This window comes from the organism of the source record quoted next, unplaced genomic scaffold (genome assembly GCF_019419815.1).
Source record: "Pyrus x bretschneideri cultivar Hongxiangsu unplaced genomic scaffold, Pyrus_bretschneideri_v1 Contig33, whole genome shotgun sequence".
NCBI lineage: Eukaryota > Viridiplantae > Streptophyta > Magnoliopsida > Rosales > Rosaceae > Pyrus > Pyrus x bretschneideri.
Window position 1 is genome coordinate 3649071 of NW_025999646.1, and position 110963 is coordinate 3760033.

At 37.1% G+C, this 110963-nt stretch overlaps 3 protein-coding genes, 4 long non-coding RNA genes and 3 pseudogenes across 30 annotated transcripts; 2 read left to right on the forward strand and 8 right to left on the reverse strand.

Annotated features, from left to right (window-relative positions):
• Window positions 1–16467: 16467 nt before the first annotated feature.
• Window positions 16468–19495, reverse strand: LOC103948114 (annotated as a pseudogene).
• An 11922-nt stretch (window positions 19496–31417) lies between these two features.
• LOC103948112 (cysteine-rich receptor-like protein kinase 10) lies at window positions 31418–44275 on the reverse strand. The gene is made up of 6 exons (XM_048591059.1): window positions 43482–44275; window positions 42875–43018; window positions 42642–42763; window positions 42279–42489; window positions 41952–42189; window positions 31418–31453 (listed from the first exon to the last, which is right to left on the reverse strand). The coding sequence occupies exons 1-6, from the start codon at window positions 44272–44274 to the stop codon at window positions 31435–31437; spliced, it is 1527 nt and encodes a 508-aa protein (XP_048447016.1). The 5' UTR covers window position 44275; the 3' UTR covers window positions 31418–31434.
• Window positions 33919–35308, reverse strand: LOC125480347. Its single transcript, XR_007260757.1, has 2 exons — window positions 34793–35308; window positions 33919–34742 (listed from the first exon to the last, which is right to left on the reverse strand). It is a non-coding gene; the product is annotated as an uncharacterized LOC125480347 (long non-coding RNA).
• Window positions 41079–70274, reverse strand: LOC108866008 (cysteine-rich receptor-like protein kinase 10). Of its 2 annotated transcripts, none has more exons than XM_048591049.1 (7): window positions 69277–70274; window positions 68967–69113; window positions 68734–68855; window positions 68372–68582; window positions 68052–68289; window positions 67776–67926; window positions 41079–41599 (listed from the first exon to the last, which is right to left on the reverse strand). In XM_048591049.1, the coding sequence occupies exons 1-7, from the start codon at window positions 70085–70087 to the stop codon at window positions 41270–41272; spliced, it is 2010 nt and encodes a 669-aa protein (XP_048447006.1). In that variant the 5' UTR covers window positions 70088–70274; the 3' UTR covers window positions 41079–41269. The 2 variants fall into 2 exon arrangements, with proteins under 2 accessions (XP_048447006.1, XP_048447005.1); XM_048591048.1 differs by lacking the exon at window positions 41079–41599 and adding an exon at window positions 67168–67693 and having other exon boundaries at window positions 69277–70273.
• On the reverse strand, window positions 63468–65979 carry LOC125480381 (annotated as a pseudogene).
• A 4383-nt stretch (window positions 70275–74657) lies between the features above and the next one.
• On the forward strand, window positions 74658–80164 carry LOC108867303. Its single transcript, XR_007260760.1, has 6 exons — window positions 74658–74876; window positions 75039–75095; window positions 75340–75744; window positions 76704–76800; window positions 77008–77132; window positions 78933–80164. It is a non-coding gene; the product is annotated as an uncharacterized LOC108867303 (long non-coding RNA).
• Window positions 80165–82005: 1841 nt separating this feature from the next.
• Window positions 82006–84048, reverse strand: LOC125480468 (annotated as a pseudogene).
• A 2362-nt stretch (window positions 84049–86410) lies between these two features.
• LOC103948110 (cysteine-rich receptor-like protein kinase 10) lies at window positions 86411–89420 on the reverse strand. Its single transcript, XM_048591063.1, has 7 exons — window positions 88595–89420; window positions 88285–88431; window positions 88052–88173; window positions 87689–87899; window positions 87369–87606; window positions 87094–87244; window positions 86411–87011 (listed from the first exon to the last, which is right to left on the reverse strand). Exons 1-7 carry the CDS (start codon window positions 89403–89405, stop codon window positions 86682–86684), a joined length of 2010 nt encoding a protein of 669 aa, XP_048447020.1. The 5' UTR covers window positions 89406–89420; the 3' UTR covers window positions 86411–86681.
• A 1231-nt stretch (window positions 89421–90651) lies between these two features.
• Window positions 90652–91601, reverse strand: LOC125480348. Its single transcript, XR_007260758.1, has 2 exons — window positions 91025–91601; window positions 90652–90894 (listed from the first exon to the last, which is right to left on the reverse strand). It is a non-coding gene; the product is annotated as an uncharacterized LOC125480348 (long non-coding RNA).
• A 4897-nt stretch (window positions 91602–96498) lies between these two features.
• Window positions 96499–105681, forward strand: LOC103948116. Of its 23 annotated transcripts, none has more exons than XR_007260752.1 (13): window positions 96514–97123; window positions 100526–100584; window positions 100928–101094; window positions 101301–101542; window positions 101641–101681; window positions 101859–101959; window positions 102027–102099; window positions 102285–102353; window positions 102434–102523; window positions 102866–102922; window positions 103365–103427; window positions 104495–104599; window positions 105392–105681. It is a non-coding gene; the product is annotated as an uncharacterized LOC103948116 (long non-coding RNA). The 23 variants fall into 23 exon arrangements; XR_007260739.1 differs by lacking the exon at window positions 102866–102922 and adding an exon at window positions 105187–105271 and having other exon boundaries at window positions 96515–97123; XR_007260751.1 differs by having other exon boundaries at window positions 96499–97123; window positions 103365–104599.
• The last annotated feature ends 5282 nt before the right edge of the window (window positions 105682–110963 follow it).

The following is a 110963-nucleotide window of genomic DNA, read 5'->3' on the forward strand; positions in this document are numbered from 1 at the left end:
CTCTCTGGTCCACATTTTGATACAGTGAGCCGGATCTCTCAAAAGTTTATCAGGCTCGGAGCGGCTGGATGGCCATATCTAACCAGTTCGAGGACAAGGTCCCTCCTCCAGTATGATTTCTCAGAAACCCCAATATCCCCGGCAATTTATTCAGAGATTTTGAATGGATTTGTTGTGTTAGGTGTAGATTAAGAACCGCCAAATCAAATGCCACCTTAATTTTGTAGGAATTTTGTTAATTTATTGATTGATTTCCTTGTTGATGAATTTTGTTCCCCTGGAGTGTATATCACGGCCTTCAGTTATATTTCGATGGAGATGCTGATAAAGTGGTGGTCTTTCTAAGCAAACGATGGTAATCGTTTTTGCTTCCAATGCATGTAATTATGTGGATCCAATGTGCATGATATTTCGATTCATATAGAAATATCATGAGCTTCAGTCTCACGGCTCTCACCAGTCCATCGGAACTCAAACCATGAGCTTCAGTCTCACGGCTCTCACGAGTCCATTCGACTATTGGGTTTCTACCATGACCTAATGTTTCATGACCTTTATGAGTCACTTTCTATTTCACTATGAAGTTTATAGGTGTGTGGGTTCATATATGCATGCTTGTCAGTAATTCTTCCAATTGATTTACACATATTTAAGACCCTAGTGAGATTGAATCTCATTCTGTCCTTTAAACAAGCTCTGTTCTCATTTGGATTTTGTTTATTAGCGAAGAAACTGTGAAATAAGCTTCACACTTTTAATTTTCCCCTGCAAATCACTTATAATTTGTTGGTAAGCATAATATATTTATGCATTCAAGGAATACCATGACTAAGCCAGTGGGATCTTCACTGGTCTTTTATGTAGACACGAAATAAACCATTTTTGTAGTTTTTAATATTTAAGTTGTAGTTTTTAAATTTAAATTGTTGTAGTTTTTAAATTAAAATAATAAATTATGTTTCCTTTAACCTTCTCGATTGAAGATGGTATGATACTGTTCATTAAAATATAATTTATTGATGAGCTATAGGGCTAAAAAGAGTCCTTTACCCTCATTCGGTTGGATATAGCCTAACGTTACAACTCAGAAACATAACTCGTCCCCCTTGATTTCCGCTACAACAAGACGGCAATAGTGTTATGGCAATCCTAAAGCAGCGGTCGTAAACAGTTGCGGACAGGTTCTGCGTGCACTGCCTGAGGCTGTACAACGTATTCAGATCACTGAATTTCGTTTGTTTTGGCGCAAACTTGTCGGCGTCGTTGGCAGCCTCTATGGCCACCTCGCTCATACTCGCCGCCACCACTTGGTTGAACCGAGTCTGTTTCGTTGTTACGTTCTGCGTATTCCACATGTACACGGAAGGCTCGTCGTCCGAGGTGAAAAAGAATGACACGTACGAGTACCCCAACATATAGTCGTCATACCAGATCACAGCCTTCTTTCGATGTGGCATTGTTGGGGGCCTCGGCGGTTGTGATGGCAACACAGGTTTCGCAAGCGTCGGTGCCCAAGACATCACCGCGGCAGAGGAAGAGACCGTAGACGGCGTTGTTTGGGGTTTGGACGGAGGCATTGTAGAAGCCGGTGAAGCGGTTGGCGTTGGAGGAGAGGATGGAGAAGATGCGGTTAAGGTTGGACCGGAAGGTGGAGTTTGGGGTGAAGGTGGTGGTGTTTGAGCAGGCGTGGTAGAGATATTCTGCTTCTGTACTGGTCAGAAAGCTGGGCAGAGTAAAAATGGAAAAAAAAAAAAAAAAAAAAAAAAAAGGGTAGTCATATTTGCAGGAGGATCCTCTTAAGAATCTTGAAATCTTCCAAGCACATTCATTCATCGTATATCGTGCAATCAAAAATCATTATAAATTTTTTATTTAAAATTGATTATAAACAGTATCTAATAAAAATTTACCTCACGATATACGATGAACGAATGTAATTAGAAGATCCTCGAAATCCTTACAAAGAGAATCTCATAAGAAAAAATGGATCATCTCCGGATCATTTCCATCAAATCCTCCAATCCACCAATCCTTTTCCTCGGCGAGGATCCTCTCTCGTCATATTTTTCATTTTTTGATGATTGATCATAAAATCATACCTCTTTGTATTGCGTATTAAAAGAGCAAAGCGGGGGTGGTAGCTTGACTTTCAATTTTGAGTGTTGACCAGAAGGGTTTCTCTCATACCACCGGGTTTTAGTCTCAGTGCCATTTTCGTCTAGCAAGTGGTTGCAATTTGTTCAAAAGTTGCATTATTTTGTCCACTGACCAATTGTTTAGTTGTTTATTGGTAAAAGAAATTTCAATTTGAAACAGTATTACTATTCTAAACTGCATGAGGAGAGTGAAAAGGGTCTGAATCCATTAAGTAGTGAGATGCAAAAAAATGTTCTAATCACTAAGGTAATCCATCACTTAAAGTTCATACAAGTTTAATTTTTTTTTTTTTTTTAAAGTGATACAACAATGGCAACAACTAAGTCTTATTATATTACTTAAAGTCGGTTGTATGAATCTTAGAACGTACTGTGCTTGTTTTTGCATTAAGTATTTCATTAACTTCAAATATTCCATATATTTTCTAGAGTTTTTTTTTTTTTTTTTTCCAAATTCCCTAAAAAAATCTGAAGTACATTAATATATATTATTAAAGGGACATTCATTTAGTATGCAAAGAAGAAAACGTTAACCAATTTGATTAGGAAAATACTTAAGTACTGACTAGTCAGTACCCAAGATACTGAACATATGAAGTGGTGGCCCAATAAGAACAAAACACATGTTACAACCTTAATTTAATAAACTTGTAACCAAACACAATGTTAACCACACATCCAAACATCCATTTTCTCCCTCAAAGCCTCACCATTCATGCCTTACTACTCCTTGCTTCTGCCATGGTATCAACGCCATAAACATTGTCCTCCCCAACGCCTCCGGGAACCTCATCTTCTCTATCGGCGCCACCGACATCTAACCTTTCTCTGTAAACTTGGCCCCAAAATTATCCCATTCTTTATCGTGGAAGCCATGGCAACACCCCATCGTCATTGTCGGACTTCTTCGTAGTGGAATCTTTGGCAGTTCCAAACACCAACCTTCTCCCAAATTTCACTGAATATGTTCAACCTGCTTCATAATTTTTTTCTTATAGATGAAATTTCCTTCATAAGATTAGCAAGATGGATCTGATCTTTCATGGGTTTTGTGAAATTTAAGAGGGTGAAGCTGCCATGGCTTCGAGAGAAATGAGAGGAGGTGGTTGGTGGAGATGTGGCAGCAGTGCTTGTAGTGAGAGAGAAGATGAATGTTTGGATATTAGTACAAGAGATGAAATGGTGTGTTTGGTTAGAAAGATAGTAAGAGCTGGGAGAGGGTTTTATTTGACATGTGCTTTAACTTTGGTGGTCCAAATAGGATGGTAAGCAACTACGATACTCCCTGTTGAGTACCCAAGCATTGTCCATTTGATTAAGCCCACCTAAATTACCAACTTTTATTGTTAGGTAAATTACATTTTACCCCCTCAGGTTTAAGGTCGATTTCAATTCCTTACAACATTTTTAAAACATTTCAATTTCATACTTTTACTTATTATTTTATTTCAATTTCATACATCTGTTAGAAAATCTGTAAAGTAAACCGTTAAGTGATGACGTGACAAATATGGGGTCCCTATTTGTGTTGACGTGGCTGCCACATTTGTGTTATGTGGCTAAAAACTTAGTAAAAAATTAAAAAAAATTATTGGGTTAATGACAAAAAACTACCTCAAGTTTGGGTCAAATGACACTTTAATACCTCATCTTTTAAAATTGACAATGTCATACCTCATCTTACGAATTTGTGTCAATGTTATACCTTCCGTTAGCTTGGCCGTTTATTTCTCAGTTAAATGCTGACGTGGCTTGATCCGAGACCCATTTTTATTAAAAAATTAATAAAAAAATTATTAAAAACAAAAAAAATCATTTAATATTATTTAAATATTAAAATAATAAAGACCCATTTTTTTTTCTTCTCTCTTCTTCTTCTTCCCTCTTCTTCCCTCTTCTTCTTCTTCTTCTTCTTCTTCTTCTTCTTCTTCTGCAGACGAACTGGGCGAACTGGGCTTTTTTTTTTTTTTTTTTTTTTTTTTTTTTGGTTCTTCTCTCTTCTTCTTCTTCCCTCTTCTTCCCTCTTCTTCTTCTTCTTCTTCTTCTTCTTCTGCAGGGGGACGAAGTGGGTTTTTTTTCTTTTTTTTCTTTTTCTTCTCTCTTCTTCCCTCTTCTGCAGGGGACGAACTCGATTTTTTTTTTTTCTTTCTTTTTCTTCTCTCTTCTTCTTCTTCTGCAGGGGGCGAATTGGGTTTTTTTTTTTTTTTTTCTTCCCTCTTCTTCTTCAGGGGGCAAACTGGGTTTTTTTTTTTTTTTTTCCTTCCCTCTTCTTCCCTCTTCTTCTTCTTCTTCTTCTTCTGCAGGGGGACGAACTGGGTATTTTTTTTTTTTTTTTCTTCTTCTTCTCTTTCTTCTGCTTCCCTCTTCTTCTGCGGGTTATCCCTCCTCTTCTTCTTCTTCTTCTTCTTCTTCTTCTGCAGGGGGACGAACTGGGTTTTTTTTTTTTTCTTCTTCTTCTCTTTCTTCTGCTTCCCTCTTCTTCTGCGGGTTAGGTTGGGGGGGGGGGTGGGGTTGGGTGGGAGGGAACGGGTTTGCTGCTGTTTTTTTTTTTTTTTTTTTTTTTTGTGTTTCCTTCTTCTTCCTGCTCCTTTCTAGGTTGCAGGGGGTTGAGTTTGTGGTGGGGGGAGGGGGATGAATTGGGTTTGGTTTGGTTTGGGTTTTTTTTTTTTTTTCTCTTCTTCTTCTTCTTTCTCCTTCTTCTTTTTTGGGTTGCTGGGTTGCAGGAAGATGATGGGGAAGAGAGAGGGGGGAGATGCACGAAAGGAGAGGGAAGATGATGTCTAATGTTTTTAATTTTTTTATGTACTTTTTATTATTATTTTAATATTTAAATAATATTAAATGATTTTTTTTGTTTTTAATAATTTTTTTATTAATTTTTTAATAAAAATGGGTCCCGGATCAAGCCACGTCAGCATTTAACTGAGAAATAAACGGCCAAACTAACGGAAGGTATAACATTGACACAAATTCGTAAGATGAGGTATGATATTGTCAATTTTAAAAGATGAGGTATGAAAGTGTCATTTGACCCATACTTGAGGTAGTTTTTTGTAATTAACCCAAAATTATTTAAAGAAAAGTTTTTAAAAAAAAAAAAAAAAAAAAAAGACAAAACAAAACAAAACCCAGATCCTCTTGTCTTGCTCAAAATCCCCACCCGTTCCCCTTTCCCCCATCCCCTATCCCGCAGCCACTTCCCTCCCCACTGTGCCTCCATCTCTGACGAGAACCTTCCCGCCAAACTCTTCCCCCAGTACACAGGCAAAACTCGCTAGCAAAGTAGCTCCGTGTTGGAGCTCGTCGAATCGACGTTTGGGGTTCGTTTTTCTCCAAACTGACTTCAAAGATGAGTTCAAGGGGAAAAAGAGATTTTAATGGCGGTATTGGTGGTCTGAAATTCCTCAGAGATGGTGGTGGTCTTCATCGACCCGATCGATCGGGGTTTTCTTCAAGTGAGGGAGAGTGTCGAGAGAGAATGAGATAGTTGGGGAGAGAGTGGTGCAAGAGAAAGAGTGTTGGGGGGGGGGAGGGGTGGGAGAAGAGGTGGATGATCGAGGAAGGGGTGGGAGAAGGGGTGGGTGATGGGGGATGAGGGAAGGGGTGGGTGATTGGGGGTGGGCTGGGGATTCTAGGGAAGAAGGGAATTTGGGATTTGTTTTTTTTATTTTTTTTATTTACAACTTTTCTTTAAATAATTATTTAAATATTTTCAATATTTTATTAAGTTTTTAGCCACGTGGCATAACTGTGACGGCCACGTCAGCACAATGGAGATCCCATATTTACCACGTCATCACTTAACAGATTTTCTAACAGATGTATGAAATTGAAATAAAATGATAAGTAAATGTATGAAATTGAAATGTTTTAAAGATGTTGTAAGAAATTGAAATCGACCTCAAATATGAGGGGGTAAAATATAATTTACTCTTTATTATTTGTTGTGTCATATTAAATGTGAGTTACTGTTGAAGGTACTCAGTGGGTCATTGTCCTTATCATCAAATTCATAGTAAAAAAATACAAAGGGAGTGGAGAGAAAAAAAAAAAAAGAAGTGAAGCAGAGGAAAATGCAATGGGGATGGGAATGGCAGAAGGTGAAGCCAGTTTTTTACGGGGAAATTCCAGCTCGGTGGGGATTTTTCTGAGGATTGTTTATTTCTAGAATCAAGGAACAAAAAAGTCCTGAAAAAAATATTGATTATTACCCACAAGAATGTTATGTAACGATCCTTAAACTTCAAGAATTAGTCATGTATCCAATACGAACACTAAAAATATAACACTTACTTCATACATATGAAGGACTCTCATGCGACGGGAATTTTAATATAGTAATATTTCATTCACGGCCATGAGAAAAGGTTAAAAACTTAAAATACACAACAATGCATTGTTGATTTAAAAAATCGCTACAATGATATCCATTGTATTTATCTTCTTAAATCATCATGGTTCATTGGTGTTATTTTGGCCTATTGAGAGATGTAGCCCCAATTAATGGGACCTCTACACTACTAGGTTATTCTTCCTTATACACCACCATGTGATAAGTTATTTTTAGATGTTCACACTATATACGTGTTTGCAACGGTGAAACAAGATTTTCAAATAATTGGGTCATAATTTCAAAAAAAAAAAAAAATTATTGGACCATTTCGTTGAGCACCTGGTGAGCATCTACCAATTCCTACCAACATTTTGCAAAAAACTTATGTAAACGTATATTGACAACAACTTTTATTAGTAGAGGCTTGTCATGAGAAGCTGTAGAAAACTATCAAGTAATATTGAAGATTATCAAAACTTGTCAACTGAGACAATTCATTAAGCACTTGGTTCGCACAATAGAATCGCATGCAAGAATAGAGAAAATGAAGACATTGATGATAAAAGAAAACAATATTAGAAAAAGAAGGCTATGATTCAGTTTGTCATAATTGTTTATAGGCGTTAAATACAAATACACAATCAAATTTACATGGAAATTTTAAAGTTGTTGGGATGATGGACAACTAATAACCTCATTTTAGCTTCACCACCGAGGTTTGTAGTCTAGAATAACTGTGAACATTCACCTAAGAAAACTATATACATATTATTTGCGAAATTCATATCGGTGAAAAATAAAAATTGCAAGGTAGCAAAAAATAAATAAAACTTTGTGAAGGAAGTTGAAGTTTTACTATAAAACCAATTATCAATATGAGAATCGGAGTAGCCCAACTTACTTATAAACCCATGCAAAATCATTTCTCCTAACAATGTGAGACTCATTCTCAACACGTTTCTTCATGTATGCCGAATTTTCAAGCTTAACACTTAGTCAACACAACGGAGTGACGTGAAGTGCGTGAGGTTGTTTTGACTTTATCCTTTGAACAACCTATTCTAATATTATAAAAAAAATTAATGTTCAATCGTAAAATCAACTTACAATATTTTGCAATTTGAAAAGTCAGTGCAGATAATCTTTATCGAAAAGTCTAAAGTCCATCAACTTTAATTTTCCGTGTTGACAGGTATCCCACTAGACATGTCATATCTCAGTCAAATTCGGAAACGAAGGGGACGAACTGACGAAGGAATTGTATAAAATTTCAAAAGAATTAATTAAGTAGTGAGGTGCAAAAAGTGCTCTAATCGCTACATCAATGCACTACTTACTATTGATACAAATTTAATTTATTTTTTTTTTTGTAAAAGCGACACAACAACAAGAAACAAGTCTTATCGCATTAAGCGGGATCAGCTATACAAACCTTAGAAACAATACATTATGTTTTGCGTCGTCTTTTGTTAGCTTCAAATATTCTAGATCATTTTTAAAACAGTAAATTAGAATTAGATGTCTCATTTTAGATTTTTTAAAATTAAACATTTGTTACTTTTCAACTTTTGATTAAAGTGCTTTTACTTTTAATTAAACTTTATATTCCAAGTATATTCTTAATTTAAGTATTTTATAAATTCTTTTAAATCCATTTCTATGTAAAAAAAATGCACTCAATAATATTCATTAACTTATTGCTATTTTTATGGAATCTCATCTCTTCCTCAATTTAAGGATTCAATTATATCTAATGGGGTTCAAGATTAATGGGATGAAATATAGTTTTTCCAATTTCCAACTCAACATTTTATATAGATTATAAAAAAACAAGAGTCGTTTATAATTAAAATTGAGATGTAGACTAGATAGCCTAATTTCATGCAACTGAAAATAAATTTGAATTTTTTAACAACTACTTATAGTAGAAACGTGAACTAAGAGTTTTCACATTTTTATTTTTATTTAAAATGAGTCCTTATTCCAATAATTAATTATTAAGAGTTGACAAAATATTTTTTAGTGCAATGTTTTAATGTGAAAAGTTATCTTTTTTTTGGGTTACACAACTTACACATAACGTACTGTGACAACCCGTCTCTAATTTTACGTTTTTATTAATTTTAAAAGCGTGAATTTACGAAAATGCCCTAGAGGCAGGGACTTTGACTTTCGTTGACCATCGGTTTGAGAGATGTGGGACTTATTTTTTTAGCATATCCTCGTAGTACTCGTTGGTACGAATGCATAGGCAAAAGCCGTTTGCAAGTCCGGATTATAATGGTATAGTTACAGACGTTTGAAATTTATTATTTAAAGTTAAATAATTTGAGCTCCCATTTTGTGGGAAGGAAGCCAATCGGTGTTTTAAGGGAAGAAAAGGGACCAATCAAAATAAAAGAAGGGTTGACCAATCCAAAATGGGAAGAGAAGAAAAGAAAAAAAAAAAAAAAAAAAGGGAGAAAGCTCCCAGCTTTCCTGTGCACGCCACCACCGCGAGCTCTCATTTTCCAAGGCCGATTCCGACCAACTCCGGTGGAGTTTTTTGACGCCACCACCATCATCTTGAAGCTCTCATTCCCCTCTACAAAATCACCCAAGAACCACCTTGATTAACCATGGTATTTAGCGGTTGGAGGCCACGAAAGTTGACTAAAATCAACAGTGCTCAGGCCAATATTTTCGATTTTCCGGCAAATAGGCAAAGCGATGGTCGGTGCCATCACTTGGGCTTTGTAACCCATCATCCCAGGAGCAAAACCCAACCAACCTTAACCTTGTTGGACCACCGTAGACGACGAATCTACACTAGGAAGCTTTAGGCACCCACTGTATTCGTGAGCAAAATTAACTATCTTCCATCTACTTTTGGACTTCGTGGCAAGCGCCTATCGTTCGGGACTCCTCGAGGTACGTGCTAGAGAACCATAGCGTGGACTACAGGTGAGCGGGTCTTTTCCCTACTATCGTATATCTATATATATAGATATATAAGATTGACATCTCCCCAAACATTTATAAATTGAATATTTCATATAATTATTGTGAATGCTTTGGAGGACTAGTACGAACTACGAATGGCTTGATCCATGTTTAGGGTACGTAGACAGTCTAACGAGACGTTAGATGCAACCATATAATAAATGAGACTAAATAATTGAGATAATAGCCTTATTTAGGGAATTGAGCAATGTGAGGGACATTGGTGGAAAATGTGAGATTTAACCTTATGATTTGGTGGTTAAATATTGGTCATAAATCAATGTGTGAAGAATCAATAATTAAAGTAAGGAAACGAAAGTAATAATAGTTAATTAAACTAGTGTCTAGTTGGGCTTGTCACCGATTATTATCCTTGAAAACAAATAGTTCGGGAGTAGGACGTTACAGCTTATGCATTTTATGCCATATTATATATATGTATATAATTGAAAATGCTATGACATGGTTGAGTATTAGATTGCATCATGGTATATCCATATGGATATTACCTGCACATAATTATTGTGAATGCTTTGAAGTGCAAAGGTGAACGCAGGACACCCATGTAAGTTTAGGTGAGTTTATGGTATTAGTTGAATCAATGGAGTTATAGTATGACTACGTTTATGTGTTAGGCAACTTTGACACTGTCGTACTGGTTGCCCATGAGTTGTACATGTTATATTAAGATGCATTGAGATCTCATAAACCTGCACCCCGGTGTTAGTGCTCCCACCCGTGGCCAGGCCACATTCATTCGCGTGATGTTTATCTCCCGCACCTTACGCTTACCTTGGACTCAAGGTAGGTGCACATGTCTGTCGTACAGACCACATTAGGTGGTTCGGACTTGTAGGTGACCTGCGATTCGTCACACAGCCTTCACGCGATCGTAGCACTTGAGCGTATTTATTTACACCCAGCCTGTCGTACAGACCACTTTAGGTGGTTCCAACTCGTGTGTAGATATACTTACTGAGGTATTGGCTAGCATATTTATGATCTATTGGCTAGCATGTTATTGAGCTATTGGCTAGCATATTTATGAGTTATTGGCTAGCATGTTATTGATTTATTGGCTAGCATATTGATGAGCTATTGGCTATAATGTTATTGAGTTATTGGCTAGCATGTTATTGAGCTATTGGCTAGCATTGATTGATGTTTGGCTAGCATTGATTGATGTGATATGGATAAGTCGTACAAGTCACTATAGGTGACTCTAGATTTATATGCTAGCATTGATTGATGAGATATGGATAAGTCGTACAGGTCACTATAGGTAACTCCCGACTTATATGCTAGCATTGATTGATGTAATATGGATAAGTCGTACAAGTCACTATAGGTGACTCCGACTTATGTGCTAGCGGTGATTGATGAGATATGGATAAGCTGTACATATCACGTGAGGTGACTCCGGCTAGTATGTTGATGAGCTATTGACTAGCATGTCGATGAGCTATTAACTAGCATGTTGATGAGCTATCAGCTAGCATGTTATTGAGCTATTGACTAGCATGTTGATGAGCTATTAGTTAGCATGTTATTGAGCTATTTGCTAGCATGTTATTGAGCTATTGGCTAGCATGTTGATGAACTATTGGTTTAGCCGTACAGGCCACAATAAGTGGATCCAATTGACATACCATTTCATTGTGATCCTCAGGCATTGTTATATTTTAACTGGATTACTTATGGCATTTCATTGAGATATTTGACACGACATAATTGTGAGACTATTATTTTGGTTGTGGTTTTGAGTTATAGTCATCCCTGTTATTTTCTGGGAAATTATACAGGTGTTACGGTTAGGGGTTACTGCCTGTGGTAATTGAAATTGATTTGAAAAGTTTTGTTTCGCTTACTCACATTTTCTATTTTTGCACCCCTCCAGGTTCTAGCAGCAGAGTTCCATATCGACGAGAATTGGTGGCACTTTTTAGTATAGATGTCTTCTTATGATGGTATAATCATTATCTTACCTTACTGTACTATACTTATGCTCTGTACCACGCGTGAAATGGGTACAGGCCCGCTCATTGCGCACTCGTGTACTTAAGCACATTTAGGTTTTAATTTATTCATATTTTATACACCATCACATTTTATGGCTTTGTCACCTTCCAGATATTGGCTAGCACAGCTCGATCGGGGTCTTAGTGGACATTCCGAGTTGGGGTGTGTCACGTACCATAAGTTTTGTACGTACCAAAATAAGGATAATACAACGTACTAATAACTTGGTACGTACTAAATAAAGAATTGCATAACGTACCAAAAGCAATATTTTATAACATACCAAATTACTAATACGTACCCTATTAAATTTATATAACGTACCAATAATGTACCAAATGATTGGTACGTTATATTTAATATATCTATTTAGTACGTTATATTTAATATATGTGCATGTTGTATTTCATAATTGTATGTTAATAGGATGTTTATGTGTTTTTAGAATTTAAAACAACAAATTATTTGAATAAGAAAAATTCATTTTGAACGAATTATGATAAGATAAGATAGGATGTTTGTGGTGATTTTAGAATATTTGTGATATTATTTTCTGAACTAGTTGGTTAATTAAATACAATAAAAATCATAATTTTTAATTAAAAATTAGTAGAAGAATGTTTGATCAAAAATTTAAAAGTTATAGATGTTTGATTAAAAAATTCAAATTTGAGGCATCTATATCAAAATGCCCCTTTTTAAAATCTCTTCCCAAATTTCCTAAAAAATTCTAAAGCAAATTAATTGAAATTATAAAAGTGACATCCATTTAGGATGCAAAGAAGAAAGAGATTTGTTATTAGCACTCAAAAAATCTCATTTTACACTCCAAACTTTCTATATTAGGAAAGAAAAATACACTTGTAAGGAGTGTAGAATGTGATTTTTAGAGTGCCAATAACACTTCCCAGGAGAAAAACGTTAACCAATTTGATTAAGCCCACCCAAATTGCCAACTTTTACTGTTTGGTGTGTCATATTAAATGTGAGTTGGTGTTGAAGGTATCTCAGCTGGTCATTGTCATTATCATCAAATTCATAGGGAAAAAAAATACAAGAGGAAAGGAGAGAAAAAAATAAAAAAAAATAGAAGTGAAGCAGAAGAAAATGCAATGGAAAAAGGAGTGATAAAGGGTGAAGCCAATTTAGTATGGGGAAATTCCAGCTTGGTGGGGATTTTTTTGAGAATTATTTATTAAGAAAATTAATCAAGAGATTTGAAAATTTTGAATTTTAACAAAAAAAATTCATGTTATAAGTTTATTTAATGATTAGTACAAAGTCTAATTTAAATCAGCCTGGTTGGTTTGGTAATGTTGTACTTTGAAAAAAAATTGTTTATGCTGTGCTATGAAAATAAGCTCATTTTTGCTACTTCACAATTTCAGTTTTTTTTTTTTTTTTTTTTTCATCCAAAACAGTAAAAATAAGTTGTTTTTAAGTATTTACCAAATATTTTTTTACCTCAACTTTTTTTTATACCCGCTTATTATAAAAAGCATCTTAGTAGTACTAAGACTGGCCCAAGCAATGACTTTCTGAGTTTGCCCCTGACAGCAAACTTTCCCGTTTTATCTCTCCCTCCCTATCTCGATCTCTCTGTCTAATATCTGTTACCGTTTATTGAATAGTGTCCTAGCTTATAAATTATCCCCATCACCATCGTGCATTCTCCTTCGCTGTCCCCTAGAACCAATGATTCCAGCCCTCTCTGCTCCCACACCACCATCACCTTCATAACTCAGGCGAAGACTGCTTCTTCTCCGGTCATCGGATTGTACCTACTAACGACGGCTCACTTGATTATTTCTAAATTTTTTTTTGGGTTGGTTTATTCTTCTCCTTGTAATAATTATTTCAAGGAATTTTTTTTTTTAAATTTTCTTCTCCCTCTATTGATGAAGATGAGTTGAGGGAAGTGAAGATGAATCCAAGGATTTCGTCCAAAAAAAAAAAAAAAAAAAAACAGAAAAATTGTTAAGAATCCCACATGGTGGGGATAAAAGTCCGGGTTTAAATAGAATTACTCTACTCTAACTAATACCAAGACATTTTGTGGTAAAACTCCACACTTGACGGATTGGGCAGGTGGTTAAGTTGAGGACAGTATCAGTGTTGTTAAAGTGGGGCGGACCTAGTGATCCAAAAATCCAATATGGTATCAGAACTCACAGTTTCGGGCCTGTGCAAGCCAACGAGCTTGTCACCCATAAGGAAACCAATCTGAACTTCCGGCCCGTGCAAACCAACGAGTTTGTCACCCATAAAGAAACAAGAGCTTGTCATCCATAAAGAAACAAGTTTGAACTTTTAATATAAAGACGACCGCTGAGTTTCATTGAAGACGAGTGGGTCTAACGGGAGCCAACCTTTGAGTTTCAATTATTGATTTGGATCTCCACGTGTGAACCATTAAATGAGGTTACCAAAGCTTTTTATGGTAAAACCCTACATCTGTCGAATTGAGCATGTAGTTAAATTGGGACAGTATTAGTGTAGGTTAAAGTAAGGCGAGCCCAGCAATCCAAAGATCCAACAAAAATAACATCCGAGAAAGTGCACAATAAAACCTAATCTCTCTTGCGGATCCGGATCTAGTCCTAGCGTCGATTCGCTGGGATTCATGTTCCCACCACCCCCAACGCTCCCCCCATTCCCAGATGCAAGTTCGTGATTGGTTGCAACTGAGATGCGGATGCAGGTGCGACGGAGATGGATTTGATGAGTTTGATTGGTGCTTTTTTGCTCGAATTGAAAAGGCCCAGGAGGAAGGGAAGAATGGAAGAAAGAGAAGGAGAGTGAGTGGCAACAACAGTTCCTTTCCCAATCGAGTTTGTTTCTGCAGATGTCGAGCTTTTCCTGGGAAAAATCAAAGTTTCACTGCAAGTGGAGGAAGGAGAGTGCATATGAGTTGAGGGAAGGGAGTAAGATGAGTTAAAGAAAAAAGCAGAGAACTGAGTGAAGATGAGTTGGAGGAAGAGAAGACGAGGAAAGTTGGTCCGCGGGATGAGGGAGATGGGATTCTGGGAATAGGGGGAGGGAGATAGGATTCTGGGGAATAGGCGAAGGAGGTGTTCTGATGAATTTTTTTTAATTAATTAAAATTTAATTTTTAATTTAAAATTCTTAATTTATTAATTGTTAAATAATTTTTTTTAATTTATTGTTAAATAAAAAAAAACTAAATTTATTATTAGTTAATAATTTTTTTTATTTCAATAGGCAAAAGAGTGAATTCCGCTCCGGTCATATCATCATTTCACAGTCAATTTAACAGAAAACTTAATGGAAGTATAACATTGCAACGAACGAATTTATAGTTGAGGTATGACATTGTAATTTTTAAAACATGAGGTATGAGATTATGGTTTGACTCATAATTGATGTAGTTTTGTGTAATTTATCCTAAATTATATATACAAAGAACATACTCTTGGAAGTTTTCCTTTTGTTTGAACTTGGAATTTGATGAATCGATATTATCTTATATATTTTATCCTATTTTTAGTTATAATTTATTAGTTATTTGGTGAGATTTTGATACTTTGAATTATATTTCCAATATAAGACATTTGACTTCTTCTTGAGCAAGTGATCAAATAGACGAATTTTGAAGTGATTCCAATTGGAGGATGTTCATGAGTCTCTTAACTTGTTTGTGTCAAAGTTTCATATTTTTTTTCCTACCATAATTCAACTTGCCCAACTTGCCCATGGCTGCTCACTTCTCTTCTGCAATGGAGGAAGCTGCTTCGTATTATTTGCTTAGGCACCTCAAGGCTCAAACTGTCGCACGGTATGAAAACAGAGGTTGGGTGGAGAGATCGAGAGAGATTCGACCAATTCAATTGCAAAAATGGTAGAAATGGAATTGAATTGAAAATAAAATGTTAATGGAGATTAGATGGAGAGATCAAGAAAGGGAGAGAAGATTAAATAGGCAAAGACTTGCCGTCAACCGTGAGATCGGAAACTCATTGCTTGAGCCAGTCTTATGGGGCTGGTTTGATGTTGAATTTGGCCTATCATGGTTTTTTTATTTGCCAAAATTTTGCTCAAGGATGGACAAAGCATTGCCTAGCTACCTGACTGTCTCTACCTTTCTCCGTCAAGATGTTGTTAACCAGCTTGTGTTTTGGCTTAGGGGTGTGATATTCATGTTGAAACTCATAATCCAGAGAGGGAAAAACTGTTAGAGAGAGAATGAGAGAATTGTAGAGAGAGAGAGAAAAAAAAATGTAACTGTGGTTATTCATTCATTTCACAGAACCATACATAAGGTATTTATACATAAATATCCTATCTTAAATATATGAAATATATGTGCCAGCTCAGCATAATACAAATAACTAATCACTACACATCATGAGCTTAACAGTCAAGTAAGAATCTAATCTGGTGGTGGTTTTGATACATTGCTGATATGTGAGGATGTACTCTTAACAATATTCACACACCCCACTTTACTTTTCACATAACTTTCTAATTTTCGGCCATCGGAACGGATGAATCGAAGAAAATCAACGGATAGAAATTAACAAGGAGTGTGTAAGAAGTAAAATGAGGTGTGTGGATAGCACACCCCTTGAGTTAATATGCCTGGCTAGTTTGATTAATCAAATTATCTCCTAATTAACTAATTAAGGCTCAACAACTATTACGATCTGGACAACTTTCTGCTTCAAAGTCGAATGGCTTAAATAATACTCTAAAAACAGCTCCTAAGAAGCTTACAGTGCGGTGAAATGTTTTGAGTTTATGATGGTTTTCTAAGCAATTCACAAAACCGGAAGAATAAAGAGAGTAATTATTAGCTCACAATTTTTGTGAAAAATGTGAACTTTCGTCTTTTCATTAGAGATATTTTTTATAAGCATTAAGAAAAATGTTATAAGTACTTTTGAAGCCGTCTTACCATTTTATTGAATTTCAAACTACTTATTAAAGAATTTTCATACTGATCAAACACTTTTTAAGTGCAATTTCAAAGTTTAGTTTTATTCTAGCAAGCACTATAAAAAAATACAATGCCTAAAAGGCTAGCAAAACCAACAGAAATCTCAAAACTTCTGAACGCCGATCATGCAAGATTGATCACACTATGCTCGATTTACTATCGAGGGTATAGTTCAGTAATCGATGCTTCATTAACAGATAATGACAATGAGTTGCTAGCACGTTGATCAGATGAGCTACAAGTCATTGATGGCATGTTCGGATCTGTCCTACTGTGCAGGAAAAATGCTGGCCTTTCAGGTGATGGCAAACTCAAAGAGTAACTGCTTAGCATGAGAAGTATCTTATGCATTTTCGGTCTTTTATCTGGATCTTCCTGAACACAGAGTAACCCAATATGAATACATCTAATTACTTCACTTCTTGAATATGAATCTCTTAGATTTACGTCCAGCAATTCTAACGGCATCCCGTCCCTCCAATGTCTCCAAACCTGCAAAAAAAATTAAAGACTCATTAAAATGTTGCAACAAAAATGTTTTCAACACTTTCAATAGAATTAACTAAGAAATGCACATCACAATCTTCAACTTATACTCACATGGCTCAAGAGGTATTCGCCATTGTCTGAGTTATAGAAATTAGTGTTCTTCTTGCCAGTTACAATCTCTAAGATCAAGATACCGAGACTATACACATCAGACTTCACAGAGAACTGTCCATATATCGCATATTCTGGAGCCATATAACCACTATAAACCAGCAACATCAATAAATGTTAGTTCGAATACGGTATGAGGAGATGAATTTTTGAGTTGTTAATTTGGTATCTTTTCTTTACAGTAATTACATTTTAGGATGAGAATTAAATCAATCAACTTTTCAAATAAATTATGTGACCATAAACGAAGTTTTGTACTGCTTACTATGTTCCCACAATCTTTCTTGTGTTTCCTTGAGTTTGATCAACTCCAAATATTCTTGCCATACCAAAATCGGCAATTTTTGGGTTCATTTCCTCATCTAACAATACATTACTTGCTTTAAGATCGCGATGTATGATTTTAAGCCGTGAATCATGATGGAGATAGAGAATCCCTCGAGCAATCCCGTTGATAATCTTGTATCTGCTTGGCCAGTCCAATTTCACTTGATTCCCGGAGTCTATGTAGACATTTTGAAAACAAAGATTTTCCTTGGTTTGTCACAAATCCAAGTGTAATCAAATAGCATACGATATCACACATGATACCTAAATCTGATTAGAAGGGTACATACCATATAGAAAGTTGTCAAGGCTTTTGTTCTGCACAAATTCGTAAATAAGTATCTTTTCTGCACCTTCGGAGCAAAATCCTAGTATCCTCACTAAGTTTCTGTGTTGAAGCTTAGCTACCAAAACAACCTCATTCTTAAACTCCTCAGAGCCTTGACCGGATCCCCTAGACAACCTCTTCACGGCCACTTGTTGCCCATCAGGAAGTGTGCCCTGAAAACATTTTAACCAATCATTACAAGCATCAAATTGAGATTTCATGAGTTCAGCTTACCACTTTGTTCTAGCCAACTTAGCTACACCCAGCTCTGGGACTGTGGAAAATTAAAGTCATAAATTTGCGATGTGAAAATTACAACCTTGTAGACCTCACCAAAGCCACCCTTCCCTAGCTTGTTATGAACAGAGAATTTGTTTGTAGCTGCTTCAATTGTACCAAAACTAAACTTCAATGACTCGACAGCATTTATTTCCGTCCCCACTGCTTACACAATCAAGAACAGAAGTTTATTAATCTTGATTTAGTAAAATAATGAGAATGATCCAGAATCAAATCGTTTAGGAGATGAAATTATATAATTTCACTGGATCGGGAAAAGAATATATAGACTTTTATATTTACCATTTTGTTCTTGTATCACATTGTACTTTTTCATCGCTCTTCTTCTGAAGAAAAGGCAGCCTACCAAGGAAAGCAATATGGCAATTGAAACAACAATCGCCACTATGATCCACGATGAGATTTGTTCATCATTTCCTAAACAAAATGATATTCTTTTTAGTACACAAATGTATGTGTAAAAATTCTAAACACATAACTGCCTCGTATAAATTAAATTTACCTTGAGACCTTGGTACTGAGCCTGGAGGCTGAGGTGGAGGAGGAAGAGGTGGTGGTGTTGTCGGAGGTGTGGAAGTGTCAAGGTTATAAAATGGAAACGATTCATATCTAATATTACAACTAGGAAACAGAACTCTTCCCCCTTTCCTCCCGTCACAGCATTTCGGTAAAAGTTCAATAGCTCCGCGAAGACACTGATCACAATCGGTGCTTGATAGGTCAGGCGTGCACTGCACAAGGCTGTACAGCTGCTCAGACCCATCATAGTTTACTTGTTTCATAGCAAACTTTTTAGCACCGGTCTGTGCATTTGCAGCTGCCGGCACCAGGCCAGTGACAGTTTCAGCCACCAGTTTGTTAAACCGATTTGGTTCTGTAGCATTCAACGGGTTCGGGAAATAAGCAAAAGGGCTTTCATTCATTTTTCGGAAGAAAGACACGTTTCCGTAGCGTAACATGCACTCATCGTACCATGACAGTGTCACTCTTCTGAAGGAGCAGTTCTGAACTGCTTCTGTGGCCGCAGTACTAACACAATCTTGGCACGTGCTGGATGTGAGATCGCCGCGACATAGAAAAGCACCGTAAACTGCAGAGTTGGAGTCCTGAGAGCTGGTGGTGGTGTAGTAGTATCCGGTGTCAATTGTTGCATTGGAGGTAAGAGAAGAGAGGAGAAGATTAAGGTTTGAATGGTAGGTGCTGTTTTGAGTGAAAGTGGTTGTGTTGTCACAGATATGGTAGCCATTAGCTGGGGCAGCCTCACCAGTACGGCTGAAGCTAAGAAAGCCGATTAACACAAGAGTCGTGAACACATTGAGATTGATGGAAAGCATTGTGATCATATGTCACTTCCTTGTACGTACCTTGTGTACATAAGAAAGGTTTAGGTGAGCTGTTAGACCTTTAACCCGTGTTTTACGGTTTCTACGTCACCTCCTTCTTCTTCTTTTGATTTTTCAAATTGATCTGTTCATGATTGAACTGTAAACATGAATTGACAGGAGTGTTTGAACCGGCAGACAAGTTTGGTCCTACGAGTTGAGTCGACTGGAAATTTTAGCCACAGAGTTTTTGCCTTTTTTTTTTTTCTCCTAAAATATTCAACAATTACATCTTTGATTTTTTTTTCTCCTTTCTTTTTACAAGGCTACAACTACTGAACACATTCAACTAATGCTTTCAAGATTTCCTTAGTCTTCAGCGTCTTGGAAAAAGTTCCTCCTTTGTGGGTCTCGGTTGAAGCTTCTTTGATTACCTACCCCTTTATGTGTTTGTTACACAAAATAAATTTACAATGTACTAAAATAATTATGGATTTGCAGAAAAGAACACAATCTTCATTTTCCGCTCTATTTACATCTATACATTATAAATAATACATGAAAAAAAAAATAGAACGTACAATTTGGGAAGATGCTTGAAAATGATTGGAATATCAAAATGTTTATTTCAGTTATTACAAACTAAATGACTCACTAAACCATGTCAATCACATGATGAAACTTAGAATACAGAATTAGACTAGCAAATTGTACCCGCGCATTGCTGCGGGTTTGAAACATTGTTGAAGATATACATACATACATACATACATATATACATATACATATATATGTATGTATTACAACCATGTGTTCGGGTGTTCCTTACCATCATAAATTGAGTGCATTTTTGCTCGCCACCATTTAGTGTGGTGTATGCTCACCACCCTATTCGTCACTGTTAGATGAGTTTAAATTTTGAGATTTGTGCTTATGCACTACATGAATCTCGAAATTCAAACTCATCTAACGGTGATAAATAAGGTGGTGAGCATATACCACACTAAATGATGGTGAGCAAAAATGCTCCCTCATAGATTACATGATAAAAATTGTGGAGCTGGTATGCCATCCTCGGAGGTTGTTTTTCAATAGCTATGTGGCCCAATCCCAGAGAGTTTTATGTTTACAATTGTACAAAGTTCCAAAAAATGAAGTTTTGTTCCACTAAAGACACCCAATTCGTAACTGTGTAAATGGCGCCTTCTTTGTTTTGTATGTCACCGCTGGACTGAAAATCAAAAGAAGAAAAAATTAAAAACAGAATTTGATTACTCATGAATGAACCTTAAATTACATATGAATCACCATAGGTTCAGGTTCTTGCATCATTAGTTTTTGTATTCCACCCGTCTAAATACAATTGCTTATTCTTTCCCATAATGTCAGTCCTGTCATAGTTGAATATACGCTTGACATGTATTCAATGTCTAACGAACGATTACCACGTGATAAAATGATTACATGAAAGAGTCTCTCCCCTAAAGAGCTCCCTGACAACCTCACCCCAAGGCATCCCTTTCCGACCTAACCCCTTGCATACACCTAAAACTTAGAACTCAATTTCAGTCCCGTCATTGTTGAATATACACTTAACATGTATTCAATGTCTAATAACGATTACCATGTGATAAAATGATTACACAAAATAATCTCTCCCCTAAAGCCATCCTAACAACCTCATCCCAAGCCAACCCTTTCCGACTTAACCTCTTGTAGACCCTACGTACCATTGGTTCAATAAATTAACAGCCAACTACACTTAGTGCAGAAGATATTTAAACTATCTTCTCCGCGAACAGCTGAAATTAAAAGGCATGCAAGTGAAAAATGCAAAGCAACATATAATAGGATCAAAACAAACTATTGCAAAACGATAAAAGCAAGCCAACTATTCTCCATGATGAAAAACTAAAGACGACTTGAAGAGAAGAGGAGAAACTAACCCTTAGAAGTAGTCGAATGAATGCAGTCAAATGCTTCGTGGCACTGTCTGTGGAAGCACTCAAAGTTTCAAAGAAAACACATTTATTATGTCTTTTGAGGGAAATCAAATTACGCAACGGAAATTTTGAATCAAAGGCTTTAACCTTGTATTGGAAATCAAAGCAGAAACATGTAAAAGAGCTGTGACATACCTGTGGATCTCTTGAGCAGGGAAAGGCCCTGGTTTTTTTTTATTATTTATTTATTTTTTTTTAACAACGGAAAATAAATAAGAAACCTGCTGAAAAACTCAAAAAGCCTCTTCGGAAAAAATGGACATCAACTTACCACTGATTCACCTAAACCGTAACAAATCGAGGCATGCAAACGGTGGTTTTTGTTCCTGAGATGAAGAGGAGACGATAGTAAAATTCAACACAAAACCAAAATCAAAAGGAGGTATATTAAGGTGGCAAAAGTATTCACATGATAGGATTTCACAAATTTTAAGTTAGATGGGAAGTTCATGAATGTTTGAGAATAATCAGTGGGCAACATGAAACTTGTCATGTTCTTTTGGTGTTGGCACTCCATACAAAGGCTCAGATAATGTTCTTTTGGTGTTGGCACCTAGACTGATACTTGAAACTTGTCATGTTTGGCTGCTTGACAACAATAACAACATGCATGCAACAAGTTCACGAACAGAGCCCTAAAAAAGAAAATAAATTCAGGATTATTCATGACTTCAGTTTTTGACAGATCAACAGCATGTTGCATGATCAGAAATTCTCAGAGTCACAGCCATGGCCATACCTCCCACATTCTAGGAATTCAAATTTTTTTATTATAATTATAATAGAACTACATTTCTAATCTCCAATTCACTGATAAAATTTCAGTTTCTTTGATCACAATTTTGAGGTAAATTTCAGTTGCAGTAAATAAAGCAATCAAATTTCAGAAATATGTATTGAAACCTTCAATTCCCAATTCCAAAGGCTCCAAGTTTCCAAATAAATTTGTAAAAATATTCCTCAGCATCATTGTAGCCGGTACTTGAGGTGTATTTAAACTAATCTAAATAATAGATTAATTTAAACCAAATTAAACTCGCAAGTGCACGAATCAATTGTAGAAATATTTGCAAATATGAGGTCGATCCCACATGGATTGCTTTTAATACCAATTCAACCAATTGATTACGTGAAACTTAACTAAGAAACGAATGATCGATTAATTGATTATGAAAAATAATTAAAACTTCAACTTAAAATTAAACCAAGAATATGAATAACCAAAAACAAACAATGAATGTAGTTTAAAAGAAATTAATGTGATGGAAGCCTAAGGTCATGAATCCACCAATAACAATCCTATTCCCTTTTCTTCAAGCTGACTACTATCCAATCAATATTTAAGGTTGTTCTTTCTAATATATGAATTAATCCTTGGTCAGGCATCAACTCGTGTGTCTACACATGATAATTATATCCTATTGGTTAGGCATACAGTTAAACACATAAAAACCCATTAAGCATGGAAGAATAATGTCAACCAAGTAAGAGTAGTTTGATATTGGTCATCCTCACTAGTTTGTCCACTCTTCTTAATCTTAGTTCCAATAAACCTAATTGATATTGGTTATCCTCTCAGATTTATCTAAATATCTAGTAACAAGTTCACAATGATGGCCAGTCACAAGAACATTCGAAACTAGAATAGATTAAGCACAAAGATTAAGAACTAAACAAGGCATGTAATCAAACAATAATCAACAAAATACTCCGGGAATAATCATGTCATGGCTTCATCATAAACCTTAGAAAAGTAATTTAGTTACACATAGTCATAACAAAAATCACAAAAGCAATCATAGAAGAAATAAACCCGGAAAAAAAAAAATGGTAAGAGCACGCTAAGCTTTTCTCCTTCACTTTCGAATAATCCTCTGTATTGTTCTCCCTTTTGATGACCTAGGGCCCTCTATTTATTCTAGTAAACTCCTCAAAAGTCTGATAAGAACCTATCCTAAAAGAAAACAAATTCCTAAATAATCAATGAGAGAAACTAGGAAAGAATCCTTCTTGACTTGGGAAACACGGCATTTGATTTACAAGCCAGATTTGGAGTCGATTTCCCTTCTGGAAAATTCTGTAAAAATATGGGAAACGTAGCTTGATCTCTATTTTTCTAAGCATATATTGCACGCCACTAGTAAAAATCGGGAAAGCCTCCAAATCTTCATTCTCCCATAGCTGCGCAGTTCTGACGGGAAAGTTACTTCTGCGAGATTGATTTGCAAAACTGGAATGTTTAGCTCCATGAAAAATTACGAAATTCGGACACAAAGATCTTCCGCCACTTAGCTTCCTTTCCAATTGGCTTTGCATCAAAATTCCTCCGGCAAATCGAATTATCATCAAAAACATCATGTATGCGCAGATTGGCTGAAACAGAGAAAAAGAAAGTAATAAGGCTCTTTAAGACCAATTCCTTAACAAAACTTAGGGGAAGTTAACATGAAAATGTGATAAGTAGTGCACCTATCAGTACTTAAGCATTTTATAGGCAATATCACAGAGCATTAGAATGAAAATTTAACTCGACAAAGAGACCTTAATGATCTGGCTCAATTCATCATTCAAGACTTAGTCGAACTATGATTCGCTCACTCTATCCCTAAACAAAACAAAACCAAACCAAGTTCAGCAAGAATTTTGTACGATTTTTGTGAAACTATATAATGAATGATACCACATTGTTAAAATAAACATGGACTGGAGCTGATTTTAAAATTCATTTAAAAGAGAAGTGGTAAATATCATTTGCTTGAGTTCAATTTGCTTGGTTATATAATGAATGACACCACATTGTTAAATGTCTAATTTCACTCTATTTGTTTGATTGTTGATAAATACCATATTTTCAATATCATTGATGATTCAATTTTAACCTAAAACTTGAGACCATCTCCGGTTCTTGGCAGATCAAATTTCAATAAACAGCCTCACATGTGATCTGAAAAAAAAAAGAAATAGATATCTTTGGGATTAATAACTTACCAGCAACGGAGATCTTCGTAAGCCAGGCCGACCTAGACGCTGTAAGTCACGAGACGCCTCCAAAATATCCACGGAGAGTACAGCACCAGCAACAGCACCCAATCTAATTCGAATCCACATCGTGCTATATTAAAGAATATAGAAAAAGTTAATTATTACAACCCCAGATTTTATAAATGCCATATCCCAATCTTATACTCGAACATATACCAAGATATTGAGGCTAACATTTCTAACATAAAAGCCTAGAAATCATAAAGCAAAGAACAAATCTTTTGTCTTGTAATCGATGATGCCTATATAATCAAATTTCGCTTACCAAAGTGGTCTTAATAATATTATTCACAAAAAAGAAAATAAGATAGACCAAAAATCTTTCTTTGATTTGAGCTCACCAAATAAAAAAAAATCCTTCAATTAACAGAATAGAATAAATCATACTTTCATACAATATCTTAACTGAATTAGCCTTTGGATTGAATAAATTAGAGGAGAATCAAGCGATTGAATAAAATAGACAACGAGAGTGTAAAAATCATTACCTTTTGATCTCATAATATCTGTGATTCATGGTAAAATCATATCCTGTGAACCAGATTTGTTAAACTGATGCTTAGCTTCAGTACTAAATTTTTACAAAACTAATTTGAGAGATTAGAGGTGTGTGAGATATGAAGTTTTAAGTGTTTATGTACATTTGAAGAGAGATTTTTTATGTTTTCTAAGAGGAAAAAAAATATAGAAAAGGATAATAGAAGGCTCTGTTTGATGTTCTGAACACCTAAATCGATGCTTTCATGGGATTTATTTTCAATCTTGATTCTGTATTGCTTCAAAGATAAAGATAACAAATATTTTAAGCGATTCATCACATACTTCAAGTAATGCATGTTAAATCTTACCAAGGAGTTGGAATTTGGTTCGGATGCTTCTGGTAAATGAGTTGTCCAATTGTCAAGTCCTTATGCATTTGTTTTACACAGTTGAGACACATGTTGTACTATCATTCGTAACGCGTGTCAAAACGTTTGATACATGCCTTATATAGAAATGTATCATTCTGCAAAACAGTTTGTAATACTTTTGCATAAGGAATAATAATCATCTATACAATGTTTATTCAAAATGTAAAAATGCAGTGATATGTTTTTAAGAAGAGTTAAAAACATATGATTAAATTTTATACCTTGTGTAAATCAGGATCTAGAAAAGCCACTTCATCACTTGTCAATTTCTTGCTTGTGCGTAAAACTTCAGCCTCACTTTTCTCGAGGAGGGGGCCAATATTTTTATAGGCTCTTTACAATTTGCAAACATGTATGATCAAAATGTAAAATTGTTTGAATAATTTTATGAAATTGATATTTCTTTTATTTTTATAACAGTAAATACAGTTTAATTGTGTTAAGAGTTATAAAAATACTTACACCGACTTGTACGCATTAACTTCTGGGATGTCCAGATCAACAAAGAAAAGTGATTAGCTAGTACTGTTCATCACAATTTTATCTGTGCATTGAAAAAAATGATAAGAAAGTGCAAAGAAAATACTGATAAATGGTTTTTACTCACATAGGCCAAGTATGAGAACGGCATGATACAATTACTTACTGCACCATGATTTTAATTGTAATGCACAAAGTTTTAAAAAGCTGAAAATAAAAGAGAAAAATAATTAATAACAGAGATTGAGAATCAATTTATTAAGGTATTTGAAAATTAATCAATCAAATATAAAACAAAGAAATATGATAAATCAAAGGAAGTGAACATGATAAATTATGAGACGAGATAAGATTTAAACAATTTATATAAAGCTATGTTAAAAATAATAGTAAGCAAAGATACAAAAGAATCGTTCTAACTAAGTCGAGTATCTAGATAAAGCATCACTTTTAAGCTTGTAAAAACGACAACAATTAGGAGAGGTAGTGTTTCGACAGACGAAAAGCAAAATTCGTCTGCAACATCTGCCCATTGTGTAATAGTGAGATGTTCCCTTCTACGGCAAATCAAATCAGAAACAAATATATACATGTTTTTCAATACAAAGCAAATTCTTAAGACAATTTATAATGAAAGTGATAAGAAATAAGGAACAACCTGTCATTTTGAATGTGTATGTCACACTTGTATGCTACCCTTTGATTAATCTGCTTTGGCTCTAAACATTGTGTCACATCCCAACTCGATTTCACCATAGCACGATATTGTCCGCATTGGGCCACGCCCTCGCGGATTTGTTCTTAGGTTTCGGCCCGAGGGTCACCCATCCTAGGAGTGCTCTCGCCCAAACTCGCTTAACTTCGGAGCTCTTATGGGATCCGAAGCTAATGAGTTCCCAAAACGCGTCTTGCAATAAGAGATGAGCATGTGCATATGAGGCATAGATGATCCTCTCCCCTGGGCAATGTGGGACACTACAGTCCACCCCTCTCAGGAGCCTGACATCCCCGTTGGCACACTTCCGGCCAAGGAGTGGCTCTAATACCAAATTGTCACATCCCAGTCCACATAACAAGATATTGTCCGCTTTGGGCCACACCCTCACGAATTTGTTCTTGGGTTTCGGCACGAGAACTTCCCAGGGGTCATCCATCCTAGGATTGCTCTCTCCTAAACTCACTTAACTTCAGAGTTCTTATGGGATCCGAAGCCATTGAGTTCCCAAAACGTGTCTTGTAATGGGAGGTGAGCATGTACATATAAGGCATAAAGAATTCTCTCCCCTGTGCGATGTGGGACTCTACAGTAATTGCCACAACCTAGCTTGACTCTGTCGTAGCATGATATTGTCCACTTTGGACCACGCCTTCATAGATTTGTTCTTGGGTTTTCGGCACGAGAAGTTCCCAGGGGGTCACCCATCCTAGGACTGCTTTCGCCCAAACTCACTTAACTTCGGAGTTCTTATGGGATCCAAAGCCAGTGAGTTCCCAAAACGCATCTTGCAATGGGAGGTGAGCATGTACATATAAAGCATAGAAAATCCTCTCCCTTTGGCGATTTGGAACACTATAGTCCACCCCTCTTAAGGCCCGGATGTCCTTGTTGGCACACTTCCAGCTAAGGAGTGGCTCTGATACCAAATTGTCACATCCTAGTCCGCATAGCAAGATATTGTCTGCTTTGGGCCACGCTTCACGGATTTGTTCTTAGGTTTCAGCACGAGAACTTACCAAGAGGTCACCCATCCTAGGACTGTTCTCATCCAAACTCGCTTAACTTCGGAGTTCTTATGGGATTCGAAGCTAGTGAGTCCCCAAAACGCGTCTTGCAATAGGAGGTGAGTATGTACATTACCCAAGGAAGAGGATCCTCTATGCCTTATATGTACATGCTCACCTCCCATTACAAGACTCGTTTTGGGAACTCATTGGCTCCGAATCCCATAAGAACTCTGAAGTTAAGTGAGTTTGGGCGAACGCAGTCCTAGGATGGGTGATCCCCCATGGAAGTTCTTGTGTCAAAACCCAAGAATAAATCCGTGAGGGAGTGGCCCAAAATGGACAATATCGTGCTACGGTGAAGTCGAGCTGGGATGTGACACATTGTATTGCAGTGAGATGACGAATGACATCTTGCAATTTAACAGGTAAATATAAGCATGTTACTAAAATAATTTATCCAAAATAAACATTAGTGTTCTTAATCTGTATATCTGGATACACACAGAATGTCAACTTTGTTCAAGCGTGAATAAAGGTGTTGTAATCCTGTAAGAAAAACCGGTGTCGGGGATGGGCGGAAACACATTTGATAGCTTTTTGAAGTTTGTTTTACCACTGAAAATAAGTTGGGTCTCATACGGCACCACCTTGTACTGCCCTTTAATTCTAGCCGTCTGAAAATTTATGATTTCATAGCAACCAAGCCATAGTCTCATAGTCAATGTTTGATGTGGAGCCTTGAACCGCATGTTTCTTTATAATTGGTTATGCAAATAAAGGCAACCAACCAAAAAAAAAAAAAAAAAAGGGCGACAAAGTTAAAAGGAGATTAATAAACGGATTAAAATAAATATTATATATCGATATGGATACATTAAATTTTTAACATGGAGAGATGCAGTAACATCGAGAGATAGAATGGATGAAAATAATTAAATCACCCAAACCAACATTTTAAAATTTTAAAAACAGAAAAATATAAAAAAAAAGTTTAAACAGAGCGTAAAGTTCGTCTAAAAATATTTATTTCCCATGTTTAATTGGAGTCTGAATACATTACAGGATATTGCTCGAAAAAAATTACATCTCATTCATTATATGGAATCAAACAATGATGTAAAATTAATGATAGAATATATATCAATGTGTTATGATCATCTATATATATATATTTAAGATTCACTATTGAATACATTAAAAAGTATGATAAACAACAATATTAATTGGCAAATCAATCATTCTTGTTATAATTCTTGATCAAAATAATAAAACAATATTTTCTCATCGTCTCATCGAGCAAAATGCAGTGCAGAGATGTGTATTTCTGAGTAGTTCCTGAAACTGTTGATTTCCATATTCTGCACACGCAAGCTTTGATTTTCTCAACTTCTATATACGGGCGTAATTCATAGATGAGAGTTATTTATGCGTCTTTCATTTCGTCTCTGCTTAAACCAAACATAAGTTTTATGAGCTAAAGAATTGTTATAACCAAGTCTTAGAATAAATAATTAAATAAGTAACAATATTAATCAAATTGCTAAGCAGCATATATATAGCCAATAAATCAGATAAATTAGATATTTTTTGTATATTTAATATATTAGAGTATAAAACTTAGACCACATGTGTAACCTTTAGGCACTTTAGCGAACATTTTTTGAGCATAAACAGACTAAATAATAATGTTATGCAAAACTAACATAATAAGAATAAGTCACAAAAATACATGACCATAAGAGAAATTAAAAAACAAAGAAAAATGAAAGCAAATCAAAGAACCTCAACTAATTGGACTCCTAATTTCTTTAAATCCAAAACTAACAGCTCATTCTAAACCACAGCAATAAATAAAAAGCTTTACAACACATTCTAATTAAAATCTAAGGAAAAAAAAGTTTAGTTTTTTCCATTTTAAAATCGAAGAAACAAAACCCACAAATTTAAATAACCATGTGAATCTTACCCTCTAATGTTTAAAAAGCACATAAACTATCCAAGATGTTGTTCTCCCTTTGCAAATGCAACCTGCAAAACAAATCAAGCAACCAAAAAACAAACGAAAGGGTAAGCAACAAAGCTCAAAAACCCTAGCACAAAAACGTCATAAAACAGGATAAAAATAGCCAAAAAAACATTTAAACTATGATTAACCCTCTTAGCACCAACCAGAACCCGAAACCCAGGCAAAACCCCAAATCAGTTTAAAAACAAATTACTCCAAAAAGCTGATATCACAATAAAAGAAATCTAAAGTGCTATCGTTTTTTTTTTTTTTTTTTACCAACGAAAAACATGACAGCAACACAAAAAAAGACCACGGATATTGAACAAAAAATTGTGAGCAGCGGAAGAAAAAATAAACAGCAAAACAAAATTACCTCTGAGAACGACATAGAATGACAGAGAAGAAAGCGACAGCAAGAAGAGAAATGAAAAGCAAGGAAAAAAAAAGCAAACAAACCCAACAAAGAACTCAGCGATCATCGACACTTGGCAGCAATGATACACATCTTTCCACCGAAAAATAAAAAATAAAAAACACAAATTTGGAACATGCAGGGAAAAAAAAATAGAAAATGGGAGAGAGAAACAAAAGCTAAGCATGGATAGAGAGATGGTGCCTATCCATCAGAAAAAAATAATTAAAAAACACAACATCATAGCATCTGGAACATGCAGGAAGAATTTGGATCCTCTCCTGAGCTAATGGAGAGGAACTTCTTGGCTAATTATTGTAGGTTGTTAGATTTTTATCTAACGGCTACAAATATAAAGGCTTCTTTAAAGTTATAATAATTATAGTCATTAGATGAAAATCCAACGGCCTTTTATCCAACAGTCCATAATGATTGGTCAGGAGATCCTCTCCATTGACTCAGGAAAAGATCCAAATCCATGCAGGAAAAAAAATGATACAAAAGAGGAGAGAGAAACAAAAGTTGAGAATGGAGAGAGAGAGAGACAAACAGAAAGAAGGGGGAAATAAATATACCAGAAGAACCGGCGATGACAAACACGTGGGAACCAAGGGCAAATCCATCATTTCAATTTGCAAGAACTTGAAAAAGGCACCACCATAAGCAATTGGAGGGGCGTTTTCGGCACTTTACTGTTAATGAACAGTAACGCCGAGTTTGGATTTTACAAGGTATAAATTTGCACCTTTGATGTTTTCAACCCTAACAATGGTCGATCATTGTAGGAAACCAAACTCAAGTTTCATGTTTTCTAACAAATAAATGTAAACAAGTATGTAGAGTCTAAGCACCTATAGAATTTTATGCGATTTACTACCATATAAACAAATAGAAATTTCGCATAAAACTTGTATGTGCATAACGTTCATCTTTTTAAAGATAGATGATATCATGTCAATAAATTTTGTTATTGTCTAGGATGATTGTATATATAAGCAGATATTACAATATATAGCAGTAACAACTTATCTATTCACACTATCTAGGGTATACTTCAGTGATAGATCCTTCATAAATGGATCGAGATGACTTGCTGATAGATTGAGCAAAGTCCAGTGTTGCCTCTGACATGTCTCCCATTGCTCTACTTTGAAGGAAAAATGCCAGTTGTTGAGGTGATGGCAGAGTAAGAGAGTAGCTACTGAGCATGAGAACTACCGATCCAACAATTCCAAAGGTGCCACATCTCTCCATAACTTCCAAGCCTGCATAAAATTCAAAAGTTTAATTCATGACGCTATGTCAATGCAGGAGAAAAGAACACTACACTTTTCATTTTAAGCTTACATGGCTCATGAGGTCCTCAGCTGCATCGCTCTGAAAGAAGTTACTGTTCTTCTTGCCACTGATGATTAAACACCGAAACTATACAGATTGAACTTGACAGAAAAATGTCCATGCATTGCATACTAGGGAGACATATAACCACTACAAGGAGCATAACCATCTGTATAGAAATTATGACAAAGATGTAACGAGAAAACATTTTAGATTCAATTTGATAGTTGCAAAACAAAAGTGGTCGTGAGAAAAGAATGAAATAGGTAACATACTATGTTTCGATTTCTATTTGTGTTTTCTTGAGTTTGATTAACCCCAAAGATGCCAGAATCAGATATTTTTGGATGCATCTCCCCATCTAACAATATATTGCTGGCTTTGAGATCACGATGTATAATTCTAGTCAGGAATCTTCATGTAGGTACATGATTCCTCGAGCAATTCTTGAAATAATCTTGTAACGTCTTGACCAATCCAATTTCCCTTGTTTCTCAGGGTCTGCAAATCATCAAAATCAAGTTATCATCGACGAACTGCTATTGCAATAGGGAAAGACTATCAGATGTCTGAGTGTAAAAACCAAATAGGAAACAGTCGAGGCTTTTGTTGAGCACAAATTCATAAATAAGATTCTTTTCTTGGCCTTCCAAGCAGAACCCAATAGCCTAACCAGATTTCGCTGTTGAAGCTTGGCTACCAATACCATCTCGTTCTTAAACTCTTTTGAGCCTTGGCCAGAGTTCCTTGATAGCCTCTTCACAGCTACTTCTTGACCGTTTGAAAGTATACGCTGCGAGAAAACTTCAAGCAAACAATGGAATGTCCACTCATGGCATTCATGGACAGTTTCTGAGGGTCCAAAATTATTCAGATTTTACAAGCATAAAAGTTGGAACTTTGTACACCTCAAGGAGCCTCATATCATTGGAGAATTTGCTCGTGGCTGCTTGGATGGTAGCAAAATCAAATTGCAAAGACTCGACAGTAGTAATGTCATTCTCACCTGCACAACAAACCAAACCATAGAAGCATAATGTTTATAGACGAGGAATAAATGAAAGGAGAATCAACGAGACTAAACAAGAGGAAAATTGCAGAAGAATATATTTGTTTACCTGCTGCTGCTTGATTGTACTTCTTTCTTGCTCACCTAGTTATGCAGCAGTAAGCAACAACAAAAAGGAGCACAGATACAGATATTGGTACAACCATGGCAACAATTGTAAGAGTTGGGATTTTGCTTTCCTGTAAAATAAACAAAAAATATTGAGAAATTGGTAAAATCAACAGCCACAGGACAACACCATATTCCCCTGTTCCAAAGTCCACAATAGCTATCAACTACCCAATAAACTAATCTGATTGTAGAATTTCTGATTCTCATTAACTTCTGTAAGGCTGCTATACATCGTTTTATACAGTAGGAATACAAGAGTCCTATCTTATCTAAACAATTACATTTGAAGTTCAAATTACAAATCAAATATAAACTGATAAATAAGATAATAAGGAAAATTATCTCTAACTAACTACCCTTGCTAACATTCCCCCGCAAACTTGACTCCGGGGAGGAGACAACGTTTGAACACAACGTCTGAAAGCGTGCTTTAGGAAGCCCTTTGGTAAAAACGTCAGCCAACTGTGAGAGGGAGGGCAGAAACTGAACTTGATGAGTTCCAGATGCAACACATTCCCGAACGAAATGATAATCCAAACCAATATGCTTCGTGCGAGTGTGAAAAACTGGATTTTATGCCATATATGTCGCACTTAAATTGTCACAATGCATCAAAATTAGGGAACGAAGGGGCACCCGAAGTTCACGTAACAAGCTCATTATCCATATGGTATCTGCACATGCAACAGCAAGAGCCCGATTCTCCGCTTCGGCACTTGAACGTGAAACTGTCTGTTGCTTTTTGGTGCACCAAGAAATCAAGTTACCGCCCATAAATATGCAAAACCCAATGGTAGACCGACAGGTGTCCAGACACCCCGCCCAATTAGCATCCGAATATGCAACAAAACGAAATGGTGCAGGGGAAGGATTGAAGCATAAGCCCTTGCCCACAGTGCCCTTGAGGTATCGTGATATTCGTTTCACAGCGTCCATATGAACAGGAGAACCCATGAACTGAGAGACAGTTTGCATTGCATACGAAATGTCCGGACGAGTGAGTGTTGGTATTGAAGGGCTCCAACAAGTTGGCGATAAGATGAAGCATCAGGGAGTGGAGACCTGCATGAACAGAGAACCGCTGTTTGGCAGCCACCGGAGTGGAGCATGGTTTACATTCAAGGAGATTGCTCCGCTTCAAAATCTCCAAAGTGTATTGTTTTGGGTTAAACAAACACCAGTAGACAAATATGATACTTCAATACCTAAGAAGTAATATAACTTGCCCAGGTCTTTAAGTTCAAACTCACGATCCAACGGTCGATATGAAAGATTTAATCAAAGTAGGAGAATTACCCGTGACCAAATATCTGTTGGTATTCACCTGAGTTTGCTTACTCAATACCAAAATATGTGGGTGATAAGTTTACAAACTCTATCACACCTCTCACTTTCACTCTCAATAAAATTGTACTAACAAATGGAGAAGGGATAGGAAATAACAAGCTTCCACGAAACAAGCTTTCTTGATATATGAAATAAAAGGCAGTTTACAAACTGATGAAAAAAGACAGAAGCTTACAAGCTTATGAACCTGAGAGAATACAATCAGAAAATGGGATTCGGATGGGATGATGCTAAAGCCTAGCAAGGAGGCTTATTTATACAAGCCAAACAGCAAAGAACCACTCAAGTGCTTTAAATAAAAAAATACAACAACACATACAATCATTCAAACAGATTAGAACAATCTGGCGCACACACATGCAACGACAGATGGTGATTACCATCTTTACACCCTTTCACATATGCACCAGCTGCTAGACACTTTTACACACATGCTCTGCATCATTCCTTGCTGTCTTTCAACACCTTTCGGCTAGCACATGAAGGAGACTTTGTTCTTTGTAGCTGGAAAGAAACAAACAGCTAGCAGCAATATTTTACAACCTGTTTTGATTTGAATTTCCAACAATATCATCCACTTAGAGAAGGAACACCAGAATTATAGAACCCGGAAGCTTTGGAGAAACCCGGAGTGAATCAAGAAGGAGCTAAGACGCTGAAACCAAGCACGGGAGGCTTGCTTAAGTCCATATATTGCCTTGTTAAGCTTACGGACATAATTAGGACGATTCGGATCGACAAATCCAGGTGGCCGAGTCATGTAAACTTCCTCCATCAAGGAACTATGAAGAAAAGCATTCTTCACATTAAGTTGATGAAGGGCCACCCAAAGGAGATAGCAAGACTAAGAACGGTACGAATCGTTGTCGGTTTTACCACGGGACTAAAAGTCTCTGAAAAATCAACACCAACCTGCTGATGAAGCCGTTGGGACTAAAAGTCTCTGAAAAATCAACACCAACCTGCTGATGGAAGACTTTGGCAACGAGACGTGCCTTATGATGCTCAATCGAACCATCGGAATTGCACTTCAACTTGAAGACCCATTTACAAGCAACGGTGTTGGCATGAGGTACATGAGCGACAAGAGACCACGTCTGTTATTTAAGTAGGGCATTAAATTCATCTACCATGGCCTGTCGCCACGAGGGAGAGCGGGATGCTTGGCTGTAGCAAGAAGGTTCAGAATCCTCCTCTACCAGCGCCGTAAAAGCTTGAGGAAGTGGGTGGCGAGAGGCAAAATAGGACCTAACTTTGGGTTTGAATATCCCTGATTTGGACCCCATGTGTGGGCCAAGAGGTGGGGCCTGAACTACTGTAGATGGTAGTGGGTCGGTGGAAGGCAAAACAGGCTGCACAGTAGGAATTAATGCACGGGAAGGTGGATCTTGTGCAGTGCCAAGGTGTAACACTGCTGATGAAGGCAGCGTCGGTGAAGAGGTGGGCAGTGGGGGTCCTGAAGGTGTAGGTGATGGCGCCACATGCATCACAGGAACAAAAATTACTATACGTTAATCTTACAAGCAAAGCTTGTCTAATTATTCTATGTTCATCAACCTTTAATATGGCAAATATATACATAAATAAACAGAAAAAGGTTAACACACAGTAAAATTTTTTTAAATAGATAAAAGTCATGCATAAAATAATTCAAAAACTGAAATATGCAATGAGTTGCTTTTGAAAAGAATTAAAAGCACTATTAGAGTATGTAATTATTGTCACGAATAACTATTGTTAGGAAATAAATAGTATTGGTTAATGAAGTAAATAAATAAATAAAAAATGCATGGACTAATAGTGAGATGAATATAAAAATAAATGAAATATAGGGAATAATTGGTTTGTACCCACAAGAGTTACCTAGGCTATAGTCCAGGATAGCCTTGTACTTGGCTCCGCCCTTGTTCTAAGGGGTCCACACGCTGAGTGGTAGCAAGAGAATCATAGGGGAATACGTCCTCATTGAAGACAACATGCCGAGATAAATAAACTTTCCCAGTAGCAAGATGTAAACAGCGATATCCCGTGTATTGCTCATTGTATCCAAGACAAACACAAGCCAAAGATCTAGATTGTAACTTGTTAGTTGTGTAATCACCCAAATATGGAAAACAAGCACATCCAGAACTACGAAGAGCAAGGTAATCCGGATCATGCCCAAACAAAGTGTGATACGGAGAAGCCCACTTAAGTACAGGTGTAGGCAAACGGTTGATTAAATAAAGTGCAGTGGTAAGAGCTTCGGCCCAAAGATTGTACGAAAGCTTTACAGCAAGTAAAAGAGGGCGACCCATTTTAGTGATATGGCAATGCTTGCGTTCAGCAAGGCCTTTTTGTTGTGGTGTATGAGGGCAAGAAAACTGATGATGAATCCCTTTTTGCGCACACAATTGTTTAAATGAGGAATTATTAAACTCCCGACCCCCATCACTTTGAAATTGTTTAATAGCCTTAGAGAATTGGTTTTGAACATATGATAAAAATTGTCTAAAATGGTTGAACACCTCAAATTTATGACACATCGGAAAAATCCAAGTATAATGCGTAAAATCATCTGTAAATAAGACATATTATCGAAAATCAGAAACAGAAGCTACCGGAGACATCCAAACATCAGAATGAATTAAATCAAAAGGATACATGGAACAATGGTCTGAAGAATTAAGTAACAAACGATGGGATTTAGACAATGCGCAACTATTACAAAATTCATTATTTGAAACAAAAAAGGAAGGCCCTAACAAATTAATAGACGTTAAAACAGTAAGAACTTGACGAGACGGATGCCCAAGACAACGATGCCACAAGAAGGGCGACGTGAATTGTGAAGAAAAGGCATGAACTTGAAAAAACCTACTCCTAGGTGCACGATCAAGTTTGATAGGATAAAGACCATCCTCACATGGGTCCTGAAACAGAATAACACCAGTTTTTAAATCACGAATGACAAAACCCCGAAGGTAAAAACGTTAAACCAACCCAATTGTCCCTTGTGAACTTAGCAACAGATAACAAATTTTTACGAACGGCAAGGACATGTAAAACTTGAGACAAACGAAAAAATAAAGGACACCGACTCAAAGGAAACATTATCAGTGTGCACAATAGGTAGAGTGTCACCATTACCAACAAATCACCTGACCATTTTGACCATCCCCAGTAACAGATGTCATAGAACAAGCATCATTGGTCATATGATGGGTTGCACCGAAATCCGGATATCAATACGGATCAGTAGATGAGGCAACATGCATTCCTGCAAAGGCCCGAGATAAGTCATCATCTCCACGAGCAGTTTGAAGGCACTGTATAGCAATATGACCATATTGGTGGCACGCCTAGCACTGAGGACCACGAGAATTGGGAAAAGGACCAAGAAGTCCAAGAGTAGAGGAGTTACCACGTTGAGCCCCACGACTGTTACGCCCCAAGCCAGTGCCACCAACGGCCGGAGCCTGGGCTTGACGACCATTGCCACCAAGTCTGCCAAACCCACGGAAACCACCATTACCACCAGGTTGTCGAGAAGGTTGCCCACCACCATTATTATGGCCCCCTGATGGACCATTCTCACTAGTATGAGCAGAATATAACGCCTGAGGAGCAGATGCAGGCGTTTCAAACAGTCTGCTGTGACTCAAAGAAAAGCAGCTGAGAACGCAGTTCATTGAATGCCGGGAAGGGAGGAAAATTAGTTAGCATCACCACCATCACACTGTACTCCGGTCCTAAGCCACGAAGTACATAAGACACCAAATCTTCATTGGCAATGAGTTGTCCAATGGATGCCAATTGATCAGCAATGGTCTTAGCTTGTCCAAGATAATCCGCAATGGATTTTGTCCCCTTTTGAAGTGAAAACAATTGAAACCGATAGTGAGTGGCATTAGCAAGAGATTGTTGTGAAAATTCTGGAAAAGATGCTCCCAAATTTCACGAGAAGTAGAAAGCCCAACGGTCAAAGAAAGGATCTGCTCAGTGAGAGTGGCTCGAAGCATACTGACAAGAGTCTGGTCAGTTTGATACCAGGCAAGATACTCGGGGTTTGGAGAAGTGGTGATCACTGGCGGAAGAAAAGTAGACTCATCAGAATCTGCAGATGCAGTAGGAGAGGCAACTGGAGCAGTGGTAGTGATGACCGGAGGACACGGGTATGAGCCATCGACAAAACACCAGAAATTCTGGCCAATCAAAAATGGTTTCACCTGACTCTCCCATGGGAGATAATTGGTTTCAGAAAGTTTGACAGAGACCAAGGTAGAAATATTGGGAATGGTGATTGAGGAAGAAGAGAGTGCGGAAGAGGTTGCGGAAGCCATGGAAAAAATATCAAGGCTCGATACCATGTAGAATTTCTGATTCTCATTTACTTCTGCAATGCTGGTATACATCGTTTTATACAGTAAGAATACAAGAGTCCTATCTTATCTAAATAATTACATTTGAAGTTCAAATTACAAATCAAATATAAACTGATAAATAAGATAATAAGGAAAATTATCTCTAACTAACTACCCTTACTAACACTGATGATAGAAGAATCACTTGATTGGGACTTCTAAAAAGTTTTAAAATGTTTGTTCACTTTACCTTTAGGCGGATGAAGAGTAGCCCTTGGTGCAGGCTCAGGGGTTGTGGCGTTCTGGGCGTAGAAGGGGTAGATTGCATACCTAACGTTACAACTCGGAAGCAGAACTCGTGCTGTTTGCTTGCTTTCCGTTACAACAAATCCGCAATTCCGCTATGGCAACCCTAAAGCACCGGTGGCAAGCAGCCACGGACAGGTCCTGTGTGCACTGTCCAAGGTTGTACAGGTCAATCAGATCACTAACGTTCTTTTTTTTTGTTGCAAACTTGTCGGCATCTTTGGCAGCCTCGGTAGCGACCTCGTCCATACTCGTCTCCAGCACCTATTTGACCGAGTCTGGTCGGTGGCATTACCCATGTCCCACATGTACAGGGGGCGACTCGGCGGTGGTGGAGAAGAATTGACTCGTTGGAGTATCGTAGCATGCAGTCATCGTACCAAATCACCACCTGTCTTTCTACGGGGCAGAGTTGTGGGGCCTCGGAGATTGCGGTGGCGACACAGGTTTCGCAAGCGTCGGTGTCCACGACGTTGCGGCGGAAGAAGTAAAGGCCGTAGCTGTTGATGGATAAGCATGGAAGCTGGATCACAGGTGCATTGCAGCTGATGAAAGGAAGAAGATGATGAAGGTCGAAATGTTATAAGTGTTAAGAGTGGTTGATATTCAAATAATGTAATGAACGGACAGGATTATAATATCTCAATGGTGTGTATCTTGCCATGTGTCTAGTTTGTTAGAAGTTAAATGAAAACATGTGAGTTGCACATGATCACAGTTACGCTGCAAACGTGTGTGTGTGTGTGCGGGTAGCAATGGTTATAAATCCCAAAATGTATGCCGACTTTGGTGGATTGAATCCAACGTAGATTCGGGGAGCAACGTACTGCTCTCTCAAATTTCATTTTTGATATTCAATCTTTGAATCCATTTGAATTAGTTGTTGAATTAATTATAAATACATAAAGAAATTTAGCTCAAAAGTAGCTCAAACATTAACAGTAGACGGCGTTGTTTGTGGTTTGGATTGTGACGTTGTAGAAACCGGTGGAGCAGTTAGCGTTAGAGGAGAGGGTGGAGAGGAGGCGGTTGAGGTTGGACTGGAAGGTGGAGTTTGGGGTGAAGGTGGTGGTGTTTGGGCAGAAGTGAGCCAGGTAATCAGCTTCTGAACTGGTCGGAAAGCTGAGTAGAGTAAAAACGGAAGTAATCAAAAGAAGGGTAATCATGTTTTTAATTTTTTGATGATTGATCATAAAATCATAGGTTTTTTGTATTGAGTATCAACAAAAGCAATGCAAGAGTGGTAGCTTGACTTTCAGTCTTGAGTGTTCACCAGAAGTGCTCATCTCCTACAACCGGATTTGGATAATTCTAGAGAGATTAAATTTGTAGACAAAATTTTACAAATTAAACGACATAGAAGTTAATAATTGGATTATGACTTAAGCATTGATAATGTACTCATTCATATTGATGACACATTATTTAGTTTGTAAATTTTATCTACAAACTTAGTTTTCTTAGAATTACCCGGACTTTTGTTTCAATGCCATTATTGTTTAATAAGTGCTTGCAACTTGTTTAAAAGTTGCACTATTTTGTCCAATGACCAATTGTTTAGTGGTGAATTGGTATAAAAACAAAGGTGATTTTAGAGAGATTAAACTAAATAATATGATTGTTGATAATTGAATTATGTTGATTAACGAACTTAATTTTTACTGATGACACGTCTTTTAATTTACAAATTTAGTCTCTCTAATATTATCTTTTGATTAAGCCCACCTTGTACTTACTTGTGTACGTAAGAATGGTTTAGGTCAGCTGATATACCTATAACCTGTGTTTGACGGTTTCTTTATCTTCTTTTGGTTTTTCAAAGTGATTTGTTCATGAATGAAATGTAGCCAAGAATTGACAGGAGTGTTTGAACCGGCAGACAAGGTTTGTCCTAAGAGTTGAGTTGATTGGAAATTTCAGCCAAACTGTCCTTGCCCTTTTTTCCTCCTCAAATATTCAACAATTACATCTTTGATTTTTTTTTCTTCCCCTTCTTTCTTATTACAAGGCTACTGTTCTTAAACTTGAACTTGGGTATAATGGGGCCGAAAGTGCCTTGACCAACCGACCTAATCAACTTCTACTATTGAACACGTTGAATTAATGCTTTCTAGACTTCTTTAGTTTTCAGAATCTTAGAAAAGGTTCCTCCTTTGTGGGTATGGGTTGAATCTCCTTTGATTACATGGTCTGGATTGAATCCTCTCTAGTTACCTACCCCTTTAAATTTTTGTGTCACATAATAAATTTACAATGTACTAAAATAATTATGGATTTGCAGAAAAGAACATAATCTTCGTTTTCTACTCTATGTACGTCTATACATTGTAAATAATACATGAAAAAAATAGCATGTAAAATTTGAGGAAGATGCTTGAAAATGATGGTTACGTTAATGAGTATCTAAATGTTTAATTCGGTTATTACAGACTAAAGGACTTATTAAACCGTGTCAATCACGTTATGTGGAAAATCAAGACATTGAAGAAATTTAGAATACATATTACATTTGCATCTTTGATGTTTTCAATCCTAACAATGGTCGATCATCATAGGAAACGAAATTCTAACAAATAAATATAAACAGATACAAACAATCTGAGCACTTGCAAAAGTTTATGTGATTTATTATCATATAAACAGAAATTCCGGGTATAAATTCTTAGTGCACAACGTTCATCTTTTTAAGAACGGATGATACCATGTTGGTGCATTTTGTTATGGTCTAAAGAAGGTTGTATATATAAGCAGATATTACAATCTGTAACAATATTAGCTTATCTATTCACACTATCTAGCGTATACTTTAGTGATAGATCCTTCATAAACAGACGGAGATGACTTGCTGATAGATTGAGCGGAGTCCAGCGTTGCCTCTGACATGTTTCCCACTGCTCTACTTCGGAGGAAAAATGTCGGTTGTTGAGGTAATGGCATAGTAACAGAGTAGCTATTGAGCATGAGAATTACTGATTGCATTGTAGGCCTGTCAGTTGGATTTTCCTGAAGACAAAGTAAGCCGATGTGGATGCATCTGATTACTTCAATCCTCAAATAAGAGTCTCTTAGACATGGATCCAACAAATCCAAAGGTGTCCCGTCTCTCCATAACTTCCAAGCCTGCATAAAATTCAAAAGTTTAACACATGATGCTATGTCAATGCAGGAGAACAGAATACTAATTCATTTTGGGCCTACATGGCTCATGAGGTCCTCGGCTGGATCCGTCTGAAAGAAGTAACTGTTCTTCTTGCCACTGATGATTTCTAGCACTAAAACACCGAAACTATACAGATCGGACTTGACAGAAAAATGTCCGTGCATTGCATACTCAGGAGACATATAACCACTACAAGGAGCATAAAATCAGTATAGAAATTATAACAAAGATGTAACGAGAAAACATTTTAGATTCAATTCGATAATTGCAAAGCAAAAGTGGTTGTGAGAAAAAATGAAATAGGTAACTTACAATGTTCCGACAATTCTATTTGTGTCTGCTTGAGTTTGATCAACCCCAAAGATCCTGGCCATGCCAAAATCAGATATTTTTGGATGCATCTCCCCATCTAACAATATATTGCTGGCTTTGAGATCACGATGTATAATTCTAAGTTGGGAATCTTCATGCAGGTACATGATTCCTCGAGCAATTCCTGAAATAATCTTGTAACGTCTTGACCAATCCAATTGTCCTTGTTTCTCAGGGTCTGCAAACCATAAAAATCCAGTTATCATCGACGCATATAGTACTGCTATTGCAATAGGGAAAGACAATCAGATGTTTGAGTGTACAAACCAAATAGGAAATAATCAAGGCTTTTGTTGGGCACAAATTCATAAACAAGAATCTTTTCTTCGCCTTCCAAGCAAAATCCCAAGAGCCTAACCAAACTTCGGTGCTGAAGCTTGGCTACCAATACCATCTCGTTCTTAAACTCTTCTGCGCCTTGGCCAGAGTCCCTTGATAACCTCTTCACAGCTACTTCTTGACCGTTTGAAAGTATACCCTGCGAGAAAACATCAATCAAACAATGGAATGTCCACTCAAGGCATTCATGGACAGCTTCTGAGGCTCCAAAATTATTCAGATTTTGCATGCACAAAAGTTTGAACTTTGCGGACCTGAAGGAGCACTCATATCATATACCGACTAACATACCTTGTAAACTTGACCGAAACCACCTTCGCCTAACTTGTGATCATCGGAGAAATTGCTCGTGGCTGCTTGGATAGTAGTAAAATCAAATTGCAAAGACTCGACAGTAGTAATGTCATTCTCACCTGCACAACCAACCAAGCCATAGAAGCACAGTGTTTATAGACGATGAATAAATGAAAGGAGAATCAATGAGAATAAACAAAAGGAGAAGTGGAGAAGGATATATTTTCTACCGCTTGGTTCGTCTGCTGCTGCTTCATTGTACTTGTATTTTGCTCTCCTAGTTATGCAGCAGTAACCCACAACAAAAAGTAGCACAGATACAGATATTGGTACAACAATGGCAACAACTGTACTAGTTGGGGTTTTGCTTTTTCCTGCAAAATAAATAAAAAGTATTGAGAAATGGGTAAAATCAGCAGCCACAGCACAACACCATATTCCCCTGTTCCAAAGTCCACAATAGCTATCAATTACCTAACAAACTAATCTGATAATACAATAATCACTTGATTGGGTCTTCTAAAAAGGTTAGAAACGTTTTGTAACAGTTCGCTTTTCCGACAACATTTGGGAGAAAAACTTAAACTACATAATAGAAGCACTTTTTCGAAGAAGTACATGCCTAGAAGCACTTATTAGAGTTTTAATGAAAGCATTTCAAGCAAAAATGCTTATAAGCAGAAGCGTCAGTCACGGTTATACCCTTTACACTCAAATTTGAACCCCTTTTCTTATATGATATCGCTCGAATAAAATTTCAACAAATTGATATTTGCTTAAACTTTAAAGTTGTCAACTTTAAAAATTAAATTTGAATTGAAGAATTGGTCACTTTACCTTTAGGCGGAGGAGGGAGAGGAGGAGGAGGCGGCCCTGGTGCAGGCTCAGGTGCTGACGTGGCGTTCTGGGCGTAGAAGAGGTAGACTTCGTACCTAATATTACAACTCGGAAACACGTATCGTCCTCCGATTCTCCCATAACAGCAACCCGGAAGTAGGGCTATGGTCCTCCGAAGACAGCGGTTGCAATCCGTTGCCGACAGGTCCTGCGTGCACTGCCCGAGGCTGTACACTGAAATCAACCCAGTAACATTTGCCCGACTCGTCCCAAACTTGTAGGCGTCTCCGACAGCCTCACTGGCCGCCTGGTTCACACTCGCCTCTACGACCTGGTTGAACCGAGTCGGGTCGGTGGCGTTCACCGTGTTCCGCATGGGAAAGCTGGGCCAATCGGTGACGGTGGAGAAGAATGACTCGTTGGAGTAGCGTAGCATGCACTCGTCGTACCAGATCACCACCTGTTTTTCTACGGGGCAGCGTTGTCGGGCCAAGGCGGTTGCGTTGGCTACACAGGTTTCGCAAGCGTCGGTGCCCACGATGTCACCGCGGCAGAGGAAGAGGCCGTAGACAGCGTTGTTTGTGGTTTGGACGGTGACGTTGTAGAAGCCGGTGGAGGAGCGGTTGGCGTTGGACGATAGGTTGGAGAGGAGCTGGTTGAGGTTGGACTGGAAGGTGGAGTTTGGGGTGAAGATGGTGGTGTTTGGGCAGAAGGTGGATAGCCATACTGCTTCCGTACTGGTGAAAAAGCTGGGCAGAGTAAAAATGGAGAAAATCAAAAGAAGGGTATTCATGTGTTTCATATATTGATGATTGATCATACAATCATAGGTTTTTATAGGGAGTTTTAATAAAACATTTTCGATATTATTTATTTTTAACTAAATATCATATTTTTAGTTTGAAAAAATTTATTTAAACCTATCTAATCTATTTTTACATTCAACTTACTCTCTTTACCCATATTCTTTTTTATTAAAGAATTAATATATTTTTAAACCCAAATTTATTCCCTAAACTACTCTCTCAAATCCAATTTAAAATGTAATATTATCTTTATACTCATTTCCTTTATAAAATAACATCTCTAATTGAATGTTTTTTTTTTTTTTTCAAAGATGCGTCATTTGCCCCCTCTATAATTGCATATGCCGTATAGGACTAGCATTACCATGGTTGCTTTTTTTCTTTTTGCTACCACAACCCATCCATGGACTTGGGATCCAAGAGATCATTCCATAGACTTGAATTTGCCAAGAAAATGTTATGCAAGCTCCAGTTCAGTCCTTCTTAAATCGAGCATTTTCATGTACTTTTTGGGACTCATACATGACACACCCCGACCCGGAATGTCCACTAGAATCGAGTCGTGCTGGCCGACACCAGCTGGGTATGCTATCGCGTGTGTTCCCAGAAACAAAACCGTGAGGGTGTGATAGGGGCCCAAAGCGGACAATATTGTGCTACAGTGGAGTTTAGCCTGGGATGTGATGGGAACCTGGGCTGGGATGTGACAATACAGACAGTAGAGAAAAACAAATAAAAGTATGAAATTTAATCCAAAGAAAAAGCAAACAAACAAAATATCCATAAATCGAGTTATACCTTAGTTGGAGGATTAAAAACTTCAAAATCACCATACATAAATAGAAAAGCTTGTTTTTCTCTATCAGAGCTATTAGGGTTTTACTTGAAATGAACATAGGATAAACAAAGGGTGATGCTATGGTTTGATTAGAGTATGTGGGTCTATTGATAAATTTGATTTTTATTATTAATTTTATTTTGTACTTAATAGTAATTATGCAATAGGGTAAAATAGATAATTAACATTTAAAATTTAAGTTGGGTGTGAAAAGAGGTTAGATGAGTTTAAATAAAATTTTCCTTTTACCTTGTTATGGTACTATTCATTACACCGTTATTTGTTCTTTTTTATTAAAACTAAAGTTTTTTTGAATTTTTCGTTAGTTTTTCTATTTTTAATATTGAGTATCAACAAAAGCAAAGCTGGGTTGGTAGCTTGACTTTCAGTCTTGAGTGTTTGCCAGAAGACATGTAGACAAAATTTTACATATTAAACAACATTGAAGTTGATAATTGAATTATGACTTAAGCATTAATAACGTACTTATTTTTATTGGTGATATATCATTTAGTTTTAATAATATGTCACTAATAGGAAATAAACACATTAATCAACATATTTCAATCATTAACAACCACGTCATTTAATTTTTAAAAAATTAATTTAAAATTTAGATTTTCCTAACGTCAGCTGACCTTTATTATTTGTTGTTTCACATTAAATATGAGTTGGTGTTGAAGCTATCTCAGTGGGTCGTTGTCTTTATCATCAAATTCATAGTAAAAGCAAACAAAGGGAGAGATATAAAAATAAAAAATAGTAGTTTGAAGCAAAGTAAAATGCAATGGGGACGGGAGTGGTAGAATGTGACGCCAGACTCGGCAGTTTTGTATGGGAAATTCCAGCTTGGTGTGGATTTTTCTAAGGATTGTTTAGTTCTAGCATGATGGAACAAAAAGTCCTGAAAAAAATTAGAAGTTCCTTAAACTTCAAGAGTAAGACATATTCAATAACTAAAAGTATAACACTCATTTCATGCGTATCGAGAACTCTCATGCAACAGGATGTACTATAGTAATTTCTCATTCATCACCATGTGACAAGGTTAAAAACTTAAATATAGAACAATGTATTATTAACTTGAAAAATCCCGACAATAACATTTTTTGTAGTAATTTTCTCTTGTCATCATGGCCCATTAAGTGTTAAATTTGGCCAATTGAGAGATGCAGCCCCACTTAATGGGGCCGCTACACTACTAGGTTGTTCTCCCTTGTACCCCATCATGTGATAAGTCATTTCAAGATGTTCGTATTATATACATGTTTGCAATGGTGAAGGCAAAATTTTCAAATAAAGTCTTAATTTCAACAAAAAAAAAAAAAAAAACCTTCAATGGGCCATTTCGTCGATTACCTAGTCGGTAGCAATGTTGAAGACTACCAATGTTTGTCAATTGAGGCATTTCATCGAGTATTTGGTTGGCACAATAGAGTCGCATACAAGAAGAGAGAAAATAAAGACATGGATGATAAAAGAAAACAAAATTAAAAGGAGAAAGTTATGATTTAGTTTGTCATAACTATTTATAGGGGTCAATACAAATACGCTGTCAAATATACATAAGAATTTAAAAAATGTTAAGATCATAAGCAATCAATGACCCCATTTGAATTCTGCGATTGCATGTTTGTACTTTAAAATAACCGCTAGCATTCACCTGAGAAAAAAAAAACATACATATTATTAGCCAAATTCATATCGGTGAAAAATAAAAATTGCAGTGTTGGAAAAAATAACTCAAACTTTGCAATCTGAAAAGTCACGGCGGATAGTCTTTATGCCGTTGAGTCTAAGGTCCATCAACTTTAATTTTCCGTGTTGACAATCTCACTAGATATGTCACTATCTTAGTCAAATACGTACAAAAAACGAAAACGAAGGACGAACTGACCAAGAAATTGTATAAAATTTCGAAAGAATTAAGTATAAATTTTGTAACGAGGGAAACACCGAAACGAATGGAGACGTAAGTGTCAAAAGGGATACCATATAATATAATACATAAACTTTCAACAACAATATAATTACATAAGGAAAATGCTAGAGAGAACAAAATTTAAATCAAATTTAAAAATTAAATAATATGTCATTATTAGAAAATAAGCACGTTAATTGATACTTAATTAAAAATTCAATTATTAATAATCACATCATTTGGTTTACACAATTTAGTTTTATAATTTGACCTTCCTAGCATTATCAATTTTATAAAATTTGTTGATGAGACTTGTTCTGTTGGTCTTCGATAAATATAATTTCGTGTTTCTTCCCTTATTATTGTTGCTTGTTATGTTTTCTTTTGGGCTCCTCGACCCTTTGGCCTTTTCTGTTCGTAAGGGTGGAGTTGGAAGTTTATCATCGAGTAAACTAGTTTAAAGATTTGAATCTTTAAAACCAAAAAAAAAAATTGACAATGTATGTTTCTAGCTGATAAAAATTTCACATGTATTTTTATCAAACAAATATGTATTAAAATTCAAACAAAGCAATACAAAACTTATTTTTTTTCTTGAATCAGACATTAATACTTGTGCTTTCGCAGTTATTGGCGCAGACTACGCCAAAGACTATCTCAGTCAAATTCGTTGGAGAAACGTAAACGAAGGGGACGAACTGAACAATAAATTGCGTAAAATTTCAAAAGAATCAAGTATAAAATTATTACAACATACGACAGGATGGAGACGCAAGTACCAAAAGGCTAACATATAATATATTATTAAACATGAATTTTCAACAATAATATAATTACATAAAATCTGTTGATTTGATGCTGATGAGATTTGTTCCGTTGATCTTGGATAAATATAATTTATGTTTCTTCCCTTACTAAAGATTTGAAACAAAGAAACTTGACAGCGTCTATGTTAAACTGTATTAATTAGCTTAAGAAAATTATCACAGGTTGAGCCTAAGTTTTTTTTCGTTATTAACTAAATATGCGTTAAAATTCAAAAAAATCAAACTTAAAATACATATGTACAAGAAGCTGAAAAAGGTATAAGAAAAAAAAAAGATGTTTGTAAATTGTACTATATAATTTATTTAATTAAAATGAGAGAATTAAGATTGGTGCCTAAATATACGATGGACTACAATTGCAAAATAATGAAAATTACATGTAAATGTTTTTTTTTTTTCCGCTGAAAGCTCTTATTCCTGCAAGAAACTTGCATTGAACCGAAATATTATGTGACGAGTGCTGTGAAAATGTGTGAATATAGATTTCGTTGGCATCCAAACTCGTCGTATGTAAAATAAGTGCTTTACAGTAATTTGAGATTGGACTTACACATTCCATATACAGTTAATCGTCTCTAAGTTCAGTTAATGGATTCCAATGATCTATGTCGTTATCTCTTGCTGAACGGGCCACAACAATAGAAATCGTCAAGCCATTGACCGAGCAATTGTGAGCACTTCCTGCTACTTGATCATGATGATCAATACATCTCCCTGTAAAGAAGGCTAGTCCCTCAGGTTTAGAAAGACTAATGGTTTCACTTTTCAACATAAGAACAACTGATAACATGGTCGGCATGTTGTTTACATCTTCTTGAACACACAATAATCCGATATGAACGTACCTCAGGAATTCATTTGGACTGCATGAGCCTTTCAACAACGGATCCATCAACTCCAACACTTTCCCTGCATTCCGAAATTTCCAAGCCTGCAATTATAATTTCATGCTAATTAAGAATGTAGTGATATATTGATTATGATTTTCTATATACCTACATTAATTTATTTGAGATATTTTGTATAAGCTAACTCAAGTAAAGACTTTACATACGTAGCCTATAAGAGTCGGTGCACCATTTGTCAGATGAAAACCCAAAAAGTTCTTTCTCCCCGTTATGATCTCAAGCAAAAGTACTCCGAAGTTGTATACATCGGATTTTATTGAATACAATCCCTATATTGCATACTATGGAACCATGTAACAACTGAATTGCAAAAATAGATAAGAATTGGAATATGTAAGATAAATTAACTTGTCATGCCCCAATCCCAATATATGTCCACGATCGACATGTGACGTCACCACATCCCTATTTATCTATCGGTGTTGTTGGAGTGGGTCCTCGGCCCGTCAACCTAAAAAATTCTACATGGTATTAGAGTCAGGTGACGGGCTCGTACTGCCACATGATTGGGTGGGTCCCTTTTGGCCCCGCACGATGGGTGAGTCCTGACATGGCTCCACGTAGGCCAATGTTGCCACATGATTGGGTGGGTCCCCATTTGACCCCGTGTGTTGGATGAGCCCCGACTTGGCTCCACGTGGTTGCCGATGTGTGGATCTCCACGTGTGACCCATAAAAATAAGGTCACACGTGTGGGGGCGTGTTGAATCCCACATCGGCCAAAGGGCCAAAAGAAGAAGAGTTTAAATAGAATTACCTCACTTTAACTAATAACGAAATCTTTTGTGATAAAATCTCACACTTGACGGATTGAGCAAATGGTAATGTATGAACAGTATTGATGTTGTTGAAGTGCGCCCTCGACCCGTGAACCTGAAAAATTCTACAACCACGATGATGATAATTACTTTTGTGTTACTCTTCTTTGCTGCTGGAACCGGTGGTGGAATATTTGCTGGCGACAATAAAAGTTAACGACACCATAAATTGGAATTGTTATTGAATGACATTAATATCTTTTTGGGGGGCTAGTGTATAACTTTAGGCCCTTCCCTGATGGAGGCTGGAGGCGGTGAGCCGGAGTAGAAGAGGTAAACTTCAAACCTAAAATTGCAACTGGGTTTTAGAAATCTGTACAGCGAAGTGAAACCTGTGTTGGAAAAGAATAGTATTTAGTTTTATTCTGTTGTTTGAATTCTTGGTTAAGCCCATTGGAATTAGATTATTGATATCTTGCCTATTAGAATTAGGTTTAGTTGACTATATATATAGTGCTTATATTATCCTTCTTCCTAACAATTAATTATTGTAAAATAGAAAATAGAATCTTTCAAGACAAAAATAGAAGTGATGCAAATATTTGAATGCGGAGAGGGGCCGAATCCATAGGGGACTGCCTGGAAGTGGAAGGACGGAGGAAGTAGGGAGATAGCAGAACACTTCAGACTTGGTTGGTGTCATATGGTGTAGGATTCTCTCCTTCTTATTCTCATCCCCTTCCCTTCCATCCTCTTACACATTATTTTTTTTCTTATTATCTCTATAAAAAAACCAATATAAGATGTTGACATGGTTTAACTGTAACCGTTCAAATAAGAAGAGAGGGAAGGGGAGAGAGATTAGAAGATGAGAGAATTCTCTTCCGTGTCATACTGTCATTAACTAGCTAGTTAGTGGTTGGCGCCTATATTTTAGTAGTCATAGGATCAAATTTGATTAATTGTTGACTTCAGATTGTGTAAGTAAATTGAGAAAGATTTACATATACGAATATACCGTACCAAATAAAACATTAATATGTATAAACTGTTTTTCATATAGCATTTAACAATTAGCACAAAACGGAATAATAACAGTGTATTCATGTCTTGAAATTTGCTCTCATACAATGACAAGAATAGCTAAGCTCATTTGTTCATTCATTTAATTTATAAAATAAATAAAAATAGCAACAAAAAAAAAAAAAAAAGCACCGTTGAGAGAAAAATAAAGGAAAATGCAAATCACAACCCGAACGTGCAATGATGGGTAACAACACACTGAAGAAGATTCAACAGAGAACGAAAGAGAAACCCACTGAATTTTTGACAAAGAGAAAAGAACCTTTTTCCGATCACAGGCGTGAAAACTTGAACCTTGTCAATCACGTTATGTGGGAAAATTATCATGTCGCGAGTCCACCAAGGGCCAAAGGTAGTCAGTTGACCCTGTGAAGGCCGAAAAAATGGTTTGGGATCAGCTCCAGTGATCCCTTTGATCGTCTGGCTGGTGACGCTTCGGTGCCCACCATCTTTTGACGAAATGACTAAACGAATTGCCTGATGTTGATGTTTCTGCTGACGAGCTTTCCTTTTTAAACGATTTAGTTTTGAACCTGGTCTTTAGTTCTCGTTTTTTTTTTTTTTTTTTTTTTAATTTTTTTTTACAAATGTTTTAAAAGAAAAATAAAATAACAATAAACCTCCTTATATCCACACCCACCCCCGATTACTCCCCCCAAAAAAAATCCAAATCAATGTCATATCATCTCCCAAATTGGACCCGAGCCACCCTGACCCCACAAACCCGCCACCACATGCGGCCATTTTCCCAATTGTTCTACTTCGGAGGAAAAATGCCGGTTGTTTAGGTAATGACAGACTGACAGAGTAGCTTAAGAATAACAAGGGTGAAATGCCGATTTACTCTATAAACTATCATCTCAATGAAAATTAGGTCCTCAATTATTTTTGGTAAAATAAGTCCCTAAATTTATTAAAAATTGCTAATTTCATACATACTGTTATATTCAAAGTTATTTTATTCTATTTTTCGTCAACTTAAGTCACTTTAGACATTTTGAAGTGTAAAACCGTCATTTTTTTTCATCTATAAGCGCTTAACATTTCATATAGGTTACAAATCTAACGAATAATTTATACTCAAAAGTTAACTCTATACACTATTTCTTTATGAAAAAACTACCAATCAACCCTCAAATGTGTATCACATGCAAGTAACGTGATTTAAATTGATAAAAATTTGAAAATAGTAGCTTCGAATATAATATTAGGAATGTAATTGGCAAATTTTTATAATTCAATGACTAATTTTTCTGGAAAAAAAAAATTTATGGACCTAATTTTCACTCAGGTGATAATTTAGGGACTAAATTGACAATTCACCATACGAATAGTTATGGATTTGCATAAAAGAACACAATCTTCGTTTTCTACTCTATGTAAGGCTATACTTGGTAAATAATACATGAAAAAAAAAATAGAATGTACAATTTGAGGAAGATGCTGGAAATGATCGTTACGATAGTGAGTATCAAAATGTTTAATTCGGTTATTACCGAATAAAGGACTCACTAAACCATGTCAATCACGTTATGTGGAAAATGAAGATATTGAAGAAACTTATAATATAGATTACATTTGTATCTTTGATGTTTTCAATCCTAACAATGGTCGATCATCTTACGAAAATCCCTACTTTTGCAGGTGGTAAAATCCCTATAAAAAAACAACCAAATCAAAGTTCAAATCAAAGTTGAAAAGGGAAGCATTCATCGAAACAAAAGCTGTCGAAACAAATTTAAAGAAGTTTAATTGCAGAAATTGACGAAAAAGTGTCTGGGGAAAAAAAAAAAAAAGAACCAAAACATAAAACAGATTTTGGAGAACCCAAAACATAACACTGATTCTGGAAAAAAATCAGATACAAGTTTGTTTTGTCTGTGCACAAACAAACATTGTATCTATAAAGAAAAGAACCAAAATCCAGAAATAGTGACTTAAATTCCATAAACAATGATTTAAATTTTAGAAACAGTGACTTAAATTCCATAAACAGTGACTTAGATTACAGAAACAGTTTATGTTTTAACCTTAGACTGTTTCTTTTCTTTCATGCATCAGTTGATTATATTTAAGAAACATGATGTTTATTTTACTTTGAATTCAAATACATTAAATTTCACTATTTCTTTTCTAACTTACATTTAAGAAATAGTGTGTCTATTTCATTTGGATCCATAAACAGTGACTTAGATTACATAAACAGTAACTTAATTTCCAGAAACAGTGACTTAAATTCCAAAAACAATGTTGCTTAAAATCTAGAAACAATATATTTTTTCAATCCAGAAACAGTGACCCGTCGTTATTATTGAATAACATGCAGACTTCAAATTTATTTTCTGGAGAAACAAACGATGAACTGTGCTGATGAAGAAAAATTGAAAAACAATACCTCTTCAAAGAAAAAGAAGAATGTTTGCAAAACAACGATGTACTCCATTAACGACAAAAATCTAGAACTCAACCTAAAAATGTTAGGGGTAAAATCAACAAATCATAATTTATTATAGTTGAGCCATTTTTAGTTGGACTACTTTAATATGAGCCTTGTATTAATCATTAAGCAAAACTTATAACATGATTTTTTTAGGGTAAAGTACAAAAAATTACCTCAACTATTGGTCTCACGACACTTTCATACCTCATCTTTTTAAAATGATAATGTCATACCTCATCTTACGAATTTGTGCCAATGTCATACCTCCGTCAGTTTTTCTGTTAGTTTGTCTGTTAAATGCTAACGTGGCTAAATACGGGGGTCACTCACTAATCTACTTGGATTAAAATATAATTAAATATATATTTTAATATTTTAAATTTTAAAAAATATATATATTAAATCTCTCTCTCTCTCTCTTCTTTCTCTCTTCTCTGCATCCCCAAAACCCCTTCCCACCCGACCCCCCCTTCCTCTTCCCACCCGTCCCCCCCCACCTTCCTTCACCACCCTCTCTCTCCCCTCTCTCTCTCTCCCATCTCCTTTTCATCTCCACCATAGTCTCCTTCATCCCCACTTCTTTCTCTCGCTGTGCCCAGAACCCCCTAAACCCACCTGGATTTTTTCATCCGCCCTCCTTTGTCGGATCTACCTGCAAGCTTCGACCCGCTTCCCTCTTCTACTTCATTGCCTACCGCCGATCCGCCGTCTCTGAAGTTGTCAAGGTGAAAGGGAGAGAAGAAGAGCTATTAAGGTTGGGGTCAACGAGGTTGCCGTCTTCCCCTAACCCAAACCCAGATCCCACCCCAAACCAGCCACTCCCATTCCCACAAGGTGCCTCTCTTCTCTTCCTCCGTCGCTCTCTCTATTTTTAACCTACAAGCATGCATAAAAAACAAAGCACCCACCAATCCTGAGAACACACCATTAACAAAAGTTAAAAAATTCATCTCGCAAAAGTATTCGAACCCATATGGGTAGTTTGGTAAGGAAGGGGATGAGATCAATAGAGGGAATGGGTACCCGGAGAGGGGTGAGGTTGGTGTGTCAGAGATCGGTGACTTCGATGTCGTCAGTTAGAATGGGGAAGAAGGTGATGGTTGTTGGTGGATGAAGTTGACGATGAAGAAGAGAGAAGGGAGGGTGAGTGCGAGTTGCAGATGAAAGAAAGGTGGGTGGGGTTATAGATGAGAGAAGGGAGAAAGGGGGTGGATGGGGAATAAAAGAGGTGGATCGGATTTGGGGAAGACGGGAGGGGGAAAGGGGGTGGGTCCCCATGTAAAAAAAAAATTAATTAATATTTTAATATTTAGTTAATTTTTAATATTTTATTAATTAATTTTATTAATTTTTAATATTTAATTAATTTTTTAATATTTTATTAATTAATTTAAGCCATGTCACTATTTAAGCCAAGCCACGTCAGCACTTAACAGAAAAACTGACGGAGGTATGACATTGGCACAAGTTCGTAAGATGAGGTATGACATTGTCATTTTAAAAAGATGAGGTATGAAAGTGTCGTGAGACCAATAGTTAAGGTAGTTTTTTGTACTTTACCCATTTTTTATTAAAAATAATATTTTTCAAGTCATTTTCATTATTTTTTTAATTTAATGATTAGTACAAAGTTCAATTTAAATCAGCCTAGCCCAAGCAACGACTTTCTGAGTTTGCCCCTGAAGGCAAGCTTTCTCATTTATCTCTCCCTTCCTGTCTCAATCTCCCTGTCTAATATCTGTTACCGTTTATTGAATAGTGTCCTAGCTAACTCATCCCCATCACCATCATGCATTCTCCTTCGCTGTCCCCCAGAACCAGTGATTCCAACCCTCTCTGCTCCCACACAACCCTCACCTTCATAACTCAGGCGAAGACTGCTTCTTCTCCAGTCATCGGAATGCACCCGCTAACGACTACTTGCTTGATTATTTCTTAATTAAAATAAAAAAAATTTAATTTATTAATTGTCAAATAAAAATTCTTAATTTATTATTAGTTAATTAATTTTTTATTTCAATTTAGCAATTGAGTGGACCCCGCTCTTGCCACATCATCATTTAATAGCCAATTTAACAGAAAATTTAACGGAGATCTAACATTGCAACGAATTTATAAATTGAGGTATGACACTGTAATTTTTAAAATATGAGATATGAGATTATGGTTTGACTCATAATTGAGGTAGTTTTATGTAATTTACCTTAAATTATAGGGGCTTTTAGATCCAGGTCCAAAAACGTAGAGTGTTTTTATGAGGGAGTCCAGTTATCTAATTATATGTTTTTATTTCTTTTATACTCATTTTATATTTTCTAAAAATATTAAAAATCAATTAAAATCTTCTAATATTATGCATTTTCCAACTCCAAAATAATATATTTAATATCTTGTAACAAAACTAAAATAAATTTATCTGCAAAACATTCTACCCTAACTCAAGTAACAAATATATGAATGTATATAATATACCTACACGTGAGATATGAAACCTAATTAAAGGGTAGAAAAAACATAACATACCTACAAGTAAGACACATTAATCAGTGACAGGTTGATTATAAAAAAAGAATCTGTCATATAGGTAGATAAATATAATTAACCTGTAATATAGGTCGATTACAAAAATTAAAAATAAAATCTATAAATGGGGTTTAAAGTAGGAGGAAGAACGAGAAATAACAAAAAGATAAATAAAAAGAAATAAGCAAAGAGATAATTGGGAAGAAATTTGATTTTTATAATAAATCTTATCATTGAACAGATAACTATTGATAATTAAATATAACAAATTGGACTTATTTTAATAAAATGGACTATTCCTACTATTGGCTAAAAAAATTGGACTTATATCAAGTTTCCCCTAAATTATATATAGAGAGCATACTCTTTGAAGTTTTCCTTTTGTTTGAACTTGGAATTTGATGAGTCGATATTATGCTATATATTTTATCCTATTTTTAGTTATAATTTATTGGTTATTTGGTGAGATTTTAATACTTTGAATTATATTTCCAATATAGGACATTCGTCTTCCTCTCGAGCAAGTGATCGAACAGACGAATTTTGAAGTGATTCCAATGGAGGATGTTCGTGAGTCTCTCAACTTGTTCATGTCAAAGTTTCATATTTTTCTACCATAATTCAACTTGCCCAACTTGCCCAGCTTGCCCATGGGTGCTCACTTCTCTTCTGCAATGGTGGAAGCTGCTTTGTATTATCTGCTTAGGCACCCCAAGGCTCAAACTGTCGCACGGTATGAAAACAGAGATCGGTGGAGAGATCGAGAGAGAGGGAGAGAAAGAGATTCGACTGATTCAATTGCAAAAATGGTAGAAATGGAATTGAATTGAAAATAAAAATGATAATGGAGAATAGACGGAGAGATCAAGAAAGGGAGGAAAGATTAAATAGGCAAAGACTTGTCGTCAACCGCAAAATCGGAAACTTATTGCTTGAGTCGGTCTTATTGGGCTGGTTTGATGTTGAATTTGGCCTATCATGGTTTTTTTATATGCAAAAATTTTGCTCACGGATGGACAAGGCATTGCCTAGCTACCTGACTGTCTCTACCTTTCTCCGGCAAGATGTTGTTAACCAGCTTGTGTTTGGATTTAATATGCCTGGCTAGTTTGATTAATCAAATTATCTCCTAATTAACTAATTAAAGCTCAACAACTATTACGATCTGGACAACTTTCTGCTTCAAAGTCGAATGGCTTAAATAATACTCTAAAAACAGCTCCTAAGAAGCTTACAGTGCGGTGAAATGCTTTGAAAAAGGGGTTTACGATGTTTTCTAACCAATTCACAAAGCCGGAAGAATAAACAGATTATTAGCTCACATTTTTTGTGAAAAATGTGAACCTTCGTCTGAGAGATTGGGGCTGGGTTTTGGCTGTCTGCGATGGAGTTTCCGGTCGGGCCTTCAAGAATAAGAAATGGCTGGTTATGGTAATGGTGGTAGCCTTCATTTGGTGCAGGTGGTGGCGCGAAGAGGTCTTTTCGCAGAGGTGGGGTGGATGATGGAAATGGGGTACTGCGTTTTGGATTTGTTAACTTTTGAAGTTTGTGTATTTTGTATTTTGTTCTCGTACTAGGAACAGAAACATGATACAAATATATAGAGGAGTTTGAGTGAGTTGCAAACTACACTCAACACTCAAGACTCTAACCTAGAACTTCCTTGAATCAAGCTGAGAAGTCGGCATAGGAAACATAATTAAGCTCCTTGAATTAAGGAGCTGCCAATCAGCTGCCAACAAGCTGCCAACAAGATAAGACTCTTATACATAATTAAGCTCCTTGAATTAAGGAGCTGCTAACCAGATAAGACACTTATACAACTAGATAAAGCACTACTAGGGTTGACACAAACCCTATTACATAGATAGGACTTTCAATACTCCCCCTCAAGCTGGATCTAGGAGGTTGATGGATCCAAGCTTGCCGAGAAGCTGCTGAAACTGAGGTGATGCTAAAGGTTTAGTGAATAGGTCTGCGAGTTGATCGTAGCTCTTGACAAAATGAGTTTTGATGACCTGTGATTGTACCTGTGCACGGACATAGTGACAATCAACTTCGATGTGCTTGGTTCTCTCGTGGAAGACGGGGTTGGACGCAATGTGCATTGCCGCTTGGTTATCACAAAAAAGAGACATGGACTGAGTAGTAGAGACACCTAAGTCGCACAACAAACCTTTCAGCCATATTAGTTCACAGGCAGTAGATGCCATAGCGCGATATTCAGCCTCAGTGCTGGATCGAGCAACTACGGCTTGCTTTTTACTTTTCCAGGTAACAAGATTGCCTCCCACAAATGTGCAATACCCCGTTGTAGACTTATGATCAATAGAGTTGCCAGCCCAATCAGCATCACAATAACCTGTGATCTCAGTGCTCTGATTCTTTTTCATGATGATGCCACGACCTATTGAACCTTTGAGATACCGAAGTAGTCTCTTGACAAGATTAAAATGCTCCATGGTGGGAAAGTGCATAAATTGGCTAGCAATGCTTACTAAATAGGCTATGTCAGGCCTTGTAATAGTCAAGTAGATCAGCTTACCCACAAGACGCTGATAATAACTGATGTTGGGCAGTGGTTGCCCTTCCAAGCTAAGTTTGAGTTTCGTGTCAAGAGGTGTATTGACAGGTTTAGCATCACTCATGTTTGCTTCCTTGAGAAGGTCCAGAACATATTTCTGTTGGCTGAGAAAGAAACCCTTGGGAGAGGTAGCCATTTCGATGCCAAGAAAATATCTGAGTATGCCAAGATCTTTGATGGCAAAACGTTGTTGCAGTGAATGCTTGAGCTTAGTTATTTCATCCATGTTGTCTCCTGTGATGATTAAATCATCGACATAGACAAGAACAACCAGTTTCCCAGCAGTGCCCGTGCGTACGAACAATGAAGAGTCTGCATTGCTTCTTTTAAAACCAACCGTTGTGAGGACTGAACTTAGCTTGGCATACCAAGCTCTTGGTGACTGTTTAAGACCATAAATTGATTTGTGCAATCTGCACGCAAGATCAGGTTCATGACTTTGAGGATGGCCTGGGGGTAACCTCATGAAGACTTCTTCTTCAAGCTCACCATGTAAGAAGGCGTTCTTTACGTCCATTTGAAACATAGGCCATCCTTTGTTAACAGCAACTGAAAGGAGTACTCTTACAGAGTTCATCTTTGCAACAGGGGCGAATGTTTCTTTGTAGTCCACATCAAATGTTTGAGTAAAGCCACGAGCCACTAATCTTGCCTTGTGTCTTTCTATGGATCCATCTGAGTTGAATTTAACCTTGTATATCCACCTGCAACCTACTGTCTTCTTTCCCTTAGGCAGTGTCTCAATGCTCCAGGTTTTGTGTTGATCAAGGGCATTCAGTTCATCTTGCATGGCTTGCTGCCAAACTGGTGATTGATTTGCTTCTTGGAATGACTGAGGCTCAACATGCTTAGATATAGTACACAGGAAAGCAGTGTGTTTAGGAGACATTTTGTGATAGGACACGTAGTGAGATAGTGGATGTCTTGGTTTGTAAGTGACAAAGTCTTGCAGTCTTGCTGGAGGATGTCTTTCACGAGTAAGGTTGCGTCGAGGTGCAGTCGATTGCAACTCGTAGGATGATTCCTCAGGAGCAATACTGTGGATTGATTCAGAATTGTTGGTATCATTACTTGAGGCTTGGTTGTCATTTTTAGTAGGGACATTTGTGTGATGAACAGGCCCCATTGCATCAGGTACTTCAGTGGCAAGGATTTCAGTTCTTGGCAATGGAAACAAATCCAAGTAATTCTCCCCCTCACTTGAACTATCCAGAGCTTAGCTGTAATAAGGGTTAGTTTCATGAAATCTGACATCCTTGGAAACAATTAACCTCTTAAGTTGTGGATTGTAACATTTGTATCCCTTTTGTGTGGATGAGTAACCAAGGAAAATGCATTTGGTTGCTCTCGGGTCAAGTTTGTCTCGATGCAAGGATTGAACAAGGACAAAACAAATGCATCCAAAGACTTTAAGGTGTGACAAGTCTATTTTCCTGTTCTTTACAATTTCCATTGGTGATTTGAACCCCAAAACCCTGCTAGGTAACCAGTTGATCAGGTAAGTGGCTGCCATAACACTTTGAGACCAAAAACGTTTAGGTACATTCATTTGAAACATCAATGACCTAGTTTTTTCAAGGAGATCTCGATTTTTTCTCTCGGCAATACCATTTTGTTGAGGTGTGCCAACACAACTAGTTTGATGCAATGACTTGGGACATGTATTCGGTGCCATTATCAGACCTTAGAGTTTTGATTTGAGAGGAAAAATGGTTTTTAACAAGACTATGAAAGTCTTTAAACACTTCCATCACTTCACTCTTTGATTTTAACAAATATAACCAAGTTGCTCTTGAATAGTCATCAACAAAGGTTATGAAATATTTGTAACCATCAAAAGACTCACTAGTTGGTCCCCATACATCCGAGTGTACAAGTTCAAAAAGATGAAAAACTCTAGACAAAGATGAACGAAGGGGTAGCTTTGTTGCTTTTGACATGTGGCAAGTTTCAAAATGAATTTGTTCTTTGTCTAAATCTGGAAACAATGTGGACAAAACATGTTGAGATGGGTGTGCTAATCGCTGGTGCCACAAAAACTGGTCTTGAATGGAGACATGTACGAGTATAGACTTTGCTTGTAATCCACTGGGAGAGCTTTTCGAGATGTAATAGAGACCATCTAGGTAAAATCCCTCACCAATCTTCCTCTTGGTGACAAGATCCTGAAAAATAACATTTTCTGGTGAAAAAATGGCTAAGCAGTTTAAGGAATTTGTGATTTTCCCTACTGAGAGAAGTTGGAATGGAAACGAAGGCACGTATAAGGCCATGGACTCTATTTGATCAGATATCAAGTGAATTTTTCCCTTGCCTACAATCCTAGCACCTTCACCATTAGCTACAGACACATGTGATGGTTTATGAAGTTTCTCGAATTTATGCAATTTTGACACTTGATTAGTCATGTGATCTGTGGCACCTGAATCTACAACCCAAAAATCATGCAACTCATTCATTTTAAGAGTAGTTTTGAAAGCATTCATGATACCTTTCATGCCTTGTTGAGGTAAGCGATCAGCATCAGCCAGGAAACCAGCAAACTTGCCAAGCAATGCCGAGGTACTTCCATCTTCATGTTCAGCAGCTCGATCTTCCCTACCCTTCTTTTGATGGAGATAGGCTGCGAACTCATTTATAAGAGTAGCAGGATTTGCAGTGAACTGTTTGTATGGATCAGAACTGTTGAAAGATGAAGATGATAAGGTGTTGGCACGAGGATGTGCTCGACTTGTCTTCTGCGTAGTTTTGTCCTTCATGAAATCTGGCTTAAGTTCTGGATGGAGAATCCAGCACTTATCTCTCACATGCCCGATGTTGTCACAGTGTAGGCACTTTAGATGGGGGTTTTTTCCTTTGTATCTTTGTTCATTTGTCAGATACGCCCTAGCTTCAGTCACAATGGTTTTTGTACCATTGTTCATGACTTTTCTTCTTACTTCCTCACGTTGGATGGTTGCACAAATGCTAGTGAATGATGGTAGCTCAGGATTCATGAGGATATGGCTTCTCAAATCCTCATAGTCTGAGCTCAGACTAGACAGCAATTGAAATATCTTATCTTCTTCAGTTCTTTTAAGAAGCACCGTGGGATTAGTGGTGTGAGGTCTATAGACATCCAGCTCATTCCACATGCTTCTTAGAGAGCCAAGATGTTAAACAAAGGTTTTACCTTCTTGTTGAACGCTGGAGATATCCTTCTTGAGTTGAAAAATGCGGGCAGAATTATTTTGATTACCATACATCTCCTTCACTGTTGTCCAGAGAGTGAGTGACGACTCGGAATAGCTGAAGATCTCAGCAATCTTCCTTTCCATGGAATTAAGCAGCCATGACATGACCAGCTGATCTTTGCAAAGCCACCCTCCATATTCAGGAGAAGTGACTCCAGGAGCAGGAAAACTGCCATCGATGAAACCCAGTTTGGATCTTCCACCTAGTGCGAGACTAACCGCTCTTGCCCACGGTAAATAGTTGAACTCATTCAGTAACACTGAACCGAGTCGTTGATTTGGATTGATATCCATTTCAGAGATGTGAGTGGAAGGAGAAGCAATGATGCTCTCTTCCTCCGAATGCTCATCAGCCATAGTTTTGCTGAAGAGAAATCACAACGTAAGATATTTAAAGACAAGCTTCAGAAGGATGCCTGCTCTGATACCATGTTAACTTTTGAAGTTTGTGTATTTTGTATTTTGTTCTCGTACTAGGAACATAAACATGATACAAATATATAGAGGAGTTTGAGTGAGTTGCAAACTACACTCAACACTCAAGACTCTAACCTAGAACTTCCTTGAATCAAGCTGAGAAGTCGGCATAGGAAACATAATTAAGCTCCTTGAATTAAGGAGCTGCCAATCAGCTGCCAACCAGCAGCCAACAAGCTGCCAACAAGATAAGACTCTTATACATAATTAAGCTCCTTGAATTAAGGAGCTGCCAACCAGATAAGACACTTATACAACTAGATAAAGCACTACTAGGGTTGACACAAACCCTATTACATAGATAGGACTTTTAATAGGATTCTGGGTTGTGGGTTCTTAATTTATTCGTTAACTCGAGCTTCTTGTCCCACTTTGGGTTCAGATCTTGCTGCTTCGTCTTCGTCCTCTGTTGTTGCCCGTCGAAGTTGACGATCGCATTGGCCCTTGCCAGGTTCAGATCTCATTCCTCATTTTCCCTTCGGATTCGTATTTTTTCAACTTTATGAAATTTATGCCAATCTTTTTCGATATTTTTCTGGGTTTTGTATGAACATATGTGGGTTGAAGTTGAAGAGGAGAGAGAGTTATGGAGGTTTGGATAGAGAAGAAGAGGAGACAGAGGGGGGAAGAAGGAGGAGGGGAAAATGAAGATACTTTCATGGTTTAGGGAGTGTGTGAAGGTCTGAGAAGGTGTTGGATGAGAGTGAGAGGGAGAGAGTGTTGCGGCGGCAATGGTGGAACTGGGTTCTTGCAAGAAGCAAGAGAGACGATGGAGAGGGTGTGCGTTTTATAATTAAAAATTATTTTATTTGTTTTTATCCACGTGGCACAAATTTTGTAGGTCTCCTATGGCCATGTAAGTAAATAATGGAATGATTGACTGAAATAGTAACAGTTGTATGAAATAGTAGTAAATATATGAGATTGAAATGTTTTAAAGTTGTTGTAAGAAGTTGTAATTGACTCCAAACTTATTGGGATAAAATGTAATTTATCTAAAAAAAATACTAACGGAGTCTAGATGTTAAATCTGGGGGCTTAAAAATCTTCGACATGCCGTACATCATTTAACAACCTTCAAAGGAAATTTCACAAAATAGGTCTAATTAAGTTTTATATAGGAATTTTCAAACCGATCAAACACTTTGAGTGCAATTTCAAAGTTTAGGTTTATTCTAGCAAGCACTATAAAAAATACAAAGGCTAGCAAAATCAACACAAATCTCACACTTTGCTCGATTTACTATCGAGGGTATAGTTCAGAAATCGATGCTTCATTAACGGATAATGACAATGAGTTGCTAGCAGGTTGCTCAGATGAGCTACAAGTCATTGATGGAATGTTCGGATCTGTCCTACTGTGCAGGAAATATGCTGGCTTTTGAGGTGATGGCATACTCAAAGAATAACTGCTTAGCATGAGAAGTATCTATTGCATTTTCGATCTTATATCTGGATCTTCCTGAATACAGAGTAACCCAATATGGATACATGTAATTACTTCACTTCTTGAATATGAATCTCTTAGATTTATGCCAGCAATTATAACAGTGTCATGTCCCTCCAATATCTCCAAACCTGCAAAAAGAAAAGGGATCTTTTAATATAGACACCTCAATTTTAAATTTTTTAGATTAAACATCTATGTCTTTTGGTGATTTGATTAAACTTTTTTTGTCATAATTTTGATGCTATATGCACATTATATTGTAACAAATTTCCTATAATTTAGCATTTTGATTACTCTCCTCCGTTAGAGATAAGTGTAAAAAAAAAAAAGTTGGTTAGATTCAATTTATTTTCACAATAATGCTACAATTTAGCATAGAAACATAATGTCATTCTCACATGCACAACCAACCAAGCCATAGAAACATAATGTTTATAGACGTGAAATAAATGAAAGGAGAATCAATGAGAATAAACAAGAGGAGAAGTGGAGAAGGATATATTTTTTGCCGCTTGGTTCTTCCGCTGCTGCTTCATTGTACTTGCCATACCAAAATATATAAAATAATATTGTATCTAAGTTCAAAATTACTAATTTTTTTCCGAATGATGTACCCTTACCAAAAAGAAAATAATCAAGACTTTTGTTTGGCACATATTCATAAACAAGTAGGGTTTCCTCTCCTTCCAAACAAATCCCAGAAGCCTAACAAGGTTTCTATGTTGAAGTTTGGCTGCCAATGCAACCTCGTTCTTAAATTCTTGGACGCCTTGTCAAGAGCTTTTTGACAACCTCTTCACTGCAATTTCTTGTTCATTAGCAAGTGTTCCCTGACATATGAGGCATTTTATCCAATCAATTTCGTTGGCATGCATCTTATATATATTTAGAATGGTACAAGTTGAACCCGAGATTCTAAGAATTGAGCACTGTACATTAAGAATTAATAATTTCAAAGACAAAATAAGGGTAGATATATATGTTATCATTTTCAATTTTCATACCTTGAAAACTACACCAAATCTGCCTTCACCTAACTTGTTATTATCAGAAAACTTGTTTGTGGCGGTTTCAATAGTTCCCAGGTCTTATTGCAAGGACTCAACAGTCTTTGTATCATCCTTAGCTAAGACAGTAAGTTTCAAAATATTACATGAAAAGACCAGAAAAACGTAGCGAGCAAATGATAACCATGCACACTCATTGAATTGAGTAAATCAAACGAAAACTATGATAAACTAATCTTATTGTTTTCAGGAAACTAAATTAGCAAAAGTTCCAACATGAGATGAGATAGTGTGACAATAAGCGTTGCACTTACCTTCAATTTCAAGTTGTACCCCTCGTTTCTTGATTCTCGAAGAAACGCATATGCCGCTGAGAATTCTAACAAAAGCAACCAAAACCACGACCACGACGGTGATGATAATTACTTTTGTGTTACTCTTCTTTGCTGCTGGAACCGGAGGTGGAATATTTGCTGGCGGCACCAAATGTTCACGACACCATAAATTGGAATTGTTATTGAATTACAATTAATATCTTTTTGGGGGCTAGTGTATACCTTAGGCCCTTCTCTGATGGAGGCTGGCGGCGGTAGGGCGGAGGAGTAGAAGGGGTAAACTTCAAACCTAAGATTGCAACTGGGTTTTAGAATTCGTCCCCCAGCATTTCTTCTAGGAATTTGTGTTGCAGCTTCCAGAAGACACCAATTGCAATCTCCAGATAACGGGTCCTGCGTGCACTGCCCAAATCAGTACAGCGTAATGAAACCTGAAACACTCGTTTCTTTCGTCGCAAACTTGTGACTGCTATTGGAAGTCTGAGCGGCCACCTCGGTGACCGTAGCTGCCAGTACCTCGTTGAACCGGTATTGGTCCGTTATACTTCTTGCACTCTGCGTGTTCTACATGTACACGTAAGGCTTGTCGTCCGCCCTGGAAAAGAAGGACTCGTTGGAGTGGCGTAGCATGCAGTCGTAATACCAGATCACCACCTATTTTTCTACGGGGTAGCGTTGTGGGGCCTCGGCGATTGCAGTGGCGACACAGGTTTCACAAGCGTCGGTGCCCACGACGTCGCCGCGGCAGAGGAAGAGGCCGTAGATGGTGTTGTTTGGGGTTTGGACTGTGGTGTTTTAGAAGCCGGTGGAGCGATTGGCGTTGGAGGAGAGGGTGGAGAGGAGGCGGTTGACGTTGGACTGGAAGGTGGAGTTTAGGGTGAAGGTGGTGGTGTTTGGACAGACATGGCAGAGATAATCTGCTTCCGTATTGGTCAGAAAGCTGGGCAGAGTAAAAATGGAGAAAATCAAAAGAAGGGTAGTCTCATGCTTTTCATTTTTTGGTGATTCATCGTAACATCATTGGTTTCTGTACTGAGTATTAACAAGAGCAATGCAGGGGTGGTGGTAAGACTTTTCAGTTTTGGGTGTTGACCAGAAGAGTTCCTCTCGTGCAACTGGGCTTTAGCATCAGTGCCATCAACCTCTAATAAGTGAGAGATTTTTCAGTGTGATCGGCACATGAGGTGGTATATCATGTGTAACTATAAAAATTGTGAGATTTATGTGTTAAAAGGTTAATAACTTAAAAATAAAATTTCACACCACTTACATAAAAACACGTGGTGTACCTATCCGTATTCCTGTCATAATAAAAAATTTCTCCTAATAAATGCTTGCAACTTGTTCAAAAGTTGCATTATTCTGTCCACTAACCAATTGTTTAGTGGTGAATTGGTAAAAAAAAAAAAAAAAAAAAAAAAGGTGATTTTAGGGATACCGAATTTTTAAGCTAATTTTTTAAAACTAAATAACATAATTGTTGATAATTAAATTATGTTAATTAACGTACTTATGTTTTATTGATGACACATTTTTTAATTTAAAATTTTAATTTCCCTAATTTATCTTTTGATTAAGCCCACCTTGTCTGTATCTTGTGTTCATAAGAAAGGTTTAGGTCAGCTGATAAACCTTTGACCCGTGTTTGATGGTTTCTTCGTTGTCGCCTTCTTCTTCTTCTCTTGGTTTTTCAAAGTGATCTGTTCATGATTGAAATGTAGCCATGAATTGACAAGAGTGTCTGAACCGCCAAACAAGTTTTGTCCTAAGAGTTGAGTCGATTGGAAATTTTAGCCAAACAGTTCTTGCCTTTTTTTCCTCCTCAAATATTCAACAATTACATCTTTGATTTTTTTTTTTTTCCTTCTTTCTTTTTACAAGGTTACTACTCTTAAACTTGAACTTGGATCTAAGGGGGCCGAAATTGTCTTGACCAACCGATCTAATCAACTTCTGCTATTGAACGCGTTCAATTAATTCTTTCGACACTTCTTTAGTCTTCAAAATCTTGCAAAATATTCCTCATTTGTGGGTCTAGATTGAATCTTCTATGTTTACCTAATCTGAGTTGAATCTTCTCTGATTACCTACCCCTTTAAATTTTTGTGTCACATAATAAATTTACAATGTACTAAAATAATTATGAATTTGCATAAAAGAACACAATCTTCGTTTTTTGCTCTATGTACAGTCTATATGTTGTAAATAATACATGAAAAAACTAGTACGTACAATATGAGGAAGATGCTTGAAAATGATTGTTACAATAGTGAGTACCAAAATGTTTAATTCGGTTATTATAGACTAAAGGACTCGCTAAACCGTGTCAATCACGTTATGTGGAAAATCAAGACATTGAAGAAATTCAAAATACAGATTACATTTACATCTTTGATGTTTTCTATCCTAACAATGGTTGATCATCATAGGAAACGAAATTCAAGTTTTATATTTGCTAACAAATAAATATAAACATATATGAAGAGTCCAAGCACCTGCAGAATTTTATGCAATTTATTATCATATAAACAAATAGAAATTTCGCCTAAAACTTGTATGTGCAGTCTAGTAGAACGTTCACCTTTTTAAGAATGGCTGATACTATGTCGATAAATTTTGTTAATTGTCTAGAGATGATTGTATATATAAGAAGATTTTAGAATACATAACAGTAACAACTTATCTATTCACACTATCTAGGGTATACTTCAGTGATAGATCCTTCATAAACGGACGGAGATGACTTGCTAATAGATTGAGTGGAGTCCAGCGTTGCCTCTAACATATTTCCCATTGCTCTACTTTGGAGGAAAAAGGCCGGTTGTTGAGGTAATGGCAGAGAAACAGAGTAGCTATTGAGCATGAGTACTATCGATTGCATTGTTGGCCTGTCAGCTGGATCTTCCTGAACACAAAGTAAGCCGATGTGGATGCATCTAATTACTTCAGTCCTCGAATAAGAGTCCCTCAGACACGGATCCAACAATTCCAAAGGTGCCCCATCTCTCCATAACTTCCAAGCCTGCATAAAATTCAAAAGTTTAATTCATGATGCTATGTCAATGTAGGAGAACAGAACACTACACCTTTCATTTTAAGCTTACATGGCTCATGAGGTCCTCAGCTGCATCAGTCTGAAAGAAGTAACTGTTCTTCTTGCCACTGATGATTTCTAGAACTAAAACACCGAAACTATACAGATCGGACTTGACAGAAAAATGTCCATGCATTGCATACTCGGGAGACATATAACCACTACAAGGAGCATAACCATTAGTATAGAAATAATAACAAAGATGTAACGAGAAAACATTTCAGATTCAATTCGATAATTGCAAAACAAAAGTGGTCGTGAGAAAAGAATGAAATAGGTAACTTACTATGTTCCGACAATTCTATTTGTGCTTGCTTGAGTTTGATCAACCCCAAATATCCTGGCCATGCCAAAGTCAGATATTTTTGGATGCATCTCCCCATCTAACAATATATTGCTGGCTTTGAGATCACGATGTATAATTCTAAGTCGGGAATCTTCATGTAGGTACATGATTCCTCGAGCAATTCCTGAAATAATCTTGTAACGTGTTGACCAATCCAATTGCCCCTGTTTCTCAGGGTCTGCAAATCATCAAAATCAAGTTATCATCAACGAACTGCTATTGCAATAGGGAAAGACTATCAGATGTTTGAGTGTACAAACCAAATAGGAAACAGTCGAGGCTTTTGTTGGGCACATATTCATAAACAAGAATCTTTTCTTCGCCTTCTAAGCAAAATCCCAATAGCCTAACCAGATTTCGGTGTTGAAGCTTGGCTACCAATACCATCTCGTTCTTAAACTCTTCTGTGCCTTGGCCAGAGTTCCTTGATAGCCTCTTCACAGCTACTTCTTGACCGTTTGAAAGTGTACCCTGCGAGAAAACTTCAATCAAACAATGGAATGTCCACTCATGGCAATCATGGACGGCTTATGAGGCTCCAAAATTACTCAGAGTTTGCATGCATAAAAGTTGGAACTTTGTAGACCTGATGCTCACTCATGTCATATGCTGATTAACATACCTTGTAAACTTGACCGAAACCACCTTCGCCTAACTTGTGATCATCGGAGAAATTGCTCGTAGCTGCTTGGATGGTAGCAAAATGAAATTGCAAAGACTCGACAGTAGTAATGTCATTCTCACCTGCGCAACCAACCAAACCATAGAAGCACAATGTTTATACACGAGGACTAAATGAAGGGAGAATCAACAGAATAAACAAGACGAGGATCGCAGAAGGATATATTTGTTTACCGCTTGGTTGGTCTGCTGCTGCTGCTAGATTGTACTTCTTTCTTGCTCTCCTAGTTATGCAGCAGTAACCCACAACGAAAAGCAGCACAGATACAGATATTGGTACAGCAATGGCAACAATCGTACTAGTTGGGGTTTTGCTTTTTCCTGTAAAATAAACAAAAAATATTGAGAAATTGGTAAAATCAACAGCCACAGGACAACACCGTATTCCCCTGTTCCAATAAACTACCCAATAAACTAATCTGATAATACCACAAATGACTTGATTGGGGCTTCTAAAAAGTTTTAAAATGTTTGTTCACTTTACCTTTAGGCGGAGGAGGAGGAGGAGGAGGAGCCCCTGGTGCAGGCGCAGGTGCTGTGGCGTTCTGGCCGTAGAAAGGGTAGATTTCATACCTAACATTACAGCTCGGAAACAGAATTCGTCCCCCTTGCTTTCCGCTACAACAAATCGGCAATCGCCCTATGGCCCCCCTAAAGCACTGGTCGCAAGCAGCCGCGGACAGGTCCTGCGTGCACTGCCCGAGGCTGTACAGCGTAATCTGATCAGTGAATTTCGCTTGTTTTGTCGCGAACTTGTCCGTGTCGTTGGCAGCCTCGGTAGCCACCTGGTTCAAACTCGCCTCAACCATCTGGTTGAACCTTGTCTGTTCCGTTGTTATGTTCTGCGTGTTCAACATAGACACGCGAGGCGATTCGGCCGAGGTGGAAAAGAATGACTCGTTGGAGTAGCGTAGCATGCAGTCGTCGTACCAGATCACAGCCTGTTTTTCTACTGGGCAGAGTTCTGGGGCCTGGGCGGTTGCGGTGGCGACACAGGTTTCGCAAGCGTCGGTGCCCACGACGTCGCCGCGGCAGAGGAAGAGGCCATAGACGGCGTTGTTTGGGGTTTGGACTGTGGCGTTGTAGAAGCCGGTGGAGCGGTTGGCGTTGGAGGAGAGGGTGGAGAGGAGGCGGTTGACGTTGGACTGGAAGGTGGAGTTTGGGGTGAAGGTGGTGGTGTTTGGGCAGATGTGGTAGAGATAATCTGCTTCCGTTTTGGTCAGAAAGCTGGGCAGAGTAAAAATGGAAAAAATCAAAAGAAGGGTAGTCATGCTTTTCATTTTTTGGTGATTCATCGTAACATCATAGGTTTTTGTACTGAGTATTAACAAGAGCAATGCAGGGGTGGTAGCAAGACGTTTCAGTTTTGAGTGTTAATCAGAAGAGTTCCTCTCATACAAGCCATCAACCTCCAATAAGTGCCTGAAACTTGTTCAAAAGTTGCGCTATTCTGTTCACTGACCAATTGTTATGTTGTTTATTGGTAGAAAAAGCAAGAGTGATCCTACTGGTAGATTTTACGATTGAATTAAATTTATTAATGTACTTATATTTTTATTGATGATATATTATTTTATTTGAAAATTTAATTTAAAATTTAAAAGCTCCCAACATTATCTAAAAAGTAATTACCGCTTCATGTTGACAAGTTTACATTTCTATTTTATAAGTGATAATCTAAATTAATTTAGGGTATACACAAAACTAACTTAATTATAGATCGAAATACAATCTCATACCTCATATCTTGAAGGTTACAATATCATACCTCATCTTATGAATTTGTTGCAATATTAGATTTCTATCAGTTTTTCTGTTAATTTCTCTGTTAAATGCTGACGTGGCTTGAGGTGAGCCTACTTTGAATTAAAAATTAATTAAATATTAAAAAATAAAAAAAATTGTGGGATCCGTCACCCTCACCTTTCTTCCTCATTCCACCTTCTGCCCCATCACCGGCCGCCTACCTTGACCAGCACAACCATGGCACAGAGCATTTGCACTAACATCAAAATCAAAGAGGAAAAGAATGCATCCAGGAGTTGAAACAATTCATCAAACTTTATCATTTACCAGTTACATTCCGAACAAATAAAAAAACCAAAGAATTATAAATGGTAATCAAATTCCCAGGCAATAAAACATCAAACAAATATTCAGCCAAGAAAGAATGAATAGAGAAAACCCCCCCCCCAAAAGAACCAAACTTTCAGAACTGTCTGTATCCCAAAAGAGTCCTTGGTATTGCTCTGCCATTGCCATTGGCATTCCCTTCCACCATTGCCATTGACGACAAACCCTTCAACTCCTCCATACTCGCGTAGCTCTTCCTCGCCATGACCCCTTCGCAATTGTTGTACCTCTTCTCCCCCGCGCTCACCGACTTACTCCCTCTCTAATTCGACAATATCCCGTACGCTGCTTTCGCCAACTCTTTGCCGGCATGGTCATCTCCTGCATCGACGGAAGCCTGGACGGCGGCTTGCGGTTCTCTTTTCGCAACACGGCTGAGAAGTTAGGCACCGATCGAGCGAGAACGGAAGACCCTTTTCACGAATTGGTCAGATGGGTCTTAAATTTGACTTGTTTCTTCAATGGGGTCGATTTCGATTCGGGTTCTTCGAGCTGTTCTGGGATCATGTACTTCCTCCTTAGCCGCGATTTTCTGAGTTCCGCGTAGGCTCTGTATCTAGGTCCTTTCTCCATGGCGAACCCCAAGGAACTGGATGTTGATCGGGTTAGGGTTCTGGGAGAGATGTAGAACCCAGATGGGTTTTAGGGAGCGGGTCCCATATTTTTTATTTAAACGATTTTGTTTTTAATTTAATACTTAATTATTTTTTTAATCTAGTTGGGGTAGGTAGTAGGCCTGCTTCAAGCCACGTCAGTATTTAACAGATAAATTGATGAAAAAATTAACAAATGTCTGATATTGCAACAAATTCATAAAATAAGATATGACATTGTAAATTTTAAAATATGAGGTATGAAATAATGGTTAAAATAATTTTATGTAATTTATCGATTAATTTAATTTAAATTATGCAACCAAGAAAACATTAACCAATTTGATTAAGCCGACCTAAATTGCCAACTTTTATTGTTTGTTGTGTCATATTAAATGTGAGTTGGTGTTGAAGCTATCTCAACGAAGGGAGAGAGAAAAAAAATAGTAGTAGTTTGAAGCAAAGAAAAAATGCAATGGGGACGGGAGTGGTAGAGTTTGACGCCAGTTATGTATGGGAAATTCCAGATTGGTGGGGATTTTTCTGAGGATTGTTTTCTAGCATCAAGGAACAAAAAAGTCCTGAATTTTTTTTTTTTGATTATTACCCACGAGGATGTTAGAAGTTCCTTAAACTTCAAGAGTAAGACATAATGGGATTTACTATAGTAATATCTCATTTATCGTCATGTAAAAAAGTTAAAAACTTAAAATATAGGACAATGCATTATTGAGTTGAAAAATCATCAGAATGACATCCTTTATAGTTATTTTATCTTGTCCTCATGGCGCATTGAGTGTTACATTTGGCCATTTGCGAGATGTAGCCCCACTTAATGGGACCACTACACTATTATGCTATTTTCCCTCATACATACATCATGTGATAATTTATTTCTAGATATTCGTATTATACATATGTTTGCGGTGGCTGACTTAGAATTTTCATATAATAGGGTCTTAATTTTAAAAATAAAAATAAAAATTCAATGGACAATTTCGTTGAGCACCTAATGGGCACTTGTCGATTCCTACCAACATTTGCCAAAAGCTTACGCGAACGTATGTCAACAATTACTATGATCATTAGAGGATTGTTAAGGGCAGTTGTAGAAAACTGTCGAGTAATGTTGAAGACTCCCAAGGCTTGTCAACAAAAACATTTTATCGAGCATTTGATTCACACCAGAGAATCGCATATAAGAAGATATAGATGATAAAAGAAAAAAAATTAAAAAGAAAAAATTATGATTTAGTTTGTCATAACTGTTTATAATGGTCAAATACAAATACAAATACAAAGTCAAATATACATAAATATTTTAAAATTGTTGGAATCATAGGCAACCAATGAGGCAACGACTCTATATTAATTCCGCCATTGCATGTTTGTACTTTAAAATAACCGCGAACATTTGCCTAAGAAAACAACATACATATTATTTGCCAAATTCATATTGGTGAAAAATAAAAATTGCAATGTAGGAAAAAATAATTGGAACGTTACAATCTGAAAAGTCACGGCAGATAGTCTTTGTCAAATACTCTAAAGTCAAACAACTTTAATTTTCCGTGTGGAAAAGGGACAATGCCCTCCTACTTCCGATGTTCTTCAATGTTCTTTTATTTGTGTGGTCACGATTAAGTTATGTTAATATTTTATATTATTATTTATTTTTCTCTTAGTATCTCTATAAAAAAATAATATAAAATATTAACGTTACTTAACCGTGATCACACAAAACAGAAAAACATGGAATATGAAGGGCAAACAATTCTTGTCTGTGGAAAAGTATCTCACTAGATATGTCACTATGTCAGTCAAATTCGTTGAAGAAACGTAAACGAACGGGATGAATATAAAATTTCGCAAGAATTAAGTATAAATTTATTATAACCTATGATACGATGGAGACGTAAGTGCCAAAAGGGTACAACATAGTATATTAAACATGAATTTTCAACAATAATATTATCTATATGCTAAAACCCGATGGAAAACTACTATTTATTAACATTGCTCCACCGGTTTTGCCCCTCTTTCTCTTCATGTTTTTTCAGATTTAGTGGGGTTGAATGGTGAATTGGCCATTTTGCCCCTCTCTCATTTTTCTTTCTGTCTGTGCGTGCGTGCTGTGTTTTCTAGGGTTCCAACTTCTTCCACTTTTATCTGCTGCCGCGTGTTGGTTCCATGTGTTGGTCAACGGGATCAGTTGGCCCGTAGTATGCATACACTGTTGGTGATGCTTATCTATAAGAATTGAACATTTGTGCCTATTTAGGGTTTAGGTTTCAGCTGAAATGGAATAAAAAATTAAAAATGTGATAAAGATGCTGTGGCAAGACCAAAAAAATTAAAAAATGTGACATGGCACAATAAACAATAGCAATTTGTACCGGCTTTGCGGCAAAACAAACAATAAAAACTTATAAAAGACAAAAACAAAATATTAAAAAATGTGATAAAAATTTATGTATACTAAAACTCAATTGAGTTTTAGCACTGTTCAGCAATAGTAAAATGACAGAAATGCCCCTGATTTTTTCGTTCCATTACTGTTTTGCCATCTGCTTCACACAGTGAGATACCTATATTGCCCATGATTGCCACGTGTTGATTATCTTTTGTCCTCCCAAGTTGCGTGTTTATGATTGTCGAGTTGTGGCACAAAGAAAGATAAAATAATTAATAAAAAACTGACAAAAAATTATTTAAAAAATACGACTTATATCATGCCACATGGTTTGATATGTATAATTTATTATTGTACATTTTGTTTTAATTTTTCTGTGATAACAAACAATAAAAATTGAGATGTGATATCCACATATGCTATTTTACTTTCACACATCTTTTTAATTTTCAACTAACCATCGGATGAATTGAAGAACATCTATTGATATAAATTATCAAGGGATGTGAAAAGTAAAATAAGGTGTGTAGATAACACTCATCTAAAATTTTTATACCTTATTAACTTTTTAACCCATGTATATCTGATGGGAAGACAAAAAAGAAAATTAAAAAAATGTGATTAAAACTGGGACAAATAATTTGTGGCTCAACAAACAATAAAAATTTATACCCGCCCACGTGTCAGTCATCGCCACAAGGTAGTATCTCTACTTTTGTCCTTCTTTCTTCCGTTTTCTTTTGAATTTGTCTTTGTTGTTTTTCTTTGCTTCTCCCCCTTTTGGCAGTCGTCTTCTTTCTTCGTTGTCTTTATTTGCTTCTCCCGCTCTTGCCAGTCCTTTTCTTTTGTTTTTGAATCGTTCTGAACACCTGAATTAAGTGATCAATCTTATAAACGAAAAAGAAAATCTGTGAAAAGTGCGCTTTTCATTTTTGATGAATAAAGGTTTCATATCTAATTTCATACTATTCTCAAATATGATGTTTATATTTTGAGAGATTATCTTTCATTGTAGCTACGGATGTTTGATTTGATTATTTTTGGTCAGTGTTTTAGCAAGCCGTGATGTTTTATTTTTTTTTTTATTTTTTTATGGTTGTTTTGCAGCGTTTGAAGGGTGTTCTACTCAAGGTTTGCACTGTCAGTGCTCAGCTTCTCTCTCAGGTATTAGATCCAGTAACTACGGTATATCAACTGATTTGGGTGTTGTGCTTAGGTTTGTTCAATTGGGTTTTCATTATTTTTGCCTGTTTGTTTCCTCGGTTTGTTGCATTTTGATTATTTTACACTATTTGTTTTACTTTCGTTTTGACAGTATGGTGGCGATGTGTTTTGGTCTTTCGATTTTTTATTATGTTATTTATGCACATATACATTGATGGTTGAGGATGTCATTGTTTATTGGCAGTGTATGTGAATGGCAATATAGTTGATGCCTTCCTCGCAGTGTTCAATTGATATTTCTTTCGGTTAAGCAGTGGTCATGCTGTCTTTTCTTTTGGCAATCTCATTCTTTTAATCAGTTACGCTTTTAAACAAACTGTTATAGGTCTATAGTTTTGGAAGTGTAGTTGTTACATTATTGTTCAGCCTCTTTGAAAATTCTTTCTGCATTATTTGTCAATTCACAAACCTTGAATCTTATTTCAGCAGTTTAAAATGGAAGATCGAGGTCCAACTCCTCTTGATCGATTGGTCGCATATTAAAAAATTGGAAAAAATTAAAGTTCGTATCTGCAGAATATCGAGACCAAGATTTTCAGGCATGAGTGATAAATATGCAGGTCTATACTGTGTATTAGTTGATGAAAGGGTCAGTAAACAATCTTTAATAATACTATTTGATAAGCTCTTAACAGCACGTGTTAAGAATTTTATATTTGTTCTAATACACATCACATGACATTTTTACTCTCTAGGATAAATATAATCTCCAATTCATTTCTAATCTCTGTATTCTTTCATTTTCTATCGAAAAATTACATGTTAGTTATCATCCTGGCTCTATGTGACAAGAACTTTTTTTTTGGGTGCATATGCATTGTCTTTAACCTGTTAATTAAACTAATAAATTCACTCTTGATGTTTACTATCCATTTTATTCTCTAATATTTGTGATTTACATTTATTTTCATATTATTTCAAGTATTAAATATATGAACTCTCATGTTAAGTCGATGTGACATGTAATTTTTTTATGGGTATCCATTGCCTTTAAATTGTTAATTACAATGATAACTTGGCTTTCAGTATTTAGTATTCATCTTAGTCTATAATGTTTTCATATTATTTTAAGTTTCAAATTCAGTGTTAGTTACCTATTCATGATATCTTTGACAATTTCTTTTTCTTCCTTTCGCAATGTTTGGTTATCAAGGAACAAGCCATAGAAGCGTCTTCTGACGAAATGGACTATGATATAATAGTCTCAAAAATTGAAGCAGGTGCTTGCTACGAGATTATGAATTTTCGTACCAACAGAATGAGAGGCCAATATTGAGTAGTCCGTATGACATCTATATCGTGTTAACCAGCAGAACAGTTTTTAATAAGTTGACAAGTGTGTTTCCGCTTATTCTACGTCACAGATTTTTTTTTGCAAGATTATAATAGATTGTATCCTAGGCTGAACAGGACTGATATCCTAAAAGGTAATAAATATGTACACATGTATGTATAGCTGTGTGTTACAGTGCATTGATACATGTTTTATGAAACATTTTGTCCTCGCCTAATTATGTTTTGGTTTTCTTTCTTTTTTCAAATTTGCAGATGTTATTGGTCATGCGGTTGGAGTCCAGCGTTTGGAGCCCGTAAAAGTGAACCAAAGAATTGATCACAAGTGTGATGTGGTTATTCAAAATATCAGGTTATTTCCTCTGCACAACACACTTTTTTATTGTTTTCTGCATCAATACTATGTATATCGTCGATATCCAAACTGTTGTTTTGGCTTCTTATCACATTAGGCACTCATATACTTTTCTTAAAAAAAATTTAATCTATTTTGGATAAAAAATTCTGTGACATTTTAATCACTTTTTCATTACCTTTGTTTGATCATTTTATTTGGCAGGAAAGACGAAGCTAAGATTACATTATGGTTAGACATTGCACACAACTTTACTTCTTTATCGTTCGATTCACTGCCTGAAGCAAGAATTATTGTTTTTACGAACTTGAAAGTCAAGCTATTTGGAGGTATGTATTTCAATCAAGAAATCATTTTTTTGCTATTCTTTCTTCCAGATGTTTACATGCCTGATTAGTTTTCAAATTTTGTTTTCCTGTTTTTCCTAGACAGTGTTATATAGTTTTATTGAGTTTTCAACTATTTTTAAAAACAAGTACAGCTAACCTGCACGTTTATAACATAAATATTTTGATCTGTGAAAATAAAAATTGTTATGTTGTTATGTAGTCTTTGAACAACATAGTGTTCATACATATGTTTTGTTCGATGTCTTTTAATTTTGTTCTTTAAAAATCAGTATAGGTTTGGATTAGTCATTTACATAACTGCTTACAATGTCAACCGATACATCTTTTTTCCTTTTTTCTATTTTCATTTTCCTTTTTGTCTTCTTTTTTCTTTTTTTTTTCCTTTTTTTTTTAATACAGAAAGCATCCTCAAGGGCACCGGTGCAACACTTTTCTTTGTTGATCCAAAAATTCCAGAATTAAATACATATAAAACAGTGTAAGTTTATTTATTATCATACAATCAAAATCATCTACAATTATTAAAAGAAAAATAGCTGTTCTTTTCTCAAAACTGTTGCAAGTTTTCTGGCTTGCCTCACCCAGTTACAATACTCCCTCCCTCTAATCAGGCAAGAGAAACTGAAGCTTTACAGACTGGAAAAATGGTCACAATTGAAGAGTTGGGCTACTTAAACCCAGATTTATAATTTTCTTCTCCCTCTATTGATGAAGATGAGTTGAGGGAAGTAAGATGATTCCATGGATTTCGTCCAAAAAAAACCAGAAAAATAACATCTGAGAAAGTGCACAATAAAACCTAATCTCTCTTGCGGATCCGGATTTGCTCCTAGAGTCGATTCGTTGGGATTTCGTCCATCCCACCGTCGATTCGCTGATCTCCACCAACACCCCCCCCCCCAACCCACACACACACCAATTTGATGAGTTTGATTGCTACTTTTTTGCTCGAATTGAAAAGGCCCAGGAGGAAGGGAAGAATGGAAGAAAGAGAAGGAGAGTGAGTGGGCACAACAGTCCCTTTCCCCACCGAGTTTGTTTCTGCAGACGTCGAGCTTCTCCTGGGAAAAATCAAAGTTTCACTGCAAGTGGAGGAAGGAGAGTGCATATGAGTTGAGGGAAGAGAGTAAGATGAGTTAAAGAAAAAAAAGCAGAGAACTGAGTGAAGATGAGTTGGAGAAAGAGAATACGAGGACAGTTGGTGGCGGCGGGATGAGGAAGATGGGATTCTGGGAATGGGGGGAGGGAGATAGGGTCCTGGGGATAGGCGAAGGGGGTGAAGTTGGGGTCTGATGAATTTTTTTTAATTAATTAATTTTTAATTGTTAAATGAAAATTCTTAATCTGTTAATTGTCAAATAAAAAAAATTTTAATTTATTAATTGTCAAATAAAAATTCTTAATTTATTATTAGTTAATTAATTTTTTATTTCAATTTAGCAAATAAATGGATCCCGCTCTTGCCACATTATCATTTAATAGCCAATTTAATAGAAAATTTAACGAATGTCTAACATTGCAACGAATTTATAAGTTGAGGTATGACATTGTAATTTTAAAAATATAAGATATGAGATTATGGTTTGACTCGTAATTGAGGTAATTTTATGTAATTTACCTTAAATTATATATAGAGAGCATACTCTTGAAAGTTTTCCTTTTGTTTGAACTTGGAATTTGACGAGTCGATATTATACTATATATTTTATCTTATTTTTAGTTATAATTTATTGATTATTTGGTGAGATTTTAATACTTTGAATAATATTTTCAATACAGAACATTCTCTTGAGCAAGTGATCGAACAGACGAATTTTGAAATGATTCCAATCCGAGGATGTTCGTGTCAAAGTTTCATATTTTTGTACCATAATTCAACTTGCCCAACTTGCCCATGGCTGCTCACTTCTCTTCTGCAATGGTGGAAGCTGCTTTGTATTATCTGCTTAGGCACCCCAAGGCTCAAACTGTCGAACGGTATGAAAACAGAGATCGGGTGGAGAGATCGAGAGAGAGGGAGAGAAAGAGATTCGACTGATTCAATTGCAAAAATGGTAGAAATGGAATTGAATTGAAATAAAAAAATGATAATGGAGAATAGACGGAGAGATCAAGAAAGGGAGGAAAGATTAAATAGGCAAAGACTTGCCGTCAACCGCAAAATCGGAAACTAATTGCTTGAGTCAGTCTTATTGGGCTGGTTTGATGTTGAATTTGGCCTATCATGGTTTTTTTATATGCAAAAATTTTGCTCACGGATGGACAAGGCATTGCCTGGCTACCTGACTGTCTCTACCTTTCTCCGTCAAGATGCTGTTAACTTAATATGCCTGGCTAGTTTGATTAATCAAATTATCTCCTAATTAACTAATTAAAGCTCAACAACTATTACGATCTGGACAACTTCCTGCTTCAACGGGCAACGGCAGAGGACGAAGACGAAGCAGCAAGATCTGAACCCGAAGTGGGACAAGAAGCTCGAGTTAACGAATAAATTCAGAACCCACAACCCAGAATCCAAAACGCAGTACCCCATTTCCACCATCCACCCCACCTCTGCCGAAAAGACCTCTTCGCGCCACCACCTGCACCAAATGAAGGCTACCACCATTACCATAACCAGCCATTTCTTATTCTTGAAGGCCCGACCGGAAACTCCATCGCAGACACCCAAAACCCAGCCCCAATCTCTCAATCAATTTGAATCTAAATTGAAGGAAGAATTCTTGTTTTCCAGAGAGATTCAAGAGATTGAAAGAAGATGGAAGAGAGAAGGTCCAAAGCCATAAATGTAATTTTCATTTTTTCTTTTCATATTTTCGGTGGCGGGCATAGGCTGATTCGGAAATTGGATTAGGGGATTAAGGGGTTTGCAGGGGGAGAGGGAGAAGAGCAGAGAGTTATGGAGGTTTGGAGAGAGAAGAAGAGGAGACAGGGGGGGAAGAAGGAGGAGGGGAAAATGAAGATACTTTCATGGTTTAGGGAGTGTGTGAAGGTCTGAGAAGGTGTTGGATGAGAGTGAGAGGGAGAGAGTGTTGCGGCGGCAATGATGGAACTGGGTTCTTGCAAGAAGCAAGAAAGACGATGGAGAGGGTGTGCATTTTATAATTAAAAATTATTTTATTTGTTTTTATCCGCGTGGCACAAATTTTGTAGGTCCCATATGGCCACGTAAGTAAATAACAGAATGATTGACCGAAATAGTAACAGTTAATGAAATAGTAGTAAGCTTATGAGATTGAAATATTTTAAAGATGTTGTAAAAAGTTGTAATTAACTCCAAATTTATTAGGGTAAAATGTAATTTATCAAAAAAAAATACTAACGGAGTTTAGATGTGAAATCTGGGGGCTTACAAATCTCCGACATGTCGTACATCATTTAACAACCTTCAAAGGAAATTTCACAAAATAGGTCTAATTAAGTTTTATATAGGAATTTTCAAACCGATCAAACTTTGAGTGCAATTTCAAAGTTTAGGCTTATTCTAGCAAGCACTATAAAAAATACAATGCCTAAAAGGCTAGCAAAATCAACACAAATCTCAAAACTTCTGAACTTCGATCCTGCAGGATTGATCACACTTTGCTCGATTTACTATCGAGGGTATAGTTCCGAAATCGATGCTTCATTAACGGATAATGACAATGAGTTGCTAGCAGGTTGATCAGATGAGCTACAAGTCATTGATGGCATGTTCGGATCTGTCCTACTGTGCAAGAAATATGCTGGCTTTTGAGGTGATGGCATTCTCAAAGAGTAACTGCTTAGCATGAGAAGTATGTATTGCATTTTCGTTCTTATATCCGGATCTTCCTGAACACAGAGTAACCCAATATGGATACATCTAATTACTTCACTTCTTGAATATGAATCTCTTAGATTTACGCCAGCAATTATAATGGTGTCCTGTCCCTCCAATGTCTTCAAACCTACAAAAAGAAAAGGGATCTTTTAATATAGACGCCTTAACTTTGAATTTTCTAGATTAAACATCTATGTCTTTTGGTGATTTGATTAAACTTTTTTTTTTGTCATAATTTTGATGCTATATGCACATTACATTGTAACAAATTTCCTATAATTTAGCATTTTGATTACTCTCCTCCATCAAAGATAAGTGTAAAAAGAAAAAAGTTGGTTAGATTCAATTTATTTTCACAATAATGCTAGAATTTAGCATAGAAACATAATGTCATTCTCACCTGCACAACCAACCAAGCCATAGAAACATAATGTTTATAGACATGAAATAAATGAAAGGAGAATCAAAGAGAATAAACAAGAGGAGAAGTGGAGAAGGATATATTTTTTGCCGCTTGGTTCGTCCGCCGCTGCTTCATTGTACTTGCCATACCAAAATATGTACAATAATATTGTATCTAAGTTCAAAATTACTAAATTTATTCAGAATGATGTACCCTTACCAAAAAGAAAATAATCAAGACTTTTGTTTGGCACATATTCATACACAAGTAGGGTTTCCTCTCCTTCCAAACAAATCCCAGAAGCCTAACAAGGTTTCTATGTTGAAGTTTGGCTACCAATGCAACCTCGTTCTTAAATTCTTGGACGCCTTGTCAAGAGCTATTTGACAACCTCTTCACTGCAATTTCTTGTCATTAGCAAGTGTTCCCTGACATATGAGGCATTTTATCCAATCAATTTCGTTGGCATGCATCTTATATATGTTTAGAATGTTACAAGTTGAACCCGAGATTCTAAGAATTGAGCACTGTACATTAAGAATTAATAATTTCAAAGACAAAATAAGGGTAGATATATATGTTATCATTTTTCAATTTTCATACCTTGAAAACTACACCAAATCCGCCCTTATCTAACTTGTATTATCAGCAAACTTGTTCGTGGTGGTTTCAATAGTTCCCAGGTCTTATTGGAAGGACTCAACAGTCTTTGTATCATCCTTAGCTAAGACAGTAAGTTTCAAAATATTACATGTAAGGGACCAGAAAAACGTAGCAAGCAAATGATAACCATGCATACTCATTGAATTGAATAAATTAAACGAAAACTATTTCATGATAAACTAATCTTACCGTTTTCAGGAAACTAAATTGGCAAAAGTTCCAACATGAGATGAGATAGTGTGACAATAAGCGTTGCACTTACCTTCAATTTCAAGTTGTACCCCTCGTTTCTTGACTCTCGAAGAAACGCATATGCCGCTGAGAATTCTAACAAAAGCAACCAAAACCACGACCACGACGGTGATGATAATTACTTTTGTGTTACTCGTCTTTGCTGCCGGAACCGGAGGTGGAATATTTGCTGGCGGCACCAAAAGTTCACAAAACCATAAATTGGAATTGTTATTGAATTACAATTAATATCTTTTTGGGGCTAGTTAGGCCCTTCTCTGGTGGAGGCTGGCGGCTGTGGGGCAGAGGAGTAGAAGGGGTAAACTTCAAACCTAAGATTGCAACTGGGTTTTAGAATTCGTCCCCCAGCATTTCTTCTAGGAATTTGTGTTGCAGCTTCCAGAAGACACCAATTGCAATCTCCAGATAACGGGTCCTGCGCGCACTGCCCAAATCAGTACAGCGTAATGAAACCTGAAACAGTCGTTTCTTTCGTAGCAAACTTGTGACTGCTATTGGAAGTCTGAGCGGCCACCTCGGTGACTGTAGCTGCCAGTACCTCGTTGAACCGGTATTGGTCCGTTATACTACTTGCATTCTGCGTGGTCCACATGTACACGTAAGGCTTGTCGTCCGCCCTGGAAAAGAATGACTTGTTGGAGTAGCGTAGCATGCAGTCGTCGTACCAGATCACCACCTCTTTTTCTACGGGGCAGCGTTGTGGGGCCTCGGCGGTTGCGGTGGCAACACAGGTTTCGCAAGTGCCGGTGCCCACAAACTCGCCTCAGCAGAGGAAGAGGCCATAGACGGCATTGTTTGGGGTTTGGACTGTGGCGTTGTAGAAGCCAGTGGAGCGGTTGGCGTTGGAGGAGAGGGTGGAGAGGAGGCGGTTGGCGTTGGACTGGAAGGTGGAGTTTAGGGTGAACGTGGTGGTGTTTGGACAGACGTGGTAGAGATAATCTGCTTCCGTATTGGTCAGAAAGCTGGGTAGAGTAAAAATGGAGAAAATCAAAAGAAAGGTAATCTCATGCTTTTCATTTTTTTGTGATTCATCGTAACACCATGGGTTTCTGTACTGAGTATTAACAAGAGCAATGCAGTGGTGGCAACAAGACTTTTCACTTTTAAGTGTTGACCAGAAGAGTTGCTCTCATACAACGGGGTTTTAGCCTTAGTGCCATCAACCTCTAGTAAGTGCTTGCAACTTGTTCAAAGGTTGCACTATTCTGTCCACTGACGAATTGTTTCGTTGTGAATTGGTAAAAAAAATAAGGGTAAATTACAAAAAACTACCTAAATTATGGGTCAAACCACAATCTTATATCTCATGTTTAAAAAATGACAATGTTATACCTCATCTTACGAATTCGTTTCAATGTCATACCTCCGTCAATTTTTCTGTTAAATGCTAACGTGGCTTGAGGTGGGCCATACTCTCTAATCCAACTAGATAAAAATATTAAAATATTAAAAAATTAAATCTTAAATTTATTTAAATATTCAATTAAAAATTAGGACCCCCTCCCTACCATCACCCTCACCCTTCTTCTTCCCCAGTTCCGTCCTTTCTCTCTGTAAATTTTTGGTTGAACAAAGATGGTGGCCATGAACACACGCTGATTCAGCTCCAAGCTTTCAAGACTCTCTCATCCTAACTCATCATTGTATGCTTCCTCCACCTACCTCACCGCTCAAAACCTCCAAACTCATAAAAACCCTAACCACTTCACTCACTCTTCCAATTGCACTTTCTCCCCAAATCCTTTCAAATCTTTACCTAACCCCACCACCATTACTGAACACTGCATAAAATCATCAAATTCAAAACCCATAATTCCTAATCTCACTTGGGTACCTAATTCAAAATCCTGAATTAAAAAAAAAAAAAACGGATCTTGGTGCCCAATTCAAAAACCCAGATTTCGTCCTTTTAGGAAAGTACGGCCGCCGTGGAGAAGTGGCGTGTGTGGCGGGTGAGGGCTGCGTGGCGAAGGCAACATAGAATAAACATGGCTTCTAGAGAGAGAAATGGGGGCTAACTTTAGGGTTTTAGTGAAGGGGGTGGAGTTTAATATCAGGGAGGGGGGACGAATGAACTGGGGAAAAAGAAAGGTGAGGCGTGAGGATGATAGTTCTCTGGTTCTCGAAAAAGGGCCATCCGAAATTGGTTCTCTGTCCGAGGCGCTTCTTCATGACGCGGTGTCTTTACAGGAGCTTCTCCATCTTATTGCGGCACTACGTAAGGCTCTCAACGGCTCGCCATACTTGTAGCTTCACCTGGACGCCACAGTCACCACCAAATCTTCCCACTGACTCAAGTTCTACTGGACTTTCCTTAGCTGCACCGTCTCATCTTGGGTCCACGGCAGTAGCTAGGGCTTATTAGCGAAGGATGTGGGCGATGGTAGTGGTGGTGTAAAAATTGATGCGGGGGTGATTGGGGCTAACAATTTGAAATTTAGGGTTAGGGTGTGGGGAGAATTGGGGTTTTCTGTTTGAAATTGGCATAGAGATTGTGGGTGTTTGGTTACAAAGATTAATTTGGTGAGGATGATGAGTTTGTAGGGGTGGGTCCCATTTTTTAAATAAAAATATTTAAATAAATTATGATTTAATTTTTTAATATTTTTATCTAGTTGGAATAGAGAGTGAGGTCCATCTCAAGCCACGTCAGCATTTAACAGAAAAATTAACAGAAAAACTGACGAAGGTATGATATTGAAACAAATTTGTAAGATGAGGTATGACATTGTTATTTTTTAAACATAAGGTATGAGATTGTGATTCGACCCATAATTGATGTAGTTTTTTGTAATTTACCCAAAAAACAAAGGTGATTTTAGGGACACCAAATTTTTAAGCTAATTTTTTAAAACTAAATAACATAATTGTTGATAATTAAATTATGTTAATTAATGCATTTATTTTTTATTGGTGACACGTTTTTTAGTTTAAAATTTTAGTCTCCCTAATATTATCTTTTGATTCAGCCCACCTTGTACGTTTGTGCCCATAAGAAAGGTTTAGGTCAGCTAATAAACCTTTAACCTGTGTTTGATGGTTTCTTTGTTGTCGCCTTCTTCTTCTTTTGGTTTTTCAAAGTGATTTGTTCATGATTGAAATGTAGCCATGAATTGACAAGAGGGTTTGAACCGACAAACAAGTTTTGTCCTAAGAGTTGAGTCGATTGGAAATCTTAGCCAAACAGTTTTTGCCTTTTTTTTTCCTCCTCAAATATTCAACAATTACATCTTTGATTTTTTTTTTTTTTCCTTCTTTCTTTTTACAAGGCTACTACTCTTGAACTTGGGTCTAAGGGGGTTGAAATTGTTTTGATCAACTGACCTAATCAACTTCTGCTATTGAACACCTTCAATTAATGCTTTAGACACTTCTTTAGTCTTCAAAATCTTGGAAAATATTCCTCATTTGTGGGTCTGGGTTGAATCTTCTCTGTTTACCTGGTCTAAGTTGAATCTTCCCTGATTACCTACCTCTTTAAATTTTTGTGTCGCATAATAAATTTACAATCTACTAAAATAATTATGAATTTGCATAAAATAACATGATCTTCGTTTTCTGTTCCATGTACGTCTATATGTTGTAAATGATACATGAAAAAAGTAGTACGTACAATTTGAGGAAGATGCTTGAAAATGATCGTTACAATGGTGAGTACCAAAATGTTTAATTCGGTTATTATAGACTAAGGGACTCACTAAACCGTGTCAATCATGTTATGTGGAAAATCAAGACATTGAAGAAATTCAAAATACAGTTTACATTTACATCTTTGATGTTTTCTATCCTAACAATGGTTGATCATCATAGGAAACGAAATTCACGTTTCATGTTTTCTAACAAATAAATATAAACATATATGAAGAGTCCGAGCACCTGCAAAATTTTATGCGATTTATTATTATATAAACAAACAGTAATTTCTCCTAAAACTTGTATGTGCAAAACATCTTTTTAAGGACAGCTGATACCATGTCGGTAAATTTTGTTATTGTCTAGAGATGATTGTATATATAAGAAGATATTACAATACGTAACAGTAACAGCTTATCTATTTACACTATCTGTTGGTTTTATTAAACCCAGATCTCCTCAAGAACCTTAGCAATGCTCTTAAGAATGAAAACTGACATAAAATATTGAACTGTTCTTCTCGTTAATTTCAAAGGAAGGTTACAGTTTTTAAAGGGAAAGACTGAAAACAAATAACAACTTCACTCACACGATCACATGCTGATTTCGTGGAGATCTCATCCTTAAGCAACGGAAGCAAACCTAACCATGGTGAACATGCTCAACCACGACTCCTACAAACTAGGACTTGAGCTTGACTAGGTCTCTACATAGCTAGTCAGCATTATTTAATTAAAAAACTTAATTAAACTTAACTAAAAAACGCTCAACACTATCGAGGGTATACTTCAGTGATAGATCCTTCGTAAACGGATGGAGATGACTTACTCATAGATTGAGCGGAGTCCAGCGTTGCCTCTAACATGTTTCCCATTGCTCTACTTTGGAGGAAAAATGCCGGTTGTTGAGGTAATGGCAGAGTAACAGAGTAGCTATTGAGCATGAGAACTACCGATTGCATTGTTGGCCTATCAGCTGGATCTTCCTGAACACAAAGTAAGCCGATGTGGATGCATCTAATTACTTCAGTCCTTGAATAAGAGTTTCTCAGACATGGATCCAACAATTCCAAAGGTGCCCCATCTCTCCATAACTTCCAAGCCTACATAAAATTCAAAAGTTTAATTCATGATGCTATGTCAATGCAAGAGAACAAAACACTACACTTTTCATTTTAAGCTTACATGGCTCATGAGGTCCTCAGCTGCATCGGTTTGAAAGAAGGAACTGTTCTTCTTGCCACTGATGATTTCTAGCACTAAAACACCGAAACTATACAAATCGGACTTGACAGAAAAATGTCCGTGCATTGCATACTCAGGAGACATATAACCACTAAAAGAAGCATAACCATTAGTATAGAAATTATAACAAAGATGTAACGAGAAAACATTTCAGATTCCATTCGATAATTGCAAAACAAAAGTGGTTAGAGAAAAGAATGAAATAGGTAACTTACTATGTTCCGACAATTCTGTTTGTGCTTGCTTGAGTTTGATCAACCCCAAATATCCTGGCCATGCCAAAATCAGATATTTTTGGATGCATCTCCCCATCTAACAATATGTTGCTGGCTTTGAGATCACGATGTATAATTCTAAGTTGGGAATCTTCATGTAGGTACATGATTCCTCGAGCAATTCCTAAAATAATCTTGTAACGTCTTGACCAATCCAATTGCCCCTGTTTCTCAGGGTCTGCAAATCATCAAAATCAAGTTATCATCAACGAACTGCCATTGCAATAGGGAAAGACTATCAGATGTTTGAGTGTACAAACCAAATAGGAAACAGTCGAGGCTTTTGTTGGGCACATATTCATAAACAAGAATCTTTTCTTCGCCTTCTAAGCAAAATCCCAATAGCCTAACCAGATTTCGGTGTTGAAGCTTGGCTACCAATACCATCTCGTTCTTAAACTCTTCTATGCCTTGGCCGGAGTTCCTTGATAGCCTCTTCACAGCTACTTCTTGACCGTTTGAAAGTGTACCCTGCGAGAAAACTTCAATCAAACAATGGAATGTCCACTCATGGCAATCATGGACGGCTTATGAGGCTCCAAAATTACTCAGAGTTTGCATGCATAAAAGTTGGAACTTTGTAGACCTGATGGAGCACTCATGTCATATGCTGATTAACATACCTTGTAAACTTGACCGAAACCACCTTCGCCTAACTTGTGATCATCGGAGAAATTGCTCGTAGCTGCTTGGATGGTAGCAAAATGAAATTGCAAAGACTCGACAGTAGTAATGTCATTCTCACCTGCGCAACCAACCAAACCATAGAAGCACAATGTTTATACACGAGGACTAAATGAAGGGAGAATCAACAGAATAAACAAGACGAGGATCGCAGAAGGATATATTTGTTTACCGCTTGGTTGGTCTGCTGCTGCTGCTAGATTGTACTTCTTTCTTGCTCTCCTAGTTATGCAGCAGTAACCCACAACGAAAAGCAGCACAGATACAGATATTGGTACAGCAATGGCAACAATCGTACTAGTTGGGGTTTTGCTTTTTCCTGTAAAATAAACAAAAAATATTGGGAAATTGGTAAAATCAACAGCCACAGGACAACACCATATTCCCCTGTTCCAATAAACTACCCAATAAAGTAATCTGATAATACCACAAATGACTTGATTGGGGCTTCTAAAAAGTTTTAAAATGTTTGTTCACTTAACCTTTAGGCGGAGGAGGAGGAGGAGGAGGGGCCCCTGGTGCAGGCGCAGGTGCTGTGGCGTTCTGGCCGTAGAAAGGGTAGATTTCATACCTAACATTACAGCTCGGAAACAGAATTCGTCCCCCTTGCTTTCCGCTACAACAAATCGGCAATTGCCCTATGGCCCCCCTAAAGCACTGGTCGCAAGCAGCCGCGGACAGGTCCTGCGTGCACTGCCCGAGACTGTACAGCGTAATCTGATCAGTGAATTTCGCTTGTTTTGTCGCGAACTTGTCCGTGTCGTTGGCAGCCTCGGTAGCCACCTGGTTCAAACTCGCCTCAACCATCTGGTTGAACCTTGTCTGTTCCGTTGTTATGTTCTGCGTGTTCAACATAGACACGCGAGGCGATTCGGCCGAGGTGGAAAAGAATGACTCGTTGGAGTAGCGTAGCATGCAGTCGTCGTACCAGATCACAGCCTGTTTTTCTACTGGGCAGAGTTCTGGGGCCTGGGCGGTTGCGGTGGCGACACAGGTTTCGCAAGCGTCGGTGCCCACGACGTCGCCGCGGCAGAGGAAGAGGCCATAGACGGCGTTGTTTGGGGTTTGGACTGTGGCGTTGTAGAAGCCGGTGGAGCGGTTGGCGTTGGAGGAGAGGGTGGAGAGGAGGCGGTTGACGTTGGACTGGAAGGTGGAGTTTGTGGTGAAGGTGGTGGTGTTTGGGCAGATGTGGTAGAGATAATCTGCTTCCGTTTTGGTCAGAAAGCTGGGCAGCGTAAAAATGGAAAAAATCAAAAGAAGGGTAGTCATGCTTTTCATTTTTTGGTGATTCATCGTAACATCATAGGTTTTTGTACTGAGCATTAACAAGAGCAATGCAGGGGTGGTAGCAAGACTTTTCAGTTTTGAGTGTTGACCAGAAGAGTTCCACTCAAACAACCGGGTTTTAGTTTCAGTGCCATCAGCCTCTAATAAGTTGCATTATTCTGTCCGCTGATCAATTGTTTTGTTGTTTATTTACAAAAAGCAAGGGTGATCCTGTTGGAAGATGTTGATGTTGATAATTGAATTAAATTGATTAATATGTTTATTTTTTATTAGTGATATATTATTTTGTTTGAAAATTTAATTTAAAATTTTAGTGTTCCTAACATTATTTAAAAAGTAATCACCACTTCCGCTTGACAAGTTTAAATTACTATTTTTATAAGTGAGGACACGGATCCTCTCCGTAGTAAGCCTCTAGAGCCTATAGATCAATGCATCTGAGTTCTTAAAATTTGATCCAAAAATCAGAAGCTGTTGTACTTTTTAAAACTTTTTATTAACTTCTCCTCTTTTTGGCTGTTAGATCTAATTTTGAGAGCCCGGATGTTCTGATTCCTAGACAGAAAACTTAGCTCCAGGGAGGATCCGTGCCATATAAATGATAATTTAAATTATAAAAGGAAGATCCATTTAGGATGCAACGAAGAAAACATAAACCAATTTGATTAAGCCCACCTAAATTGCCAACTTTATTGTTTGTTGTGTCATATTAAATGCGAGTAGGTCTTGAAGCTATCTCAGTGGCTAATTGTCAAATTGATAGAAAAAGTCTAAAAGAACACAACGCGAGAGAGAAAAAAAAAAAAATAGTAGTAGTTTGAAGCAAAGAAAAATGCAATGGGGACGGGAGTGGTAGAGTGTGACGCCAGTTATGTATGGGAAATTTCAGCTTGGTGGGGATTTTTCTGAGGATTATTTAGTTCTAGCATCAAGGAACAGAAAAGTCCTGAAAAAAAAATATTGATTATTACCCACGAGGATGTTAGAAGTATTTTAAACTTCAAGAGTACGATATATTGGGATTTACAATAGTAATATCTCATTTACCTAAAAAAGTTAAAAACTTAAAAATGTTAATCTCTGTTTACTACTCTAAAATTTTGTGATTTTGAATATTTAGTACATGAAGTTTTTTTTCGTCCCAGAGTCATACCTAAAGTCTTAATTTTGAGATAGTCTCATACACCTGTTAAATTTTCCGTTAGAACTTCTGTTAACAGATGACGTAGTGCCCATATGGACAATTATTGGATGCCACGTGTCAATATAGGCCCACTTTAATATTAAAAAATAATTAAAAATTAAAAAGAAAAAAAACAAACAGCCGTCTCCTACCCAGAACCCCTTCGTCTTCCCCGGCCCTCCACCCCCTTCTTGACCTCATGCCCATACAGGATCGGGCTTTTTTGGCCGTCTATGGCCGGCAGAGGCGCCTGTAGATGCTTAACAAGCGCCGGAACTGCTCCACAATCCACCACAATGTCCACAAGCTCCTCTGCATACAAATTACCAAAAAAAACCCTAAGCCCCAAACAATCTCACAAGATTTCGCTCAGATTAAAGATGAACAAATAGTTAACTCCAAGAACACGGGCCAAAATAAAAGACAACAACGAGCACGCTACCTTCTTTGGCGGTGAGAGCAAAGGAGCGGTCGGGTTGCGCGGATGAGAATATGGACTCCACAATCCGGACCTGCTCGCGAACCTGTCAATGAGATCTGGGTGATCGTCTTGCGATTCGAAGACGACTAGGACTTTCCGGTCCGGTTTGCCCTCGATCATTTCATCTCTGAAGTCTTGTTCGAGCTTCCGCTTCAACCCTCTTCTGGTAGTGACGATTCACGCCTGAGAGCGTTTCATGGAAGACGGGAGAAATGGTAAATTTAGAGAGGGTGAGGGAAGACAAAGGGAAGGGTGTTGGCGAAGTTAAAGATGTTCGTGTTGGTGCGCTTGGCCATGGCGGCATAGGAGGCGGAGACGGAGGCTACGGTGCCGATGTACTTGACGGCGATGTAGGTTAGGGTTTCGAGGGGTATGGTTTTGGACTAGAAGTGCTGAGCTTTGTTCGAGTTTTGCGGTTTTGCATCGTGATTTGGATTTTTGGGACATGGTGGTGGTGTGGTTGGCGGATTGGAAGAAGAATTGATGTTGCAGAGGAGGAATGGGTAGGTGGTTTTGAATTTTGAAATTTTGAGTTTTTTTTTTTTAAGTTCCACGTGGACCCCTTAATTACATGTGGTGTCCAGTCACCATATGGGTGTCACATCATCAGTTAACAGAAGACTTAACAGTCAGAATAACTGATGTATGAGACTGTCCCAAAATTAACATTTTAGGTATTACTTTGGGACGAAATAAACTTCATGTACTAAATGTTGAAAACCATGAAACTTGAGAGTAGTAAACAGAGATTAACCCAAACTTAAAATATAGGACAATGCATTATTGAGTTGAAAAATCAATACAATGACATTTTTTGTAGTTATTTTCTCATGTCAAACTTAAAATATAGGACAATGCATTATTGAGTTGAATGCATTATTGAGTTGAAAAATCAATACAATGACATTTTTTGTAGTTATTTTCTCATGTCATCGTGGCCCATTGAGTGTTATATTTGGCCAATTGAGAGATGTAGCCCCACTTAATGGGACCACTACACTACTATGTTGTTTCCCCTCCTACACCATCATGTGATAAGTTATTTCTGGATGTTTGTATTATATATATGTTTGCAGTGGTTGAGTCAGAATTTTTAAATAATAAGATCTTAATTTTAACAAAAAAAATAAAAAACTTCAATGGACTATTTCATTGAGCACCTAATGGGCACTTATCGATTCTTACCAACATTTGCCAAAATTTTACGCGAACGTATGTCAACAATTACTATGATCAATAGAGGCTTGTCGAGGGCAGTTGTAGGAAACTGTCTAGTAATATTGAAGATTGTCAAGACTTGTCAACTGAGGCATTTCATTGAACACTTGGTTAGCATCATAGAGTCGCATACAAGAAGAGATGGATGATAAAAGAAAACAAAATTAGGAGGAATTTATGATTTAGTTTGTCATAACTGTTTATAATGGTCAAATACAAATACAAAGTCAAATATACATAAATATTTTAAAGCTATTGAAATTGTAAGCAACCAATGACCCCATATTATAACCGTAAACATTTGCCTAGGAAAACAACATACATATTATTTGCCAAATTCATATAGGTGAAAAATAAAAATTGCAGTGTAGGAAAAAAATAATTGAAACTTTCCAATCTGAAAAGTCACGGCAGAGAGTCTTTGCCAAAGAGTATAAAGTCAAACAACTTTAATTTTCCGTGTGCAAAAGTATACCACTAGATATGTCACTATCTCAGTCAAATTCGTTGAAGAAATGAAAACAGGGACGAATATAAAATTTCGAAAGAATTAAGTATATTTATTAGAACGTACGGTACGATGGAGACGTAACTACTAACTGCCAAGAGGGTACCATATAATATACTATTAAACATGAATTTTTAACAATAATATAATTACATAAAATCTGTTAAATTGTTGCTGATGAGACTTGTTCTGCTGATCTTGGATAAATATATTTGGGGTATGCTATCCACACATCATTTGTTAATTTATGTCCGTTGATCTTCTTCAATTCATCTAATCTAACGGCCGAAAACAAAAAAAATGTGGAAGAAGTAAAAATAAGTGTGTGGATATTGCATCCCATATATTTTCATTTATTCTCTACTAAAGATTTGAATCTTTGGAACAAAGAAACTTACCAATGTATGTTAAATAGTATCAATTAGTTTAAGAAAAATTTCACAAGATAAGCCAAGTTTTTTCGTTATTAAACAATTGTGTGCTAAAATTCAAAAAAAAAGCCAAACTTGAAACATATATGTACAAAAAGCGATGAGAAAAAAAAAGTGTAAGAAAAAGAGATGTTTGTGAAATGTATTATATAATTTATTTAATTAAATTGAGAGAATTAAAATTAGTGGCTAAATATACGATGAACTACATTTGTAAAATAATGAAAATTACATGTAAAATTTTATTTTTTGTTCCCGAAAGCTCATATTCCAGCGAGAAACTTCCATTTAACCGGAATAATCCGATATGAATGTATCTCAGGAATTCATCTGTACTGCATGACATGAGCCCTTCAACAACGGATCCATCAATTCCAACACTTCCCTTTCATTCCATAATTTCCAAGCCCGCAATTATCAATTTCATGCTAATTAAGAATGTAGTGATCATATATTGATTTATAAATTGCCATATACCTACATCATTTGTTTGAGATGTTTTTTTTTATAGGCTAACTCAACTAAAAGGCCTTACATAACTTATAAGGGTCGGTGCACCATTTGTCGGATGAAACCTAAAAAGTTCTTTCTCTTTGTTGTGATCTCAAGCAAAAGTACTCTAAACCTATATACATTAGATTGTACTAAATACAATCCCTCCATAGCATACTCTGGAGCCATGTAACCACTGAATTGCAAGCACAAACAGATAAGAATTGGAATATGTAAGATAATGAACTAAATAGAGGAAAGTGTGTGTGTGTGTGTTGAAACTTATTAGGTGCCGACAATTCTTTTGGTGTTTCCTTGAGTTTGATCATCAACCTCAAACATTCTTGCCATACCAAAATCTGATATTTTTTCATTCATATTTTCATCTAACAGGATGTTACTCACTTTTTGATCACAATGTGTAACTCTAAACCTTGAATCTTCATGCAAATATAAAATTTCCTCGAGTGATTCCTCCTATCATCATGCAACGGCTTGACCAATCTAACTGTTCACGTTTTCTGGATTATATATACTCACCTCAATTCATTAAATATATACAAGTTCGAAATTACTAATTTTTTTTCAGAATGATGTACTCTTACCAAAAAGAAAACAATCAAGACTTTTGTTTGGCACATATTCATAAACAAGTAGGGTTTCCTCTCCTTCCAAACAAAATCCCAGAAGCCTAACAAGATTTCTATGTTGAAGTTTGGCTACCAATGCATCCTCGTTCTTAAATTCTTGGACGCCTTGTCTAGTGCATTTTGACAACCTCTTCACCGCAATTTCTTGTTCATTAGCAAGTGTTCCCTGACATGTGAGGCATTTTATCCAATCAATTTAGTTGGCATGCATCTTATATATGTTTAGAATAGTACAAGTTGAACCCGAGATTCTAAGACTTGAGCACTGTATATCAAGAATCAATAATTTCAAAGACAAAATGAGGGTAGATATATGCTCGCATTTTCTACTTTCATACCTTGAAAACTACACCAAATCCGCCTTCACCTGACTTGTTATCATCAGAAAACTTGTTTGTGGCGGTTTCAATAGTTCCCAAGTCGAATAGCAAGGACTCAACAATCTTTGTATCATCCTTAGCTAAGAAAGTAAGTTTCAAAATATTACATGTAAGGGACCACAAAAACAAAGTGAACACATGCCACACATACTCATCAAATTGAATTGAATAAATCAAACAAAAGTTATTGAGAAGTGTTATTGGCACTCCAAAAATCTCATTCTACACTTATCACAAGTGTATTTTTCTTTCCTAATATAAAAAGTTTGGAGTGTAGAATGTGATTTTTGGAGTGCCAATAATAATTCCCAAGTTATTTCATGATACTAAATTAGCAAAAGTTCCAACATCATAGCGCTCATTTTTTTTATGACGCAGAAATATGTATGAAATGTTTAATTCATTTTTAAGGTCTCTTTGTTTTTGTTGCTGCACTGTTTTGTTTTTGCCTTGTGCATGGCCCTTTTCTTAGGTTTCTCTGTTTGGAGATTGTGAAGTGTCATTGAGCTTCCCTTGAGATTTTTGAGTAATTATCAGCATATATGACATGAATTTCTAGATTCTGGTTTTGAGTAGAAAGTTACACCAATTGAGGTATAGTTAGATCATATGAAAAAAGGTTGCGAATACAACTTCTACAGGGATATGAGAAAATTAGAGTATTGGTTCCTAAACTGAAAATCTATAAGCATTGGTCCTTAAATGGTTCATAATGTGGAGTATTGATTTTTTTGAGTAGTATTGTTTAATAAGATCATCCAAAATAAAGGGCTTAAAAGAGAAAAGACTATATCATACAAGGCAAATAAAGAACCTAAGTTGTGCCTCTCTCACTCAATGGTACAGTCTCTTGATTAGAAGTCAATTAAACGCAATCTCTATCACTCAAATCCCGTCTACTAGATAATTAGTAGTAGCATGCTTGGAATCTCCAAATTCATGTTCATATGGATTTCCTGCCCATACCGCAAGGCCCATGACGAATTTAGGGTATGAACATATCTCATCAAGGCCCAAAAGCAGACATGGGCAACCAATTGGCAAAGCAACTAAGAGCACATACTTGATCAACGTCGTGATTAGTTGGAGGTCTTCCTGTAAAGAATGCAGGTCGATCAGGCTTGAGAAGACTGTGTAGCTTCACATTTTAAAATTAGAACAACCGACAACATAGTTGGTCTTTTGTTTGTATCCTCTCGAACACGCAATAATCCGACATGGATGCATCTCAAGAACTCATCACTTTAGTCCAAAGAAAGGTTTGAAATTGGCACTGTAGAAATGAATAATGTTTCAATCCGAATTTCAGATTAATTACAACCATGCCATTGATCTTTCTGTTGGTTTTGGGTCAGCAGCCAGGCCCAAATGTATTGGTTTTGGCTGGGAAGCCCGGCCGTCAGTGAGGCCCAAATTATTTAATTACATTTTTGCCCATCAAAGATTACAAACCGATGGTGGGGATGGTCTATTACGAAGGGTAATTTTGTCCTCTCCGTTTTGGGCGAGATAGGGGGTCATCGGGTAGGTATCATTTGCTGTCGTTCAATTAGGGTTTTGGGGAGGGTCTGCGAGAGAGAGAGAGAGAGAGAGCAAGAGAGAGAGAGAGAGAGACATAAAGACACAAAGAGAGAGATGGTGATGGAAGGAGAGCAAGGGGGAGGGGTAGGGGTCTCGGCATTGTTTCCGCAGATGGGAGAGTCGGTATGGTCAAAGAAGACCATAGGTCGTTGGGATTTCAGGGGGACGGGGTAGGGGCATCAACAAACCCTACTGAAAGTAGGATGTGCTGGATCTTGCGCTACATGCCTCAAATCCAAAGATAAGTTTCTTTTGTAAATTGTATTCTTTAACGGTGCCTTAGATTTTCTAATTGTTTAGTATTAGGTCCGGTTTTGGGGGATTTCTGATTTTATAGAGAGAGATGGATAGGGAGATAGAGATAGACAGAGAGAGGAGAAAGCATGGCTGTGTGCATTTTTTGGCGTTAATTAATGGGTTAGTGCGCAAGGTCAGTGAGGAGAAAGTGACAGAGGGGTGTATGGCAGGGTATGGGTTTTTAGTTTTCTGATTCAATAGGTTATGCACTGTTTGAAAATAATTGTTTATTGTTTTGTTTTCCGTTTGCTTTGTTAGAACCATTATTCGAATTTTTGGGTTTCACTATGCTCATTTATGTGCTTATTCAAAATTTTATCGTGTTTGCTTCTCATTCCTCTGTTGGTTGATTTTTTTTTTTCCCATTTCTTGGTTCCTTATGTATTCCTTGGTTTTGTCTAGTTTTTGGTTGTGGGATGATGCTTGCAGGTGAACTATATGCACGGTTTTTTGGGACGAGTTAGGAAGATCCACCTGAAAACAGCATACAAGATAGAGAATTGGTATGGTGCTTTGTCTTTCTATTGGATGTTGATGTTTATGTTCTGCTACTAAGAGGATTTTATAGTGTTCTAAATCGGTTTTGTAAATATGCTTAAAGATTGGACATGTTCTTGAATATTAGCCATGTTGTTTGAATTGGATATGTGATTGAATATTAGGTATTTAGTTTGAATTGATTTGGATATGCGGTTTATTGAATTGGAATTTGGATATGTGCTGATATGAATTGGATATGTTGAATTAGAGATGTGCTACTTTGAATTGGGTTGAAAAATGACAAGCCATGGTATATTGACTATTTTTTTTTTTTTTGCCCCCAATCTACATAAGTCCCAAGGGTTAAATGCAGAGCCGGCCCTGAGATTTCAGAGGCCCTGTGCGAAAGTGAATTGGGGGCCCTAAAAAGTACTAAGAATTTAATTTTTTTTATTTTTTTGTTCAAAATAATAATTTTAGTTTTCAATTGAGTTTCTATAAATTCTAATAGTACAAACAAATTTAACAAATCAACAAGTGGAAAGGTGACGTATTGTTTTTTTCTTAACTATTTAGAGGGTCAGGGTTCGAATTTTCATGTTATTGTGTGGAATTTTTATATTATTTTGTGGAAGCTTATGCATTTAATAAAAATATAAACTGAAAAAATGATGGAGATGAGTTTCGAACCATTCCCCTAGGATGATGTAAAGAAGCAATAATTCCACTTGCCCTAAGACTTAAGTTTGTAATATTTTACACTTACTACTATATATACGTATATGCATGCAAAATTGAAAAATTAGGGGCCCTTCTGAGATGGGGGCCCTGTGCGGTAGAACCACTTGCACCCCCTCAGCGTCGGCCCTGGTTGAATGTCGTTGCAATTTGGATCATCAGCCAAAAACTTTAGAAGAAAATAATTAGAAAACATGATTCATGAGAGAAATAACAAGTCCATCATGTATTAGAAAATCAGTTTTGCCCAGTGATCGAAATCATTACAGGATTAAAAACTAGAATCCGACTTTGGAAGAACTTCCATTCTCTTCTACAATAGCTTCCACCAACAAAAAACGTTCTTGCAGATGTTTAACTGCACATAGCAATGTAAAAAGATAATAGGTCAGAAGTTAATAGTTTACACCCATTTTTCAAACACGGTGGTTGTTTGTTTTGAACCTAGACTAGTTTCACCCTATATCAACAGTTTCCTAGTTACACCAGCATAAACAATGGATATGAGTTTGATATAAAAAAAAAAATATTGGTATATTTGTGTATGCCCCCTTGGGAACTAATTATGTGTGGAATTTTCTTGTATAGGCTATGGAGTAAATACATGTTGCATGATGTGACTTATTCGAGTTCATTAGAGGGTCGTGGCGATGCCCATGGAAGGACAAGCTCAGGTCCTTTCCATGTTCTTTTGTGATCTTCGTTTCATAGTTGAAACGGAGGAGGTTTTGCTTCTGTGATGATATTTGGGTTGGGATTCCTATTTCAGTGGCATTTCCTGCCATCTGTATAGGATCTCTTTGCCACAATCAATCACCCCAAAAAATTATTTGCATTTGATTGTTTGCATAAACTTATCTTATGAATAGTTGAGTGCTCTTTAATGTCAATACTAATTTGTCCGTGACTATATCTTTAGTTCTCTATGGTGTGTTTGGACCAGGGAATTTAAATTTTAAAGTGCTATAAAACTTATGCTAAAATATGTTTGGAATACACCAGAAAATTTAGATAGAGGCTTGAAAGGACTAGATCCAGTACATTTGAAAGAGCTTTCAGTACAAGACACCTTTGTTTAGTGTTTTTGTAGTGGTGTTCTAATAGCAGCTTCATAGATTTAGTCTAATGTTTTTGTTGTACATTTTTAACAACCGAATCTAAAATCCCTTTGTACTTTAAAGTCCGTCCTCCAGACATCACATTAGAGAATTAGAACTATTCAATATTTTTGGTGCATCGGCAGATTAATGATTGTATCACGGAATTTTAGCAAAGTTCCTTGAATTATTGAAGCGTTAATGCTTTCCAAATGTTTTACTTTGATTCATTGTCTCACATTTTCCATGGTACAAGTTTACATGATTGCAAGCCGATAGAAAGAGATAGATGTAGGGAGAAGCGGGAATTGGGGAGAGAGACAGTGAGTGACGGGTTCGGTTGCTTTTTAAAGATTTGTTTGAAATTGTTTCTCCAGTTTTTTTAATTTTGTTTTGGTGAATTTTCTTGAGTTCTTTCTATTTGGTTGGAATTGTTTCATTTTTACTGAGATTCTTTTGGTCCCTACCACTAAACTCTGATTTCTGCTATTAATTGCTGTTGAAATGTGACTTTTGCTATTAATTTTGTAAACTAATTAAGATGCTTAATGTTCCCTTAATTGTGATTAAGACAGGGCATATGAGATATTTTTCGTGTCAAAATTCACATTGGTAGTGTTGATTTTCCTATTTCATTAAAAGATTTTTATAATTGTCCATACAACATCCAATTTCCCTAATTTTATCACTAATTATTATATTTTTCTTCAGTTCATACTGTCATGACACTTTCTTTTTTTTGTTGGCTGTGAGCATGCACATATTGTGTATGACATATGCAAGTATAAGAGTGAGGCAGGAGAGTGTTATGTAAAAAGATGGAAGAGTTTGTTATTTATTGAGGGCAGGTGAATAAAAGAACATGCTTCTGGGATGATCCATGTAAAGACATGGGGAATAGGCTGGCTTGCTGGCTCATGTAATAAGGCAGCCTTGCGCATGAAAGAAAGTGTTAGAAAATGTTGATATATTAGATGTCCCACAACATAATTTGTAGGACTGTTGTATAAGATTCTACTGAGTCTGTTCCTTTGGAACTACATGTAAAAGAAAAACCAGTAATGTCTTAGTTCCTAACTTCCTATAGGTTACTCTCCCTCCACTCCCCCAAGTGAGTAAGGGCATCTTCCAAGGTCTTTAGTTGTTTGATAGAAAATTGCTTTGATTCATCGTTTCTTATCGGATGGTTTGATCATTAGGCTCTTATTTTAGATCGTAACTTATTTTGTAAATTTTTTTTTCTCTGCTATTAATAGTTTAGCACATGTGGTAACAGAGTGATTGCGTTGGTAGCTAATGTATACAAGTGAATTTAGATGACACAATGAGTTTGATATTCAAACAATTGTCTGTTGGTTTAGTTTTTTGATCTTTAAAAACTGTCGAATCAATTTGAATATGTAATTTTATGTTTATTGTTAGGTAAATTGCTGTCTTTTTTTGCTGATAAAAAGTTTACAGTTTGGCTGTGTAAATGTGTATAGTTTTATATGTTTCGCTCGGTTGACAATTTAATAATGGCTGAAGTGCATTCTTTAATGAAATGTGTTTTCTTTCCTCGATCGTGAATGTCTTTTTAGTGTTTTGCAGATCAAAATAAAGTGAAAGCTTTTAACTGTGAATTTTGCAACCGCTGCCTTGCTGCTTTGGTAAAGTCTCAACTTCTTGATAATATCAATTAATTTGGTCTGTAATGTTAGGGTCCTGAGTTGAATGCATATGCTACATGGTATAGGTCTAACATGATTAGAACTTTAATATCGTGATGTGTGATGCTAATTAAGCACGATATGAGTATCTTTACCAAGAAAGACATGAGGGAAGCTCGCTTCTCTTCTTCTCCTCATTCCTCCAAAGCCCCTCTTCATTTTCATTTCTCTGGTTCTGCTCCCCCAACTCCTAAAACCCTAAACCCCAAATCATGGATCCGAAGCTCTTCGCCAGAATCCTAATCCGAAATGCGATGGCGAGCAGGTCCTTCTACACGAGCAGGACCAAGTAGCCGACCCTCTACAACAAAATCAGACCGCTCGGAAACCCTAGCTTGAATGTGGTTCCAGAGCTCGACGACTGCGTCTACAATGGCAACAAAGTTTGAGTAGCTTCAGTGCATCATTCACGACCTCCGAAAGCGGAAACGCTTCTCCCAAGCCCTCCAGGTTTCCATCTTTCTTTCTTACCTTGCAATTTATGTTATCCCCTGTTTGGTTGCTCAGAAAATGAAAGAAAATTGAAAGAAGCATCAAAGTAATTAAATTTTAGTTAAAGAAAGTGAGTGAAAGAGGGAATTAGGATTTTTGTTGGTTAATGTGTTTGTATCATAAGTAATTGGAAATTCCTCTGCTTTCGTAATAATGTGTTATAGGTTGCAGATTTCAGAGTGGATGAATCAGAAGGGGATATGCATATTTTTGCTGGTTGAGCATGCCGTGCAGCTGGATTTGATTGGGAAGGAAGAATTTGGCACAAATTGCTGTGAAATAAAGCCAGTTTGAGTCTCTGGGTCGAATCGTATTGGACATTGTTGCATCATGGAGCATGTGATTGCTGGGAAGTTTAAGCTGGGGAGGAAGATTGTGAGTAGGTCTTTCGGAGAACTCTATTTAGGTATGGTAATCAGTGCTTGATATCTTTTTTTTCCTTAGAAAATTATTCATTGTGTTAATTTAATGTGTTTTGTAAAGAAATTGCTCTTCTGGTGTTAGGTGTAAATGTACACAGTGGGGAGGGGGTGGCTGTTAAGCTGGTATGTGATCGATCCTCAAATCGTAGTGTTCATTTATAACAAATTCACCATTTGAATTGGGTTGGTTTGTGGGTGTGAATTTTCAAGCTAAAAGATTTATGTGGACCAGTTTATCTTTTTTTTTTCTTTGGAAAAATAAAATTTGAATGTCGTCATTGAACTGTATTACTCATCAAGTTTCAGGGCATTTTGCGTTTGAAGGATTTGAAACTGTTGTAAGCTAAATGGGTGTGAAACAAGATGATAGCACTATTGACACTGTGCCTGCAATGGAACAGGTACGCCTGAAAGTCAACTGATTATATTTTATTACGGAAATCAACTGGTTTATATTTTTTGTAGCAGTCCCACAAGATCTGCTTGCTGTCATGATTCTACTCAATCTCATTGAATATATGTTTTTTAGATGTTTTGTTAGGTGGAGATGTTCAAGTTTTGATATTTTGGTATTTTAGTTATGATAGCTCTGGATTAAGCTTTCACCTTTTGTACATTGCACTATTTAACTCACCAACATGAGAGCCGAACTTTAGGCTCTTATGTGCGCATAATTTTCTTAAAAAGGGAATGAGAAAATAAAATGGGCAGTACCTTAATTTGCAGGAGAAGATTTTTGATGAGTTAGATAAGAGAGTGAAGAAGTTTCTTAGAGGAGCAGAAGCAAATTTAGAGGTATGGCCTAGAAACTTTGAGTTTTCATGAAACTTATACATGTTTATTTGTCACTGCATCTTGGATTTTGCGTTTTTCAGGGCTTGAAAGATAAGAAATTGAAGAGTCAACTTGCTGTTAGAGAAGAATTGTATGGAAAATCTGCACAAGCTGCTGCCAAGGCTGAGAAGGTGATTTGTTTTCCTTAATGTGATATGTTGGTCTGTTCAAACTTTAACGGAAGGGAAAAGAATCTTACATAGAGTCATGCTTAAGCAGTAGACTGGATTTGGTACTCTCTCTTTTCCAGCCATGTACTGTTGTATTACATTTTTCTCTGATTTACTGGATTTAGTTTATACAAGCGATCTTCTACATGAAATCTTACTTCTCCTGTTCTTTTAGTCCATATAATACTGATAACAATTGAAAAGTTGACATTTTCAGTCATTTGTCTTAATTAATCAATGAATTAGGTTTTTACCGTACATAAAATTTTTAATTATAATTTTTGTGCCCTGATTTCATATTAGGTGCCTTATCTTCATATGAAAACCACCATTTTCAATTTTTTTTGGTAATGTTAGCAGGTGCTTCTCGAATTCTCTCTCTCTCATTTACTATCTTATGATTCATAGCGATTGCGGATTATAGCAGCACTTTGTTTTGATTTGTAAACAAACTGTATAATTTTATCTTTGTCTTGGGTTACAGTATAACGTTTAACGATTGAATTTGTAAGATGGTTTAGCAATTTTTTCAGAAACCTACTATTCCTGCCAGATGCCCAAGTATTATGTCTTCCACTTTTCTACTTCCCTTTTCTTTGTTTTTCCTCCATGTAGTAGACTGATTACTTGAAACTATAATAGTGATGACACATTACAATCTACAAATGGATGTTTCTTATAGCATGCATATCCATATATAGCAAGCAAAATTTGACTTCATTGGATCTTATGTATTACATCGTTTTAGTTGCTTTGTGCAGAAACTCATCATCTGTATTCTATGTGCTTCTGTTTTGTGCAGACGGTTAAAGCTGCCATGCTTGGTGAGATAATGGATTACTTGAAGTTAAGGCTCCAAGTAATGGTAGAGTTGTTTCAACTATAACGCATGTTTTCTTTTTCAAATGAATGATAGAATTCCTATTACTCAATCCTCTCATCTATGTCTATTGTATTACATTCAATTATTTGCTGAAACTTTTCTGTTCTTAATATGGTCATTAATTTTAAATGATTGTTATTCCATACAAGCTTACTTTCCTTTGATATTAACGTTTTCTGATAAAATGGTAGAAATCCACATGCATTTGACAAATAATTGTCATCATTTTAGCAGTACAATGCACATCCACATAATTGAGCATAGTAAAGAAAAAATTGAATACTTCTTAATAGACATTTTTTTTTCAATACTCCCAGACCTTCTTGCATTGTACAAAAGGTTCGGAATTTCTATTTAAATGTGTCAATACGTTATTATTATTTTTTCTTTTGTGCTTTGGCAATATGACTTATCTTGCCAAAAGATGTATGTGGGTTTTGAGGGTTCAGGGATCCCTTTTTCTTAAGATTACTGGATTGGTCCTTACCTCCATGTGTTGTTGAGTCTATTGAGAGCTGGTATGCATGAGAACTTTAAGTAATCATTGCCATAAAAAGTAGAAGTGATGACTCACACCAGGAATCAGTTATCTCATCAAAAACTTTATTTTTATCTTCGAATTTGATACCTGTAGGTGTATATAGGTTAAATCGATTGTTGAGATGGCAATTTAATCACTTCTCAACATCCGATATCTCCATCTCCCTGTTCTGGATTTTTACTTACTTGAAATGAATAGATTCTAGGCGTTTCGTTTAGCAAAATGAGTAGTGGATAGTGCTGAATCATTTTTTTTACATTCACAGCAATATGGGCACTTTTCTTGGCAATATAGAATGTGATTCAGTTGTATTGAATTTGTTCGATTAACCGTTGGTCCATTTATAGTTCATTTAATCTTTTGAATTAGTAAGCTACCGTGTGGTGTCCTTTAGATTTCTTGGTATGCTATTGATATGGAGAACATCATCTATCTGTTCTATTTATCGCATGATATAAGAATCAAAGTAGACTTGGCATCCCCTTTGTGGCCTTTTTTGTGTTAGCAGATGCCATCAGAGAGGCAAAAACATATCGGCTACAAAGTGCAATGAGCTACAAGTTACTAAGTTTCGCCATATGCCTTCATTGTGGCATTGGCCTTTCTGCGACAAGTAAGCATTATAATTTCACTTTGTGGAATGATATTAAGTTGACTTGTGGAATAATATAGGGTTGTGTCATGCATGAAAACTATGAATCCATTTCATCATGCATTTTTTAGTTAAACTACTATGTTTTTTTTTCAATTGACTGCAACTCATGCTGCAGTTTGCTTCACAAACCTCTACAATTAGGTTCCATACAGTATGTTGCAAGTTTGAGGATATCTCTACATCTTAATTTCTGCTCTCTGGTTGCTTCAAGTTTATAATTTTACGTGCTACGCTACCACTTGATTTGATTATAAAAATGTAAAACAAAATCCGTCCATGATTTACAAATTTGTATTCGATTTTTTATGTTTTTCCAGTGCAAGGCATATGTTGCACAAGCATGTAAATGGTACAAATTATTTGGTTTTGGACAGTAAGCTTTGAGTTTTACAATCCTTGTAAGGGGATTGTGACTCAAGTGAACAAATTTACTGGAGAAGTTATGCATGCATTCATTTAGGTAATTGTAGAAGTTATGCATGCATTCTTTTGGCAATCCTTTCCCAAAACCTGTAGTGATCCTGATATGAGTCTAACTCTGCCAGCAAAAGCGTGACGTTCGTGAACTATTTTCTTTTAGTTGCTCCTTAAACATAAGAGGGCAAACTAGCATAAACTCTTTGGCACAAGGTAGCATCAAGTGCTTATTTTATTGACCTCGTTCACTCATGTATCTCTCTGTTAGTTTATATTTGTGTTGAATTTATTGAACTTAAATGTGTTTCATTCATTCGATTATGTCTGAAACAGATGGTTCCTGCAGAAACGCGCAAATGTATTTTCGAGTTGGTACTACATGAGTCTTTCAACAATGGATCCATTAACTCCAGCCCTTTCCTTCGTTCCATAATTCACAAGCCTGCAATTGATACCTTTCAAAAATATAATCTATTTGATATATGGCAAGGTTTATAATTAGTTGGAGGATCAAAATGTTGTACAGTTAATTCTTTGACACAATTAATTAATACTTACGCATCCTACCAGAGTAGGTGCACAATTTGTGATATGAAAGCCCAAGAGGTTCCTTCTCCCTGTTAGTATCTCAAGCAAGAGTACCCTAAAGACATCGGATTTGGAGCCATATAGCCGCTTGATACAATACCACATATATCATTATAGTTGATTAGTAATATTAAATTACCATACATTTCATATTAACAATTATAAGCTAATTAAACTTACTAAGTGCCGACAATTCTGCTTTTGTTTCCGTGAGTTTGATCATCAACTCTAAACACCACTAGCTTTTAAATCACAAGGTATAATTATGAGCCTTGGAATCATCATGGTGATATAGAACTCCTTGAGCAATTCCATCAATTGTCACGCAACGCCTTGACCTGTCACGTTTCGGTTCGGGCTTCCATCACATCGCAGTCTCGACTTCATTGTAGCACGATATTGTCCGCTTTGAGCTCTAACCATGCCTTCATGGTTTTGTTTATGGGAATTCAGACGAGAACTTCCCAGTGGGTTACCTATCATGGGACTGCTCTCGCATTCTACTTGCTTAACTTTGGAGTTCCCATGGAATTCGAAGCCAGTGAGCTCCCAAAAGGCCTCGTGCTAGGTAAGGGTGAGAAACATATAAGGATCACTCCCTTGGGCGATGTGGGATCTAACAAACCACCCCCCCTTAGAGGCTCGACGTCCTTGTCAGCACACCACGGCCAGGGTTAGGCTCTAATACTAAATTGTCATGTCCCAGCCCAGGCCCTCACTACATCCCGGGTCCGGACTCTGCCGTAGCACAATATTGTCCCCTTTGGGCCTCGGCCACGCACGACGGTTTTGTTTCTAGGAACTCACACGAGAACTTCCAAGTGGGTCACCCATCCTGGGATTGCTCTCGCACGAACTCACTTAACTTCAGAGTTCCTACGGAACCCGAAGCTAGTAAGCTCCCAAAAGGCCTCCTACTAGGTAAAGATGAGAATATACATATAAGGCTTACAGGATCCACTCCTCTGGGTGATGTGGGATGTTCAGGCCCTCACCACATCCCTGGCTTGACTCCACCGTAGCACGATATTGTCCGCTTTAGACCTCAACCACGCCCTCACGGTTTTGTTTCTGGGAACTCACACGAGAACTTCCAGTAGATCACCCATCATGGGATTGCTCTCGTGCGAACTCGCTTAACTTCGGAGTTCCTACAGAATCCGAAGCCAGTGAGCTCCAAAAAGGCCTCATGCTAGGTAGAGATGGGAACATATAAGGCATAGAGGATCCACTCCTATGGGCGATGTGGGATGTAACAATCCACCACCCCTAGGGGCTTGACGTCCTCGTCGGTACATTTTCGGCCAAGAATTGGCTCTGATACCAAATTGTCACATCCCAACCTGGGGCCCACCACATCCCGGACCCACCACATCCCGGGCCCGTTCCACCACCGTAACACGATATTATCCGCTTTGGGCCCCGACCACGCCCTTACGGTTTTGTTTCTGGGAACTCACACGAGAACTTCCTAGTTGGTCACCAATCATGAGAGTGCTCTCGCGCGCTACTTGCTTAACTTCGGAGTTCCTAAGGAACCCGAAGCCAGTGAGCTCCCAAAATGGCTCGTGCTAGGTAGGGATGAGAATATACATATAAGGATTACTCCCCTAAGCGATGTGGGATCTAACAATCCACCCCCCTTAGGGGCTCGACGTCCTTGTCGGCACACCATAGCTAGGGTTGGGCTCTGATACCAAATTGTCACATCCCAGCCCGGGCCCCCACCACATCCCGGGCCCTGCCTTTGCCGTAGCACGATATTGTCCGCTTTGGACCCCTGCCACGCCCTCACGGTTTTGTCTGGGAACTCACACGAGAACTTCCTAGTAGGTCATCCATCCTGGGATTGCTCTCGCACGAACTCGCTTAACTTCGGAGTTCCTACGGAACCCGAAGCCAGTGAGCTCCCAAAAAGCCTCGTGCTAGGTAGAGATGAGAATATACAGATAAGGCTTACAGGATCCACTCCCCTAAGCGATGTGGGATGTTACAATCCACCCCCCTTTTGGGGCCCGATTTCCTTATCGGCACACTTCCGGTCAGGGATTGGCTCTGATACTAAATTGTCACATCTTAACTTGGGGCCCACCACATCCTGGGCTCGCTCCACCATTGTAGCACGATATTGTCTGTTTTGGACCCCGACCACGCTCTCATGGTTTTGTTTCTGGGAACTTACACGATAACTTTTCAGTGGGTCACCCATCATGGGAGTGCTACTCGCTTAACTTCGGAGTTCTCATGAAACCCGAAGCTAGTGAGCTCCCAAAAGGCCTTATGCTAGGTAGGGATGAGAATATACATATAAGGATCACTCCTCTAAATGATGTGGGATCTAGCATGACCAATCCAATTTTTCACATTGTTTGTGTTCTTATAGCCGCATTCACCATACACAAGGAGAACCACATTAAAGTCATAAGTTACATAGAATTATATTGACAATTAATAAACTTAGAAAAAATGTGCTATTCAAGAGATATACCAAATAGAAAATGATCAAGAGTTTTTTTAGGCACGTATTCATAGACAAGTATGGCAACTGATGCTACCTCATTCTTAAATTCTGTTACACCTTGTTTGGAGCTTTTTGGCAGTTTTTTTACCGCTATTTCTGTCCCGTTACCTAGTGGTCCCTGAGAATATAGAAGTACTATTTCCAATCATTTCCATGAGAGTATGAAATAAAGTTTCTCGAGAAGTAACTAAATGAACCTAATCAAGCACCTTATATTTTTTCATACTGTATATTATCGTGTCATCATATGTACCTTGAAAAATTCCCCGAATCCGCTTTCTGTTGGAACCCCCAATCCCACATCGGACAGAGGGAGAAGAAAAGAGTGCTTTAAATAGAAATACCCCTCTCTAACTAACATCGAGGTCTTTTGTGATAAAACCCCACACCTGAGGATTGTGCAGGTGGTTAAGTGGGGACAGTATCGGTGTTGTTGGAGTGGGTCCTCGGCCCGTCGACCTGAAAATTTCTACATGGTATCAGAGCCAGGAGGCGGGCCCGTACTGCCACGTGATTGGTGAAGGAAGATTTGTGAAAAACATGTTCATTTAAGCAACATCAATAGCATGCAATTAACAATTAAAGGCGGAATCATGCTTGTATGCACTTAAAACAAAACATTTACCCATGAAATTCAAAGCCTAGTAGATAGGTGAACCAAGACTCAACTCAAAACAAAGTGAGTTGAGAAATCAATACCTTTGTAGATTCCTCTTTGCATAAGCAAAGGCTAATCACCCAAAGAGAGGGCCTTCATTCCTTGCATCTTAGATCCATGGATTTGGATGGATGAAAAGGTTTCTCCAAGTTCCCAAAATTGAGAACCTCTAATGATTCATCACCAAGGCATAATGAAGAAGAAATGAGTGACCTTGGAGGAGTTTGATTGCTAGATGATCCCTCCAAGGTGGCCTAAATTTTAGAGAGAAAGGAGAGCTTGTGTTCTCATCCTTTCCCCAAAAATTACCATATTTAAATTTTAGGCTATAAAGTCCTTTATATAGTCTCTTCAAATAAGTGACCTAATGGACCAAAAGCCCTATTCTTCTAACATGGCAAGCCTATAGGGTTTATTGGGCTTTCAAGCCCTTTGTTTATTCAAGTTGTCATACAACTTGAGTTAATGGGCTTGACATTCAAATCCCATTGGGCCTTGCGGCCCAAAACTAACCCAAGGTCTTTAACGAACTTATTCGTTTGATTAATTAACATATTAATTAATCCTAACCTTAGATAAATAATTAAACCATTTAATTATTCTTACTCATCTCCGTTGTTTCTTCAAACTCTACCTTACTCGGTGAACGATCCATTAGGTTCCTTTTAGCGAGGCAGTGGGCGATTAAAACTCTTTCTAATCGATTGTGAATTGAAACTTACTTTCAATTCTCCCGTCAGTGATAATACACTTTTAGGGCTTCCACAAACCATGGTTGACGCCTAGCAGCATGTCATGGTTACCCAAGCTAATCAGAAGAGGTGGAGAACCTATTCAGTTTTAGGATTACAAATGCAATACGGTCTTTCTCTAATACAATACTCTTGACCACATTGTTTGGTTTGATAGTTTATTCATGTCTACTATCCAATGTGAGTCTTGTGCTTATATGATTACCTTGAATGTGATATGGAACACATTCCTAAATCTCATTCATACTTTGGCCAAAGATTCTTAATCATATCATAAAGTATTCTCCCTCAAACAGTTTGAAGGTTAGAGATCCCTTGTTGCGCATTCACTTGCCTCCATGGCTAAGTGGCTTAACCCCAACGATGCCTTGGACACCCTCCTGATGAAGTGACTTTGACATAATCAAAGATTAAGGACCTAACCACAAGACAACTATGATGCCTCAGGTCAAAAGACTAATTTGCATTATCCCAACCATGAGTTCTCATGTGACATGAATATGAGAACTCTTCGTTGATCGTGTTCAGTGAACTCATTCTCTATTGAGCACCTACGTACTTGTCTTGATGTCACACACACCAATGACTCGAGACTAGTCACTCTCCTTGAGAGAAGACATAGCACGTACTGATCTTAACGGACTGTCAATGCCCAATTGACAATCCTATGATCAGGAACGTTTAGGATGTGTCAACGAAAGAATGGTCTCATGAATCTAACTTCTTTAGATCGCATTCTTCCAATCACATATTCCTTGGACTTATCGTTTAAGCATATAACATTTATATGAGACGGCTCAAACAATAATGTTTGCCCTTAATATTAAACTAGATTAGTTTAACATGTGAAATGTCCATAAAGTATCATCATATGATTGGTTTTAGGGCACATTTCCAACAATTGGGTGGGTCCTCGTTGGCCCCGCGTGATTGTCCACGTAGGCCAAAGATGCCACGTGTTTGGGTGGGTCCCCATTGGCCCCACGTGATTGGGTGAGTCCCGACATGGCTCCACGTGGTTGTCGATGTGTGGAAATTCACGTGTGACCCATAAGTGGGGTCTCACGTGCGGGGGAGTGTTGGAACCCCCAATCCCAGTATCGGTGTTGTTGGAGTGGGTCCTCGGCCCGTCGACCTGAAAATTTCTACATGGTATCAGAGCCAGGAGGCGGGCCCGTACTACCACGTGATTGGGTGGGTCCCCGTTGGCCCCGCGTGATTGTCCACGTAGGCCAAAGATGCCACGTGTTTGGGTGGGTCTCCATTGGCCCCACGTGATTGGGTGAGTCCCGACATGGCTCCACGTGGTTGCCGATGTGTGGAAATTCACGTGTGACCCATAAGTGGGGTCTCACGTGCGGGGGAGTGTTGGAACCCCCAATCCCA

Coding starts and splice junctions, on each gene's coding strand:
- LOC103948110 (XM_048591063.1), bottom strand. CDS start 89,405: ATGAATCACCAAAAAATGAAAAGCATGACTACCCTTCTTTTGATTTTT. Junction 87,900..88,051: donor GTTTCGGTCAAGTTTACAAG/GTATGTTAATCA, acceptor GTTTTCTCGCAG/GGTACACTTTCAAACGGTCA. Junction 87,607..87,688: donor CCTCGACTGTTTCCTATTTG/GTTTGTACACTC, acceptor GATGATTTGCAG/ACCCTGAGAAACAGGGGCAA.
- LOC108866008 (XM_048591049.1), bottom strand. CDS start 70,087: ATGAATCACCAAAAAATGAAAAGCATGACTACCCTTCTTTTGATTTTT. Junction 68,583..68,733: donor GTTTCGGTCAAGTTTACAAG/GTATGTTAATCA, acceptor GTTTTCTCGCAG/GGTACACTTTCAAACGGTCA. Junction 68,290..68,371: donor CCTCGACTGTTTCCTATTTG/GTTTGTACACTC, acceptor GATGATTTGCAG/ACCCTGAGAAACAGGGGCAA.
- LOC103948112 (XM_048591059.1), bottom strand. CDS start 44,274: ATGAATACCCTTCTTTTGATTTTCTCCATTTTTACTCTGCCCAGCTTT. Junction 43,019..43,481: donor TCTCCCTCCTCCGCCTAAAG/GTAAAGTGACCA, acceptor TTTATTTTGCAG/GAAAAAGCAAAACCCCAACT. Junction 42,490..42,641: donor GTTTCGGTCAAGTTTACAAG/GTATGTTAGTCG, acceptor GTTTTCTCGCAG/GGTATACTTTCAAACGGTCA.